Source organism: Canis lupus, chromosome 8 (genome assembly GCF_011100685.1).
Source record: "Canis lupus familiaris isolate Mischka breed German Shepherd chromosome 8, alternate assembly UU_Cfam_GSD_1.0, whole genome shotgun sequence".
NCBI lineage: Eukaryota > Metazoa > Chordata > Mammalia > Carnivora > Canidae > Canis > Canis lupus.
The window spans coordinates 68,010,267-68,151,835 of record NC_049229.1 but is presented as its reverse complement, the minus strand read 5'-3'; the positions used below and the strand labels follow the sequence as shown (position 1 = coordinate 68,151,835).

Sequence of the window (141,569 nt, the reverse complement as noted above, 5' to 3'; positions counted from 1 at the left end):
TATTGTCACATACATCACATCTGTATTCATTATGAACCCAACAATACAGTGTTGTTAGTTTTGCTTTAAACAATCCTATGCCTTTTAAAGAGATTAAGGCAAGGAAAAAAAATATACATCTTAGAATATATCCACACATTTGCCATTTCTGGTGTACTTTATTCTTTGCTATAGACCTAAATTAACATCTAGTGTCATTTCCCTCCAATTTCACTTATTATTGCTTGTAATGTGGAACTAATTACATATTTTTTTTGCCTCTATTCTGCTCTCATTTTTGAAGAACAGTTTTTTTGGTCGACAGTTTAATTTTCCTTTGAGCACTTTGGATATGTAATTTGAATACATTTTAGTTTTCATTGTTTCTGATAAGATGTCAGTACTTAATTGTATTCTTTTTCCTCTCTATGTAATGTGCCACTTTTCTTGACTGCTTTCAAGAATTTCTCTGTATCTTGGATTTTAGCCTTTTGAGTATGGGGTGCTTAGGTGTCATTTTCTTTGTATTAATCCTGCTTAGGGTTTGTTTAGCTTCTTCGTCTGTAACTTAACATTTTTCACCAGATATGGGAACTTTTAGACCTTTGATTCTTCAAATGTTTTTTCAGACCACTTCATTCTTTGTTCTTGTTTTGAACTCCAATTATACATATGTTGGACTTCTTGATATTTTTCCATAGTTCTCTGACGTTCATTTTCCTTCAATCTTTTTTCTCTGCTTTGGATTGGATAGCATCTATTCATTTATTTTCAAGTACACTGATGTTTTTCCTTCTGCCATCTCCAATATGCTGTTAAGCATCTTTAGTAAATCTTGGCTTTTTATTTCAGTTATATACTTTTCAATCATAGAATATTTGACTTTTTAATAGCTTCATCTTCTTCATTAAAGTTTCCTATTTGTTCACTCATTAAGTTTACATTTTTAAAATACCACCTTTCTGGGGCCCCTGGATGGTTCAGCCAGTTAAGTGTCTGACTTTTGATCTAAGCTCAGTTCCTTGATATTAGGGTCATGAGTTCAAACCCCACATTGGGCTATATGCTGGGCCTGGAGCCTACTTAAAAATAAATAATAACAAAATACTACATTTCCTTTTATATATCTTAAATAACTATAATAGTTAGTTGCTTTTAAGTCTTTGCTTGCTAACCCAATGTCCATGCCCATTTGGAGTTTCTGTTGGCTGTCTTTTTACCACTGCATATGCATCATATTTTCCTGTTTATTTGCATGTCTAGTACTTTTTTGTTGAAAACTAGACTTTATAGACAATACATTGTAGTGATTCTGAATTCTGCTATGATTTTTAAGGATTGTTACTTTTTTGTTCTAGAAGGCAGTTAATTTGGCAGGACTCAGTCTTTGAACACCATACCTTTCATCCTCAATTTTTCAAATTCTAGCTGTACTTTTAGCTTGGCTTTCTGGGTGCACCCCTGCACTACCATAGTTTAGTGGTGGACCAAGGATCTGAAGAGAGTTTATACCCATATTTTGGCATTCACTTTTTCTCTGACTTCCTTGTTCATTTGGTTTCTCTCTTAAAATTTTAGCTGTCTGCCAATCTTGAGCTGTGACCTCTAAAGCCAGTAGGATTCACTTTCTGCTGCCTGAGCTCTCAATGCTGAGGAATGCCCTTAGTAAAAAAATGCAAGAAACTTACAAATCTCTTCCAGTGTAGTTCTATCTTTTAAAGCAGACTCTTCTATGATTTCTGCCTGCTTTTTGCTGGGCTCCCTCTACACATATAAAATTAGCAATCAGTCAGGGACTTGGGCCGAATTTACACTGGTGTTTTTGAGTCTTGTTCCTTCTATTGCTCTCTTGCTTTCAGGATCCCCTTCCCCATCAATTCCCATCAATAAATTTCCAGCTACTCTGCTAGCTCTGAGCTATATCCCCCATGTCCTCAAGCCTGCAAGTGTAAGGTTTTCTGCCATAGGATTTGTGAGGATTAGAAATCACCTTTAGTCACCTCAGAGAAAAAAATCCATATATTTGCAATTCTTTCACATTGCAATGGTCACCTTTTGTGACAGAAGTCTCTGGTTTCTGCCTTCTTTTGATTGCTTTACAATACCTTCAAATGGGGGTGGCTAGGTGGCTGAGTCTGTTGAGTATCTGACTCTTGATTTTGGCTTGGGTCATGATCTTAGGGTCCTGAGACTGAGTTCTGTGTTGGGCTCCAAGTCTGGGTGTGGAGCCTGCTTGGGATTCTCTCTCTCCCTCTCCCTCTGCCTCTCCTGTAGTTTGTGCTCAATCTCTCTAAAATAAATAAAAATCTTTAAAAAAAGCAATACTTTCATACATTGAAATGTTTTTTCTTTGCTAAGTTTTGCCTGGACCTTACAATTGTTACTTTTCCAAGTAGATGCCCAACCAATTCACTTTGCCATTAAGATAAGCCAAAAATCTAAGTGGTATTCATTTCCAAAATGTTATTTTCTGATTGTTTGCTGTTATTTTAGAGAAATAAGAATTATATCTTTATACTGAGCTAGTACCTAGCAATCTTCCTAATTTCCCTTATTAATTTTAGTGTTTCACCTATGGATTATTTGGAATTTTTACACAGGCTTGTGTTGTCTGAGAAAATGAGAGCTTTATTTCACCTTTTCCAATTCTTTGCTGCACCATCAAGGACCTTCAGAACCATGTTGATATAAATAGCAGTCATGCTATCCTTGCCTTCTTTCCAATATTAAGGGGAAAAGATGATATATATCATCTTTTGATGATATAAAGATGATAATAACTGTAGATTTTAAACTATATATTCTTTACCAGAGTTTGGAAGTTTATTTTTATCCTGTGTTTGCTAAGTTTTTTTTAAGGAAAGACTGTTGAATTTTAGTAAATGATAATTTTTTAATGCATTTTCGAGAATGTTATAGGTCAAATGGGTTGATTTTCAAATATTAAACCATCCTTGCATTTCTGAAGTAAATAATACATGGTCATGATATATTATCTTTTTTATAAACCATTTGATTCAACTTGCTTAGATTTTATTTACGATTTCAGCATTTATCTTCATGAGAGGGACTGGCCTGTAATTTTCCATTCTTATGTCTTTTGACAACAAGATTATGCTGGTTTCATAAAATTAGTTGGAAAATATTCCTCTTTTTTTATTCTCTGGAAAATTTTTTTGTTAATAGTGACACTATTTCTCACTTAAGTTATCTGAAAGAATTCACCAGAGATTCTGTATGTGCAGGACATTCCTTTTTGGGAAGATTTTACATTACAAAATAATTCTAAAATATTTACATACTAGTCACATTTAAAATTGCTTCTTGGAGGATCTCTGGGTGGATCAGTGGTTTAGCGCCTGCCTTTGGCCCAGGCTGTGATCCTGGAGTCCCGGGATTGAGTCCCACATCAGGCTCTCTGCATGGAGCCTGCTTTTCCAACTGCCTGTGTCTCTACCTCTCTCTCTCTCTCTCGCTCTGTGTCTCTAATTAATAAATAAAATCTTTAAAAAATAAAATTGCTTCTTGTATCAGTTTTGAACAGTTACATTTTTCTACAGCTTTGGATATTTCGTCTCAATATTCAAATGCTTTGCAAATATTGATAATGAGTCCACAGAATCTGTAGTGATTTCATTTCTAAATTGGTAATCCATTCTTTGTTGCTTGCCTGATTTTTCTGAATGTTTATCAATTTTAATAATATTTTTCAAAGGAATAATTTTTGTCTTTGCTGATTTCCTCCATTACATTTTTTCCTTTTTCATTCATTTCTACTTTCTTCTTTATTAATTCCTATTTTTGTCTTTCAGTCTTTTTTTGTTATATCTGCTGTAAGGCCATATATTTCCCTCTGACCACAGCCTTAGGGCTATGACATGTTGATATGTGCTGTGTTTTTTTTTTTTTTTTTTAAGATTTTATTCATTAATTCATGAGACACACACACACACACACAGAGCGAGAGAGAGAGGCAGAGACATAGGCAGAGGGAGAAGCACGCTCCATGTAGGGAGTCTGAGGTGGGACTCGATCCTGGGACCCTGGGATCACGTCCTGAGCCGAAGACAAATGCTCAACTGCTGAGCCACCCAGGTGTCCCATGTGCTGTGTTTTTATAATCATTTCATTCAGAATATTTTCTGAGTTCTTTTTTTTTTGTTGACCAAGTGATTATTAAAAGTGTTTTAACATTTTTTTTTTTTTTTGGTTTTTCTTTTGTTACTGATTTCTGGTTTAATCCCCCTATGGCTCCAGAACAAACTTTGAACAATTTCAATCTTTTCACATTTGTTGGGAATTGCTTTATGGTCTTCACTATGGTTCTTATGTCTTAAAAAATGTTGTTAAACTTTATCTTGATTTTCTACTTGTTCTTAAAAGGCACATTGGTCTCCTGAAAGCTATTTAATCCTAACTGGAAGCAGAATTCCATTACCTCATAATTTAATTAATCACATTTTTATTGGTAAACATTTAGTTCATTTCCAGTCTTCCGTGCTATTAAAAATCCTGCAATGGACATTTTTGTGGCTTTTTGTGCACTTCTGTGACTCTATCAGAGGATCAGAAACATATAGCACAGTGGTTGAGGGCATGGGCTCTGAGCCAGATTCCTGGGTTCAAATCCTGGCCTTTTATCTTGCTAAAAATACACATTCCTGGGCTCTCCCTCAGGCTGATTGAATCAGTAGTATCCCAGGAGATTCTCATGCTTTTTCAAGTTGGAGAACTACTGCTCTAAAATAAGGGGCTGAAATGATGCAGATATATTGACTAGAACTGCCAAAGCACAATAGCTGATTATGGATGTTCTGGAAGGGAGGCAAAAGAGAGGAGGGGGAGAATGAGACAGAGGAGGGGATAGCTATCCCTGGTATTTTCTTGGTAGCCTTAACTTAGAATTCCTTGCCTCTTTCCAAGTTGTTCCTAAACCTGTGTTATAAACCAGGAATTCTGGAATCTTCCTTTGTCCTCCAGTCATGCCTATGGGGAAGAGCAGAGTATTTTCAGAGATAATAGGGACTTTTAAGCCATAGTCCTGGGTCTTGGTGGGTTCTGGTGGCTGCCAGAAGAATTGATTTTCATTTCACCTTGGGGGCTAGGGAGAGCCATGTCTCAGGCATTTCTCACATCTCAGGCATTTCTCTTGGGGCCATGCCAACATCAGCCTCATTCCTGTTGGAGGTGGGAATAAGCTCATCAAAACCAGGTTAATTCACAACACAAGTTCCAATGACAGCCTGTGGGGGATCCCCTATCAGGATCTTCCCATTAATATTTGGTTTCAAATATTAATTCTGTGATCCTCACCTGAGACATGTCTTTCGCTAGAGAGGACCTCATTTTTCAGGCCCAGCTTACCATTCATTTTTTTTTCCCCATTCGTGTACTCAATAAACAGACATGAATCACAACCCTGCAAATCACAGATTTAACAAATATTTATTATTAAAGTTCTGTGGCAATTACTGTGCAAGTTGCTGGGCATACAGTAGGAAACAGAAGAGATCCAGCTCTCTGTCTTCATGGAGCTTATATTCTGGTAGGTGAAGATAGATGGTAAACACAATGAGTGAAATATGCTGTACTGATTTGTCAAGAACTGCTACAGAAGAAAATAAACCACAGGAAGGAGGCAGGAAGTGACAGGAATGGTTTGCAATTTACTGCATTCATTGACTAATTACTTGCCATTGTTTTAGATTTACAGAAAAGTTGTGAGAATAGTACAAATATTTTTTAGACACTCTTCATCCAGACTACCCACATGCTAATATTCTACTACATTAACTTCCTCTCCCTCTCTCCTATTTCTTTCTCTCTCCTCCCCTCTTCCTCTTTCTCATGAACTATTTAAGAATAAAATGTAGATATTATGCTACTTTACCTCTAAATATTTCGGGGTTAGTACTTCCTAAAAACAAAGATTTCTCTTAACTGACTTCAGTCCAATGATCAAAATCAGGGAACCAGCATTGGTACAAAACTATTATCTAAAATTGTCATCCTTATGTGGATTTCACCGATCATCCCAAAGATGTCCTTTGTGCTAGAACACTCAAGGTCATCCACTGTACCCATCTGTCATTGCTTCTTCAGTCTCCTATTTCATGAGGCTGACACTTTGGAAGAGCACAGGCCAGTTATTTTGTAGGATGGGTTTGTTGATGACTTCTCACATTCAGATTTCAGGTTAGGCACTTTTTGTGGGAAGATCACAGAAGGGATATGTCCTCAGTGTGTCATATAAGGAGGCATATACTTTCATTTAATCACACTGATGGCGATGTGAGCTTTAATCATTTGGTTAAGATGATGTCTGCCAGGTTTCTCCAGTATGATTACTCTTTTTACCTTTTGTAATTAAAAAGTATCACATGGGGACACACTTTGAGACTATTTAAATATGTTGTTATTCCTCAAACTTTTATCCACTGGTTTTGGCAACCGTTGATAACTCCTGGCTGAATTACCTACTAGTGTTCCTATCATCATCATCTTTATTATTACCAGATGGTAATTTTCTAATTATGTCACTCCTTCTACTTTCTTAGTTGGCTTTCTACTGTAAGAAGGTTTTACCTCTCATTTATTTAAAGATGGTTTTACCTCTCATTTATTTATTTTTTATTTACAAGTCAGAATGGCCTCATAGATTCTTACTTTATTCTGCAGGTTATTATCCCTTGTTGCCATTATTTATTTTGATGCTCATTATTTATTTTGATGCTTTGTCTCAGATTGGTCCAGTGAAAGCCCCCCTCAATCTGGCTCTGTGTTTTTCACATATTTCCATCATTTTGGGGGTACTTCCTTACTTTTTGCCATGAGAAGATATTCAAGCTAATCTGGTACCTTCCCTGCTCCAGTCTGAAATCAGCCATTGATTCCTTTCACTGGAAAATGGGAGTATTTATAAACCAAGATCTTGTCTATACATATGCTCATTGCTACTCAGCTCTGTTAGCACAGAGAGCTGAGGAATTTCATGCACACACACATATACACACCCATACATGAAGTCATACACATTTATATTTATATCTAGATCTAGCTATCTATGTATATTAAAACTATGAGTTCACATTAATAACTCCAAATCCAAACGATGCATCATGGTCCATTTATGTTTCCCCTCTCTGTATTTGTAATCCCTTTCTTGACAGTGAAGAGCCTGGCTCCCATTATCAATATATTTGTTCTATTCTGGAATGTGCAAAGAGTAGTTTCAGAATTGATAACCCATTCCTCTGCAAAAAGGAAGACTACTAATTAGAATTCAGTATTTGTTTAAACTTATTTTCTATTGTCTGAGGGCATATAATGCAAATATTGGGTTCAACACTTAGCTCTCTCCTTCCGGTATTGTTATATTATTTGTTTGAAGTATCTCTCTGTATTCTGTTTGTATTCTCATTTAAGTCCCCTTCCTCTTTCTAGTTCATTTTCTTTTCTTTTTATGAAAGAAACATTAACATGGTCAGGATTATACAAAATATTACAGTCAGAAAAGTAAATTCCACTGCCTCTTATCTTCTCTGTTCTTCCCACTGCATTCACGTCCCAGCCCTGCATGTAACTGCTACAGACTGAAAGTGCACCTCAGGAGTTTAAATGGTGAAGCCTTGACCCCTGGTAACTCACAATTTGACTGTATTTGGCCATAGGATCTTGAAAGAGGTAATTAAGGTTAAGTGAGGTCATTCAGGTGGGCTGGTTCCTTTTAGAAGAGTAGATTAGTACAGATAAGCACAGAGGGAAGATGGCCATCTCTAAGTCAAGAAGAGAGGCCTCAGAAGAAGCCAACTTCACCAACACCTTGAGCTTGGATTTCCAACCTCCATGCTGTGAATAAATAAATTTCTGCTATTTCAGTCTCCCAGTTTCTGATACTTTGTTATGGCAGCCCCAGCAAACTGATACAGTAACCAACCTCACCTGTCCTTGGTTTCTTTCTTGTTTCCCTTTGTTCCAATGAGCAGGTTTGTGCATATTTTTCTATTTCTCCTTTTCTCTTAGAACAAATGTAGTATTCTATAGAATGCCTGCATTGTTTTCATGTAACACTACATCCTAGAAATCACTCCACATCAGTATAGCAATTGCTAAATAATAAGTCAATGATACATTCCTAGAATAAACCTCACTTGATCATTGTTTAATATATTATGGTACTAAATTTTCTAACAATTTAGTTGGGATTTGCACATCTGTGTGTTTTTTTTTTTTAAGATTTTAATTATTTATTCATGAGAGACACAGAGAGAGAAGCAGAGAGGAGTCTCTCATTGTGTCTCATTCGCAGAGGGAGAAGCAGGCTCCTTGTGGGGAGCCTGAAGCGGGACTTGATCCCGGGACCAAAGCAGATGCTCAACCACTGAGCTACCCAGGTGCCCCCTGCACATCTGTGTTCATAAGGGATTTTTAAAAGTCCATAAGTTTCTTTTCTTGTGGTACCCTTGTCATGGTTTGGTGTGTAATTTGTCCTCATAAAAGGGGTTAGGGAGTGTTCCCTCTTTCTCTACTTTCTGAAAAAAATTGTATAAAATTGGTGTTATTTCTTCCTTAAACATTAGGAAGAAACTGCCAGCGAAATAATTTGTTTTGTTTTGTTTTTTCTCTCCTGTTTATTTTCTTGGGGAAAGGTGAGGAAAGAGGTAGGAGGGGAGGAGGGTTTTAAATTACAGCTTCAATGTTTAACAGACATGACTGCTAAAATTTTGTTTCTTTTGTCAATTTTTATTAGTTGTGTTTTTCAAAGAATTTGTCCATTTAATCTAAATTGTCAGTGTATAAATGTAAAATAGGCTGGTCCAGGAGAACCTCTCTGAGAAGGCAATATATACGCAGAAACCTGAAGGAAGGAAGCACACCATGAAGATGTCTGGGGAAAAGTATACTACAGGGGTGTCTGGGTGCCTCAGTTGAGTTAAGCATCTACCTTCGGCTCAGGTTGTGACCTCAGAATCCTGGGATCAAGTCCTGAGTCAGGCTCCCTGCCCATAGGGAAGCTTACTTCTCTCTCTCCCTCTGCTCCTTCCTGCCACTTGTGCTCTCTCTCATTCTCCCTATCTCAAATACATGAAATCTTTAAAAGAAAAGAAAAGAAAATTATACCAGAGAGAGAAAAACAGAAGGCACAAAGGCCCTGAGGCATGCATGTACCTGGTTTGTTCAAGAACAATAAACAGGCCAGTGGAGAGTGAGAGAGAGAGTGTGTGTGATGATGATGAGGTCAGCAAGGTGATGGAGCTCAGACCACTTAAGACCATCTAAGCCATTGTAAGGTCATTGGTTTTTACTCTGAGTGACTGAAGGCTTTGAGCAGAAGAGTGTTGTGATTTGATTTATGTTTCTAAAGTTAAACTGGCTATTGGGAATAGACTCAAAGATGGAGAGAGAAAGACCAGATAGGAGGCCCTTAGTCCATGGAGGTGGTTACACAGGTGGTGAGAATTGGCATACTTGGAAAGCCTTTTAATTATTTTTTTAAAAGATTTTATTTATTTATTCATGATAGACAGAGAGAGAGAGAGAGAGAGAGAGAGAGAGACAGGCAGAGGGAGAAGCAGGCTCTATGCAGGGAGCCTGACACGGGACTCGATCCCGGGACTCCAGGATCACACCCTGGGCCAAAAGCAGGTGCCAAACCACTGAGCCACCCCGGGATCCCCTGGAAAGCCTTTTAATGCAGAACCAGTAGGATGATAGACTGGATGTTGGGTGTGGGACAAAGGAAAAGGACAAGGAAAACTTGCGGTTTTAACCTGAACAATTGACCATTAACTGAGTTAGGGAATATTGTGGGAGGAGCAGATCTGAGGGAGAGAGTTCAGAACTCGATCTTGGAGAAGTATTATTAGGCACCCAGTGAGGAGTTAGAGCAGGTGGCTGGGTACATGCAAGGAGAGTGCAGGGGGTAGGGATGTAAATTAGGGAGTGATTCGCACCTGCATAGTATTTAAAGCCATTTGACATGTGGATGTCACCAAGGGGGTGAGTGTAAATTGAGAAGAGGTCTAAGGGATGATTCTGGAGCTATGTCCTATGTCCAAAGGTTGAGAGATGAGGAGGGACCAGGAAAGAAACTGCTGACCAGTGAGATGGGAAGAAACAAACAGGGGCACATGGCTTCCTTGAAGCTCAAAGAAGAGGGAGAGGTCAACCTTAGTATAGGCTGTTGATGCGTCTGGTACAGTGAGGACCAAGCACCAATCATTGGATTTAGCAATGGAGGTGACATGTGACCTCGAAGTTGATCAGAGCTGGAGAGCCAAAGCCAACGAACAGAGTGGCTTCAAGAGGGAATGGGAAGACAGTAATTCAACCAGGGAAGTGCAGACAACTCCTTTTGAGAATTTGCTCTTCTTGGAGAAATAGGGTGGCACTTGGGGGGAGATGTGGAAAAAAGTACAGCATATTTTAATCAACGCCACCAATAAGAGAGCCATTTTCTCCATGCCTAGAGTGTGTCATTGCTATAGCACCCTGGGGACTCAGAGGCGAGGGAGATGCCATCCCTGCTCCCATATGGTTCAGGACCAGAGATGGGTCTAGAGAGACTGATGGCCCAGTGTGAGGTGCACTGTGATGCGTGGAGCCCAGGGACTGGTGGGAGCCCTGCAGAGGGACCTGAACTATCTGAGCAATCAGGGAAACCTTCCTGGAGGAAGTGGTGCTGGGCTGAGGCTTGAAAGGGAGGTAAAGGGGCCTCTAACCTTGGGAGGGTCATGGAAGGCTTTCCCGCGACCTGCGTACTCAGTTGCCTTGCTTGAATCATTGCACAACGTTCCCCATCCTTGTCTCCTCTGAGCTGCTTCATCCTGCCTGGTGCCGGTCATTTACCTGGGTTCCACGGATGTGTTCCAGACACCCTGCGTGCCCAGGGGCGAAGCCTGGTACTTCCCCCTGCATTATCTCAGCAAGTCTTCGGAGAAGCACCGAATTGCTCCTCGCCTTCCCTGATGATTGAAGATTCCCACCTCGCCCCTCATTGCCCCGTCACTTGGCGTCGTCCTGGCCGTGACCAGGCCTCCCGGACACAAGGTCTTACCCGTTCCCAACACCTTGCATCTCGTTCGCTGCCGGACAGGTTTAGGGGAGAGCCGGGGAATGGCTGGGGCTGCAGCTGCAGCCACATCCCCCCCGCGGGGGGAGGGCTCGTGCACCCCCCTGGGCTCGTGCCTCCTCCCCTGGCCTCACTCTCTCCCGAGGTAGGTGGACAGCATCACCTCTCCGTTCCTCCCAGCTCACACGTTCTCTGTTCTAAATCCATCCATCAAACACTATTTTGAGGGTTTCGAAGTGCAGCCTGGGTGTTTTACATTATCCCACACACCTACCTCACACCTTCGAGAGTTCAAGAGTCTCTTTTGACTGGCATGTCGGACCCGACGGGCTGAGCGGCGGCCTGGAGAGGCTGCACGGCGGGGCCCGATTCCCCCGCGCGGAGACCTCGCGGCGCCCTAGGCCCCGACTCCTTCGGTGTGACGCGCGCAGGCGCAGTAGGCGCCGGAGGCACACGCAGCGCCGTCAGTAAACAGCAGAGCATCGAAGGAAAACAAGGCCAAACCGCATGTGGCTCACAATTAGTGGCCTCAGTACAGCGGTGTCACAGGTCAGGCGCGTCATCACCGACGCGGGGCCACCTTCCTGCTCCCCAAGTCGAGCGGCGGAGGAACTCCGAGCCAAGACGCCTTCGCCCTCCTGCAGGCCACGCCACGTGCGTGCGCCCGCTTCCGGGGTACGGTGGCCGAAAGGTCCGGCCCCCCGCGATCCCACGGCGCATCCACGACTCCCAGACTCCCTTGCGGCACGGCGGGGGGTCATGTGACCGGCTGTGGCCAATGGGTTGTGAGTGGACGTGAGCGGGGGGCGGGGCCGCGGAGAGCCAGAGACACGCCCCCCGCCGAGTCTCGCTGCCTGCGCTGCGGCCTCGAGGTGTGGCTGCAGCGGAGCGGAGGCCTTCGGAGGGGGGGGGATGCGTGTGGGCCTCCGAGGGCTGGAGTTTGGTGTGTGTCCGCCGGCATGAGGGCGTGGGAAGGTCTCAGCCGTGCCCGGGAAGAGCAGCTGGCGGGGCCTGCATCTGCCGCCGCGGAGGATGCACTGGCCCAGCGCCGAGGCCCTGCACACCACCCCCCCCAACCCCGCCCCGGAAGCTGGGATGCAGAATCTAGGGCACGTCCGGCCGGGCCCGGCACCCAGGAGCAGCACGGACCATGCCAGTTCTCGTCTGGAGCTCCAGCGCTGCAACCCCGCTCCCTCCGGGGCTCCAGGGGGCTCGCAGAGAGACAGACCCCGTCCTGGGCTGCGTGGCTTCGGCCCTGCGTCCTCCCCAGAAGCTGGGATGCAGAATCTGGAGCCACATCCGGCTGGGCCCGGCACCCAGGAGCAGCACGGACCATGCCAGTTCTCGTCCGGGACCCCAGCGCTGCGACCCTACTCCCTCCGGGGCTCCAGGGGGCTCGCAGGCAGACAGCCTCCCTCCCTGGGCTGCGTGGCTTCGGCCCTGCGTCCCCCTCGGAAGCTGGGATGCAGAATCTGGGGCCACATCCGGCTGGGCCCGGCACCCAGGAGCAGCACGGACCATGCCAGTTCTCGTCTGGAACCCCAGCGCTGCGACCCCACTCCCTCCAGGGCTCCAGGGGGCTCGCAGGCAGACAGCCCCCCTCCCTGGGCTGTGTGGCTTCGTCTTGCCATCCCCGGCTGCGTTTGGTCACAGGTGCAGATGCCCGAGTCTGGGCGTGAACCCGGCCCTTCTCAGAAGCGTGCATTCTCCGCTGGCCTCCCCCGTGGCAGCCCACTAGGGACCAAAGGAGTCCGGCTTGCCCGCAGCCCTGAGCTTTCTTGAGCCGGTAGGTGGATGAGAAAGGTAAAGAGGCTTCTTTCTTTCTGACCTTCCACATTCAGGAGCCAGGCTGGTTTTATTTGCCTGAATAATTTCAGAGGTGTGTGTTTGCGGAGAGAGGGAGAGCAGAGCTGCTTCCCTCGATCACACCCAACACGGTTTCCGTAAACCTCCAGGAGACCCCATTTTCCTTAGCGCTGGATGGTCAGCTACCACCACTGCCACTAAGCAGTTGGTTCTTGTTGTCTCTTGTCTTTTGTTCCTTGCTTGCTAAACCCCAAAGTGAAAACGAAACCCAAACACCCACCAAGCTAACACCTCCAGTGACTGAAGAGTTTCGAAGGGGTGCTGGGTTATATCTTCCAAGTGTGCTGCAATCTGAGGCTCCTGGAAGGACACTTGGGCTCGAGGGTATTCCCTCCACCCAAGTGTGGCTTTTCCCCAGCTTTGGCCGTTGTAACTGGCGTTTGAAGTCTGCACCAAGCATGGAACTAGGATGCAAAGTTGGTGTGGGATGTATCAGTGGGTTTCGGGATGGAAGCGGGGAGTCTGCCTTCATTTTGGCCTTGAGGATTTATAGTCTGGTCATTACTACTCTTTTTTAAGGGTGACAAGGAGGGTCAGCAGGTCTCATTAACATTCTTTGCAAAAATGACATTCGTACTTGCAGGTATGTATTGGGAAGGCCTGTGGCCTCTGAGTCCCCAGAGTGGTAGGGTCCTGTTCAGCTCTGCCGCACTCACAGAGGAGGATTATTAGTTTCCTACGGGTGCTGTGACCAGAGTATCACAAACCAGGGTGTTTGAAAACAACAGATATTTACTGTATCCCAGTTCTGGAGGCCAAAAGCGTGAAATTGAGGTGTTGACTGTGCTGTGCCCCCTCTAAAGACTAGGGGAGGATGCCTCCTTGCCTCTCCAGCTTCTAGTGGCTGCTGGGCATCCTTAGCATTCCTTGTCTTTGTGGATATATGACACCACCACCACCACCACCCCTGCCGTGTGTGTTTCTGCCTGCATGTCCACTCCTTTTTGTATAAGGACAGCAGTCATTGGATTAAGAGTTCACCATAATCCAGTGTAACATCACCTTAAGTAATTACATCTATGAAAAACTGATTTCCAAATAAGGTCATATTCACTGGTCTAGGGGTAAGGACTCAACATCTTTTGCGGGGGTGGGGTGGGGTGGGGGGGGGGAGGACACAATTCAACCCACAGCAGAGCACAATCCATATTCACCAAGTGGAAGATCAGATGCCTGGGACAGAGAGGGCATGGGAAAACGATGCAGAACGGGTCACAGAGAGGAGGCTTTGCATGTCAAATATGCTTCTATATCCATCCACGCGTCGTATGGTACTGTGATGCATGAGAAAGAAATGTTCTCACCACTTTGCTGAGGCCCGGAGCCTTTCTTCTAAGGGCCATTGTGCACTTTTGCTGGCCATTCATTCATTCAGTGACTATACTGAGGCTAGACGCCAGGCTGAGAAGGCCAGATTCTGAGGCCCCTCCAACCCCTCCCCCCCGGCCCCCCTCCCCAGGAGCTCCCCGCTAAGGAGGGGAGGTGGCTGTGACATCGGTGATTTGGATACCACAGACTGGTCGACGGAGATACAGAACCCGATAAGGAATTTGGGGAAGACGTGGCAGAGCAAGAATTTTCTTTTGAACCTGCCCCCCTCCGTTTTTAAGTTTTATTTTATCCAAATCAGGACCCCTGGTCAGAAAACTATTTGACTTCATGATTGTTGGGGGGAAAATCTGGGTGCCCTGACCAGGGTCCAGATAGTCTCTGCACTATCAGGGAGGCAGTGCTGATGACAAGGGCACTACCCCGTGACTGCTCAGGGCTGGAAGCAAAAGCTTCTCAAACATGGGTTGTGAAAGTTCCAGGGGCGAATGTCCTCTGCAGGAAGAATAAGAGCCATCCTGTAGACTTCCCTGTTCTAGAAGGCTCCGTGGTGAATACATAATTAGGCCCTCTGTAATTACCAGTTTGAATCTGCCTAGGACACTAGGGCTCCCACCCCCTAATTTACCTTATAAATTTATTCTGCTAAAAAAGTCGAAAATGTCAGTCTTCTGTGAAAGCTGCATAAATGAATTATCTCCCCGGATGACAGAAGGTGGGAAGGAGGGGGAAGCTTCAAGAGGACATTCTTCTTTGTGAGTGTCTAAAAGTACCCCACACTTAAGCATGCACCCAGCACACAGCCCAGCCAGGCTGGCTTTCTGAGGCCCCGGGCAGACGGTTGCTGTGGGACAGAAGCCTGAGCTCCACCTGGACCAGGAGCATGAGCTCCACATCCCTGGTGGGTGGGGGTTGGGGGGTGGTGTTTAAAACCAGCCCCTGTGGACGTTAGAAAATCTTAGCTCAAAGAGCGATTTCAGATGCTGGAGGCCCCCACAGAAAGGAATGAGGGAAAAACAAAGCTTCTTGTAAAGGTTCTCCTCCAACCTCTTCCAGCAGTCTCCCTGCACCCAGGATGGCACCCAGGACAGGGTCTTCCTGTGACTGCATGCATCTCAAGGCCAGATGCCCCCATGGAGCTCATCACCACCAGGTGTCGGCTTCTTTGATTCTTTCCCAAACCTTTATAAAAAAACATATGGTGGATTTTTAATGACATTTTGGGAGGTTTGGGAGATGAAGTTCTTCTAAAAACCCTTCTAATCCTATAATCCTAACACAGTAGTGCCACCATTCTTGTATTTCCTTCCAGTCTTTTCTTTTTTTCCTTAGGAGGCTTGTGTATCCATCCCTCTTCCCACCCCCAAAGCACTCCTGCTGCTGCAACTTCTTTTAACTTTTGAGGGGCTGACCATAAAAGGTGTAAGTGCTGATTCTGGGGAGTTTTGAGACTATGAGGAGGGAATGACCCATGACTCTGTGGTCTCCATCTCTCAAGTGATACCCACTAATGTACTAAGAGGCTTCCCTCCCAGTCCTTGTTCTGTGGGCTTGGCTTTTCAGCCTCCATGCCAATATGCAGATGTATTAGTCTTGTACTGAGGTCCAACTGGCTCATTTGTTGATGATCTACTGTGTGCCTGCCACAAGCAGGAGAGAAGAGGCAAGCCCTGGCTGTCTGTTTGGAGATCAGGGCCCAGTTGATGTGTGGCATCCCACTGGCTGATAAAGACTGTGATGTTTTCCTCTGGGTATTTCCAGAGGTTAGCTGGGTCTCTGGCACACAGTAGGAGCTTCATCAGTATTTGTTGAATTTACTTGCGAGCGAAACCTGGGGAGAATTACTCTTTTCATGCCTGAGATGAAGTGCCGAAGTGTATGCCACAGAGTGGATGAATGTGGTTCTCCTCCAGAGCTCAGCACAAGGCCTCCAAATTAATAGTGTATATAATTTTTTAAGTCTCCACTATGTGCCAGGCCTTGTGTCAGGGGCTTTCATATGGATGGTCTGATGTAATCTTCATCATAGTCTTAGATGTAAGACCTGGGATGCCAAGAAAAGAGACTACGTGCATGAGGTCTTCCAACTCCCAGTGGGCACAGTGGAGGCCCCGTTCTGCCCCTCTCGGATGTGTGCATTGAGCTGCCTCTGCCCTGCCCTGCATATCTCACAAGGTTGCTAGAAGGGCAGACTCAAGCAGGGAAGGGGAAGGCTTTTGTCTCCTGGACACTCTGAGCACCACTACGAGTTACTTGTCTATTCCAGAATCTCTCCGGGAGAACTGCTGTCTACTCCACCCCCTCTCACTGTACAGGCCCTTTTCTTCTGATCAGCCCTCTTTGGGACTCCACATCTCCAGATCTCCTTTATTTTTCCTTCATCCTGCTTTACGCTGCCTCCGTTATTTGGTTTCAGGGCCACGGGCATGCGTTTCTGGATTTTGTTGTCCAGAATGAAAAGAAAAAAAGCTTCTTCTGCTGACCCCACCGTAGACCTTGCTTCTCTTTTAATTTTCTCTTTCTTCTTCTGTGTCCTCATTCTGCTTTGACTTGGCCTTTGCTGTTCTAGGTCTGTACTGGTGGTGTCTCCAGCTGCCTGATGCTGGAAACAGTCTGGGTGGAGACTAGTATGGTTGTACGCAGAGACAGCCTGGGGTTCGTTCTGGCCCTGCCTCTTAGCAGCTGGCCCCCGGGTTTCCTGGGGAGGAAGGTCTCTGTTGTCCCAGGACTAATAAGATAAACCACCTAACGATGTCATTAGACCATCTCTCTTTGACCTAGTAGGCCTTGGGGGTCTTGGAGAATTCTATCTCTGTGACCAGGACCCCTGCCCCCTTTTCTTTTGCTCTCATGACACTTCGGACACACAGGCTGGAGTACTTTTAGTGGGCTATATTAGATCTAGAATAGTCTTAGCCCTGTGTCATTGACTTCTGCTTTACCTGGTATATTCCTCAGAGCAGGGGCGGTGGGTTAAGTTCAGGTTTGTCTGAATAAGGAATCTGGGTACTAACCATCACATGGTGCTGCCATCTTTGGGCCCCAGTATCCCACATTGTGGCTGGCACAGAGTGGACTCCCTGTCAGTGTGTGCTGTTGAAAGGATGAAATCACAGCGATGCTTATGAAGTGACTGCCCGGTGCCAGACCTTGGGCCAGCCTCAGTTACCTCTGCTTAGACAGCCAGCCCACAGGTGTTCTGAAGCCCCATCTGACAAGGGAGGTCACCTAGTAGAGAAATGAATACCCCCTCTCCTTTCTCCCCAGACCATGCAGTCACTGGGTGCCTTTTGCATAGCTCGAGATACAGGTCTGCACCCCAGGCTGCCTGCAGTGCAGGATTGTGTGGGGGTGGGGGGCCCCGACACAGCAAGCAGCCCTCTTAGAGCTTGACAGTTGGCCTGGCTATAACTCCTGGCAGGCAGGGTTTAGACCCAGCGTCCATTTCTCACTCAGAGGAACCCCATCATGGGTTTTGGTGCTGGCTGTCGCTGATTGTGTGGTGCTGGGGGTTAATGCGGCTTCTGTAATCCTTGTGACCTTCTGAAAACTCCGTGGGAGCTTCCACTGGATTATGTGGATGTTCAAGGGCCATGTCCGTCAGTGGGGGGTGTCACCAACAGAGGCCGGGCAGGGCACCAATGCAACCAGGGAACCCTTGCCACTGTGCCATGTCTTTAATTAAAGGAGGATCTGTGTGACCACTGCCCAGCCTAGCAAGTCCTTTCTCATCACCGGGAAAGTTTCGGTGAAAGACTTTGACAGGGAGCAACAGCCAGGCACAGCCCAGCTCACCTCAACAGGAAATCGTGTTTCCTAATGCTCCTGGGGGAGAGATCGCTGACTGGCACAGCCATCCTAGCTTTGGGGGTCTCCCGTGGTCTCTGCCCAGGGGTCCGGGGGCTCACATGCCTCTGCCCTGTACTTGGGAACTGTAACCCTTAGAGATCAGAAGGAGCAGGGGAATAAGACAATTCAATAAACTCACAATAAAACATCCAAAGCCTTTCATACTTTTTCACTTTCTTTAACTCAATTTATTTTTCATTTTGTGGACAGAGATTTAGTCCGGGTATTAGTTTATGATTTTTTTGCTGAAGGAATTACTCAACACACACACATATAAAAAGGAAATATTATTTTTATCATTTATTTTGTGCCATGTATACCATAGGAGAAAAAAGTGGAGCGAAATCACTTCAGCACCGCTGTGTTTTTCATTACAAAGTTATTACATATAGAAATTACTCCAAATTATCTGAAATGAATGGAAATTATGAGGTTTAAATTCCCCAGGTTACTGCAGGCACCGCTCTGGAAATTTATTTTGTCATCTTGCTGAACATAATTGCTACAACAGAATTTCTTCCATTTTACAACTGCAGCATAACTTATTTATACCGGTGTAGCTGTAATTTTACATCAATAAGTTGAATGGGAAGGAATACACAGGTGGTAATTGAAAACAATAATTTGTGCCGAGGTCCAGGTGGAACGGTTGGCTGAGGAAAAGACTCCAGTTACCGTGGGCAACAGCTCCATGTCACTGTGGCCTCTTCCCATCCCATTCACCAACACCTGACACACGGTCCAGACATCCTCAGCCGGGTCCCCCAAGGCTGCCCTGGTGAGAACCAGGGCTTGTCCCACGTTGGACCGTGGCCTGGGCACCCTGGTCTGGAAACTGAGGCCACCAGGCCCCTGGAGAGGGTGTGGGTTGGGGACAGAGGGGCCCAAGCTGCCTCCTCCTTACAGCCCCTGTCTTTCCTCCTCCTGCTTTCCAACTTTGGGTTGAGCGCTTGTAGGTACCCGCAGCTAATTAAGGTGTTTGATAGATTTCAATTGGAGTATGAGTTCTTGCCAGAAACATCGACAATTCGATTCCCCAAACACAACGCAGAGTGTTAAATCCACTAATGCTTTCTGTATTACTGTGTTCCTTCCCAGCCGGAATGTGTGGTCTGGGTACAATACCGAAATGGTCCCCAAGCAGGCGTCCTCACTCTTCAGTTCTCTAATTGTTCCTGTTAAGCAGATACAAATAATGAAACTGCAGATGCCTGTGCTGAATCCCCACAGCTGAGGAGTCTACCCATATGAATATAGAAGTCCAAATTCAGATTGAAGAAAAAAAAAGGGACCAAAAATCTGCCCTGATTTTATGGCACCCCAGTGGAGACAGGTAAGAGATGGGTATCCGTGCTCCTGACTCGTGTCCCACTTCAGGACACATGTGGGAGGGAAGGAAGGGCTTTGTCTCAAGTTCAAATGAGAAATGGTATTGCCAGAGCCGTATTTTCGAAGCCATTGTTGTTTCAGTGATCCCAGAGGCTTAAAATCACAGTGAAATCATCTTTTTTTAAAGGACCCAGATTAAACTAATACCAGAATGCACAGCAACCCAGCGTCTCAGTTTTCCCTGGGTGGCATTAATTATCTTTTGTTGTAGCAAATTGTCTGCCTTGTAAATTGAGCCGAAAGTGTGTCTTCAAGCAGATGCAATGTTTTAATATGCACACAATGAAGCAACTTTTATAACTTCCACGTACTCTAGATATATTATTCCATCCTCAATGATGTGCCTGCAGTTCAAACTTTGTGTTGTAGAGACTTGTTTGTCATCTTGCACTCTGAACCCTTCCCTATTAAACAGAGGGGAAGCCACTTAAGTGTTTTCTAGGATACAAAGTACCTTTGTTGAACTCACTCGAAAGCATTCCTGGCTGTTTCTGAAACTACAAAACAACAGATGAGACCTCCCAGATCCCCTTTCTCTTTTCCAGCTCTGGAAGGCATATCTGAAACAAGGTGTTGGCTGGTTGGTTGTTTTTTGTTGTTGTTGTTGTTGTTTTTTGTAAGCGCCCCCTTGCAGCATTTTCATTAGCTGTGCCTTGGGAGGGCTGCTGAGCCTGACTCATGCCTCTCTCCCCTTCTCTGTTTTTCCCTAAGTGAGTACTTCCCCCTCACTTCCCTTTCCACCACTTCCTTTGTAGAGAGCATCACAGCACAGACAGGAGTCTTCAGAGCCTGGGATTGGGGGTGGGGGCAGAGCTCGCAACTGAGTCACACTCACCTACAACTCCAGTTTAGCATTTACTGAAACTTCCTTTCTCCAACTGCTCAAGGATACAAACTAATTAATCCTCACAGCCTCATAAAACCCTTGTTAGGAAGGTGATCATTAATGCCTCCATCCCCAGCTCCTCCCCATTTCCTATCACCAGACACCTCATTGTAGTGCCAGTCCTGACGACAGCGGCTGACAGCCAGACTCAGAGCTGAAAATCCCCTTCTGGATCCTGGTTCTTTCCCCAAATGAACCATTTCGGCTCTCTTTCTCTTTTTGTCTATGCTCCAAATAGGGTAGATTGACGGTCACTAGACCACTGAATTCAAACTAGCATATGTGTGTGTGTGTGTGCACGTATGTATGTTTTGCATCTTCAGCTACACAATTTGTAGACTCAGTGACTAGAGGAAAAGCAGCAGAGAGACCCTTTCTGTGCAACACTCACACATACACATTCTCTCTCTCTCTCCTCAGCCACTCTTATCTCTGTGTACGTGGGGGTGGGGGGTGGGATTTGGTAGAGTTTGATCATCTTTGTGAACAATATTTTTTTCCAAGTCGACCAACTGGGTGATGCCAGTCCCTACCAAATTTGAATTGATGACTCAGAATTAAAATTAGCAAGGCAAGAAAATTCCAAATGAGGTGAGAAAGCAGTAGAAATAGTTCCAGATCCCCTAGTACTGAGCCATTCAATATCATTTCTGATGACAGGGACAGAGCTAGGAACATTTAATGTGGGTGTGAGTCTTTTTCATATACGGAGAGTTGGGTAAGTATTTTTAAGGAAAATAATACATGAATCAGGAACAGCGACTTTGGTTTAACCCCCTGCAGGCTGCAGCTATAAAGACAGCAGGCAGCGATGCCTCTTAGTTTTCCTAGAGCTTACCTATGCTTCATGTCCTTAAAGCAATAGTCAGAAATCTACCATGGTATCAAGCCCAAGTGTTACTTGCAGAAACAAGTAAGCTGCAGTGATACCATGTTTTAACAAAAGCAGTGTTGCTAAATTCATTACTTGGAGCAAATCAACCAAACAATTGCTAGAAGGCAAGTTTTGTGGTCTTGCCTCTGCTATAAAGTGACAATGCAAAAAACCCCTCCACATCCAGCACAGCCTTAATTGAGTCCTTATGGCATTTAGAAATTTGCCGTAATTTTTGAAAATGGCTTAAAATAATTCTAGAAGATACGCCAGGAAATGCAAAAGGCCTCTTTACGTCTTTTTAAGCTTCTGGATTGGAGAGCTCCCAGAGACTCTAGAATTGTAAGGAAGGAGATAAGGGCCATCTTGAGAGACTTACTAATATGTATATTAACATGATTTGCTTGGTACCTCCATCACAGTTTTCCCCCAAATTAAATCAGTCCACTGATCAGATTGGTGCATTTTGTTTATCTTCATCTTCACAGTCAATGGTGTTTATAGATCCTGAGGTATAGAAATTAACAGGCAGTTTGCTTCTGAGTTTTGCCTTACACCCATGAGTATAAGATTTGCCTCCTCTTTGCAGAGTTCTTTTTTTTTTTTCCTTTTCTTCTTAAGCACCAGAAATGAAGCCCAAAGTAATTTGGTAAGATGTGTTGCTCAGTTTTTGTATTGCTACAAAGTTATTTGACTACATTTTAGAGGGGTGGATCCCTGTTTAAAACACAGACACACACAACAAATGTGGATTTTTTTTTCTGCAGAAACATTGGGAGTTCCCATTTCTATTGACACTACTTATCTTGGTTCTTTCCAGATTTTTGCAAAGACATAACATCAAATATAACCGTTCAGAAGACAAAGATAACATTGTAGGATCTCTAATAGAGCCCCACCTCAGCTAAGAGCTAAATATTGAGAATCATTCAAAGAATTTCAAACAAGAAGCCTGGCTTAGAGGGTCACGTGTCTATTTAATCTGTCCCCACTGCATGGAGTGCTACATGCAGCACACACAGGGAATTAGAACCCCACACGAGGTTAATAAAAATGCACTCTGATTTGATGAAATGATTTATGATTTCTGAGCTACTCCTCTATAAAGAAATTTAAAGTGACTGAGAATATGGGGGATTATCTGCTGGAATGCACTGTGAGGCTAGAAAAAGAAGAGCAGGGAAATATTTGTGAGTTCAAAAAGCTTTTTGACATCTGCTGCTTTTCTTTTTCTTTTCTTTCTCTGAGATAGTGCAGAAAATATGGCATTTCTTTGCATCTGATTCAGTCTGCATAAATCCCCAGTCCTGGGCAGGCACACAGTAGGCCTACAGCAGGTCTGCCTGCAGAAATGAGTCTGGGGTATTGTAATATCACTTCCGGAGCACATTTGTTCTGTACTTTTTATATTTTCCTACGTTAAGCACTTGCACATGCACACCTCTCCTCTTTTTGGGGATGGGAGTGACTTTATTCTTTACAAAGGTTTGGTAGACCAAGGGGTGGGGTGGGGTGGGAGCGTGTGCAGGGGGGCCTGGTGACCTTCTCGGAAGGGTACTGGACACCCTGCCTGTCTAGGGTCCTGAGGAAAGAGTAGGGCCCAAGCTCCATCACCGCTCCCACACCGCCTGCCCGCTGTCTGGGCATCAAGAGAGGGGACATATTACCGGGGGCCAGCTGCCAAAGCCAGGCGGGGTCGAGCGAGAGGTTAAGGTCGGGGAGAAGCGGCTATTGATCCGGCGTGGAACGCGAGACAGAGAGCGCAGCAAGACTAAAGGGGGAGCTGTGAGACCAGACATTAACAGCTTTCAGCGCTAATGATGCCCGTGCCAGACGGGCAGAGGGAAAAAAAGGAGACTGGAGCGGCAGCTGGGATTGCTCCCTGCCTGCACCCGGCCGCCTCTCGGGCGAGGAGGAGGAGGAGGAGGAAGGGGAGGAGGAGGAGAGGGCGAGGGGGCCAGCCGGGCTGGGCAGGCGCAGGGGCAGGCGCAGGAGCAGGGGCAGGCGCGGGGGCAGGCGCGGGGGCAGGGCGGCCTCTCCCGGGCCGCCGCGAGGTGGAGCGCGCTGGCGGGTGGCGGCGTGTCCGGCCCTGCGCCGGCCCGCCCGCGCGTCCCTCTTCCCGCCGTCGGGGCAGCGCGGGGCCAATGAGGAAGTGCTCCCCGGGTCGGTCGCGGCCCGCGCCGCCCCCTGCCCGCTACTTCCTGCCCGGGGTGGGGCAGGGGTGCCCCGGCGCAGACCCCGCCGCCCGCGCCGAGCCCGGGTTCCGAGCGCCCCGCGCAGGGCGCGGCGGGGCCCCCTGTCTGGCGGGGCTGTGGGCCCGCCCCGACCGCAGCCCGCAGCCCGCAGCCCGGCTCCCCCCGGCGATCAGCGCCCGGGCCCGGGTCGCAGCTGGCATCGTGGGCGCCGGGCCGGCGGGCGACAGGCTCGCGGCGCTTGGAGCCGGACCTGCCCCGGGCGCTGTGTGACCTTGGGCTACGCGCGCGCCCTTTCTGGACTTGGCAGCGCCGCTTCTCAGCCGGGGAGCGGGCCGCCCTTCCGAACTTGGGAGTCTGGGCGGGTTGGGGTGGCCGGTTTATGGTTTTCTTAAGAACTTTATTAAAGGTGCGTCTGAGCATTTTTTTTTTTCTTACTTAGGCCACTTTCCTGGAAAGATTTTCACGGTGGGAAAGAGGGAGCCGTGCTTCTGGACTTTGGACCACGTGGAGCGGGGTGGTGGGGGTGGCGGGTAGCCGGGTGTAGTCGAGGTGGGGGGAATGCCGACCCCTGCCCACCCCCGCCCTGCCCAGTCCGCACCCCCTCGGACACCGACCCTGCAGCCCAGTCCGCAAAATTGCGTGCTAGGGCACATTTTATTGTTACTAAATTTGGGGGGGGGGGTGTGCTTGGCCAGGGAGTTCTTTCTGTTCTTCCTGCGCTCTGGTTGCTGGTGCCTTCGCCCCACCCAAGACCTTGGGGGCGAGCAAAAACTCCCAAGTGTCCCCCAAGGAGAAGGACCCGAGGGAGGCGGCGCGCCCGGAGGCGTCACCGCCCAGCCGCTCGCTCGAGTGCAGCCGCCGGAGCCCGGCCTGGGGGCGGGGTGGGGTGGGTGCAGCTGGGCTCCGGCGAAGCCCAGCCCTGAGCCAGGCCCTGACCCGCCCTGGCCGCCTCCGGGCCCAGACCCGAGGAGCCCGGGGATGGGAGAGGGGTCCGGCGCGTGGCGCGCCCAGCCATGGAGGCAGGTCACCAAATAGACGAAGTTGGCCGCGGCCTGGGGAGGGACGGGGCGCGGGGTGGGGGAGATGTCCACGCGGCTGCGGGCTGGCCTTGTCCCCAGGCCACGGACAGGCCCCCACAACTCCTCCTGTCCTCGCCGGCTGGAGATCAAACGGCTGACAAGGCAGCTGTGTCCTTCCCAGTCTGACGGGTGATTTCAAGTCCTGCCCTGGGCGGAGGCACACGGGGGGTGGGGGGGGGAGTGTGTGCGCAGGGGACGCGTTGCTCACAGGTTTCAGTGATTCGCAGGGGGGTCACCCGGACGGGTATCTTAAGGGATCTGGCCACGCCCACTCCTGGGTCAGCCGGTGCGGGTCCCTCTCCCACGCGGACACTCCTGTCCCCTGACCCCCAAGCTTCCAGCAGGCCCAGACCTCCGGGGGGTGGGACCCGTGTTTGACCCCAAGGGGTTAATGGGGGAGCGCACAGATTCGGAGGAATATTCCTTCCGGAATAGGACTCGCACAAGGTCTCACGTCCCCCCCCCCCCCCCCCCGTGCTTTTAATTCTTCCCTTCTTTCAGTATCCTTTATTTTGTCCGCTTGGCTCTCCCAGAGTTTGTAATATCAAGATTTCTATGGAGATACTTTTTGGAAGTTTAACCCTGACTCCCCAATAAAACAAAAGTAAAACCAACCAAACTGCTTCTCCAGGGAGGTGAAACAAGCTGACCATCGCCCCCAGACCCCTTGTCGCCCCCCCGCAGTCCTCTTCTACAGCCCCTCCCCCTTGCAACCCAAAAGAGGTCTTTCGGATGGGTGGGTGGGGACTTGGGTTGACTCAACTTACTTCCACGCACTCAGCACTCCTCCTCCCTTCTCTGGGGGTCCTGCTCCCAGGAGGGGGGAGGAGGGATGAACAGGATTTTCTTTTATTTAAAAATATCCTCCTCCCCTTCCCCCTTTTGCGCTGCCAGCGCACGGGGAGAAGAGGAGCGCACAAAAACGCTGTTTGCACGTGTGCCCGGCCTGGACTGCGGGTGTGCGCACGGGCGAGTGTGTGTGTGTGTGTGTGTATGTGTGTGCGCGCGCGCGCGAGTGTGTCTCTGTGTGTGCTTTCTTGTTCTCTTACAGGGTACAATGTTAAAAAGCCACCGCTAGTCGCCCCCAGTGCTCCGACTCTCTGGGTCTTTTTGTCTCTAGTGCAGATTAAACGTCACGTCCGCACTTGAACTTGAATTTTATCCCATTGTACAGAGGCAGCCCCAGCCATAGAGAGACCGAGAGCTCCCAGAGAACCCGGACTCCGCCATCTTCACGTTGCAATCTATAGCTCCCAGTCCGCGCCCGCACCGACCCAGGCGCACTGGGCGAGCCGCCCCGCAGCCCCGCTCCCCTCGGGCCCGCGGCGCCAGGGGAGCGCTGGGGAGCGCTCGCGGGGACCCGGCAGCTTCTCCGGCCGGCGCCAGCCTGCCAGGTGAACTGGGAAGGAGCCGCTTCTGGAGTCCCCCCAGAGCCTCGGAAAGGGTCAGTCTCCGAGAAAAAAAGCAGGCAGCCCGCAGAAAGCCCAGAAACAACCGAACCGGGGCAGTTTTACATTGCTTTGGGTTTTTTGAGGGGGCGGGGTGAGGGGGTACGAGACAAGTCCCCAAGTTTTCTTTGCTTTTTTTTTTCCCTTTTTCTTCTTTTATTATTATTTTTTTTATTTGTTTTCATTTTTTTTTCTCCCCCACCCCCCCTCCTGGTAGAAGTGCGCTTTCCACCTACCAGACCCTGAAAGAAAGTGTCAGGAGCCGGTGCAAAATCCGGTTAAGTTCAAGAAGACATTTGGAAGTCCAGGAGGCCAAGCAGTTTGAAGAAGTGTAAGCGATTTTTTTTTTCCTTCAAAAGAATATATTTTTTAAAGAAACCAGCCAGTCCGCGAGCAAGCAACAGCAGATTTCTTTCTTTCTCTCTCTCTCTCTCTCTCTCTCTTTTTTTTTTTTTTTTTTTTGGCCTCTTTCTCCTATTTTAGATCGAGAGATTTTTCTTTCCTTTTTTTTCTTCTCTTTTTCTTTTTGCAAACAAAGCAAAAAACAGCATTGAAGAAAGAGCAAAATACAGAAGAAGACGAGGAGGAAGAGAGGGCAAGAGAGGAAAGGGGGAAAAAAAAAAAAAAACAAAACACCAACCCGGGCAGAGGAGGAGGCGAGGAGGCGCGGCGGCGGCGGCGGCGGCGGCGGCGGCAGCGGCAGCGGCGGCGGCGGCGGCGGCGGCGGCTCGGACCCCCTCCCCTGGCTCCCCCCATCAGTGCAGCTCTCCGGGCGATGCCAGAATAGATGCCGGGGCAATGTCCCGCCGCAAACAGGGCAACCCGCAGCACTTGTCCCAGAGGGAGCTCATCACCCGTAAGTGTCTGCGGCGTGCGCGCCAGGGGCCGGAGGATGGGGCTCCGGGTGCCCGGGGCTGGGTACACCGAGCCTGGCGCAGCCGGGCCGAGCGCCGAGGCCGCCCGCGAGCTCGCAGCGGCGGCCCAGAGCAGGGTGGGGGGCAGGGGGGGCCATAGCAAAGTTTCTTTGCAGCCCCGGGAGTCGCAGCGCTGCGCAGTCCGACGCGCCTCGGGCTCGAGGGCCTGCGGAGCGGGCTCCGGGCCGGGGAGGGGGCGTGCAGGCTGGAGGAGGTGTGTGTGCACGCGGAGCCCGGCTGGACGCTCGCCCCTCCGAGCGGCGTGTGTGGCGGCGGCGGCGCTGGTGGCGGGGTTTGGAGAGGAGGGGGAGGGGGCTGGGGGAGCGGAGGGGGAGGGGGGAGCCGGGAAGTGGGGAAAAGTTGGCGAGCGCGTGGGTCCGCGCTGGAGGCGCGGGCGGAGGAGAGCGGGGTGCGCTCCGGCCTAGGGGAGACGCGGGGCGAGGGCGGCCGCCGGCTCCGAGTCCCCGGCCGCTGCACCCGGCCGGGCAGGGCGCCCGCCACGCCGGTCCTAGGATTCCGCCGCCGCCTTTCTCTCCTCTCCTCTTGCTATTTGCAAAAGAATCCAGCTGCGCGGCTGTTTGCTGGGCTCATGCCCCCCCCCCCCATTTCCCCACCTCCGTCTGTCTCCTGGGATGATCTTGTCTTCTATCCCCCACTCCAAAAAAAAAAAAAAAAAAAAAGGTGGGGGGATTGGGGGCTGGTGAAAAAGCCCCGCCACGGGGAAAAAGGATTGTCAGCTAGGATTAGGGAGACGGGGATGTGCTTGTAAAATAGAGGGGAAAAAGAAAAAAAAAAAAAAGAAAAGAAAAGAAAAGGAGAGAGACCTATCAATCTCTTATCCATCTCTCTGTCTCAGTATCTTTCATCTTCCTTCTCTAAATAAACAAGGCAGGTCGCGGTGGAAATCCACCGGCTGAAATCGTGCAGATTTCAAGCAAGTGGCCCGGCAGGCAAAGTCAGGCAGCGGGGCAGAGACGCAGCAGCTTCCAGCGCCCCAGTCGGGTTTATTTAGAAAAGGGAAGAAGCGAGCGCGAGCGGGCCAGGTACGGTGTTTGCAGGGGAGCTCGCCCCGAGTCCCCGCACACTTGCACGGCAAGGTCGGCTCGCAGCGCTCCCTGCCCGGCGCTGCCCGCGGGGCCGCTGCTTCGCGGCGCGCGAACATCTCCCCGTGGTCCTTTCTCTCGCGGTGCCTAGGTCGCCGTTGCCTTTTTTTTTTTTTTTTTTTTAAATTGCAATAGAAATAAAACATCCTCTGGGTGCCATCGAGACCGCGGGCAGGTTGTGTTCTTGCAATCCTCCGAGCACCTCGTCGGGCTGGGGCCGGGCAGCCCGCGCGGAGCTGGAGAGGGCTGCGCGCCCAGCCGCAGCCGGGGACTGGCTGCGGGGCGGCCGAGAGCCGAATATTTATGTTATATTTTAAAAAATTTAAATAAATAAATAAATATATAAAGGGGCTCTTCCCCTCCCCTGAACACCCAGCATAGGAGCCATCTGCTCGGAGCATTTGCTGCTGCCACCTCTCCTTTGTTACAGCAGATACATTAGTAAGAATTTGTGGATTTATTATTGTTTTTTTTTTCTGGGGAAGGGAATAGATTTTAAAGTGGGGTTCGCCTTGGGAGAGGGATGCGGTTTCCGAGGGAGGGAAGAGAACTTCTCTTTTATTTTTCACCATTGTACCCTCAAAGAATACGCACTGGTTGCGTTTTAAACAAAATGTTTTACAACCAGATTTGAGCCTGGTTTGATCAAGGTCCTTCTGGCCAGTTGACATTTCGTCCTTTAGCAAGCCGAAGCCATCCCTTATCCCTCCGGCACCCCAACCCCCTTTAGATGGTGTACTGGTTGTTACAATGTCTGTATTTGCAGAGGTTAATTTCTCTGGGAGGCAATTTGCCCCTCATAGCCTCTGTATAATTGCAAGGGTTGTTTTTGAGGAGGGGGAAGTTGGGTGGGTTGGGGAAGGGGGAGTTGTCAGGGCTGCATTGCCAAGCTGGAAGCAGCGAAAGGAGCCAGGAGTGTTTGCAGTTGTGTGTAAGGGGGGAAGAAGCAGGTAGGTTTGCTTTGCTTTTGCTCTCTCCCCCTCTGGCATTCCTGGGACATCAGGAGAAAGCCCTGCCTGGCCAGAAGGACTGGTGGCATCTGCTCGTGGGGGACAAGGCGTGCCTGGTACAATATCCTTCCATCCTTCATTTGTTCCCCCTCTCTCTCAGCCTTGCTCCGAGAGAGCCAGAGCGGTGCTGGCTTGGGAAAGCCGCTGCCTCTGGAGCAGGGAGGGAGGGAGGGAGAAGAGAGAGGCAAAGGAGAAGAGGTGAGGAGGAAGAGGCAGGGGCAGAGGATATCTCGCCTGCCTTTCAGGGGCACTGGAGCCCAGGGCATGTGCAGGGGGTCAAGCCGAGAGAGTGGTCCAACCAGTTTTCAGACAAGGCTATTTATTATCAAAAAGCAGCTGGCTTTTCTGTTTGTCCTGTGTCACCCGGGAGGTGGGAGTGCAGGCAGGGGAATGGCAAGAATTGGATGCAGTTTAGGCTGCATGGCCTGTGGAAGTGCCTCTCCACAGTGATGCAGGAGTCGTGGGTTTAGGGTGCTCTGGAGCCCTGGCCAGCAAAGCCAGTGCTGTCACAGCCCTGACCCAGGGGATTGGAGGGAGCTTCACATTCTACATTTTAAATGTGAAGGAAACTACCCCCCCTCCCCCAATGTGGTACATCTTCAGTAGGGTGGCAGCCCCCTGGTTCTGTAGAGACAGTGTAACTTAGGATGACTGCTGGTCTGGGAAACATGAAGAGGATACAAATAGCAAATAATCTCGGGGTGGTGGGGGGGATGGCAGACAAGCTCTATAGTGAGCCTCCTTAAATGTACAGACAGGGCCAGAGAGAAGAGAAGTAAAGTATGAAACAGGGTGGGAGACAGCTGGGGATGAAAACCTGGGCTTCTGGTTTGTTTCAAGATGTTTGACCCAGATGGATATGGCTTTTAGAAGCGGAGGACAGACACAGCTATTAATAAAAACAAACACAAAACAACACAGTGACAATAGTGAGGGAAGAAGAGGGGCCGTGGCTGACCAGGCAGAGAGAAGGGCTGTGAGCCCACAATGCCAGACAGGGAGAGGAGGGGAAATGAAGTCCAGTCCACGGAGGAGCTCTGAGGCTTTCTGAGGCTTTCGGAAGAAAATAAGATGTCCATGGTAAATTACACAACCCTGGCGAAGGTGATTTTTTCCAACAGCCTACCAACAGGTTTCCTTGGAAGATCAGTAATTTTCTGTATGAATTCACGATTTTGCAAAAACAACTAGAGACCCAAGGTTTGACACGGAAGTTAGGCTAACTGTGTTAATTTCACGGTTGCCTTTTAAACTGGGTTTTGCTATAACTGTGTGTTTTGGAGGCGGCTGGATTCTCAATGACCTTAACTCTCTGGGGTATAGCGTATCTCCAGTTGTCCACAATCTTTCAAGATTGGGCCTCTGATAAATTTCGTAAGCCGTGGGGCTCTCTTTTTTAGGGGGGGGGTGTTTATAGGGGGGGAGTGAAGTTTGTCTCCCTTCTGCACAGAAGGGAACCCCATATCATTAGAAGTGTGATACAAGTCAGCTGCTCTGATTCCACGGGAGAATAAAAATGTGTTCATCAAAGGTGTTATGCCAGGCTGATTTTATTCATTTGTAATTCACACCTGAGAGAAAACAGCCGTGAGCCTATTTTAACAACCCTTAATATTTTTAAAGGGTATTCTTTCCCTCCCTGAATATTATGTACATATGCATATTTCTTTCTTTGGTTGGAGGGGGCTTGCTATCTGCCTGTTTTTTGGCCTTGGCGATTTTTGCGTGGCCTTCAAAATATTTCACACAAGAAAACGAGTCCTTTTACTCAAGTACTAGAGTGAATGCAGTTGCTTTGGGGAAGCCAGCCTTGGGAGCACAGAGGGAGGCTGAGGTCAGATGGCTGGGTGTGGCGCTCCGCTGACCACAGTGCGGGACCAAACGGGTCTCACTGACCCAAGAGAAAGACCAGCTTTGGGTGCCTCTGACAGTAATTAGCGGTATGTCTCAGGTGAGATGGAAGCACGCGGAACAGTTCGTTTACAGATACCGCTTCCGACTGTAGAGAGCACCAGTTTCTAGCGCCTTATCAGGCTAGAGCTCTTGGCGCTGTCTTGTAGCTTAGAACACGTCTTGCACCAGGCCTTCCCTTTTTCCTTTCCATCTCCTTCCCTGATCGCTTTGCATTCTCTGTTGCTTGTTGTGATAAAATACTTTCCAAAATAAACTTTCAGTTGAATTGGCTTTGGGTTGATGGCAAGCCTGAAACGCCGAGCCGCGCCTGGTGCCACTTGGCAGCTAGGGGGAGCTCGGTGCCCGTGTCATGGCTTGGCGCCTTCGCTACAATGGGCCAGGAACGGGCTTCCATCAGCAGCCGACAACGCAGTTTGCCTTGCTGCAAAATGTCTTAAGTGTGAAGTTGTAATATTGATTTTCTTACAGAGATTCGAGCAGGACAAAATGAGAATATAAGTTTGAGAAATCTATTTTCAAGCTATTGGCATTGATTTACAAGCCCTCGCTAGGCAGATGGGGGCATTTTTCTTTTTTTTTTTTTTCTTCTTTTCCTGATTTTTAAACAATTAAAATGGTTAATTTTGAATGGGCGTGTTTTCCCCTATGAGTCTGTGGTGTTGACTCTCTGAAAATCCCATTAGGCTGTTAAGGCATCCGCGATGGAATGAGGGGGTCTGGGAAGAGCATACATCATTTTGTCCATTTCTGTGTTGTATGTCACAGACCCAGGGAACGGTGGAGAATAGCTGCTTTTTGGGAGTCGTGCTCCTAAAACAGCTTGATGAATGGAAATCCTTTTAGCTCAGGTTTTATAACACTTGGATTCTCAATTCCATTTATTAGGTAATGTTCCCACTATACTAAGGGAAATAGCACCATTCCCCAAAGATATCAAATGCCAACTCAAATAACGTGTAAAACTTTGTTTGGAAGGAGTAGAGGCTCGCTAGACCCAGCGTTGCTAATACCTTTCACCCCAAACAGTGCCCTTAATGGATGGCTTTTAATGAGACTCTTTCTCTCCTAACCGTGTAATTTAGTGCTGGGGAATATGTGTGCTTTTGATCACGGGATTTCTGGATCTATAATGTCTTCTCCAAGTTCAAGAAATCTGCAGACAGCACAGTTAACCCCGAGTCTCATGCCTGAGTTCAATACATGGGCAGAAGAGGTTGCCCTGAGACAGGAAAGAGTGCTTTATTCTAACCTGAAAGAGAAATAAATCAGGTCAGACGAAAGCCTCGTGGCTGTCATCAGCTGAGAAAGAGCCTTCACTCTCCAGTACAGAGGGCCAGCAATTTATCTGATGATTTCTCTACTTCATTTAATGTTTGAATCGAGCCAGTTGTAAGCATATCGCGGCAGCGAGCTCATTTGACGACTCAAGAGACAGAAGTGGCACAGTCACCTCACAGCCTTGGGCTGGGCAGTGGCCTTTGGCCTGCAGAGGACCGTTAAAAAAATTCACTTTAGAAATCCCCAGTCCTTTGCCTTGGTACTTGGGAGAGTCTCACAAGCTGTAACTAAATACAGACCCCAGATATGATGATGCTTGACAAAAAACAAAAACAAAAAAACAAAAACAAAACAACGATCTTTGTAGGGAAGGGTAGAGATGGGGTTCTTTAGCTTTGGGGGCTTCTTCCTGCATCTCCTGTGGCTTGGGGGAGGTCCCTTTGGCTGTCTGGTTAGGGCCCACCTTCAGTAGGAGCTCTCTGAGGACTTGGGATTCCAGGTCTGATGCTGGGGTCACATCTGGGGAGGACAGGGGAAAATAAATGCTCTCTGGGGACTGCACCCAGCACCACACGGTCAAGTGACTATGCCGGCTGAGCATCCTTCTCTGAAGATGGTATTAGCTGTAGGCATGCTGACAGATTTTTTTTTTTTAATGGGGAGAGGGCACAGAAGAATACCGGGAAGGCATGCTTGTCATCCAGCTGCTCTGAGTATGGCTTTGTCACGTCTTTATTTACTCCCATGAGTGGGTCTGGGGACCTCAGTGTTCTGCTCTGTCCACCCCCATCCTACTCCCACTTCCCCAGACCTCTCTTCTTTCCCAGGGAGCCAGATGTCTGTGAGACCTGCTCATGTTCTGGTCCCTGTTTCTCTAACTCCTTCCCAAGAAAAGCCGTGTGTTGCCTTCCTCCCTCGAGCAGTTAGTTTTCCCCAAGGCGTGTATAAAAAGTGCCAATAGCAGGCTATTTGCAGACCCACGGAAGCAGAGGGACATACTTCTTCACACTTCTTGCATCTTCTGCAGGAGCCATTGGGGGGGTGGGTGGGGGGACAGCATCGTTTTTTTGCTGGCAAAAGTGACACCAGATCGAGGTTTGATTAATGGTGCTACATTCACCGGGACTTTTTCGTCGGGCATTTTGACATATGCAAGTCTTTTGTGTTGTTGCTGAAATTCAAGAAATTCATTCTTTATTTCTTTTTCCAAGAGAGCTGATAATCTGCTTGGGTGTCGAATTAGCCAGCCTGAGCTATTTTAACTATAATGAAATCCCAGACCACACAAAATTAGTAACTTCAAAGAAAAAAAAAAGCCTCTGTTCTGTTCTACACAACTTTTTTATGACCCCCTTCCACTGAAATAGAAATACATTTGCGGATGTCCTGATGAGTTCTCTACTAAAACAACGTGCAAAAATGACTCAAAAAAGTTGAATGCCAATGTTACTGTGATTAACGTGTGCTTCAGAAATGGATGTGCTGCTTTTTCTCTTCTTCTTCTTTTTTTTTTTTTTTTTAAATGAGGTCATGTTTAAATTTCTACCTTGGACATGAGATACTGAAATGGCTTGTGTCCTTGCTATTTTGCTCCCATCCCCAGAGGATGTCCTCCAGCTAAAGGCTTGGAGTCCAGTGTCCTGTGTGGAGGGTCCTTCTTTCTTCTGCTTTGCACCTTCGAAAAAAACACAGCATTAAGTAAAACAAATCTCTTCATTTGGCCTCAAAGAGTGCTTTTATATCCTGTCATTATGATCCCTGTTGTGGCTCTGAAGATTTAAGGCATTTGCAGCTCTCTGGACTCTTCTAAACATGCTTGGAAGGGTTTCTGTGGTGGTAAACTTTTTTTTTTTTCTTTTAAAGCAACTATTTTATTTATCAAAACATAGGTCGCTTTATTCTTTGGTTTTGTGGACTTGGGTTTTTATTAGTAACCTCTTAGTAATGGACAGGATCTGTGAATGCACCTGAACACTGTTTTCCTTATTCATTTGGCCTTTTTTACCCCCTGCTTTTGAATGTGTGAGACCAGGCTCCCTGAGCTCAGTTTTTGGAGTTCTAGAGAGGTGGATGTGGTGTGGGGAAGGGAAGGTTGGACAGTCCATGGCTCAAGTCAGGGTATTTTTCAAGGAGCTGTTTTCAATATGCCAAAGTATCCTGAAACCAAGCTGGGGTGGGTAGGGCAATGCGTATCTATGGGGATCTTCCTCCCGCCTTCAGACTTCCCCATTCAGAATCTGCCTCTGGGCTGTGTGACTGAGGTTCTTCCCGCACCCCACACCATGTCCCAGATCAGGAACCCCTGCCTTTCTGGAATGCAGGCCAGGCTCAGGCTTTCCCCTGCAGGCCCCCTCAGCCAGACCCAGGTCATTTCCATGAGTTGCCAAGAAGGTCTTGCACCCACAGTCTTCCTTCTGTCTTCAGCCAGATGCCAGAAATCTCGACAATTTCATTTGAGGCTTGTTCAGTGGTTGGCATGGAGCAGACAGGGCCTCCTGGGGTGGTGGCCCCGGTGTGCCCCCATTCTTCCACGGATCTGAGGCTGGTAGGGAGGAAGCCTTTGGAGGGTCTTGGGGAGAGCAGCTCTGAGACACCTGGCCAGGCTGCACTGCTCAGCCCTCCTCCTGAGAGGGCAGGTAGGTCAGGGGAGGGAGTTCATCTGTTCAACGACGACGAGGAGGCCTGCTTCCCCCTGCAGGCTGTGTCCTCCCAGGGCCAGTAGTGGCCCTAGGCATTGCTGGTTGTGGGAATTCGTGGCCAAATGGGGCTGGGACCCGGACAGTGGGTCCCACCCTCAGACATGTTCTGACTCCTCCTGGTCCTGTGAGGACGGTCCTCCCAATGCCTGCATGGCTGGGCTGACGGGCTGCTCTTATCTCTGCCGCCTCTGCTGGGCACTTCATTATTCCCGATGTTCGGAGAACTTCATAAAACCTCTTGTCGTGCCTTTAAGCGTCATCTAGTCATAGATTATTTTCTCCACCAAGAATTGATTCCTTCTCTCTGCCATCCACTCGTCTCCCTCCTCCCCTCCCCATGGTTGTTATTTTCTCTTGGATCCAATAAATTAAAAATTGATGGCAGCTCCGAAAGTGTTGTGCTCTGTTGAGTGTGCGTGTTGGTGGTGGTTCAGTGTCGCCTGGAGTCGCAGCCCCTCCCGGAATGTTCGCGGGGAGGAGAATGAAAAGATCCCTTCGCAGATTATTGGTGAGCATGGGCTTGCTGGCAAAGGCTCCGTCTTCGTAGGAAGCAGGTGTAAAGTCTCCAGTCGGATGCGGAGCTCTGGCGGAGGGATGCTGAGCATTTCTTGTAAACATGCGTACACATCATGATGGCGGCTGTGACGTTGGTGGCACACGATTTTAAGAGCCTGGCACCCCTCCCCCCACATCCTTCTCCTACCCACGCCCCCCGTCACTGAGACAATAATTCTTCATATGTTTCTCCTGGACTGTGACTTAGCCGTTAGAGATTTGGGATTTGAATCAGTGCAGGGTAAGGGGGACATGGGCCTGTGTGCTGTGTGTGCAGCCGTGCACATGCACTGTGCTCTGGGGACAGCAGGCAGTCGGCCCCTTGGCTGGAATTCCCCAAAGGGCAGGTGCAGGGGCAGTTGTTACAGATGGACCAGGGCGGGTGGGGCCCTTGGAGCCCTGCGTGTGGGGGAAATCACTGGCCAGGTAAGGCCATGCTAAGCCTTTGCAGCTGCCGGGGGCCTCTTGGCTGCTTGGCTGGGTCAGGTGTTAATGCTGTCTTTCCATTTCTGTCTTCTGCCCCAAATTCCTTCCCAGCCGAGCTCAGGCATGGGGGAGTTTGTCTTAGGATCAAGTGCTTCCCCATCTACTTAACAAATATCCATTATTATTTGTGAACCCTGATTTCATTGCTTCTAAATGCGTTTCTCAGCTGGGAGGAGGCCTAGCCTTGTAAATAAAATGTGGTTTTGCTGTAAAAGAAAATTAACTCTGTGTGTGTGTGTGTGTGTGTGTGTGTGTGTGTATGTGTGAATATATATTTGTCCACGAGCTTTAGGATTTCGTATTTCAGAACCCACCCCAATGTGATATCTGACATTTGAACAAGTTGCCTTCTGCATCCATTCATTTTGCCTCTTAACGAGTCAAACATTTTAGCAATCCCTGTACTTTATTCGGCTCATAATAGCGAGAGCAGCAATATTTTTTCCGGAGCCGCCTGACACTTGGGGAGCTTTTCACGAAAGCAGAAATCATCTCAGAGGAAAGACCTCATCTTTGCCTTCTTTATTTAGGGCCTGAGTTTGCTGGACAAGACAGCCTGAGGGGCTGGTTTGTTGGGTCTGGGAATTTGAAAAAGCTGTTTTTGTTACGTGTCTTTTCTCCTTCCTGGTGTTTTCTTATCTCTGGGTGGCAATTTGGGCTCCTCTGGCTCTTCCAGCAGAGGCCTGGTTCTCCGAGCTGCGTGGGGCTGGGGGGCCTCGGGTGCCTGCGGGGCAGCGAAAGGAGGGTACCAGGAGGCCAGATGCCCCTCACCTTGCCGTTCTCTGAGCTGGGCCAAGGGGCTCTTTCTCCTTTTATTTCTTCCCTCATCGATGCGGTTCTAAGAAGGGCCGCGCGCGCACACACACACACACACACACGCGCGCGCGTGTGCACACACACCCCATACACCCAGCTCGGTATCCGCCTGCCAGCGGAAATGAAACCACAGCCCGTCTTTTGGGGGTGTCTCCGAAGGCCATGAGCATGAGCTTCCAGGCTCAGCAAGTTGTCTTGGTCTACCCGCCGTGACCCAGAACTTGACAGTTGAGGGGTTCATGCTGACTCTGCCGCCTGAACTTTTGGGGGGTGACGTTGCCACCTTCCTGGGATGTATGTCACTTGGCAGATGAAGCCCAGAGCCCCGCACCCCCCTCCCCGGGGTGGGGGGGGAGAGGAAACCCCATTCTTGGAGTAGGGTGAACACTGCCTGTCATCTTGAGTTTTACTTTCAGCGCCGATAGTAAGAGGGAAGATTTGTTTGTTTCTTTTGCTCCTGGGCTCCCTGGAAAGCAGCGAGCTGGGGTCATGGGTCCTGGGTCCTGGAGCCCTGGGGCATGGGGGACTTGGCTGCCAGGGTCCTGGAGGCCCGAATCCCAACAACGGCACAGCGAACAGTTTCGGATACTTTTCAGACTCAGTGATGGGGGGTGGGTGTGTGTGGCTCACAGAGCCTGCTGCAGCAGAAAAGTGAAAAGGCAGAGAGAGCCAAATAAAGGAAAGAATACCAGATGTTACCAAAAAAAAAAAAAAAAAAAAAAAAAAAAGAGAGAGAGAGAGAGAGAAAGAAAAAAAAAAGTGTTGGTACCAAGTCCTCAGCAAAAGATGGAAGGCAGAGAGGCAGGACTGCTTGTGAACAGGCTCACAGTGACCTCTGCTAATTTTTAAAGTAGCCTGTGTTTCCTTTGAATGAGAAGGGACGAGTTGAAATTATGTAGCTTAAAACCTCCTAGCAGAGGAGGTATGCGGGTGCTTCCTAGAACTCCTCCCAGGAGAGCAGACAGGCCTGAGAAAGTTAATGAAAAGCAAAACAAAACAAGGACAAGAAAGATGAAATTATTAAGCGGCAGGAAGCACCTCCCCGTCCTCAGAAAGGATGGTCACGCTGGCAGCGTGGCCGCCTTGGTGACGCAGCAGAGTGCCAGGCCTGCTGGCGAGTGGCCGCTCAGGCAGGGCCAGGTACTGCCGCCCTTCCCACCACAGAGCTTGCCCCTGCTCCATCTGAATTCTCTGTTTCATTTTGTCCTTTCTTTTTTTTGCTTTTCAGCTCATTTCCTTTGTGCCTCTCTCCTTTTTTTTTTTTTTTAACAAAACAATATTTTGACATCCTCCTCCCGTGTATTAGAGTTCCCTCTCTAGAAATGGCGCACAATACATCCTTATATTTCTAAAGAACTGTTTTCACAGCCCTCTCCTTTGGCTCTGAAATTATGTATATGTAATTGGTAATTAAAGGTGCAAGCTTTTCAATATAAACAGTATTGCTCAATGTTAGATCATTAAAGGGAAAAGAAGCACCGAGTAATTACCTTTTCCATTCTGACAAACCGTTCGCAGGAATCTGGTCCCCCTACCACCACTGTTCGGCGTGAGGGTTGTGATTACATTTCAACCATACCAAAGCATCTTTTCATAAAATAAATTAGTAAATTAATTATGTGGCATTGTCTTCCAACTCCTTTTTAAGTAAACTCCTGATTTCTTTTTTAAAGTGTAATTAATGGTTCCCCGGGTCTGGCTCGGTGAAAACTGCTTCTCTTACCTTATAGGTTTTTTTGTTTGTTTTTGTTTTTGTTTTGTTTTTGCATGAGAGGTGTGCAGACAACAGATTTAGGATTTCCTCATCTTTGGGATGTTTCTGTACTGCCATGGGTCTAATCCACGTCTGCATGTAACTCAGGAGGGCTCTGTCTACTTGTCTGTAACCACAGGCAGGATCTCAAATGTTAACTTCCCTTCCCAGCAACACCTATGCATCGACTGTATACACGTGGTTCCAATGCGTTACCTGTCATATACCGTCCGTTCTAGATTCAGCATCACACATGGCCTCTCACAGGCCCTAAATAAGCTGTGTTCAGAAAATACAGAACAGGGATTTATATGTAGGATGGAAGATGCCACAGAATTTTTTCCTTAAATTATCTGTTCTTTGGCTCTGGCCCGTCAATAACTTCACTGCCACGGAATGTGTTTTCCTCCCTTCCATCCCTTTTCTCTGTTCCTCTGTGGTTTTCATTATATCTTACTGAATACCACACAGCTCAAAATTTACCTGCCTCCTTGGGTTTCAGACCTCTGCCCCCCTCTTGGCTTTCTCAAGCACCCTGATGCTAGTGTCGTCTACATGAAGACCCCAAGGGGATATGTAACCTCACTGTCCACTCCTCTTATTTATGACACTTACGGCTGCCGAGTCCTCCTGCTTTCCCCTTGGGGCTTGCTGCTGCTTTTTTGAGGCATTGATCGGCTTCAAAATATTTGGGTCCCATGTTCCCTACCAAAAAAAAAAAAAAAAAAAAAAGGGAACTATATCGGCTGCTCAAGAAATATGAAAATGTACAGTCCATTGAAAGTGTGGTTTGTCGTCTGCCAAGAAATGCTTTTGGAGCCTGAAAAGGTTTTTTTCCTTTCTTTTTCTGGAGTGAAAATAAAACCAAAAAGGACAGTGGGGAGCTGATGAGTGCTGGGGAATCTACAAGGTGATGGAAATCCGACCAGGAGCAGTGTCTGGCGGCAGAGCCGGCTCCCTCGTTCGGGGAGCAGACTCTCAGTGTCCCTTCCCCTGCCTTCTGTTTTTTTTTTTTTTTTTCTTCGATATTTCTCTTTGAACCAATGCTCACTTGTTGCTTTCTGAGCCTGTGGGCTTCTTTCTCTCCGAAGGACTGGCTGCCTGACGCCTGTCGAGGGTTCTGCTTTCTTGTCTGGTGTGCGGCCAGGTCCGAGGTGGAGGAATGCGAGCAGGGCTCCCATGAATGGGGAGGACATGAATGAACCCTGGAAGGGAGGGGGTGGCGGATGGAGCCCAAGCAGGGTGAACCGGCTCTGGCTCTGGCTCACGGTTCTCAGCCTTGGCTGGCCACTGGAATCACCTGGGGAATCTTAAAAACAAGAAGATAATGTGATGTTTGGATCTGGCTGTAATTAATTTGGGGTGCTGCCTGGGCGGGGTGGGGGTGGGTGTTGTGGGGCGGGGGGCTTGGAGCTCCCCAGGTGATTCTCAGATGATGTAAAGTGGGAGAGACCTGTCTCTAGCTTGGAGTACAGGCCTGTGACACAGCCTCGTGTGAAAGCACGCCGGGTGTCCTGTGCACATGTGTGTGTTTATGTGCTATGTTGGGGGGTGGGAATCAACAGCAGATAAGCTACAAAGGAGTAAGTTCAGCATCAGTTAAGCAGCCAATCTCCAGGGGCTATGCAGTTGCTCCTGGAGCCTCAGTTTACCCATCCATGGCCCCCAGGAGTCAGGCAGGGATGTGGTGACTGCACCTGCCCCCAGGCAGTGTAGGGGCCTCCTCTCGGTGGGGAAGGGTTGGGATGGCCAATGGGTGCCTGTGATTGCCTAAGCCCATCTCTGTCTTCTCTGCCCCCTTCTCCTTTCTCTCTTCAGCAGAGGCTGACCATGTGGAGGCCGCCATCCTTGAAGAAGATGAGGGTCTGGAGATAGAGGAGCCCAGCAGCCTGGGGCTGATGGTGGGTGGCCCCGACCCTGACCTGCTCACCTGTGGACAGTGTCAGATGAACTTCCCCCTGGGGGACATCCTGGTTTTTATAGAGCACAAGAAGAAGCAGTGTGGCGGCAGCCTGGGTGCTTGCTATGACAAAGGCCTGGACAAGGGCAGCCCGCCGCCCTCCTCGCGCTCCGAGCTCAGGAAAGTGTCCGAGCCGGTGGAGATCGGGATCCAGGTCACCCCCGACGAAGATGACCACCTGCTCTCACCCACGAAAGGCATCTGCCCCAAGCAGGAGAACATTGCAGGTATGGATTGTTGCACTGGCCAGGCTGCTGCCAAAGCCACCTCCTGGGTCCCACGCCCGCCTCCCCCTCTGGTTGTGCCGGTGTTGGTGCTGGGAGGGGGCCCGGGGGCTACTGGGATAGGACCACCAGCCAGGGCTCGCCCTTTCCGAGGGGCCACTATCTGGGTGACCCTCAGGACGAGACAGGCCTGAGGCTCAGAGAGGCACAGCTGGCCGATGGTTGCTTTGCTTTTGGCAATGAGACTGTTGTGGGGCCTAATCCATAGGCGGCTGGGAGTACAGAACGGAAATTTGGAAGGCTAGTTGGCCTTCGGTTTGCTGGTATTCTTGGCTTAGTCTCTGGCTGTGCAGTCAGACAGTCTTGGGTTGGAATCTGTTCCTTACAACATGGACAAGTCAGTTTTTCCATCTGTGAAATGGAGCTAATGGGATCTATCTCCATAGGGTTGTGGTGAGGTCCAATGAGATGTGGCCTGTGGGCAGGACCTGGTGGGCCCTTAGGAACGGGGGCACTCATTTCCTCCTCTTCCTCTCTTTGGCCTCAGTCTCCCATCTGCAAAAAGAGGTGCCCTGGTCTCAGAGGCCCCTTCTGAGGTTGGCTGATCCGTCTGGTAGGTCTAGGGAAGGGCTTGTGGGAGCTTGTTGGAGCACTGCACCCCTTTCAGGAGGTTGACATTCCTTTTGGCATGCCCACTCAGCTGACCACCTGGATTGCGGACTTTTACCACCTGAAGAACAGATGTAGGGGTTGTGTCCTCCAACTGGGCCTGTTTGCTGCAGCGAGTTGGCGCCGTGTCCCTCTAGGCCTCGGCTGTGGCGTGCCAGAGCCTCCTCCAGGGAGCCCGTGCTCTGCGAGCCTCAGTGTTTGCTTCTTCTGGTCATACCTCTGAGCCTGGGAAGCCCAGCAGAAAAAGAGGGCCCTGACAACCTGTGTTCCTGCAATAAGTGGCAGCCTGCCCTGCAGCAAGATGGTATCCGAGTGCGTGCAGATGAGGGTTCAGATCCTGACAGTTGACTTTGGACAAGCTGCTTCATGGGTCCAGGCCTCAGTTTCCTTATCTGTCAACAGGGAGCGGGAATACTGGCAGGCCTGGTGTGAGGATTGAATGAGTAAGGGCTCCGTCAGTGCTTTGCCAGTGGAACCTTCTTTTCAGAGGTCCCCTTTGGTGCTACAGTGTGCAAGTAGGTGCCGGCTATGTTTTGGGCATGGAAGCTAGTGGAGACGCTGGAGGGACTGAGGCTTTGGGTGCTCCTCCTTGGAGGGGGAGCCTGGTGTAGGCCAAGGTAGGATGGAACAGAAGGCGCCATCGTCCAGAAGGCAGGCAGGATAATGCAGCAAGCCACAGGCGACTTTGAGACCTTGGGCCTCAATTTGCCTACCTGTTAAATGGGATTAATGAGATCTCTCTTGGGAAGAGACTATAGTGGGGATGCAGACTCCTGCTGGCACATGCTAGGTCCTGGGGAGACCCCATCAAATCACGAGGACCTGTGGGCCTTGCCATCTGGTGCGTGAGCTAGGGGGACATCTCTCATGCTCTCAAGTTGCCAGTGGCTTTGAGAAGATTGTCTGACGTGTTCAGGGCCATGGTCATGTAAACCCGGCTTCTCAGAATGTCCTGCAAATGTGGGTGACGCTGCCTTCATGAGGGCTGGAGCCTCTGGGCAAGAAAGGTGCAGAGTCCCTTTTGTTGGTGGGGTTGGGGGTCCCCCTGCCCTTTCTTCTCTTTGCCATTGGAGGAAACGTTTTTTTCTCCAGTAGAATAAACACCCAGCATCAGTGACCACAGACCTTGCCCATGAGACTCTGGTCCCTACTTATATTTCCATGGAAAGGCATTCTGCTTTCACCAAAAACCATCCGAATCCTCATTTCACGATGAAGGTATTTCCCAGCGAGAGGCCGCCGATCATTGTGGGTAGGTTTGTTTAAGAAAGCGACTAGATGTGATTTCATAAAAGGCAAAGTTAATCTGCAAGGCGGCTTTGTCCTCCCCGCCCCCCACCCCCCCCCGCACCCCTTTTCTTGGGCTATAATACTGCAGCAGCAGCCTACAGTATTTTTATTTTATGTGTGACGGAAGATATTCTTGGCCTTTTCTGTTCAGCAAACAGGACGAATGGATTTCTTCATTCTCGAAGAAATATGTAAAATAATCCCTTAGAAGTCTAAAGAGATATGTTTGTTCAAAGAATTTAAAATGTTATTTTAATCAAAGGCACCAAACAGTCTCCATGCTGTGTCAGCTGAAGACGACCATCCCATTCTAGCAGCACATCGTGCCTTCCCCTACCAGTCCTCTTCCCCTTCTTCCCTTCGTGCGTTGGCACCAACTTTTCTTTCTTTCTTTCTTTCTTTTTATTTAATAAAAAGGAAAGATTAAAGAATAAAACTTCAGTGGCTCAAATGTATAAAGTAATTTAATATGGTGGGAGCATTAATTATTTTAGCTTAATTGAATTCTGAGGACTGCAGTACTTGCATTTTTGTAGACAAGCCCTGTTTATTATTTCTCTGCGTAGATTAACAGTAAAGGAAACGCAGATAACTTTCAGTTATTTATTGTAAAATAAATGTGTCAATTCATGTGTAAAGCAAGCTGCTCAAAGATAATTGAGTCTTTATATTTTAAGAGGGGGACTAGGAATCACAGGCGCTTCTCCGCCCGGGCTGCCGGAAATCCGCACAGCTGCTGCCCAGGCCCCTGGCACCGCTGGCCTCGCCCAGGCCTCTCCTGTTCCTGCTTCCCAGCCGTGGTGGGGAGGGATGCTCCGGCCTGCCCGAGCCCTGCTGTTGTCCCTGGGGCCGGCCGCTGGTGAGTGGGTGGCTGCTAACTCTTGGGACTTTGGCCTCTGGCCTGGCTGCCCCAAGGGAGGTACCTGTGGTGACCATGAGGGCCATGCCTTTCCGGGAAGCAGCAATCTGAGTGTTGTCCACACGGGTCCCAGCTCTCCTTCCACCAGGTGCATCTAGAGGCAGGGCTCCAGAGGTAGGAGGGCAAGGCCGGCCTGTGGGATAGGTGGGATCCCTTCCACCTTTAAGGGTGCCCTGGGCGTGAGATCGGAGTTGGAATTGTGTAAGTCATTGCATCAGGGGCTGGACCCTGGATTAGCCCTTTTCCTGGGACTCCGGAGTCTGGAGATAGGCATAAAAGAGTAGTGACTCCCTCCCTCCCTCCCTCCCTCCCTTCCTTCCTTCCTTCCTTCCTTTCCTTTTCCTTTCTTTCTTTCTTTCTTTCTTTCTTTCTTTCTTTCTTTCTTTCTTTCTTTCTTTCTTTCTTTCTTTCTTCCTTCCTTCCTTCCTTCCTTCCTTCCTTCCTTCCTTCCTTCCTTCCTTCCTTCCTTTCTTTCTCTTTCTAATGCTAGAAAAGTAGGAGAGTAGAAGGAGGAACTTTCTGGAGCTTTGTATCTTGGAGGGTATTCATTCATTCATTCTTTTGTTCATTTAATAAACAAGCACCTACTGCCCTTCCCCTGCCCTGAGCATCGTCATCCCCCCTTCCTGCCACCACAGGTGACAGGACCCTCTAGGGGTGGGGGGAAGTGTGGCGGGAAGAGAGCCATTTAGGCTGCTGCTCTGTCCCCCTTGGGGATCGTCGCCAGAATGTGAGCAGGTGGCAGCCCCACCCTTGATGTGTGCAGTTGTGCCTTGGCTGTGAGCTGTGGGCAGGGAAAGGTCCATGGATCCTGTGTCTGAGGCCCATCTGGGGACAGGGGTGGGGTTGAGTAGAGGTCGGGGCTCTGGCCTGGAGACCTGACTCACTCTGCCTGTATAGGAGTTCTTTATCTTTCCTAAACTCCCTTCTTACTGCATTCTTCGACTTTTGGCACTGCTGGAGGAGATGGGAGTAGCCAACCCTGGGGTGGGGGTAGGGGGAAGTGAGATGGGTTTTGGGGTTTGCAGAGAGCAGGAGTCTCAGACCTCTGATGTGGGCTGGGTGTCTCGAAGAGGGATGGAGAGGAGGGGGCTGTGCCAGGGAGGCCGAGTGCTGCCGCGTGGGAAGGGACCCAGCACATGTCCTCACCCTACCCTGACACCTGCCAGCCTTGGGCCACGTGGCCCGACCGCCTAGGCGGCAGTTTGCCCCGTAGGGGAGCACACCCAGCAGTAACGGTGGTGTTTCAGTGATGTGTGCCTGCCTGGCGTGTCAGATACCTGCTGCAGAGATGAGCACCTTCCCCCCTTGCTGGCCGCTTCCCCAGCTCCATCATTTCCTGCTGGTAGCTAATGTGGGTCTTCCAGGAACTGGGGGAGAAACTTCCATTGGCTTCGGGGAACTCCACCATCAGAAACGTCAGAACAACTGTCGTGTGCCCCCTTCCCCCAGCATCTTTGGCCACGTCCTTATACTGTCCTGCAGTGGCCACTCTAATGGTGGGTCCCTCTGTGGAGGAACCTGGGGTGGGGTGGGTAAGGATCAAGGGAGCATGGGCTTCAGTGTCAGTTGGGAGAGGTGCGACTCCAGTGCCTACCCAGGCCAGTCATTTCACTTTTCTAGGCCTCAGTTTCCTCGTCTGTCCCCACCTGTCAGTCCTGTGCTGAGAATGGATGACAATGAAACATACAGAGCATCCACCTAGCCCAGGGTCTGGCTGCAGCCCAGTGACTGAGAGGTCGAAGCTTTCAGAAAAGCTTTCAAGAGCCTATGGACCCTGCTTAGCAGCATGAGGGAGGGGTTTGCTTCTCAGTCAGAGTCTTGAAAACTTAACCTCGGATTTCTCTCTCAGCCATTTCCTCCTTAGAATCCCCATTTTATAGCCACTGGAGGGAAGGCTCTTGATCACAGGTAATTCGTTTTTGCATGTTATCACCCCTTCCATAACCAAATGAAGCTATAACTGGAGGAACGAGCCATCAGCTGTCAGTCATAGGTTTGCCTTTTGCCTTTTCTTCCTCCTCCCCCCATCAAACCCCAAATGTCAGATTTCTGGAGAAATGCAGGAGACAGGCAGCGGGTGACAGGAAGTAGCAGATCCCCCTGGGCTGGAAGTGGCAGGCAGTTCCCTGCTGCCACGGCCCCACCCGCCCTGTATGTCTCCATCTGGAACCTATGAGGGGTCAGGGGTGTGCCTGGAGGCGGAGGGGGGGGTGCTTGGTTTGGGGTCCTAGTGACCCATCGCCAGGCAAAATGTGTTGGAGAAACTGGCTTCTGATCAGCTGGAGGATTTACATGCCGCTCTGCAAATGTGCCTTTCAGACTTCAAAAAATAAATAAAATACATGTGGAAAGAAGAGAATATTAGCCAGGCTAGTGGAAGAGACTAAATAACTTGCCTGTGCTGGAAACTGGAGATAAACCCCACTTGCAGGTTGTCTTTAAAAACTTGCGTTTGATATATTTAGAGTTGTTATTTTGCCTCCAAATTAAGATTAGTTAAATCCGTGCGTGTTGTAGCATGGATTATCTTTATGTATTATTAAATCGTGACAGCTAATTATTAGTTCTGTCTGCACCAAGGAATAGTGGAGTGTTCTGTCTCAGAGACATGGTCCTGGGGCTGGGCACTATGGGGCTGGCCCCAGAGCTTGGGCAGGGCTGGCAGGTGGTGGGGAAGAGGAGGCCTACCTGGTAACCCCACATAGTCCGTAGGGGCTTTTCTTGGTTTATCTCCTCTTGAAATTTATATCGACTTTCAAACAGATACCTCCAACCCCACTTTGAAAGAGATGTTTCTAACTCTACTTTGAGCTAAGGCCCAGAGAGGTTAAGGGACTTGTCCAAGGTCACACAGCAAAGTGGAGAAAGACTCGGGTCTGCCTGGCTTCCCCGGATGACAGGAGCAATGGAGGGTTTTATTTTTAAAGATTTTATTTATATAGTCATGAGAGACACACACACAGAGGCAGAGACACAGGCAGAGGGAGAAGCAGGCTCCACTCAGGGAGCCTGACATGGGACTCGATCCCAGGACTTGATCTTGGGACTCCAGGATCATACCCTGGGCTGAAGGTGGCTCCGGGCCTGCCCGGAATGGAGGCTTTTAGGGAGGGGTAGTCTAACTCTGCCCAGCTGGCCCAGCCAGTGGGGCAGGCACTACCTCCAGGCTCCATCCAGGGTGGTCTTTGAAGCCAGTCCCAGGTATGACCCTGTGGGTATGACCCCGGAGGCCTTGACCCACGGTCTGTGGTAGCCTCCCTCATACAGTTGCCTGTATTTCTTCGTGAAGGTTTTGGAGAGGTGGGTGGTGGGAAAGAAAAGCAATAAGATGCGAATTCAGACGGCTGGATCTGGGCCGGGATTTGGGGTTTGCCAATGACCTGCTGAATGACCTTCAGCCAGTTGTTCGCCCTTTCCAAGTCCCCGGTTTCCTGTAGAATGGAGATAATCTTTCTTATCTTTCAGGCTTGTTACAAGGTTTGATTTAGACAAGACATGCATGTATTAGGTCCCTGTGGATCGCTAGCTGTTATTAATAATAGAGAACCACTGGAGGGATCCATGTGGGGATTCTGGCCTCCTGGCCTGAGCTGGGAGGATCTCCTTGCTGACCCTCCCATTCTTACCTGATCTTCTGGAACTGGTGATGGGCGGGGCTGAGTCCAGACCCCAGTTATCTTGAGCCAGGTGCCCTTTTGCCTTGAGGCAGGTCGTTTCCCCTGGCAGAGTCCTGGTGTCCTGACCTGGGAGCCCGGGAGCCGGGGTGAGCAGTCCCTGCCCTCCCAGCCTCCCCAGGGAGGCAAGAGACTGAAGGTAGTGTGTAAACTGGACAGACCACAGACCGTAGCAGTGTCAGCAGCTGCCCTCTGTGACTGTTGCACTGAGTTGTGATCAAAAGTTTTACTGACTTAAAAAGAAGACAAGAAAACACTAGTCCGCTACAGTGTGATTTTTCTTTTTTCTCTACCTTCTTAGGTTTCCTTTAGGTTTGGGGCCGTTGTTCTCTGTGACGGATATAGGTGGTTTCATGCTTCCAGCAGCAGTTCAGGGAGGAGGATGAGAAGTTAGGGCAGGGTCCTGGGTTCCCAGGTGGGGGACCTAACCAACTCTGAGCCTCTGTTCTCATTATTACTAGGTTTTTAGTTTGACAGTAAACAGTTAGTACTTGGCTTAAATTTTTTATTAGGCACTTGACAGCCTGGTTGGTTTTTTTTTTTTTTTGGTGCTCATTTTCATGCCTGACTAATACATAACCACTACCTCTAGAATCTGTTAGGAGTGGGCTCTGTGTCAGTTAACTATATAAATAGGGCAGCCTGCTGGTTGCCCCTGCACCCTTGGGCTCATCTTTTTTACTGAGGAAACAAACAAGAGAAGAGTTTTCACATTTCGGTTTTTAACTGAACACATATTTATGAGAACTTGCTCTGTACTGGTCACTGTTTGAAGGGCTTTGCAAACTGTTCACTGATTGAATCCCCCTAATACCTCCATGAGGTGTGCCTGGTATCAAGCCCACATTACCAAAGAGGAAACTGAAGGCCAGAGATGTTAAGTCATTTGGTCAGGGTCACACAGCTGGTGACTAGGGGCCCGGGGTGTGAACTCTGGCAGTCATGTTCCTTCCTGTGGTGACGCAGTGCTGCCCGTGGTTGTCTTTCATCCCACGTTCCCATCCACCGTCTCCGTCTCCGCCCCATGAAAGGTGGTAAATCAGTTATTACTTTCATTTTGTAAATGAGGAAACCGAGTCTTAGAGAGGTGAGGGGACCTTGCATCGTTACCCTGTGAGTCGGCACAGTTGTGCCTGGACGCCAGGCTCCTGACTTCCAGCCAGTGGCCCTCACGGGGAGCCCAGGCCCGTGGGGTCATGTGGGTCTTTAACCTGGGCTGGCACCGGCCGTTTTTCGCTCCTGGCCAGACTGTGAATGACTTCTCTAGGGTGACACCCCATGATGGGATCTGGGGGTCTTGTGTGAGCAGAAGAAAGTGGGATGGGGGACCTCCACCTGTCCTACACACATCTGTGAATTTCGCGTGGACTGCTGTCTTGTGCAGAGCTGCCTTGTTAGAAGCCGACTGCCAACCCAGTTGGGTTGTAGGAGGCAGCTGGGCCTACTGAATGCAGGGTGGGGAGGGGCAGGCATGGTGGACTCTGGCCTAAGACCTGGAGTTGGTGTTTAGGCCCTGTGGCTGATAGGCCTTGTGACCTTGAGCAGACCCTCCCCCTCTTTGGGCCTGAGCTTCCTGAACTGAAATAGGAGAAGGAGCTAGCTACCCAGTGGTCTCCAACAGCTGCAAGGACCCGGCAGGGGGGTGGGGGGTAAGCTCCAGCTTCCTACCTAAATCCTCCTCCCACCCGGCAGCCCAACCTACTTCCCTCATTTGTTACATTTTGGGCTTAGGAAATACATTTTCTTTGAAGAAATTGGTGGCTGAAATGAAAACTACTATACTAAAGGATAAAACAGGGTCTCTTTCAGCTTCAAGCCGGGAAGATTCCTCTGGGAGGATTTGGTGCAGAGTTTAGGCCCAGGGCCCCTCCTGGGCCTCTTGCAGGCGCTGCCCCTGATGGTGTAAATGTGGTTTGGTATTTGTTTTTTTGTTCAGAGGACCTCCCGAATTGTATCAACCTCAGGCCTCACGAAATTGGAACCCACTCTGAGCCAGGTACTGCTAGGTGGTGACCAGTGACTAGGGGTGTCGGCCTTGCCCACATTAAATTAAGTCCAGAAAGGAGCTCCAGATGGCAGAGTGTGATCAGGACCTTAGAGGCCGCCCTCCTGAGCTGGACCCAGGGACGAGGAGGCCTTTCTGGAGAAAGCAAGGCTTCTAGGTTTCGTTTTTATTTTGTTTTTACGTGAGTTTCCTTAGAGTCCTCCTCCTGCTGGTCTGCTGGTTTTGAGCTGGAGGTGGGGGTGGGAGGATAGGAGTGGCTCATGAAGGAGGAGTCTGTGCTGAGTAGGGGGTGTGAGTGTATGAGGGCGAGGTCTGGTGGGGAGAGGTGTGATCACTTGATGAGAGAGAGGTCTGGGAAAGTGGCTGCGTGCTGCTCCCAACAGCATGAAAACTGGGACCCCAGGCTCTTTTGGGGTGGGGGAATATTAACAAAATGGCCTTTTGTTGGAGGTGAGAAGTCAGACCCCCTAACCCCCCCCCCCCCCCCCAGTCCTGGTGTGAGGAGGAAAAGGTAGCTGTTCAGATGCACTGCCAAGGGTGGGGTGAACTCCCCCAGCCCAGGATAGCCAGCTAGTTATCTAAGCCAAAGCAATGTTTGCTCAGGGCTGTTGACCCCCAGGAGCTGAGTACCTGCACAGCTTGCATTGCCTTCAGGTTGCAAGTGTGGACAAAGCCCTAGATGCAAGCAGATAAATCCAGACTCAAAGGTGCAAACAGGTGTGAGGGTCAGCGCCCACCCAGGATGAACCCCCATGCATAGAGCCTTGCCACCTGACAGCGCCAGCACCAGTGCTGTGATGAAGCTCCAGGGAGGACATCTGTCCAACCTGGCCGGGTCCAGAGTGCACAGTTCTGCTTTCCTGACTTCAGGTACCAAAGAAATCCTTGAAAGTGGCGGAGAAAGCACTGGCTCTGTTTTAAAGACTTTTCTGGGCAGATCCTGGCATCTGGAGAGAGCAGTCCCGCAGCAGCTGAATTGGGGGGGGGGGGTGTCCTCCCTTGAGGCTGAGGGCCAGAGAATGCCTGTCCTGGGCTCTGTGTGGAGCAGCCATCCAGGGTTCTTTGTTTCCCTTAAGGAGAAACAGGACAAACCCCTGATGACCCCTTCCCACTCCAGCAACTGGTTTGAGGTTGGTAGACCCCACAAAGCTAAGTTCTCCGAGGGAGCCAGAGTGGATTCTTTCCCCCTCCCACCAAGAGTTCAAAGCCAGCCAATTAAGAAACCTAAACAGTGTGGTCTTCTCCTTGCATCATTGACATCATTGGCTTGTAAAACTTTCCCTGCAAAGGAGGCGCCTTTATTCGCTGGGAAAAAGAAGTATGTAATTTTCTTGACCTGGCCTTTGCTTTTGGAGGGGAAGGAAAAGAGAGGGAACTCGTTTCCAGAAACAAACGGAGCCCGGGACAGCAAGCAAAAAAGTTCCACATTCCGGGCTTGGGGCCCTGCTGTCGAGAGCACGGGGTCCCGGATACAGAAAACGGTGTTCTGTGGGGACCCGAGACCGGGGCAGGGTGTGTGTGTGCGCGCTTGTGTGCACTGCGAGGAGGGTCTCCAGTTGAGGCCGCGTCCTGAGACTCTGGAGGAGGGGGGGAGGGATGGACATCAAAATCCTCCCAAGTCTGAGACTGCACTTCTCCCGCTCGCATGAAACCAGGCGCCACCGGCCTCACCACGACCGCGACTACCCGTGTGCCCCGACGGTTGCAACGTGCAAGAGGAGTCTTGCCCCCTCTCCGGATCTCCAGCGACCCTCCCCCTTCCCGGCCTCCATCCTCCCCCCTCCCCACACCCCTCCCGAGGGTGCCACCCCCAGCAAGTCATCCCCTCCCACGTGGGAGGGGGCAGGGGCCGAACTCCTCCCGCCACGCCCGCCGGGGGACTTGAGGCTCCGCCCCCGGGGGCTCCGAGGTTGGGGTCCGTAAGTCTCCCCTCCTTGGCAAGCCCGGGCGCACAATGGCCCTTTGCGAGGCGCGCGGTGCAGAGCTCGGGCGGGGGCGCGAGGCGGCCCGCACCCCGCGGACCCCGCACGGAAACAGGCGGACACTCCGGCAACTCGGTGACTGCACCGGGGGCATCCTCGGCGGTCGGCGCCCCCCACCCCCCCCCCCGCCTCGCCGGCTGCGGTCCCGCCGGGGGCTCCCAGGCGCTGCTCCCCGGCCCCGGGGCGCGCCAGGTCCCCTCGCCGACTCGCCCGCGGCCTCTCCAGCCTGCGCCCCGGGGCGCGCGGCTCCGCGTCCCTGCGCCACGTCTCTGCTGCTGGCCCGGCCCGGGCGGGCCGCGCACGCTGGTTGTGCCTTCCCGGGGCGGGAGGGCCGAGGGGGCTCCAGGCCCATGCATAATTCGGGGACTTAATGGGCCAGCTGCCCGAGCGGGGCGGCGAGGGGCGGGCGGAGGCGCAGCTGACCCTGCCCGCGTCTGGGCTCGCCGGAGAGGCGCGCTCCTTTCTTCCTCCGGTGACAGCTCCCCTCCCCCGCCTCGGCCGGGTCCGAGGGGGCGGGGGAGCGGGCGAGTCGTCGGGCCAGCCCGGGGAGGGGGCTTCCGCGGTGCATTCCTGCAACTTTTGCTTTGGGGCGCGGAAGGCGGGCAGTGAAACGGGGCCTCCCCGGGACCCGGCTCCCCAAGGAGCAGGGGCAGTTGGAATGCAGGTTTCCTCCGAGCGTTCTGCCGCCCTCGAGTGTCCCCCCGCCCCCCCGCCGCCCCCCGCCCCGCAGCAGCCCAGCGAGCTCGCCCTTGGCCCCGGGCCAGCCCCCTTCCCTGGCAGCCGGCGGAGATGGATGGAGGCGGAGACCCAAGGTCAAGGGCGGGGAGCCCGCCGGCCTGGGGCCCCTTTGTGCGCTCGGGCCCGCCCCTCCTCCACCCGCCTTCCCCCGCCCGACCCCGGGGCGCGCGCCCGCACTCGTGACCTTCCCGGGCGTGGGGAGTCGCGTTTCAGGACCCCTGAAAGCCGCCCGTGGCCCCATCCTCAGAATCGGCGCGCGAGGGGCGGGGCTCCCCGCTGGGGTGGCGTCCCTTCCTGGGCGTTTGGCTTGGGTCCTGGGGGCGCCCGGGGATCCCCTCTCCAACCCGCCGCGAGCGCTCAGAAAGGGTCGCGCCCGACCGAGCCCGGCATCAGCCCACCTTGGCCCGACAGAGCCCGGCACTTCCCCGGATCCAGGTGAGGCCCGTTTGGAGGGAGCCTCAAAGAGTTCCTTTGTGCATTTTGCGTCCATCCAGGGCAAACAGTCCCGTCCCAAAGTGGTTTTCTTTGTAGGGTATTTTTTTTTTTTTCTTTTCCCCCTCCCGGGCGTGGTGGGGGGGGGGGTGGAGAGGGAGGAGAGGGAGCCTGCTTTTCTAGAGGGAATTCCTGGGGGCTGGGATTTTAAAACACTCAAGAACAAAAGTGTTTTCCCAATTGTGTGGGAATGGAACCCTCTACTAGAGTGGGACACAAAGCCTCGTGGAATTACAGGGAATTAATGTCAGCCCTTCCTCCAGCCCGACTTCTCTTACAATAACCCCCCCAAAGAGAATTTGTATGCAAATGGTCACCTTGCTAGGAGTCTCTCTTTATTTTTGATTCTCAAAAATTGGCCTCCAATTGTTTAAAGCACTCCAACAGACCCTTAAAGACTCAGAAAAGCAGTGGTTGGACGCCCAATGTATTTACCACAAAGCTCTTAAGAAAATGTTCAAACATTTTCCCAAAGCTGTTACTCCAGAAATAAAAATGTATGCTGTTTGCCTATAGGAGATTAAAAGTTTACCTTCACTGTGACAGCTTTTCTAGGCTAGAATTGGAGCCACGTCTCTATTTTCCATTATTCAGAAATAGGTCTGAAGCACACAGAATGTGTTTGCTGTAACAAGAGTCAAGGTAATTTTAAAAATGTGTATATATATACATATTTATTTATGATTTGGGCTGACCCAAATCATAACAGAATATTGCACTTTCTGTGCTATCAGAGGCTAAAGTATTTTGTAAACAATGCTTTCATGGCATTTAGAGTGAGAGTTGATCTTAAGAAAATCTCAGATTTAGCTAACCCGAACTATGAGCGGCTAGCTTTTCTTCTGGAGGAATCTGAAGGCATTTGTCAATTTATTTTTTTGAAAAGGTAACAAATTCAACACTTGGGAACTCAAAGCTGCTGGCAGTCCTGGACAGGAAGGTTTTCATATCTGCCCGAACTTGCTCGTTGATTTCTCAGACGTCCATTTATAACAGTTCTAACAAGATAGAATCTGCCTTTGAATATCTGTAAATACGGGTAAAGATCACAATCCGGCACTCATAATGGTCCAAGACTGGAAAGGCAGATTCTCATGTTTGATTAATATTTATGTTACCGGATTCCTTTACAGAAAGAACCGATGGATGAAACACTAATTATGTGTGTGTGTGTGTGTGTGTGTGTGTGTTTCAGGGGCCCCATCCTAGCAATTCCTGAAGAGGGCTGTCATAAATTCTAGGATTTTTGAAAACAGGGTGCTTATGGGGGAAACTGTTCATGTTTGGCTTGAAAGACAGACAGGTAACTGTGTGGCTGGCTGACATAATGTCTATGACACGGAGAAAGAGGAAGCCAACTTATCTCTGCTTTATTTTGACGACTCAACAGTGATAAAAATTATGGGTGATTTCTCCCTCTAGTTTCAGGTTAAGGCTTGGGGCAGAGTGATGGAAGTTTCTTGTCCAGAATCCGCCTCAAAGAGAGGTTTCTGTAGCCCTGCCTGGTGCTCTCCTGCCTTGAGGGGACACTCACCCAGGGTGAGGCTGCTTTGTGGTGCAGTATTCCCTGCCACTGGTCTGCAAGGTACAGGTGACTTGCCTTGCTTTTGTTCAGGAGCCACGTGTGGGAGATTTGCCGGGGAGTGGAGACTTTTTGTTAGCTGGATCCTGTTGGAATACCAATGGAATTGTTATCCAGAGGGATCCCGGGGAGGCGGTTAAGCAGTCAGTTTTATTCCTTCGAGAAATGGAGATTTTCTTATAGGATTTTCTAGAAGTCTGGCCTTCCAGAGCTAGCACCCTAGCCCTGGTTAGCCTTCCCATCAGTATTTGTTGCCGCTGGAGCTTTCGGGGTCACCTCACTAGTTGAAGTGCCACAATCAAGGTGTGCGTTCACACAGCCTCTATCTGATCTGTTTGTTTGTAAACAGCCCCCGCTGTGTCTCAGTTTCTTCATCCATAAAATGGGGATATCCAATTGTTTATGCTCCTGCCACGATCCAGATATGAAAACAAACCATTCTATGAGAGTGAAGTAATTGCTGATTTCAAAGACGTCATAAAAGTATATAGACTCTTATTGTTCAGTCCACGGGGGCAGGGTGACTAATTTGCAAAAGGGAGAGGCATCAAATAACTACTTGTGTAGCATGTCATTTCCAGTGCAAGGGGGGAGAATTAGGGGATTTAGCGGGGAGCCCAAGGAGGAGGACTTGAATTTTCAATCTCATAACCTAAGACCAGTAGGAAATACCTCTCCCTCTTTCCAGTTCATTTGGGGGGACTGAGACTGCACACCACCCCAGCTCTTCGTTATTGCTGGGGACTATCACGTGATTCTGAATCTTAATATGGAGTGGGTTTGCCTTCACTCTTGATCCGAATATACCAGAAAATGTGTCTTACTGACATTTGGCATCTGCCCCCCCTCCCCCATAGGAGTTGGGCAGAGGGGGTGTAGACTTGGGGGGTGGGAAGGAATGCATACAGCAGGCCGCCTTTAAGTGCACAGTCTTGTTGGCTGCTGATGAGGAAGGAACCCCGTGCATGCTGGTGAGGAAATTCTCCCCCTTTTTGGCCGCCACCTCTTAAAGCTAACAAAAATGGGCATTTACACCCCCAGAACGCACAGCTGGCTGCTCTGAAATGGCCCCTTCACTGGGGAAATGGGAGGCCCCAACTGGCCTTTTGGGACTCCATCTTACTTTTGTGTTGTTTTTCTTTTGATGAGCCTTGGTTCATGTTTTTTTTTTTTTCCCTAGTCAATGCTGAGTGAACCTGAATTAGGTTTTTAAAAGGAATAACCTCTGGCAGGGCCCGAAACCTCCCGTTTAAGTCTTGCTCGTTAGCAAATACAGATGCTTGCTTTATATATTTGGTCGGTTCGCCCCGGCAGGGCCAGAACCTCAGGCTTGAGTTTGGGGGTGGGGGTGGGGCTGGGGGAGCGTGGCACTCTGCCTTCTCCACGGGGGACTTGATAGAGTCCTTGTTCCCTGGCATCAGAGCCCGGGGTGGGGCGGGGGCACAGCAGATACCCATAGCCTGCGTCGGTGCCGGCAAGGAGCCAGAAGCTGTCTGGTGCTCCTTAATTGAATACAGAGCTCCGTCAGTTCCACGTGGCCTTGTGAGGATGGGCAGGGAGGGCAGTGATCCTCCCCCCCCCCAACCGTGTCTGCGCTTGGAAGATTGGACCCCCCCCAACCTGAGGGGCCTGGGTGCCCGCCTCAGCCCCCAGCCCCCAGGGTTTGCAAAAAGCCAAGAGAAGTGGGCACTGAGATCGTGCGACGCCCGTGGAAATATCTTTGGCGTGAGCTGGGTCTCCTATCTTTGTTAGTGGCGGCTTGTTAATTAACCGGCAGATTAGCGTTGCCTTCTTTTGACACCTGCGTGTATTTTGGGGCAGAAGATTCTTGTTCTCCTAAGACTGAGCGGAACCGTTCAGGAAGTCCTTGTGCGGAGCCGCCCGCCTCTTCTCTCTGTCCCCGTTGTCGTCCCCCTGCTCCCTCTTCCTGTCCCCTCCTCCCCGCCCTCCCTGCAACCCAAGTGGGCTCCTAGTTGCGTGGAGGACAGACGCGTTAAACACAGCTAAATAAATCGTGTTTACGCTTGGCGTTCTTGGTAGTGAAAAATCTGTTGCCTGTTTTTACTTCCTTATTTCTCAGCATTTGCTTCCTACCTGTTTTTGAGCACATGCCCAGAAATAGTAGTTTTGTCAAATGAGAGGATAATGCCAGCCAGCCTCTCTCGCTGCCAAGGAAGCTGCTGGATTTTGCAAAACAGAGTGACGTTTTTTTAGTGACACTGATTTTTTTTTTTTTTCCCTTCTTCCCCCCCCCACCCCCCCGCAAAGAAATTAGGATGTAGAATAAGAGTATTAAAATGCACTTAGGGAAGAAAAAAAAACAACCAACCCCCACACAAGCCCCACACAGGCATCCCCATGGCACAGGGACACGCGTTGAGCAGGTTTAGAGATGGGTCTCACTTTTGTTAGCACTTGGTGGTTCCAAGGGCAGGAGGCGGCCTTCAGAGGAGGAGAGGCTGCCCAGGGCCCCGAGAGCTAAGTCAGGTCCCTTCCCTTCAGCCCCAAGACTTAATTTTCTCTGCCATTTTGGATGATGTGGTGTAAAGAGGTTGATTTTCTTTTCTTCTGGTTGGTTCGGTGTGTTTCAATTCTGGGGCCTTCTGAGAGCAGTGCCGCTCTGTGCTCTTCCTCTGAGGTTACAGTTAGATTCTAGTCCCGATCCGGGTTTGAAGCTTGTTGGGATCCTAGCCACGCTATCATTGTTTATATAGAAGAGCAGCCAGGGAGACACCTCCCTTGTCTTTATCCACAGCGTTGTTTGGGTGGGTGGGGGTTTCTGAAAAGTCATTATCGTGATGTGGTGCTGTTTGCTGGGCAGAGAATTACAGACAAAAGTAGACAGCCCTTTTTTTTTTTTTTTAAATATTTTCTTAACAGTTTCAAAAACAACAACAACAACAACAAAAATGACAAACGCCGAGTGCTCCTGCCAGGAGCCTAGGCTTGTCTTATCGGGCAGTCTTTGCAGGGTTTCTGCAGAGGGTTCCGGCTGAGGCCCAGCACATCGGCTCTGTTTCAAAGACAGCCAAGGGAAAAAAAAAATTACAACAAAATCAAAGTCCGCGTGCTATGATTTCCCCCAATTTCTAATGGGAATACCCTGCAATAGAAATGATATTTCCATGGAGGACTGTGCTACCGGCTTCTTTAATTACATTAAATAGTGGTATAAACCTCAGCTGATGTAAAGCCCTGTTTCAGTGGCAGCGGCGCCGGGAGCGTGGCAAGATTGAATCCGAAGGAGCAATGTTCCCCGTGTTAATGTGCTAACAATCTTTATTCAATTAATCCCGCGAAGTGTTAATTTTTACACATTTTGTTGTGCACACACTGTACCTCGCCGCCGGTGCATTAGGAGATGAAAATGGATCCCACGTCAAAGAAATGCGGAAGAAGGTGGCTGTCAGAACTGCGCCCTTAGAAGAAAATTTGTGATTGTAGCCGTCAAACGCTACCCATGCTGAAAGGAAGGCTCACAATATGTATATTACATGCCATCTACATGCAGGAAACTCCGGTAGAGGAGCTACTTTGTTGAAAGTAATTACAGGCCTGCTCAGTGTTTTAGTCAGTGACATTTCAGACTTGGCTTGGGAACATAAAGAGGCCACAGAAAGATTTTGTTCTTACGTGATGCGAAGCAACGCACCTCAGTGTTCTGGATGTCCATTAGTAGGAGGTAAAAAGAATGAAAAAGGGGGAAAAAAAAGACTCCGTCAACTACAAAAGCCAGGGGAGAGCTGGATTTTTTTTTTTTCTTATTACAATAGTAGCAATCCATTGCATGTAACTCTGGCAGTGCAACTACAACCCAAAAATGCATTTAAACGATACCAGTGACCCCTCTTCTGCAATTTGGTTTTTATTCCTTTCCTTCCTACCTACCCTCCCTCCTTCCCTCTTTCCTTTTCTCCTTCCTTCCTTCCTTCCTTCCTTCCTTCCTTCCTTCCTTCCTTCCTTCCTTCCTTCCTTCCTTCCTTCCTTCCTTCCTTCCTTTGTTCTATCCTTCCTTCTCTTTCTACCACCTACTGACCAAGTTAAATTTCTTTCCATCCCTAAACCAAGAAACCCATCCCGTGGGCCCTTTGGTTGCACGTTCCCCTACTGGGCAGGTGGGGATTTTATGGTCACACCTGGACAGAGGGTGATGCTCCTCACATCCCCTATAGCCCCAGCTCCATCTGCACCTGGGACCCTTCTCCTGTTTCCTTGCTGCCTCTGGCATGAGTCATGGCTGTCACCTCCTTTCTGGACACTCTGTTTTCTTGATTTTGTTTTGTTGGCTGTGCTGCGTTGTTTTCATTCTCAATTCTCTGGGATCCTCAGAGTTCTGACCTCCCCCTTTTATTTACTACATCGTGCTCTCTGCGATCGGGGGCTGAGCCAAAGCCAGCGTTGGGAGTTTGTGGGGCTTGCAAACCACAACAACTTTCTGAACTCACTAGTTTGAAACATGTTCTATACAGGACCAGATTTTTAACAAGTGTCAGGATTCAGTGTTTCCAGGTCATCCCACATATGTCAGGCACAGTGGATGCTGATGGGGGCAAATAAGGAAAAACCAGTGATCTTAGTTTAAAACTCCCTGTAGGCACCCAATCTGAAGGGTTGTCTCGTGCTGTATTTCCCTCCTGTGATGTGTGGCTTCCGTCTTGACTGTGGTCCATTCCTGCCCCTCGCCAGCTCTAAACTAATGAACTCCATGGGGGTGTCCATGGGGACGTGTATGAGAGATGCTTGCCCAAGGTAGTCATTGGAGTCTGACCATGAAGTGCTGTCTGGGAAAGGGTCATGGGGTCCTGACCCCAAGTCCCAAATTCTTCCTGTTTGGAATCCGGAGTGACTTACCCGGCTTTTTATGTCAGTTTATAGACTGTGCTTGCTGTCCAGGGGGTGCCTCATGAAGTTATGTGTAGTATACTTTTAGCGGCCCCTGATGCAACATAATAGAAAATTATTGAAGGATCTTGGATAAATGGTGTTCTAGGGCAGAAAGTGCAGAAGATTGCAGCAGCTGTCCAGCTTCTGGTCAGAAAATCTGAGTCAGGAAAGGGGGACATTTCTGTGCTAGGTACTGGCCAGCTGTTTTCACTGGCGAGATTCAGAGACTCTGTCAACTGCTGTTTTGTCCTTGGCCTCTGTAGATTCTGGAGTATACATGGAGACATTTGAGCTTGTCCATGTTGCTGATATTTGCATCTCTGTGTGTACACGCATACATGTATGATCTTTGTATAATAGATGTGCATGCACACATTTTTTAAACTGGTGAAACACATGGTTTCACCTTCTGTTGTCCCCAGGCCTGCTCATTCCAAGAGCGTGGGCCCAAATTTGGTGGATCGTGGCTGCTGAGGTGTCACCCCAGAGGACTCCTATCTGTTTTCCTGTGGGCATCCCAAAACCTTGGTGCCTAGGCCTCCAGGTCCCGGCCAGAGGACAAGTGATTGCGGTTTATTTGCATTCCAGCAGCTGTGAGGGCTCCAGGGATTTCCCTGAATTATGAGCAAAAGAGTTGAAGCTGCACGGTCTCCCCTGAATGTGCCCGCTCAGGGGGTGGAATGGTCAGCCCCGAGCCCTTGGTCAGCTTACCCTGAAGAGTTTGCAGAATGTGATTCAGACACTATCCCTCCTCCCCAGTAGCGCCTGACATTTCCTATGCTACTTCACTGGGCCTTTCCATAGATGGTTTTGGAGTTTGTGATGTTACCCTGCCAATCCTTGGCTCACGGTTGCTGCCCCAGAGTCCTTGGGCTGCTGGCATCTTGAGGAAATTGCAGCTGGCAGCCATCGACACAGGTGCTTTTGGACCTGGTGCTGGGATGGGCCCGTGTGCCCGCTTCCACCTGCAGGCTCCAGTGGCCAGGGAAGATGTTCCCTTGCTAAGCCTTGGTGGAGGGAGGAAAACCGGTTTTGGTAGTGTCGTAGCGGGGCACGACTTTGCCTTTGCCTGGCCTCTCCCTTTTTGGGGAGGCATTAAATGTGTAGCATGCCGGGAGCAAAAATAGTTGGAGTGGTGATTCACGGTGACAGATCTCGGGAGTGCGCGAAGGGGGAGGCGCGAGGCGGGAGGTGGCCTGTCTCAGGGTGCTGGAAGGGACATGCTTCTTGCCTCCTCTATGCTGCTAAGCCTTCTCCGCACCCTGTTGGCCACAAAGGGCTGTGACCGCGTGTGGGGGGTTCTCCAGATGGTCATTGGGAAAGTGGCAGTTGGACCGGCCTCAAGCCCAGAGATGTCCTTGGAGGCCCCCTTGCAGGCCCGCCTCTCCCCGCTGCCTGACACCCTGCAGTAGCCCTCTCTAGGTCCAGCCAGGTCCGGGCGGGCCCTCTAGCCTGCTGCAGAAGAAATCCACTCCCTTTTCAGCCCCATGAAAGGGCTGCTGTTTTCAGCATGAAGCCTGAGTAAAAAGGCCCAACCCCGGCTGGAGCTTTGTTTTTATGGCCCCTGTGTGATGGCCCTGAAGGATGTCTTTAAACCCAGCTGCGCAAACCCTGGTGAGACCTCATTTGCCCTCTGTTGCTCCTCTTTTGAAGGGCACCAACATGTGCACCCCCAAACTCAAACCCACTGCAGCAAGGACCTGAGACCCATGATGGGCGCTCAGACTTGCCTGAATTAGGAAGGGAATCCAGAAGTGGGAGGTGGGATTTGGCAGACGCAGCTCTCTGCCGAGAATTTCTAGATCCCCCAAGTGGTCTGGCGCTCTGAACTGAGCCAGGCCGCACACCCACCCGCTCTCTTGGCCTTGTCTTGAGGACCTGTCCTGACCTTGCAGGTTTTCATGGTGACTTATGGTGTTCACGAATATAGCTTGGATTCCCTTTCTGCTTTGTGTTGTTGTTGTTGTTGTTATTATTATGTATTTCATAATGAAATGAAAAGCAATTCTGGTCTGTGCTCAGTGATTAAAAAGACTTGAAATAATACCTGTGGAGTGAGGGAATTTATTTTTTTCCCCCAGACCCATGTAGCTCTGAAATTGAGTAACAAAAGAAGGCTGCTTAGAATCTTTCCCTATTCCTGCTGTCTGAACCACCCTCCTCCTCCCAAAGAGAAAGAGAGAGAGAGAGAGAGAGACAAATGGTGGGAAGGCTAGGTCTTGTTGGGTGAGTACCCACTGCCTCTTTCATTTAAGGTGGCACTCTACTTCTTTCAAATAGGAAATTGCCAAAATGGATGTCATCGGCTGCTAATTAGATGTATTTTAACTGCAGGATCATTTTACCAGCTAATACTGTTATTATGTGCTTCAATGTGAACCCATGGTGGAGCTGTTAAAATATGAGCGTGCGGCCCTAGCGCACAGCTAATGAAGCCTGCGGGATCGGTGGAGCTCTCTCCTCGGGGGCCCCAAAGATGGCCAGGCCAGGCCCCAGGCAGAAGTCTGAGGCCTGGCAGCTTCTCAGGATGTGCCCCCTTGATTCCCTGTGGCCACCTTCTTTCTGTGTTTTGACCAGGGCCTGACTCCAGAGGAGGCCCTGAGCTCTCCTGAATGGAGGCCACGAGAATCACGGCCTCCTGCCCCCCAAGGTAGGTCACTGGGTCCACCATCCTTGGGCCTTTGAGCCAGCCTAGAAGCACCGAATGACCATGCATTGCAATGTGGCAGCCCAGGCCGCATCACCGTCACGCGGCCCGTGCCCCAAAGCAGGCAGGCCTGTACCTCAAGCACTGAGTTTTCGAGTCTGAGTTGGCTTCTCTCCATCCTCTCTCTCTAGCAAACCGGAAAAAGAGTCCTGATTTCCCGTCGGGGTTGGGGGAGGGTGGCTAGAATTGGGATAGATTCTTAAGCGTGAGCAGTGCATCTGACTTCATCTGCTTCCTCTCTCTCTCTCTCTCTGCCCCTCCCTCCCCCCCTTAATACATAGCATTTTTATCATCCTTAAGACAAAGTAGCTGGCAAAATATTTAAGCGATCCGAAAGAAATGTTTTTATTTGCCCGTGTGCGAATTGGGTTATCTGCCGATCTTGTTTATGAAATTTGGGGCTGCCTTTCCAGCAGTCTGTTCGCCTCTCAAATCTTTCCCGGCTCCCATTTCCATATTTCTGCGTGCATGTTCTTTGTTAATCACTTGGCAAGCGCTTATTTGAATATTAAAAATTTCTTTAATCATCAAAGGCAGGAGCACAGTCTCATGAATATTCATATTTTCCCCCCTCCTCAGACTGGATTCTAGTTCATTACCCTGCAGTAAAAGCCAAACAGCCATCAATCGCCCTCATTACAGGCTCTGGCGTTTTGATTGGCTGCCTGCTGCCCAGAGCTTTTATTTTTTTATTTTTTTATTTTTTTATTTTTTTTCCTCTTTTCCTGTGAGCTGTCTTGTACCTGCCAACAACCCCCCCCCCCAAAAAAAAAATCAACAATGCAAGAATAAATTTCTCTGGTTGAAAAACAACTTTGCAAACTTGTCAAACAGTCCTCATGGCTTGCTGCTGCTGAAGCGGTCACCACCACTACCTCTCCCCTGCGCCTCCCCCCCCCCCAGCACCACCTCTGTAAGAAAAAAAAAAAGAACCCGGGAAAAAAGGGTGGGGGAGAGAATTAAATAAATAAATAAAAAAGGGAGAAACTTGAGCCTCAGAGATGAATATTTGTCAAGAGAGTTGACGTAAGTTTCATTTGCATAATGACTTTGTACTTCTGCATTAATAAAATTTGCATATGAAGCCATGTTAATTACTCCTGATCATGCTTTTTGCATTCATGCATAGTAATTTTCTCCGACTTGTGAGAATTAATGTCTTGGCATGGGGGGAGGGGGCGCGGGGATTGTCAGGTTTTCTTGCCAGTGGCCCTCGCTCACAAGCGCTCGCTCCCTGTCTGTCTCCCTCCTTGATCTATGACTCATTTTTGCACTATCAGTAGGAGTTCTTGGCTTAAAAAATGTATCAATTGAAGAGCACCAGTAGGGAGAAAAATATATATCTCCTGCACACAGTGTATACCAGAGCTCCTCTCGCTGGCTGGGGATCTGTAGCCCCCTCCCCCGTGGGAGGGGCGCCCGAGGATTCAGCATCGGGAAAGGTGCACGCTCCCCTCACCACCAGGCTGGGGCTCTTCCAGGCGCGTTTTTTTATGTGTCTACACGCCGGTGGGTGTGGGCGTGCTCTCGGGGCAGTGCGCATGTGTGAGGACGGAGCAGGAACATCTGCAGGGCCCCTCTAGAAGGGAGACAGGTTACAGACACCCTCAGAATGGATGCGGCGAAAAACTGCCTCGTACCCTAATTTGGAACCGAAGAACCATTTTAGGGATCTTATTTTTGGATTTCGTTTGTGCCTCTTTGTGCAGGATGCATAGAGCAACATCCTAACCCCTGTGAGCCTCAGTTTCCTCCTTTTGTGAGGGAAGGTTGTAACACCTCCTCCTGGGAAGGCTGCTGGCCTTAAATGATATGATACATGTGTTGATTGTTTCCTTTTTTGATAATGAGAGCCAACTTCCATGATAAGGAGGGGAGCCAGCCAGGGTTTTATTTTTAAGCCACCTGGATCCTGCATAAAGCTGAGATGGCGTCTTGGTGTCCCTCCGCTGTATACCTCGGTGCTGTTCCAATTCCAGAGGGGAACCCACCTAGACCCCAGAAGAAACCATTTTTAAAAGAGTGTCTTGCAGGGCTTGGTCAGGTGCCTTCTAGAGTGAACACCGGACAGACATTCCCTGGCAGGCCGTGGGGAGGGAGCAGGAGAAGTTCCAGAGTGGAAAATAAATGGATGGTGGTGGCCGTTTGTTTGTTGACTGTTCACTGGAAGCCAGGCCCTGGCCAGACTTGTCCTGACCTTCCTTTGAAGGTGGGGCTCTGAGAAAGTGACTCACCCTGGGTCACGTGGCCAGGAAATGGCAGAGGGGATTGGGCCCAGGCCTCTGCTCCAGGGCTGCGTCTGAGCTCCGGGCTTCCTCTGTATGTCGGTCTGTTGTCACCGGGTCTCAAGGGCTCTGTCGAGTGTGTTCTGGATTTCCTGTCTGCACTTTTGATTGCAGGCACTCCTTCCTTGCGGATAGACAAGAGTTGGGACGTGGCCTGGGATTGATTGGTGCTGAGGCCAGACAGTCCTCACCTTGGACTTGGCCATCTTAACCACTTGAACGTGTACAGTTAGTGGTTTTGAGCGTTTTCACGATATTGTGCAAACATCACTACCACTGTTTAATTCCAGAACCATTCGTCATTCCCAGAAGAAACCCTGTCCCCATTAGCCTTCACTACCCCAGCCCTGGCCCCTGGCAGCCACTTGTCTACATTCTGTCTCTGTGGATTTGCCAGCTCTGGATATCTATAGTCACACAATAGATGGCTTCTAGCATCACCTTCTGCTTTTGCTCTGGCTTTGGGACTCCTGCCTTTAGACAGAGTGCTCGTGGATTAAGCTGCTGGGGGGGGGGGGGGTGTGTTGGGGAAGGACCCCCCAGGGCAGAGGTCTTCTGAGAGCAGCTAGAGTGTCCTCTGTGGGCAGCTCAGGATTAGAAGCCACTCACTCTTGCTGCCCCCTCCCCTGCCTCCAATTGAGCCAGCTCCTGGAGCAGGTGGTCCTCAGTGAGGTTGGAATTCGTAATGGGGGCATGAGGAAGCCCCTCTAGGGGGCAGCTTAGCTTGGTCCCTCACCCCTACCTGCGTTGGAGGATGGCTTTGCTTTTACAGACTATAGCCTAACCTGATCTCTCCTTTTGGAAAGATCTGCCCTTAGGTCCTTCCTCCTAACCTTGGAGACACACATTCTGCTCCCTTTCCACCTGGGCATTCCTGGGCACTCCTGTCTACTCTCTCTCAGTCCTGATAAATGGTGGTGGCTGTGCCATGGTTTTCCTCAGAACCAGGGGCCTGGATTCACTCTTTTTCGGCCTTCTGTGGCCTAACTGAGCCCAAGGACCCTCCCCCCCTCCACTTCCCTCCACCCCACATGGCCTTTCGTCTCAGCATCCCGGGGTGCCCTGCTCATCCCAGAGGGAGGCTGGGGGACACAACTGTGTTCAAGTCCCAGATCTCCCTGAGCCTCAGCATCCCCTGTGGGATGGGGATGGTTTTCTCAAACGAGTGAGGTATTGGTGGTGAACTGCCTGTGTGGTAGGTGCTTAGCACAAGGCGGTGTCAGGAGCCTTCCATGGTGTGAAGGCAAGTTGATGTACACAGGGCCAAATGTGCCGTGTCCAGTGCTGGGGGAGGGATTTAGGCAAGGACTGGCTGGGGCAGGCTTCTGGGAGGAGGTGGGTGACACTGGTCTAAGGTGCCAACTTCTTGCACTGAAGCTGTGGCCAGAACTATGTGGGGTCATTGGCCATGTCCTTCCTTCTGGAGCTGGCATGGCCTCAGCAGCGCCCTGGGTCCTGAGCCTCGCCTCATACGAGGTCTTCATTGGTGCAGAGGAGGCCATGAGGCTTTGGCTTCTTGGAAGGATGCGTGCAGGTCTTCTCAAAGGTCCTGGTGCCCCTAGTCCTGGGTAAGACACGATTTGTAGAGGCGGATGCCATAGTGAAAGAGCATTGGTTCCAGAGCCAGGTGGCCAGGGCCAGGGCTGGGGGTGGGGGGCAGTTTTCTGTGGTCAGGTCATCAGTTTCCCGGTCTGTGCAGCGGGTCTCCCAGGCCCTCCACCGGCCTGTTGGGAAGCCCACTCAGGAGGGTCCTGACAGGATCCTGGCCAGAAGTGGGCTTGCGAGGCCCCATGTCTCCCCTGGGTGCAGGGATCCCTCTTGGGGGCCCCGAGGTGGGCAGACCCCCACCTTGCAGACCCGTGAGGGGTGGTGAGTGGCGTCGGGTGGCCTCCTTGGCAGAGCCGGCCCGGGCCCAGCTGCCCTCATCTTGTTGGTGTTTTCTTTTTGTGTCTCTGATGCTTCTCCGCTCAATTATTTACCCAGGGAATTTGGGCTTCTTCACTTGTGGTTTTGGCAAGGGCTTCACACAGATTTTTGCCCTGGTGGTCTCTTAGCCATTTAAGATAAACGGCCAAATCAAACGCAGGCCCTGCCGGGGAGTTGAGGCGAACTGTGGGGCTGGGCGGAGGAGGCAAGAGAGCTCCTGGCCCTGCGGCCTGGCTGTCAGATGGGGGAGGCGTCCCAGCCAGGCCCCAGGCGTTAGGAGGGGTTCTGGGCAGTGCCGGGGGTTTTCTTGGGGGTTGGGGGGCGTTCAAAGCCTTCTGAAAGGCCTCGGGGCTTGTGCGCTGTGCTTGATCAAGCTCAGGTTGCTGAGGAGGACCGTGGGCTGGAGAGACATACCAGCTGGCCGTCTGCCAGGCCACAAGTTAACCAGTGCCCAGGTGCTCAGAGGTAGACTGAGGTGCCCAAGGCCTGTACAGACAGCCCATCCTGATAGAGCAAACGGTGGTGGCTTGGAGCTTCCCAGCTCCTCTAGAGGGGGTGGTGGTGGCCCAAGTTTTGGGGAACGAATCCCCAAAGGGAGCCAGCTCCAGAACATTCCAGAAGCCTCCACATAGTGGGTGGGGGGGGCTTCCTGGGTGCAGGGGCCCTGACCACCTCTTTTGACCGCCCCCCCCCCCCCCAGGGATGGGAATCTGGTCCCAAGACAGCCCAACCTGGCAGCTGTGGAAGGAGGACCCCCTCAGGCCACCCCACCCACTTCCCTGCAGGGCCTGACACCCTGGGGCGCCCTCCCCCACCACCCCCCCCAGCTCTGGAAGGGTGACCTGCAGCCCTCTGCCCCGGGCCCCTGTCCCATGCCCCGGGTCCCTTGTATGGTCCAGGGCCCGACTGACCAGTCTTTTTTATTGTTTTTTCTCCAGGGCCGTGCAGGCCTGCCCAGCTGCCAGCGACGGCCCCCATAGCTGCCTCCTCCCACCCTCACTCATCCGTGATCACTCCACCTCTGCGCACCCTGGGCGCCCTGCCGCCCTGCTTCCCCCTGCCGTGCTGCAGCGCGCGCCCGGTCTCGGGTGACGGGACTCAGGGTGAGGGTCAGACGGAGGCTCCCTTTGGATGCCAGTGTCAGTTGTCAGGTAACAGACGGCCGCGGTGGCGGGGGGGCGGGCTCCCAGGGATGGCGGGGTGTGCCCGGGGCAGAGCTGGCGGCTGCCTCACCCAGGCGGGCTGGGCAAGGTGGGGGCCCAGGGAGGATGTGCCGTCCCACCCCGAGGGCATTTTGGGGGGCGCACAGGGGAAGTGCTCAAGGACATCAGCGTGCCCCTGTCCGCCATCGGTCAGGAGGTCCCCCGACGCCTCCGCCCATGCTGAGTGTCTCACTCCCAGAATGCATTCCTCCGGCTTCCAAATGTCATCTCTTTGGGCTGTTTAGCTAAAGCTTAATTGGATAACACTTAACATCTGAGGTTTTCTTCTGCCCTCGCCACTACTGTCCCCTCCTCTCCCCCTGCCCCCACCCCAGTCACTGCCCCCACCCTGGAGACACCACTGGGGGAAGACTCCCTAGTCGTCTGTGCACATCGCCGGAGCCGTCCAAAATGCTGAATTTCTCTTTGCCAGAATGTGTTGCCTATTAACTTTGAGACAAAAAAGTCACTCTGAAGGAGCCTTTCAGCTGTGACTGTGGGAAGGATGAAGCCTTGTAGGGTGCCTGTGGGGTGGGGCCATGCACATACCTACTGTGTGCCTCACTACGGGTCCGTGTGGCTGCCCAATATATGGGTGGGCAGACAGGCAGCCACAGCACAACACCCCCCACCTCTCTTCCCAAACACAACCCAGACTCCTGCTGTGGCCTAAGGTCCCTGGAATTTGTGACTAGAGGCCTCCCATCCCAGCCTCTCCTGCTCAGGGCCCAATGCCAGGACGCTGACACAGATACAGGTGGTGGTGAGTGCCCTGAGGTCTGGTTTCCAGGCAGGGGCAGGAACAGAGAAGGGTTGGGGGCGTTGAAGAGCTGGGGTGCAGAGCTGGGGCTGATTCCGTTTGTCTCAGCTTTGTCACCAGGCACATTGTAGGTTTTCTCTTGATGTGGGTAATGAAAACTATTTTTATTGGATAGGTTTTGCTTTCATCGAAGCTGTCCCAAGGGATGGTCCCTGGTGGAGCCACAGCTCGGCAGAAGGCCACAGGTGGCCCCGGCTCCAGGGGCAAGAGCTCCCTAGGCCTTCCTGCTGGTCGGGTGGCCTGCAGCCTTCAGCAGCTCCTGCTGTGATGTCTGGTGGCATCATAGGTATGGGGCTCATGCGTTGAATGCACAAAGCCTAGACTCAAACTGCCCAGGGAGCAGTTGGCACCGCCGGCAAAGAAACCGGCTCTCTGCCCCGGGCCGCCCGGGCACCCGGGATGATTGGGGCTCCCATCCCTGCTCTGTGATCCCTGCTTGCTGTGCGAGGCTGCCTGGTCCATCCAGGTGGTTGCCCTGCTCTCGTGGCTTCCTGTAATTAGTGCTGTAGCCCCTGCAAGCACGCAGGGGGTCGCTCTATCAAAGATCAGCCGGTGTTTCTCACTGCTCGGTCGAGTTCTGTGGTACAGAAACATGATTTCCCTGGCAGAGGTGCACCTGGGACTTCACTTAACCCTCTGGGGCTCTGGCTCTGCTCAGAAGCTACCATGCTGCGTGAGAACTGTCGCATCCCTGTTCTGCAGACAGGGAAGCCAGGGCTCAGGGCGGCCGGGTGGCTATCGTAGAGATGCCTCCCTCTTCCCCTGGAGCCTCCTGCCTCTGCCTGCATCCAGGGGTGTTCCCACTGATTGGCCAGTCCTCTCACACTTGCCCTCAGCCACAGTGCCACCCTTTCCTTCAAGGGACCATGTGTTGAGGGCCTACTGTGTGCGGGATTGCACTGGGCCTTTTCTGTCCATGCTTGAATTTAATTCCTATGGTGACTATAGGAGGTAGGTTCTCTCTTCCCACTTTACAGACGAGAAAGTGAGGCTCGGAGATGTGGAGTTCTCGTAGCCCACAGTCATTCGTTCTTTTATGGAAAGCCCTTTCTTGGGCACCTCGTCTGTAGGCACTGGGCAAACTGAGGTGGAGTCAGGCACAGCGGGTCTGGGCTCCCTGCACCTTGCAGGAGTGGAGATGGGGAGAGTGGGAATGGGGACCTGCAGAGAAGATGCTTGGAAGGGGATGGAGGGCAGAGGTGGGATTTGACCCTGGCTGCTCACCCAGCACCTATTTCATGTCTGGCATTGGCTCAGCTGGCCCAGAGGCCTTCTTGGACTTTAGAACGTGATGCTGTGAGGGCTTAGAGGGTCTGTGAGCAGCCCCCAAATGGATGTCAGTGCCCAGGGGGAGAAGCGAGGCGGGGTGGGGTCTGTACCTGGGGTCTCTGAGACCACCCTTCCCAACCATCCTCGGAGGCCTGCTCTCGGCCTCTCATGCTTGGCTGCGATTTCCAGCGCTGTCCTCCTTCACTGTTGGATCCCCGTTAATTAGCCTGCCTCATGTCCCCCCGTACTTTCCGATCAGTTTCAGTACCTGAAAATATCCTGTTCCGGAGGGTTTTGTCCCTTTGTGGCTTCTGTCCCTGGCACTGGGCTGTTTGCTGAAGTGTTTTTAGTGCCTGTTTAATTAGTAGTTGGAATGGAGTCATTAAATTCGCAGTAACCCGTTAGGAAGAAGCAGTCCTCTGTGAAGACGGAGAGGGGCCACCGTCCTTACTTTGTTTTGTCTCTTTTCAGATCAGGATGCACTGAACCTATCTCTTCAAATTAATGCGGAAAACCCCGGAGTAACCGTGTCTCACACGGGTTAATTGCATGCCCGCGAAGGCATTCACAGTTATTTATAGAAGGATGTGATTTTATGGGGGAGCAAGCCACACAGGTTTGCATGTTTGTGGACCTCTCTGGCTGGCAGCGTCCCAGACGGCCCCGCCTCCTGGGACCGGGACCCCAGACCTCCCGCTGGGCATGGAGGGGAGAAGGGACTTGGGCTCTTCAGTGCTTTTTGACTCTGCTGAGATAATGGGAGGGCTTTGTGTCTGGCCATTCTTGGAAACTGAAGTTTTTTCCCTGAGAAATTTCACGTAGGAACTTCTCGTGGAGTCCAGAAGCTCGGGCTGTGGTCTTGGCCCTTCCTCCACCTGGCTGGTGACCTTGGATGAGCCGGCCTCCCTCTCTGGGCCTGTTTCCTCTTCTGTAATAAAAACCATATATGTGAATACACACATATGTGCAGATCACATGATATATACATAATGTTTGAAAATGAGGCTGCACGTTTGACTTCTAAAACAGATCGTATTGATCTGCCTCAGTTACTGGCTGCTGTGGATGGCTGGGCATGTGACAGGTTCCCGGGGCAGGGCTGGGGTATTCAGAGACCAGTTCAAAAACCTCTGGGCCTTGGCTCCCCTGAACCTTTCCCCATCCCAGGGTCTCCGTGACCTTCAGGCGTCACAGAGTCTATCCACTGCCCGACTGCAGGCTGCTGTTTCCGTGTGGCCCTGTGACCTTGGTCAAGCCATTTCCTCCTTGTGCTTCAGTTTTCCCACCTATAAAATGGGGGTAATGATAGTACGTGCCTTGAGAGATTGCTTTGGGGATCGAATGAGGTCCTCCTGTATGCCAGGTGCTGAGACCGGTGCCTCATGCTGAGTGAGCCCCTTAGAGGTTGTGACTCACGCTTGTGCAAAACGGGTTTTACAGCAGGACATGGTGACGTGTCCAGCACTGTGTGGAATTTTACATCAGGCGGGATCTGCAGCTTGCATTCTTGAAGGCCTTTAGCCTCTTAGCTGGCTCAGATCATGTTACCAGCGTGGTGAGGTGGGAAAGGAACCCAGAAACTTCATTGCATATTTAAGAGCCACAAATGGTCATCAGCTACCGTGATGAGTACGTGCGCTCGGTGAAGTTCAAGGTCTCACGCAAGAACACACAGGATCCCAGCTCGGGGAAGTGGAAGTGTTTGGATTTAATAGAAGGAGTCAGTTGCAGTCATTAGTAGATGCTGAAATCACAGGGCAATCTTGTAAAGTTAAATTCAATTTACTTTTCTCCTGAAATTGTATTTGCTGTGTTATTTAACTAGTCTGGGGTTTCTTGGCATGGGTTAAAGGGACAATAAAGATAAAAGAATACCTGTAAGTAAATAGTAGGGTTTAACAGGAGAATCTATCGTGTTCTCCTCCTTCAATTATATCCCAGTGTTCATTTGTGTTGGTTTTTATACATGGAGCCATCCAATGGGACACTGTGGATTAGACCACCCTAGCTGTGGAAGCTTGATGCAATTAATACAGTCTGTCTGGAAAGTGGCCTTATTTCTGGAAGTTTTATGTTAATGATAGGGTCTGTGCTTTGCACATTTCATACCAGAACAAGAAGCACGCTGTAGTTTCATTCTGAACTGGGTTTGATTAACACCGAAGGATCAGTGGGAAGCCAAAGGGTGATGCGGACCGAGATGGCAAGTCCTCACCAGGCCCCCGCTGGCGCGCCGCCTCTGTTCTGGTGGAGGGGGTGCAGGGGCTCCTCAGTAGAGCATGAGAGCCTCCATGGAGACTCTGGAGGGAGGGGTGAGTATGGGGGTGGGGAAGAAGAGAAGTGAGTGTGGATGAACGGTTGTGGACAGAAGCACTCCGTCTGGGGAAGGTTTGAGACGTGCTCTTGTGATTCCCTCTGCAGAGTCGCGTTTGCTGTGAGTCTTCCTGGGCTAACCAGGTCCCAGTGTCAATGGGGGTTGGCTCACTGGAGGCAAAGGGCTCTCAGGGGAGTCATTAAAAATTTAAAGAGTCATCTGTACGCCTTGCGATGTCTACATTGCCGAGGGGGCTGGTGGTCCAGCATTTACCACCTCTGGGTGACTCTTGCATGCTTGCTCAGTGGATTCTACTCTGGTCTGCCTGCTTCCTGGGATCACAGCACTGCAGAGGCTGCTGTGGGCCGCCTGGCTTTAGAACTCAGATGCCTCCTTTCGTGATTAGGGGAGGTACCAGGAGAAGCCACCGAAGAGCTGTCAGGTCCCCAGCATGGAGGAAGCCGACTCTCTAGGCCGGTGGAGGTGGCAGGGCTTGGGAGAACTCCAGGGAGCCCACTGTCTGGGAGTCACGTCTGCTCCAGCACCTACGGGGAGGCCAAGAGCGTCGTGTTTCTGGGGGCCAGAGGAGTGCGGTGCTGCCTGCGGGGTCGGGGTGGGCAGGGGCACCTACCAGCGTGACTGTCCTTGGATAAAAGGGGTCCCAGCAACGTCCCGGAGAGGAGACCGCTGCAGCCGTGCCAGATTGCATTTCACTCCGAGCCGGCCCTTCAGACGTTCTGAAGGCAGAGCTAAATCAAAGAATTCTGTTCAAATCCGTACAAGATGTTGCTGTTTCTCTGCTCTGACAGGAGAGGCATTTGGAAGTGCAGTTTCTTTCTTTCTTTTCTTTCTTTCTTTCTTTTTTTTTTTTTTTTTATAGCTGTCTTAAAAAGGAGTTTGGCTGTTTAGCACAGCTGGTGCTCATTACATTATGCACTGGCAATAAAATAGCATGTGTAATTAATTTTTAATGCAGCGCTGGATGCAGCGCTTTAAAGCAGTTAGTGGATGTGAAGAACCAGCACTGGCCACCGACATCAGAGATCTCAAGGCAGGCGGCCACGTTCTGCAGCTTTGAAGGGAATCTGAAAGTGGCAGCGGAGCCTGGGGGCCCCTCCACGTGGAGCAGAGTCATCCAGAAATGGATTCACTTTGGGTGACCTGAGAGGCTTCCGTTCATCTTGAATGACCGAGGACCAGGGGTCCGTCTGACCCCTTTAGGCTCTGCCTGCAAGGCCGTGTTACCCGGCTTGAGTTCAGGCTGTAAGCTCGGGAGGGAGACCCCCTCATCCAGCTGAAGCCACGTGAAGCACATCTGATTTGGCAGCAGAGAGTCAGTGGTTGCTCTGGGGAGCCCTGCCCACTTAGCTTCTGGGACCCTCAGTTTTGCCATCTGCAGTGGGAAAAAGCCTCCGTGTGTCCGAGGTTGGAGACCCGTGGCTCCCGCAGTTGTGCTTTGATCACTGGCTGCCCCACCCCTTCCCAGGGCCCTGTGACATGGATTCGTGTTTGAAATGAAATGTCATCGTGGACACAGACGGCGGGGAGGGTTGTAGGCACCGTGGGAAGCTGAGGGCTTGGGACCATCTCGGTTGTCCTCCCTGTGACATGGAGGCACTGAGAGTATCCCTGCACTGGAAGTTCCACTGAGCGTCCACAGCTGAGCACCAGCGTGTGTGGAAGCAGAGGCAATAGGTGTGACAGGGAAGAAGGAGGAAGGTGGACTGTTGAGAAGCCTTGGGTCCCCCCCTTGCCCGATGCTCCATGCCAACTTGGCTGTCCTCCCCATGAAGTTTTGCTTCCCGGGAAATCACCACCATCACTTCCAGTGACTTGCCAGTATTTTCTCTGGGGTCCTCTATGTGCCACCACTGTCCTGGGCACTTTGCACACGTCACTAAGGCCACCTCTATCTTCATCACTCCCCGAGGAAGAGGAACCTCCCCTTTTGCTCCTGAGGATCATGGGAGCTCCTGCTGCTTTCCCTTGGGCTGCAGAGTGACTCAGACAGGGGCATTGGAGATGCAGCTCGCAGTGGGAAACCAGACCACATTCGGGCATGGTCCTGGGAGGGTCCCCAAGGTCTTCCTTCACTCACTGGCCCTGCTGATGCCTGATCTGGGGCAGGATGCAGGGGTCCCGGAATGAGCTCAGTGGGGCTCTTGCCATGGTGGTCGGGCTGCACAGTACTGCCTTTCTCCGCTGAAGGAAATAGAAAGGACTGGGCTTCCAGGAGCAGGGAGGGTTCTGCAGATCTTCTGGAGGTTTTCCTGTTGGGGAAGGTGAGGTCAGATGTCGGACGGCTTCTCCTAGTGTGTGACCAGAGACAGATGTGGGTGTGGCCGTGGCCTGGAGAGGTCCTGCTGACCTGGCTTAGCTCGGGGTGTTCCCGAGGGGTCCAAGCTGTGAGTGACGGGCACATGGGAACCAACCTTCTCAGGCTGCCAAAGGGAACTTTGGCATAAAAGAAGAGCCTTGGGGCATCAGGAAAGATGTTCTTATCTCATCGCCTTCAAATTGGGTTTCTGGGGTCTGGCTGGGAGGCAGAGACCTGTGGTAGCTGGCCTCACCGTGGCATTTCCCAGGTCTCTGTAAATCCGTATCTTCAGGTTCCCAGCACCCGAGCAGGCGAGGCCCTCCCTCCCTGTAGGTGCTCGGGAAATGCTGGTGGACGGTGAAGACCCAGGAAAGGCGGTATTCTTGTCTGCAAGACAGGAGAGACACAGAATGCTCTTAGTTGCCTCCTCACTTTGTGTGTGTGTGTTGTGGGTTTTTTTTTTTTTAATAATTTATTTTTAAGTAATGTCTACACCTAGCAGAGGGCTCAAACTCACAACTCCCTAGATCAAGAGTCGCTCGCTCCATGGACTGAGCCAGCCGGGTGCCGCACCTCCTCACTTTTTTTTTTGTACATGGTCCCCTAGAAGCAGTTTTTCTTCACTGGAGAGAAACAGATTTCTGTCCTCTTTAAAGCCTGAGGTGTTCTTTTTCTTTTCTTTTCTTTTCTTTTCTTTTCTTTTCTTTTCTTTTCTTTTCTTTTCTTTTCTTTTCTTTTCTTTTCTTTTCTTTTCTTTTCTTTCTTTTCTTTTCTTTTTTTGGTGAGGGGAACAAAACATACTTGACTTTTTAACCCGAGGGCCAGGCAAGGTGGAGGGGCTGTGTACTGTACATATTTCACAATCAAACCCAAATAGTCTAAACCATGAAATAGAGTTTATCCAAACATAATCAAGGCTGGCCAATTTAATCCAAAAATCAGTGGGGAGAAAGCCTTGGTGGGCAGGGGTCCCTCTGGGTAGGATTTCACACATAGCCTGCTCTCACACCTGAGGGGGACTGTTGCCTGGGCCTCTCTGGGCCCCCTCCCCCGCCTAGGGCTTGGCATGTGACTATGGTGTATGGACAGCGGGGGCGGAAGCCTCAGCCATGGCTTCCTCTCCCACCAGGGTCTTTCTTACACTTGGCAGTGGGGCCACCAGGTTATGGTCATGTTACCATTTCCTAGATAGTCAAGCTTCCCGTCACCTCCTTTCTTGGGCAGTAACCTAGTCTGTAGCTCACAGGTGAGGAGACGGACCAGAGAGGTGATGGAATGTGCCCGAGACTGTACAGCTGGTGGACAGCAGAAGTGAGATTTGAACCCGGGTCTCCTTGGGTCCCAGGGACACAGCGTGCTGCTGTCCTTGCTCCCTGGCTCCCAGACAGCCCTCCCGCTGGCCCTCCACCTGGCAGGTGTGAGTGGGAGCCCCGGAGGCAGAGGAGGCAGAGGCGGGAGCTACCCAGCCGTAGAGCGCTGCAGGCCTGGCCCCAGCCCTGGATAATGAGAATGCGGGTACTTGATGGTTTCCACAGAAGGAGTCAGAGGGCTCAGGACTTCTTGAAAGAGGTTAATGCGAACATGGAGCCACTGCCTGCAGAGACAGGGGCATGTGGCATCTCTTCGTAAATGCAGACAGTTTTAATTACTGCCGTTGTCAACAGGAGGCAAGGAATGGCCTCTGGGACAGGCCCATGGGGCGCACGCATCGGCCCTTAGAGCTGATTTAGCCAAGCTACCCGGTGCGCCCTCTTCTTGAGTTTCCTTGTGCTTTATGAGCAAGTGCGTGGTTTTGGTGCTGCTTTGATGGTAAAAGGAGCCATTGCTTGAGGGCCTACCCTGCGCCCCAGGCTCTGTGTGCACCTGTTCCTCTCCACTCATTTTTTCTCACAATGGTGTGAGGATATGTCTGTGGGAATTTTTTTTTAATTTTTTTTTAATTTTTTTAAATTTTTATTTATTTATGATAGTCACAGAGAGAGAGAGAGGCAGAGACACAGGCAGAGGGGGAAGCAGGCTCCACGCACCGGGAGCCCGACGTGGGATTCGATCCCGGGTCTCCAGGATCGCGCCCCGGGCCAAAGGCAGGCGCCAAACCGCTGCGCCACCCAGGGATCCCTTTTTTTTTTAATTTTACCATGGTAAAGTATGCAAAAGTTACCCGTCTAACCACTTTTAGGTGTAAGGTTCAGTGACATGAGGTACATCCCTGCTGTTATGCATTCTGCTCCCGCCACCTGCCACTCATCTCCAGAACATTCTGGTTATCCCAAACTGAAACTTTGTTCCCCCCAGAAACATAAACTCCCCCATTCCCCTTTCCTGTGTTCTACTTTCTGTCTCTTACAAGTTTGACTCCTCTGGGTATCCCATGTAAGTGGCACGAGACAACATGTCTCTTCCTGTGACGGGCTCATGTCACCCTGCCCGGTGTCCTCGGGTTGGCTATAGTCCAGGTGAGGATGTCCTTCCTCCGTAGGGCTAGGGACACACCACATCACGTCTGTCCATTCGTCCTGTGACGGACACTGGCCATTGGGAACAGGGCTTCGGTGAGCATGGGTGTGCAGCGAATGCTTGGAGACCCTGCTTTCAATTCTTTCCGGTGTCCAGCCGGTGGAATGGCTGGGCCGTGTGGTCATTCGTGTCTCACTTCTTGAGAAATTACCCACCTGTTTCTTGCAGCAGCAGGGTGGCACCATTTTACGTTCCCACCGGCAGGGCTCAAGAGTCCTGTTTCTTCACCTCCACCCTGACCCCCGAGACTCCGGGATGTAGATGACAGCCAGCCCAAGTCACGTGCTTGAACGTCAGTCTGGGGTGGAAGCGGCTCCTGCTGAGTGCAGACGTGGTGCTGGTGGCTGTGCTGCTGGGCCAGCATCCTCAGTACCTACCCTTCGAGGGTCTCACCCTGGGGTAAGGGCCTCTTGCATCTCTCCTAAGTGCTTCCCAGCGACGGCCCGTCTCCCAGGCTGCTGATTTTCAGCAGTCAGCTAAACGTTCTGCTAGCTTGAGAGTTTGGGGAAGAAAATTCTGCAAGTGGACAATTTTCACTTTCCTTTCTGCTGTGTCCTCAGGGAGTTAGCTTGGGCTTGGTTGAGCAGAAAGAGCCATGTACTTTAGAGGGGGAACACCTGGGAGCAGGGGCCAGCCGGCTGGTGTCCTGGGGCCCACCGTACCCCACCACTCCTGGAGCCTCTCTGGGTCCCTGTCTCCTGAGGGGATCATTGTGCCAGCCTGGCATCCCCAGCTGGGCTGGGAGGAATTGAAGATGGGGCATCCCCAAATTGGACTGTGGGGTGACTTGCTGGGTCTGCCTCTGTGATCAAGTGGTCTTGGGGTCCTTGGTGCAAGAAGAGGGAGAGTAATTGTGGGACTGCAGTGAGGATTATCCCATGGGGCTGTGGTTTCTGTAGCCCTGTATTAGTTCCTAGAGCTGCCAGAGCTAATGATGACAGGCCGGGTAGCTTCCAACAACAAAAATTTGTCATCTCACCGTTCTGCAAAGCCACAAGTCCAAAGTCAAGGTGTCAGCCGTGCTGTGCTCCATCCTGAGGCTCTGGGGGTGGGGGTGGCGGTGGGGGTGGGTCGGAATCTGTCCAGGCCTTCCCCAGCTTCTGGTGGCTCCCGGCGTTCCTCGGCTGTGACCGCATCCTCTCGCTCTGCCTCTGTGGTCATGGCCTCATCCTTGGGGCCTGTCTTCTCCTCTCCCAGACAATGAAAACTAAAAGAACAATTGTCATTACATTTAGAGCTCACCCGGATAATCTAGGATGATCTTTTCTCAACTCCCGAACTTAGTTACCTCTATAGTGATCCTTTTTCCAAAAAAAGGTCACAGTCCTAGATTCCAGGGATTTGGCTATGGACATTGCATTTGACGGGGGCGGGGGGGGGCACCATCCCACCCACCATGTACCCCTTGCTGGATTATAGGCCCATTTGGAGCAGGAACCCCAGTGTGCTGTCCTTTGCGAACTACCAAGGTTGGGGACCAATTCAAATATATGCAGGGCATCCCCTGAAAGTATACTGGGTTGAGCCCACAGCTGGTCTCCCCAATGAGAGGGCTGGATGTGCCTTGCCCCAGTGATTTTCAGATGCTGTCACCTTTGGGCAAAACTCAGACCTCCAGGTTTTATGGAAGATGGTTCCCCCCCAACACCACCACAATCCTGCCCCTGTGCCAAGTCAGAACATAGTTATTAATGGGGTGAGGGGGTGGCCTTAAAAAAAAGGCTGCAGTGATTATTATGAGAAAAAATTAGCAGAGTTGAATAGGAACTAAAAATAGCTGGACACATACTTGCCTATAATCTCTTTTCTTAAAGAAAATAGAATTATTTTTGTAAACCGGGTGCGAGAAGCCAGGAGCATCTTCTAAGACGCGTATCTTTTCAGGAAGAGCAGCTTGGAGCCCACTGGAGTGTGATGTCACCAAGCCAGGCTGCAGAGGCTTGCAGAGCCAGGGGGGGGGGTGAGGTCAGAGGGTCGGGACCCGGCCCCGGGGCCCCCGTTTCGCTGAGCATGTGTTTCACGGAGGAGAGGCTGGCTGTGGCCTCTGTGGCTGTGGGTTGCCTGGGATGTTTTGCAGCCACACCCCATCAGGTGGCTGGTAGCACTTGGGAGGACGGGAAGTCCTCGGGGGGCCAGGATGGCCAGGGGGTCCTTCTGGGCAAGGCTGGCCTGCCTCGCCATCCAGGCATCATCCGGGTCTGAGCGGACCTGCGAGAAATAAGCAAGACTTGAGGGAAAACATTCCATGGCTTTTTTATTTGGAGCCAAACATTGCCTCATGTAATATCCTCCCTGGCTTTTCCCATTGCCTCTGCCAGGGTCCTTGGGCCTGGCACAGACTCGTAATAAAAGGCCCTGTGTGTTTGTGTGTTTACATGTGAGTGTTTGTGTGTGTATGAGTGTATGTGTACACAGTATGTGTGTGTGTGTGTGTGTGTGTGAGTGTGATGTGTACATACGTAGGTGGCTACGTGTATGCATGTAGTTGTACGTGTGTACATGTGAGCGTGTGTGTGGGTACACGTTCATGCGTGTGTTTTTTTTGTGTGAGCACGTATGGTCTGTGTATACACGTGCGTGTGCATGCGTGCATGCATGTGTGTGGTGGCGAGGGGGAATTATCGGCACAGCAAGGGTCACCTCCCCCCTGCCCAGTGCAGGGTGTTTATGGTAGAGGCGCTTTGATTATTTTCCTCCCTGAACTTTGTAATTCTCGCTGGACTGCGGTGTGCGATCGAGTTTCAGTACCAAGGCCTGCTGAGAGGCGTTGAGGGCGGATCTCTCTCTGGGGATGAATTTGTCTTCTCGCTACCTTCCAGGGGAGGCCACAGCCCCTGCCTGCCCCGAGCTCAGAGAGAGCCCGGAAAACGTGGCTGGTGCTGGCGTGAGCCACGCAGGAGTGTGTGCCTGAGGAACACCGGCTTTGGAGCTGGGGGGCCCGTCTGAAACCCCAGCTCTGACATTTCATTTCCCAGCTCTTTGACCTTGGCCAGTGACCTAGCCTTTAGGAACCTTGGTTTCCTGGTCTGTAAAACGAGGTGGCAGTCAGTGGGATGGGCAGCACTTGGCTAGACACTTAGCGTGGGCCTCACCCTCCACATCCCTCACCCCCAGCTCTGCAAGGAATGCCCTGCCATTCCCATTTGACGGATTTGGAAACTGAGGCAGTCTGACTTCAGAATCCTTAACTGCTTCATTATACTTAAAAACCTTCTCGGGTCCCATCATGCCACCTCCAGCAGCGGCTGGCGTAGAAAGGTGGTAAGTAGTGGCAGGTATGACTATAATGTTTTTATTGTCGTTATAACTATAATTATTACCATCACCGTCACTATCATTGGCGTTTCCCTAAGAGGAGGGATTCCAGCCTCCACGTGGCTTTCCCCCTCGTGGCTGAGGCCCGCCTCCTGCAGAGGCTGCTTTCCAGGGGGTCCTTTCCATCTTTCAGACGGCTGAGATGGGGCAGTCTTACCTGGCATCCTTTGGCCCCTCTCTCTCATCTTCCCTCCTCCCTTTAGGGTTTGTGGGCATTTGAGGTTTCAGAAAGTCTTTCTCCTCTAATTGAGGTAATGAGCACCGTATTTCCAGAACCGCTGCACTAAAAGTCAAGTGCAAAATGATGGTTTTCATTTGTTGTTCTCTCTCTTAATATGCATCTCTTTAAGGAGGGATTGGCTGAAAGCAAACAGCTAATAACCTATGGATTTATGGAGTCAGCGCAAGCGGGCTTAATAAGCTTTTATACCTGGAACCAGCGTTCTGTCTCTTTAAGTTGAAACTCCAACTTGCTTGGTATTTTACAGTGCCTGGTTTCATTTATGCTGGAGCCAGACTTACTATGTGAGAGCCGTCCGCATGCTGGAATTAGTCTTAAGCTTGCTTCTGTGGCGTTGCCAAATTCCATGTTTGTGTTTTATTTAGAATTCTTTTCACGGCCAGCCGATTCTGTTCCGGCACACACAGGCGCTGTTGCGCCCCATGGAGAAAATAAGCAAGCTTGCGTTTTCTTTGGCAGAGGCCGCGGCCACAATAGACTGCGGTCTCCGAAACATTTTTTAAAAGCTATTTTAACCCATAACAGATGCATAAAGTCGGCACAGGCATGCCAGTTTTCTTAGTTTTAATTAAAAAATAATTACAGTCTAATGGGATGTTAGTGACACATTTGGATGAATGGTGGGTGACATTATCTGCAACTTATAAATGAGTGCCTCTCCCTTGGCCGGAGCAGAGGTGGGGAGGAGTTGGGAAGGAGATCTGGATATCTGTTCTTCATTGCAGGGTGGGGGTGGGGGTAGCGGGAGGCGTCCTGGGCACTGTGGGGTCCGGTGGGAGCCTTGGTGAATGGTGTGCAGCACTCGGAAGGGACATCCTGCTGCGGCCGGCCAGGTGACAGAGCTGCCAGGATGCAGCGATGAGTGGCCCAGGATTGGTGGTATTTTGGCGCATCCTCCATCCTGACGTGCTCGATTGGGAAATTCTCACCTGCAGGGGCTCATCAGCATGGTGAAGGTGGTCCCTGGGAGCTGTGGCCTCAAATTGGCTTCTTGGCCCCGACAATCCCGCTTCCCCCCCACCCCCCAGGACCCCATCAACTAGAAGCATGTGTGCACTGGGGGACCTGCTGGGGGCCATGCAAATAAGAAGATACATCTAGGAAGGTAAAGAAGCAGAAAAGCCGTCTTGCCTCGTACTGCTGCTTCAAGAAGTCTGCACCCCAGATGCTCCTCCTGGGTTCAGTTTTTATGTAAAACTTGACACTCATCAGAATCCGGAGTAGAGTGTGGTGGGTTGGGACGTCCCTGGGAGGCAGGGTCTCTGTGGGGACTCAGGGCAGGGATGTGGATGTGGGTGTGCTCACTCTGCCAGGAGGGAGGGATCTGGGAAGGGACGGGCATTATTGGGGCTTCTGTGAAGTCTCGTTACCTACACCAACTAGGCAGCTGGGGATGGCCATAGGTCTTTCTGGCCTCTGAGCCTTGGATTTATTGGCCTGTGCCTAGGGTGAGGACCAGGCCTCAAGCAGAGAGAGGAGTCTGTTCTAGGGTTCAGTATCCTGGGAGCTGGCTCTGCTGGAGGAGGGTGCCATAGGTCGGGATGATGGGGTGTACCTCTGCCACAGGCACTGAGAGCTGCGATATCTGGAGTCTTCCAGACCAAGAGGAAGATGCCCAGCTCAGTGGTGCCCTTGCATCCTTCGTGCTGGTGGGCATGCCCTGCGGGGCCCCTGTGTAGCATTGCCAGATGCCCTTTGAGTGGGCATGGCTCGGGCAGTGCCCCAGAGACAGGCAGGCACTGGCCACAGGCCACCACACTGAGCTAGGACCTGTCTGGCTGACCTCAGACCCCATGCTTTCCCCCCTGGGACCTCCTGCTCTGGGCAGGCCCACGGAGGACCCATCCCGTGGCTCACAGTGGGTTCCAGGAGAAAAAGGGACAGACCGAGGACCTTTATTTTTACTTTCGCGGGGTGTTGCCACTTACTGTCGGTGGAGTAAAATGAATACTTCTTAGACAATGTTTCCCTGAATCCAAATTCCTCAGAAGTGAAAATTAAGTTCCTCTATTAAAAACATGAGTCATACCAGCCCAGATGAGTCGTTGTGGCGTTCCTCGAATTTTTGGAAGGGAAACATCGCATTCATGTTAATCCTTTCAATTATACCTCATTGCTGACAATCCGCTGGGCGTCTTGCGTCGTTGGCCTCTGCAGTCTGGTTGCTGTGGAGCCTTGCACACAGCACCTGAGAGAGGGCAGGCCCAGGGCCTCAGTTTCCCTCGGTGCAGGCGCTCCTAGGTCGGGGAGCCTTACTGTTACGTAACTCAGGGCTTCTTCCTTCGTTCCCTCTGCAAGGCCTTGGGTATCTCATTGCTGCGAATGATTAATGTCCAGTTGAAAAAGGTTCCACGTCTGTCTGTTCATGTGAACTGGAAGCAGATGGGAGTGGAGTGGGTTCCCTGCTCCATGCCTGGTCCCAGGGTCCCCTCTCTGTGGGGTTCCTGCTCAGGTGACGACAGTGCAGACAGGCTAGGTTTTGTTCCCTCTCAGAAACTGGTCTATAGAATTGGTATCCTTCCCAGGAACCTCCAGGAACCCAGTCGGGGACCAGGGCAGGGAGGTGTCCCTGGTAGGGGCCGGGAGGGGACAGACCCAGAGACTTCTTACTCTGGGGGGAACAGCTGGGCATGCTGCCAGGGAAGTGAGAGAGTGCAATGAGGCTGTCGCCTCTCACTGTGACCAACCAGGCCTGGGCCACAGGTAGGCTGACCTTTGGCCCCAGAGGCAGCTTGCAGGGGGCAGGCAGGGAGGGAATGTCCTCTGGGAAACTGCAGCTTTGTGTATTTAAGACTTGCAGCTCTGCAAGACACAGCCCAGAGTTTGTCTCTCCCGCTTTGGGTGTGCCACTTGAGTTTTGGAAATTGCCCTTTGGAGATGGTGGGAGGGGGGGTTCCATTTTGCTTTTGCTTCTCTTTATTCAGCAGGATGCTCCATCCTGCCTACCGCTCAGGTGAATCCTCCGGTGGGCGGAGCAGTGAGTGCTGAGGGATGTACCTGACGACAGAGGTGAGTGGGCCACATCAGAACAAGGGAAGTCATTGGCCGGAAGGGCACAGGCTTTTGGATTTGGAATCCCATGCAAAGTGTGGTTTCCGAGTTTGGAACCATCACTTTCTTGAGGGGGATATGGAGCACTGGGGAATTGGGGTGGGCAGGGCTTCAAGTTCATTTACTTCTATTAAGTTGAAGTTTCCTCTTTTTATAAGAAGAGAAAGCCCACGTAGCTGATGAGAAAGAAGCAGGGGCTAGAAAGCAGGATTTGCTTACTCGTTATATTTCCCAGGAAATAAGCAAAGGTTTAGAATGGATGGGACCAGCTGCGAGGGACTCCAGAGAGTGGGGAAGAGTGTGATGAGAGCCCCTGGGTGGGAGGTGGGCCAGTGTGTCGGAGCCATGGGGCCCCTATGTCAGCACATTTGTTTATGTTAAGGAGGTCAGGGGAGCAAGAGTGATGGACCCACGTGTCTGGAAGGAAGTGTATGTATGTGTGTGTGTGAACGTTCGGGATCAGGCTCTGCAGCCAGCACCTCCGAGGTGCTTTGGAAAGGGTCAGGGAGCAGAGGAAGGTGCACAGGACCAGGAGGGAGTGAGTGAGGTGCCCAGATGACACCTGAGTGTGACCACGGGCTCTCCTGAGCATCTGGCATCCTTACTACTTTGGGTGCACACAGGCTGCCCTGAGGGTGCTTCCAGAGGTAGAGCCTGGTGGGCAGAGAGCCTGAGGTGGCCCTGGCTCTGCCCTTTCCTCACTGGATGACCGTGGCCCTTCACCACTGTCTTGGGTTCCTCCCTCACTGAAGATGATGGTGTAACTTGCAGGGTGTGTCCCATTGCTTAGTACAGGGCCTGGCCCACAGAAGGCCCCAGCAAAGGGAGCGATTGCCGATCTCATGACGATAGTTGTCACAGTAGGCAGAGGAGAAGGCATGTTCTCTGCGGTGACCCAGGGGTCTGCAGTGCTGTATACAGTTGAGCTGAGCGGGTGGTGGTGAGGGCTGGGCTCCCTCCCACCTCGGGGTCCTCCTGTATCCTAGATATGGAGACCCCAGGTTCAAGAGAGTGTAAGTCACCCCTTCTGGTCCCGTGTGAGCTGCTCTTTGGGGCTGCAGTTACGTACCTGGCTTCCAATTTCCAGGGGCATCCTCGTTCCCAGGGGGAGCCTCTCCCTCTGTGTCTCTGGGCCACCTGGAGTCCCCTGCCAGGTACTACCTTTCCAGTCTGCTGGCTTGTGTTTCTCTCTTGCCACAAATGGCCCTCCACACCTTGCCATGGGCCCAGACCTCAATATACCAGTTTCTTGGTCTTGGGGTGTGAGCTGCTTGAGCTCCTTGGGGGCCTGTTCCAGGTCTAGAGCGAAGGGGCTGGAGCCAGGGACCTGGCTAGCTGAGTAGAGAGATCTATTCTCAGTAACTTCTCCCTGGAGAGAGCCTTCTCAGTAAACACCTCTGCCGTCAAGGTGGACTGGAAAACTGTGCCCTTGCATTTACTGTGACTCAGAAAGCCCAGAGATTTATGGAAATTTTAGGCAACTCCTCTTCCCTCCGTCCCTGGCTTCAGCCACTCTTTTGGAGCAGCTCTTCCGGCTCCCCTGTCTTCTACAATCCTTGTTATGTCTGTTCTTGTTTGTTTCTCCCTGAAGGAGGGGGATGCTGTGGTCCAGAGATGCTGCAGGGCGGGGGTGGATGCAGCACGTACACCTCCATGCTGCATCTGGTGCCCGTGGCAGACATCGCTACTCGATCGCAGCTCGCCTGTCCTCTGGGTGGGGCCCTCCCAGGATGCCTTCCCTCTGAGGAAATGGGAGAGAAGACACAGCCCATGCCGTTTGCTCAGCCCCTGGAGACAGTGACTGTGAGCCTGCGGGTCTTTGGACCCCTGGTGGGGGGAGCGTTGGCTGGGAGGCCTCAGCTTAAGTGTGGCAGTTGTAGAGGTGCTGGCTGACCCGCCAACCGCTGCTGCTGCCAGGGTGCACCTGCCCCCTCCTGGGCCAACTGCTGTTGTGTGGTTTTGCAGTTGGGGTGCAGAGAAGGCAGGGCTCTGGCCTGGGGTCACTGACTTGGGAAGAGACAGAGGGGATGCTGGACCTGGCCAGTTCAGCCCCAGGGCTGCCACCTCTCCTGCGAGCTGCAATCTCTGGGGTCCCACCCCCAGCACCCCCTACCTACCCCTCCAGGCCTTCCTCTGGTTCGACTGCCTGGAGCAGCGGGTGCCCCGTCCCCAGGTGGGGCAGGCTCCCGAGGGCGGTGTATCCCAGAACCTTGTTGAGATCCCTGTGAGCTCTGACAGGGGAGCTTCTCTTTCCCGCCTCGGCTCCATGTCACGGCAGCTCCGTGGTTGCACACCACTCCCTGCTGGGAGCCCTTGCACTGACCTCGTCCTGGCCTGGGACTTGGCTTGTCCTGTCACATGGCCTCTGTGATCTCCATGGATTTCCACCCTAGGGCCATGGCCTGCTCTCTGGTCGCTTGAGAATTCCCTGCTGATGTCAGTGAGGCTGTTTTGATCAACAAGAAGCAGAGTTTTGGGGGTGCCTGGGTGGCTCAGTGGTTGAGCATCTGCCTTCAGCACAGGGCGTGATCCCGGGGTCCTGGGATTGAATCCCTCATCAGGCTTCACGCAGGGGGCCCGCTTCTCCCTCTGCCTGTGTCTCTGCCTTTCTGTGTGTCTCTCATGAATAAATAAATAAGTTTTTTTTTTTTAAAAAGCAGAGTTTTGGGGTCCAGTAGGAATAAGTGCCAAAAGAGACAAGGTGGGAACTTACCCCCCATGAGCCCCATTTCTCCCCCTTTGCCTCCTGAAGGCTCATCACAGCTCCCTGATGGCAGGCGTGGCAGCTCCACCTTACAGATGAGGACACCAAGACTCATGGTCAAGGCTCCCCTGAGAACACGGCTGTGCAGTGGCAGCGGAGGATCGTGTGTGGGTCATGAGGCTCCAGCTCTTCCCTCCTTATCTCTAGTCCTGGGTTGAGTACAGAGCCTGCCCCGTGCAGTGTCAGGGCCCCATCCACTGTCACCATGGTCTGTCCTGGACGCGTCCTGGCTCCCAGTGTGGAGCTGCTCCTTTCCTTCTTCCCTCTGCTTGGGCATCCCTGTTTCTGCCCATGCTGGACTTGCCCAGCTGCAGTGTTTCCTGCCCGTGTGTACGCCCTCTAGACTGGGCCTTGGCTGAGCCAGGCACCCTGTCTTGTGACCTCTGTAGCTCTGACGTGAGCATCATGCCAGGCCTACCCAAAGGGCCCAGTTGTGTTTGGCAGGTGGGTAGATGGGTATCAGAGTGATTCCTCCAGCAAACAACGCCTTGGGCGGGGAATGGCTCAAAAGGGGCCTAACCGAATTCTGGAAAGGGCCTCTGCCCTCAGCCTCCCTGGACAGGATGGAGGCATCTGGGTATGTTGCCTCCTAGGCGAGCGTTATAACTGGAATCATGAAGTCTGGAGCCAAAGGGAACCTGAAAACCCTCTTTCCTCTTGTTAAATACAACCCCGCACTTGGTCTTGCTTTGATGACTTCCCTGTCTGCGGCGTGAAGCAATAGTCCTTTTATTAGTGCAGGCATTTCTGGAGACCTCGAGAAGGGTAAGTGTAAGAGAGCCTGCCAACAGCCAAGAGCAGTAACTTCCTGATAAACTCCAAGTAAATAATGCAGTGACTATTGGGACGGCAGCCCCACAGATGCTGGCCTCTGCGGGGGCAGGTCCCTGTCCATACCTGGAGTCCAGGGCTCAGGGCCTGTGGCTGAGAGCTGGGGTGTCCTGAGGAGGGAAGGGATGGCGCACCTGGGTGCTCACGTTCAAACTGTGTGGCTCAGAAGGACAAGGGACGAGGTCCTTCAGCTCTGACTTTGAAACACTCCAGCTCAGGAGACCCCCGCGGGAGAGCAAGCACCACATTGCTATGTCCACGGCCTCCAGGGTCTTCTGGACTCATCTCCCAGTGCTGCCTGCTGCGCTCAACCATGCTCGCCTGGCACAGTCGTAGGTTCCAGTTGTTTATACGATGCCTGCTCTGGACTGGGCTTGGCACACCTGTTATCTCAATTCCTCCTGAGGCTGCTGCCGTGATGTTGGTGTGAGGAGATGGGGACACAGAGTCTCTGTGACTCGCCTGGGGTCACCCGTCAATATGTGGCATGTTGCCAGGTGGAGCTGTGGGACACTGCTCAGCTAGAACTGCTCAGTGCAGGTTGTTGTGTGTCTGAGCTTGGCCCCATGGGCTTCTTGCTGGGCCCTGGATACCTCTGCCCTCTAGCCCCTTGGTCTCCAGGCAGCTGGATCCTACTCTGAGAAGAGCTCCCCCAGGCAGCACTTGGTACACACCCCTGGGTCAAGCTGATGAGGTCGTATCCTCGTGTGGAATGGCAGGGCTCCCAGGACATGGGTTGTGCTTTGCGTGTCCATCTCTGGGTCTCGATAGTACAGGGCTTGGCACCCAGGAGAGTCTGCATGGGTGAGGGGTGTGTTTGGAGCCTTCCTGCCTACCAGAGGTGGGTAGGACACTAGAAGTGACCAAAGTGAGTGCTTGAAGCGTGCCCAGCAGCATGCAAGAATGCTAGTCTGGAGAACTCAGCTGGTGAGAGCTTAGATTGGAGAGGAAGGAATGCAGGGCCTTACCTAGGTGTATTCTGGGAGTGGCATCTGCAAAGGCTTATGGTGCAGAGGGACCCCTGAGCTGGAGTGGCATCCTGTTCTCATGCTGTTTTTCTCTTTATTACTTATACCATAGCTGCTTCCATAATAGAGGAATATCAAGTCTCAAACTTTTAAGTAAACCAGTAGCAGAAGCTTGAAAACAATGATGAGAGAATGGGAGTCATATGAGCAGGGGGTGGGAGAGTTTGTCCCAGGAACCTGGACTGCAGTGGAGCACAGTTTGGCTCTGAGCCTCCCGGCAACCTGGCAAAAAGGGAAATCTGGTGAATTTGGATTTGTTTACGAAAGAAAGATGATTCAGGATGAGGATTTTTGCGTCAACCTCAAGCCTGGGAGACTTCCTCCCATGGCTTTTTAGATAAGGCAGGGCCTTTGTCTAAGATGAAAGTCCAGATAGTAAATATTTTAGGCTCTAGGGGCCAGTGACTTCGGTTGCAGCTAATTAGGCTCTGCAGGGCAAGAGCCTTCGTGGACAGTGTGTACCGAATGGGTATGACTGTCATTTCAATAAAACTTTATTTACAAAAGCACATGGTCAGTCCCAGGCCTGCATTTTGTGGGTCTCCAGGGTAAGGAATTATCACTACCACGCTGACAGATGATTGTAACAGGAGCGCACACACACAAGCAAGCATCTTCTCATCCTGAGGCTGGTGGAAACAGACGAAACGTGGAGTACAGGGTCTGGCCCTCCTCTCCACTCCCTTAGACCTCATTCTGGCCCTCTGGCCCTGGAGACAGAGACAGAGATGGATACCGGGTCAGGGGGTGGCGACTGGCCCCTGCCGGATGAACCTTGACGGCTTGGGTGTTCCCTTCCCGAAGCTTCAGGCTCCAGGTGGAGATGCAGAGCTGGCCCTTTGGGCTCCCCTCCTGTGAGACCAGGCCGTCCCTTTGGGGTTCACCTTCCTTCAACAACTTGCTTCTGCAAAGGATACATAGATAGTTGAAGGAAGACCTTGGGGCTGGCTTCATTATGGCTTCACAGTGGTTGAGAAGCAAACTTCTCTGGGCAAGAGGTGCTTATGCTGGCTTTTTCTTTCGATTGTTGGAGGCAGGGTAATGAGAATAGGAAATTTCTGTTGAAGTCTGCTCATTGCCACTGACTTTCACCTTATTTACTCACTCCTGACTCTGTTCCACGGAAAGCTGGGGAGGGCTGAGGCCTGCATGGACATACGTTTGACTTCTTTTTCCTCCTTTGCAAAATGGTGGTTTCGGAAAGCACCAGGGCAGGGCTGGCACACGGGAGGCACCAGGAATGTCTTTCCTCAGGTACTGGAGTGGCCAGTGCCTCCTAGTATGGTTGCATTTAAATAACAATTGTCAGAAGTGGGTGGTGCAGCCTTTGGGATAATCCTTGACTTTTCCTCCACTCTATAAAGCATGGATGAGGGTGCCAGAATGGACGGGGGTTCTCTGGGGCCCCCACTGGCCCTGGTGTCCTAGTGAGGGAGAGCCTCTGGCCACACCACCATGAAGAAATGGCCTCGGGTAGAAGCACTGTCACTCCCAAACCCAGAATTCTCTCTCAGCTTGCCCAGATGGTCTTAACTTTCAAGGACCTGCATTATTTTAACTCTTCCCTTCCCAGTGCTTCGAAAGATCATGTTTCCATTAAGTAATGGTCATTTCATCCTCCCTTTAAAGGTAATTTAACTGGAGGTGCATCTTCTGAACAACTGCCCACAGGTGATCTGAGACCTGGCCCACCTGGCCCGTCCCAGGCGCCCGTTGGTGAGGCCCTGGCAGCGATGGGTGCTCTCACACCAAGTGGACTTAATTTCGGTTCCAAGCCAAGCAACTGTGTTTTACTCTGCCCTTGTGGCCTTGTTTCAGGTGCATTCATAAGTTTCTTGAACATTCTGGACATTTTGAACAGCGTCCTCCACGGTGACCTTCAGGGACCCAAGGATGGAACTAAGCCACTGGTAATCAGTTTTTTCTGGAACATTTCTCCTTCTACCTGGGATCAGGCTCGTGCTCTGCCTGGGTGCAGGGAAGGAGGCTTGTTCTCAGGAAGGAGGTTTTAGAGCTCTTGTGGGCTCCTGTCTGTGCCCGGCTTCCAGTTGCCCAGTGTTGGCCTGGACACGGAGGGTAGGCCCAGTGGCTGTGTTGGGAGGGCAGCTGAGGGGTCACTGAGGCTGTCACCCACCTTCCTGTGCCCCGATGGGGTGAAATTCTGGGCCAGGTTCTGAATCCCCCACCTGCCTACCTACACCGGCTGCCCCCCATCCCTACCTTCCCCCCCTGCCCCACCCCCCACTGCAGGTGAAGGGCTTGTGGCCCCTGCAGGCAGGAGACACCCAGGGGCACTCAGGTACAGGCCAGCAGGCTTCACAGGTACCCCAGCCTCTATGTCAAGGACGCTAGGGAGGGAGATGCCTTCACTCCAGACCCCTGGGAAGTAGCTGGTCCCCAGAGGTCCCCAGGGGCCTGCCACACAGCTCAAGCATGGACAGTGGCTGTCCCCCTTCAGCTGCACAGCCCCAGTCATCACACCCAAGGTGACCTTCCCCATTCCAAGGCTAGGATTTGACTGAGCAGGGTCCCTGAGGGCCCATGCTTTGTGGGCTGGGGCACGGGCAGTAGGAGAAGTTGGGGTTGCCCTCAGGGGCAGAGGGGGTTGCTTCCTGTTCGTGGGCTGTGATGACGCCTCCAGGTGTGTTGGGGGCAGGGACGGGGGGCGGGGAAGCCCTTCATAACTCATAACAGAGCCCGGCACAGAAGGTGCATGTGATCGACCCCTTTGTGAAAGGAAAGAGCAAAGAATGGGTGAATGAATGAATGAGTGAGCTCTTTGAAGCCAGGGATCTTGCCAAGGTCCCCACAGTGCCTGGCACGTAGTAGATGCTCAGGAAATGCTTGTTCAACAAACAAACACATGTAGAACCCATTTTGAAGCCACTTGTAAGAAATGAAGGCCACGGATACAGCACACTGGGTTCTGTCCGTCCCACATCCTGAGGATGTGTGCGCCGTTTCTGCTGAGACGTAGGCAGGATTTACAGGTGCTGGCCTGAGCCCGTGCGGACACTCCACTTGGTGGTCGCGCGGAGGCCTGCTCTGCCTGCCGAGGCCAGGGGGGACGAGAAGGGGGCTGGTGGGCCGTGGCATGGCGCTGCCTTCCTGCTCTTTGGCTGGGGAAGCTGCCTCCAGTCTTGGAAGTCCCTTCTCTGGGAAGTGGGTGTTATTTGATGCTGGGGAGGGCCCAGCTGATGGCCTGTGCATGCTGAGCGCTTGGAAAGGGCAGCTGCCAATGATTCTGTCGGAGTGGGGTGTGGGCACTGAATGGCTGAGGAGGGGGAGGAGGGGGCCCCGTGGGATTCTCTGTGGACGTAGCTTTCTAGTGGCTGCCCCTGCCCCAGAGCCCTGTGGCCTCAAAGCCCTGGATTCTTGGTGGAGCACTGGGAGGTGTCTGGCCCGACTCCCTGCGCCACCAGAGACCCACCTCCAGAGAGGGGAAGGGTCTTATTTGGGTCACTTAGCGGGAGTGGATCTGCATTAGATCTCAGGCTTGTTCCACCTAGGTGCCTCACTGTCCCCACGGTGAGCCGGCCTGAGTGAGGCTGGGGCCAGGAGGTCAGACTGCTCTGCACACAGGAGGGCTGTTGGACATGGGCTCCAGGGGCCAAGAGATGCTTTGTTCTGTATGCCCGGGGCTCTGGAAGGATGTGGGCCCTGCCCTGCCCCTGCCCAGGGAACCTGGGGCACAGGGGGTGCAAGGGGGCTGTTGTTTCCTTGAGTTGTCACATGGTGCCGTGGTCTGAATATTTGTGTTCCCCCCAATTCATATGTTTAATCCTAACCCCCAGAGTGATGGTATTAGGAGGTGATCAGGTCTTGAGGATTAGCGCCCCCTGTCCCTTCTGCCTCGGGAGGACACAGCAGGAAGACAGCTGGCTGTGAACCAGGAAGGGGGCCCTCACCAGAGGTCGCATCTGCTGGTACCTTGATCTTGAACTCCCAGCCTCTGGGACCGTGAGAAATGTTTGCTGTTTACAAGCCGCCGGGTCTGTGGTGGTGTTAGAGCAGCCCCAGGGGAGTGAGATGGCTACAGGGGGAGCCCCTGGGCTTTCCTCTTCATTTCAGGGCACGTTTTCAGGTGACCCACAAAGTGCTCCCCAGCACACCTTCTCTGACCGACACCAGCCGGCTTGGTGAGCTCCCCTGGGCCCGACCACATATAAAGGTTTCACAAGAAGAAACAGGTGACTCTGGTGCTTGTACAGAGGCCGGTGTGTCTGACTGGTGCTGTGGGTGCATTCGGTCTGCAGGGGTGGTGCTTTAGACACCCCCTGGAGGCACCAGGGTACGGAGACAGGGGTGCAGGCCCTGGAGGCCGCTCACGAAGAGCCAGGGAACGGTGCGGCACATCCAAGGACTGTCGAGGAAGGCAGGGAGCTCTGGGAGGGGGTCTGAGCCCGGCCTGAAGAGGCAGAAACGTTCCCCAGGGGCACGTAGGACTGAGAGGCCATGCGAGGCTGAGGGAATGCCTGGGGGAGGGAGGAAGGAGACTCTTCTGGGACTCAGGAGTAGCCGCAGTGACTCTATGTCGGGATGTGGAGAGGGCCCCTGGCAGCAGATCAAGAGGAGTCCGGGGCCAGGTGTGAGGGTCTGCTGTTTCCCCAGGAGGCAGCCCCTGATGGGCACCTGGGTGCCCCTGGCTGTGTGACTTTGGATAAGTCACTTCACCTCTCTGAGCCTTAGGTTCCTCATCTGTAAACTGGAGGAATCTGCCCCCCCAACCCCCACCCGCTCTTGCAGTGCGATGATGATGATGATGGTGATTACGATAAAGACGGTACCTGTTCCATCAGGTTGCTGCAAGGTTTAAAGAAGGGTCGAGGTATGAGTTGTGCCTAGCACCTGGGGGGTTGCCCCATCACCATCTGTGCCGCCCGCCTCCAAACCCCCCTAGTATTTGAAGTGTTAATATTGTGATAGCTTTTCAACTACTGATTGGTTTTAAGCAGTTGATGGTCAATTTATTTCTCAGACATTCTTTAAAATGAGTCTTGGTTTGGTTTCCAGGGCTAGAAATCTCTGGCTAGAGTTGCTTTTTCCTTTGTAGAAATATTTGCATGGGCCAGTGGCCACCTCTCTTGGGAAACTGGGTGCTCTGCGGTGTGGATCGTGCCCTTAGGAAACCACTGGGTGCCTGGAAAATTGGGGTGATGTGTGTCCACTCTCTGCCCTGCCCAGATGCCCGGGCTCCTTCTCACCACATGGGCCTGGCCGAGCCAACTTCCCTGTGTCAGCAGAGTTGGGTTTGGGAGAATAAAGGCTCCGAGGGTTGCCTGAGGCAGCTGGCCGAGGATGGGGAGGCTTTGCCTTCGGTTTGGGTCAGCAGATGCTGACCACAGGTCCCTGTGTGCCAGGCCTGGGGGAGGCCCTGTCCTCAAGCAGCTCCCATTCCTGGTCTCCCTGCTTCCATTCCGGGTTGGTCTGGAAGTGTCTATGTCAGCTCCTGCCCTATACCAGGGGCACACGACCTTGGTGGGCTGTGGCTGTGATCCTGGCTGGAGGAGTGGGCCACGTGGTGTGAACACAGATGCCTCCCACCCCCCAGTGTCTTGTGCAAGGTGGCTTCCCTGAGCTGGGGCAGAGAACCCTCCACCTTTCCGGGGGGCAGACAAAGCACCCCACACCCCCCAGAAAGAGGCCTGTCATGCTCGAGGGCCTCCAGATGTGAGCTCCTAAGCAGAGTTCATGGAGTCGACCCCTTGCCTGTTGGCTGCTGCTCCCGGGCCTTGGTGGCTGCCTACGTCCCCTGGCTCTGGCTGTGGGCACCGGCCTTTCCGTGCTTGGCACCGGCTCAGCTGTGGGCCTTCTGAGTTCCGAAGACGCTCCTGTTTGGATGACAGACTTCGGCCAGCCCCTCCCCTGCCCAGCGGGGTGGAGTCGGCCTTCCCATCCAGGCTGACCAGGCCTGGGCTCCGGGGCCAAGGAGGTGGGTGGGCTCTCTCCCCCATGACGTGGGTCCCCGCCGCATCCCAGATTTCTAAACACTCGTGGGTGGGCCTCGTGGGCTTTCACTGCTCACCCGTGCTGTGTGTTAATAAGATTGTTTAAAAAAGAAAAAAGACAAGAGCCCTGCCAGTGGTGGGATTTGGTGCCTTCAGAAGCAGAGGGACGGAGGAGGAAGGGGGAGCTCTTCCACAAGAAATAGACTCTCACATCTTGGGATTTGGGGAAACAGAACAGGCGAGGGTGTTTTTTTTTTTTTTTTTTTTTTTTTCCCTTCCCAGGCCTTCCGTATTATTAAGACACTCTGTCTTATAAGGGATGTTGGATAATTAATCCTGTGGCGAGGCAATAGCAACAAGCGTTAGAATATATTTAAATAATGAGGAAGCTCTTTAATGTGGACCCGTAAAATAATTGTGGGCCAGTGGCATGAAGGAGCGAGGATCTGGATTTATTGAAATGTACTTTCCCCTTCAGAAGATGGGGGTGTTCTTTTGTGTACACACACACACACACGCACACACGCACACGCAGAAGCACGCACGCACGCACACACAGCATTTAGCCAGAACCCTGCTAAGTCTTTTCCTTTTTCAGTCGAAAGGAATCAATTATGCCTTGTGGTCGCTTTCCAAAAACCACTTTTGATTGTGTGATTTTGTTTCATCGAGAGCTCCAATCAGCCCCTCAGAAACAAGCGGGGGGAAAAAAACCCTCTCACCAAATATCTGGGCGTCCGTGCAGATTCTCAGCAATTGAGAATATTGACAGCAATCAGAATTCCATGGCTGTTGAAACTTCGCCTCTAATTGAACTGGGAAAGGTAAACCCAGATTCAGGGCTCTGCACGCTGTAATTGCAATAATTTAATTTAGCTATTTAACCTGTAATTCAGTGGTATTTATTAAGGAGCATGGGAGAAAATGAGGCCATTAAGAGCCAGAGATGAATACATTGAAATGAAAATGAACACTTCTAACTGCCAGTTGACCTTCGGTTTGTAGCAGTTTTTATTAGGCTGGTCACGGTAATTACCAGGACGTGAATCAGGGAGGAAAGTGAATAATTCAGTAATGAACATTTTTATTCATTATCTCGCATTTTCAGGAAGCGGACAAGTATTGCGCAAAAGTATTGGCGACTCGCTTTTTCTGTTTGTTTTTTGAAAAATGATTGTTTGTGGACAGTGGCCCCACGCAAAGCGTCATTCCGAGGAGGGAGTTGGCAGCCAGGGAGTCGGACAGAGGCGCACTGGTGTCAGCGGCGCTGGGCCTGCTTCTGGGGTGTGTCGGGGAGCCTGCCGTCCAGACGCAGTGGGCATCGTCAGCCTGGCGTGGACGAGGAGAGCCACACACCTGCTGGCCTAACTGAGGAAGGCTTTTCCAAAATCAGTGATCAAATGGGAAGTTTTCTTCACATGTGCTGACCGAGGGAGGGTGGGGTCAGCCAGGTGTTCCTGTGCGCTGTTAGGGTGAATTATAAAGAGGGGCAGAGATCGGGGTGCGGGGGCTAGGGGAGCAGCTGGGAACGGTATAGCAGGATGCTTTGTACCCCTGTACCTGGGAATGCCGCTTGTGGGACGCGGGGATGTACGGGAAAATGTGTGCACGCACCTGTAGTCTCCTTATAATGGTGGAAAGTTCTGGAAGCCAGTAGCTCCCAGGGGGGAGGAGAAAGGTTAGAATGTGCAGTCTCCCAGCCGTACAGTGGAACATCACATAGCAACCAAAAATAATGACTTTGTGGCGTTTCTAGCGATGTAGGAAAATGCTCCCAATGTGACACCAGGAGACAGAAGCCTGAACCAAAACTCTTACAGAGCTCACTCGGTAGATGTCTGTGTGTGTGTGTGTGTGTGTGTGTGTGTGTAGGAAAGGGTGACCCAACATTTCGATGGAGGTGACCTTGGTAGTTTGTTTCCCCCTGTATCCTGGTCTGTACCTGTAAAGTTTTCTACGAGAAGAAAGTCTCCCTTTAAAAATCGGAAGACACAGTAATGTTGATTTCAAAAGCTATGGTGACTCTGGCTGATTGGAAAGAGAAGTTTCTAGCCGGGCAGCCTACGTCAGGCTCTGCCCAGCCTCTGGTTTCATTAGCTCTTCCTTCCACTTCCCAGAAAACCATTCAGCCCTTAGAGGTAACAGGGGTACAGGAGCCGAAGACTTGTGTCAGCCGGGCCGTGATGGATAGCTTCCCAACGCGGCCTGGTACCTTTATGCAGCCGGGAGGCACCTTCTTGTCATTGGCATTATTTCCATTCCCTGCCTGTGGCTCCAAATTGGGGAGTCAGGGCCTGGGTGAGGCCCAGACCTCCGTCCTCTGGGGCTGGGGCACGGGCTTCTGAAGGGGATCATTTGGTAAGGACATTTGTCGAGTTGGTGGCCAGTCTCCGCCTCTCCTGTCCGCTCAGTCTAGCTCCGGTCATTTCCATCCAGAGAGAGATGTCAGACCCACACTCTTCATGCAGCAAGAAGACCAAGTGTAGCACGCATGTGCATGTTCACGTGTGCACCTTAGAGGTGTTGGGAGAACCTCAGTAGATACATGGATGGTCTGCACCCCACACCCACCTCGGCAGGGTCTTCAGGTCCTCTCCAGAGGGCCCAGCGCTCCCCCTGCCCCCACTGACAGCTATAGGAGCCTGCTGGAGGCTTGCTTCCCCGGGGGGGGGGGAGGGGGAAGGGAAGAAATTCTCTTTACAATTTTTTTTTAAGATTTATTTATTTATTTATGATAGACACAGAGAGAGAGAGACAGAGAGAGAGGCAGAGACACAGGCAGAGGGAGAAGCAGGCTCCACGCAGGGAGACCGATGTGGGACTCGATCTCGGGACTCCAGGATCGCGCCCTGGACCAAAGGCAGGCGCCAAACCGCTGAGCCACCCAGGGATCCCCTCTTTCCAATTTTTAATTCTCCAACTTCGTTTTCTTTAAAAAGTGCACTCTGGTAGTTGGGGGGAATAGACACAATGGCAGGTCTGCCCTGAATTCAGAGCATCTGGACCCTGCTTTGTATACTGACCTCGGCTGGCTGGCTGGCAGGAAGGGGCCAGGGGGCTCTTCAGGCCCCGGGTCGCTGCCTGGCACACGCTGGGCCCTCTGCAGATGTGCCCATCTGCCTGCGCTCCCCTTCCCCCTCATTTGCCCACTGTGTCGACCCGATGCCACCATCTGTAATCCTGCACATGCCCTAAAATGAGATGACGGTCAGCAAAGGCTGCGTCGTGTACGTAAGAAGAGCACAGGCCGGGAGGCAGGAAGACTTGCAGTTGGCCTCTGGCTCTGCCTCTCGGGCCAGGGTCCACTCCCAGGTGTGAGGACGAAGTTCACGGGGTTATACCTACCACTCCTGCAGGCCAGGTTCCTAGCACAGGGAGGGTAGGCTCTGGTGAAGGTTCCTCGTTCCCCTCCAGTCCCGAGCTTGCTGTGACCACACTCAGCATGATAATCACACCTACTTCACTGCAGAGGACCCAGGGCCACCTTGGATGTGAAAACACCTGGCTTATGCCAAATGCCCAATGAAAGAACTAGGCTTTTGAGGTTTTCAGAGTGGATGAGTGCACACATTCACCACACACAGAGCTTCTGCGTCATTGTCGGGGGCCCCAGGATCCTCCTTCCTTCTCTCCCTCTCCCATGGGCGTAAGGCATTCTCCCTGACGATGGGCACAGGTCTCCCCAAAGTGCGGCTGACCCCGCCGAACCTCTGAGGCTTCGATCTCTGGGAATCTTGGGAGCATTCGTCAAAACAGCTGCAGAGGCTGCGTGGTCAGAGGGGTTAGACTGCTGCACGGTGCGAGCTCGGGAAGGCTGTGTCCTGGGACCTTTGGTTGCAGGTGCACCAGTGGCCATGGTGGTTGTTGGCCAGGGCACGGGCCTGTCTCCCTGCTGAGCGGGCTGTCCGACCTACCTTGCTAGGAGAGGAGCCAACACCAGGACATTTAAGTCTTCGTGTTGGGGGAATAGCTAGTGGACCGCCGCCTCCCATCTTGTAAAGGTCCAGAAGAGAGCATCACAGCGCTGTGTCCCAGTAGCCACCACGACAGAATGCAGCGTCCTCGTTCCTGTGGAGGAACTTTGGAACCTTTCCTCCTGGTTGCCTGGTTACAGGATCATCTGTCCAGAGTTCCCCAGAAGGGGTTTGGCTGGGGAGCCACGGGAAGGGGAGTCGGGAGAGTGGCTGCTGTTGGGAATGCAATGAGTACATTCGATCATATCTAATTCCCATTTATATTACGTCGGACAGCCCCACTGCCCAGCTGCCCTCTTGAAGCCTCGGACCGCTGGGGTTTTTTGATGCATGAATGAAGACTGGGAAGTGGGCCAGGACTTGGCTCATGGGCTTCTTCATCATTTATTAGCTTCTAGTTTTAATTGTTTCCCGACTTCTTTCCAGATATTTATCTAGCAAGAATTGTCAGTTCTTGCTGCGCTGTGCAGACGCAAGGGGCAGGCGCCAACTGCAGAATTTTAACGGCTCTTCTGGGCGGCAGGCAGGCATTTCAATCGAGTCCAGCAGGTGTTGGTGTTGGGAAAGGAAGCACCTACTATGTGTGAGACAGTGCTGCATGATGGATATGGGGAGGGGCTGGATGAGGCTACCACAGGGAGGCCTATTGTCTCTGGGGAGGTGGGGGAGGCAGGTACTATTACATAGAGACCTATATTTTGTTTTGTGCGCCACCTGGGCTACACCCCTCCGGATGTGTGACCTCCGGCAGAGACCTGTCTGAGGCTTGAATTCTCCCTGGGATCCGAGGTGACAAGCCTAGCAAGGGTTAGTGATGACACACCGAGATACCCGGCAAGTACTTGATGGGGGCAGGCCATGGTTTTTGGGGTGCTGTGTCCCAGGGAAGAATGGCAGGCAGAGCAAGGATAGGACTTTGGGCTGGGGATGTAGGCCATGGATGTGCCACCTGCCTTTTTGTTCTGGTCTCATCTGTGAAACCAGGGCACTGAGGGAGCCTTTCAGAGGACACATGGGGAATGACAGGGGAGCACTGGCAGCTTAGCTTCTCTTTCTTCCCTTCCAGAAGGAGTCCTGGGTTGAGTAGACCCGCCATGTTGGTTCCTTTGGTGGTTTGGTGAGTCCTTGGATCGGGAACCAGGACTTGGCTGGTGTGTGATCTTGGGAAGTCCTTACTCCATGCTGGACAGCCTTGATTTCCCCATCTGGTACTGACTGGGAGAGACTGGGCGACCTTGCTTGTCACCCGCCCTTGGTTTCATGATTTGGTTGGCCTTAGGCAAGCGTGAGTAAATCCTCAGCCTCGAGTTCCTCATCTTTGAAGCACAGTGAAAGCGTGTACCTATGGGATTGCTATGAGGGCCAAACAAGGCCCCGCTGACCTGGTGCCCATGCTGCAAATCTGTCAGCTCTCTGGGGGGTCACTGTCATCAAATGTGGTCGGTGCCATGGTGAAGATGATGAGCTTTTGATCCAGACTGTCCAGGCCTGGGTCCTTGGTTCCTGCATATCCCGTGAGACTTCTTCTGGGAGTCTCACTCTTCTCCCCAAAAGACAAAGAGAAACGAGCTTACTCTTGGGGCCATTTTACAGACAAGGAATGTCACACTGTGACAGACGCAGAGAAATTGTGTGCCTTGCCCTGGGTCATCTGGCTAGTAACTGCTGAGCCTGGACTGGAAACCTGTAGCAATTGTGCCCATTGCTCGTGGCACATGGGGCCCCCCCCAGGCCTCCTGCTCTGCTCCCAGTGTGGAGTATTGGTCCAGAAGCCCCAGCTCCTTGGCAGGCCTGGCCCTCCAGACCTGAGTGTGTTTTCTGACCTGGTGATGGCCATTCACTGACCGCTGCCTCCACCACTGGGGACAGTCTGGGACCGGAAATGATTATTTTCTGCTCAGGCTTGGAAGAGGGAGGACGGGTCCCTGGTGTGGCAGCCCTGCCACCAGCCCCCAGGTTCCCGATTTTGCTTCTTCCCCATCACGTTTAGGAGAATTACGGTGAAGACCCGATGCTCGTGTGCAGGGCCATGCACATTCGTCACAGAGTCCCCATTTCCTTGGGCATTTGTTGAATTTGCCATTTGCAGTGGGGCCTCGTCGGTAGGCAGAAACTTTCCAAACGTTTGGGGCCCTTGTTCACACTGACAAGCACAGGGGCTGGTACAGTGGCTGGACCTCGTTGGCATGAGGAATTGATCGGAGTTGGGAGAAGAGGGGAGAGATAACAAAATCCATCACTTTGTCAGCTTGCGTCTGGAGCGTGAGGCTAAAAACCCCTTTTTGGACTTGGGCTTTGCAAAGACCGATTCCCTCTGAAATGCGGCCGAAGTGGTTTGCAACAAAATGATCCCAGACTTGATGGGAAAGCGGTGATCTCAGGCTCTCTCTATGGTCTGGACTAAAACGTCTGTCACCCGTGGAGTTTGTAAATGCGTGTGTTTGACTATTGTTTCTTCCCTCACTTGTGCTGATTCTTACGATCCTGGGTTTGGGTTTACTTGTTTATCTAATTTTTTAGAAGGGAAGCATTTTTATAGGAGAGAGTGGTAAGAGGATTGGGGGAGGTCACCCCTCTGCAAGCAGAATCTGAGCTTTCCGGCATGTTGTGCCAAGTCGATGGTTATTATTCCTCCGGAAAATAATGTCCTTTTTTTTTTTTTTTTTTTTTTTTAACTTGCTTTTAACATTCTGCCCTTGGCATCTGTTCCAGGCATTGTGGACGAACGTAGACTGTGTTCTGACAATGGGTTAAAGCAAGCACTTATTGAAAAGCATTCTCTACTTAATTACATTTCCTTCTTCTGGAAGCTATTTTAATTTTTTTTTTTTTATAATCACATGTTAATTGTGTATTAGCGGGGCCTTTCTGATTAGTTGAAAACATAATGAAACCTTTGTAAACAACACAGAGAGAAAGAAAGAGGAACGTGTGAAGCAGAGACAGTGGTGAGGAGCCAGTTCTAAGAGGCCCAAATAACTACGTTTCTTGCTGCCGGGGAGGGGTGGAAATTGTACCTGGAAGTCCCTTCTGTGAGTGACTGGCTCCCCTGGTGGGGAGGGCGAGGCCACAGCTGTGGACGCCCCTACCCCCCAGAAAGAGAGAGGTGGGTTCCTGCATGGTCGTCCTGCTCTTTCTCTTCCCTCCCTGCTCTATCCTGCTGTCATTCATTCATTCACACACTCATTCGTTCACGTGCTCATTCACAGTCGCAGCACTGAGCGGATGCAAGGTTCTTTACACGCAGGCTCTAGATCCTCTGTACAGGTTTTAATGCCACCTTAGGAGAAGGAAACTCAGCCAGCAGTTGCATTCACTCGTTCATGTCCAGGAGAGCCAGATCCGTCGGCCCCAAGGACCCACGGCCTCATGTGGTCCTAAAGTCCCCATGCCCCTCCCTGTGCAGACTTCGGCAGGCCCAGAGACAACCTGGTACCTGTCCAGAGGGCAGATGGGTAGGAGGAGCCAGCCAGGGCTGGGCCTCCATGGGTGGGGGAGAGTGGGTAGGGGGGCTAGCAGGGTGGAGGAGCAGGGGGCTAGGGGGAAAGTAGCATGCACCATCCCCAGAATGTGGCCGCCTCAGTGTTTTTTTTTTTTTCCTTCTGCCTTTTAACATCTTTATTGAAAGCCCCAGCCCCAGTTTACAACCTCTATTGTAGTGAGAAGGGCCCCCGAAGGCCGTGCTCTGTTCCCCATTTAAAGGGCCGGGCTTACAGGGGTTTTGCAGTTCCCAGGCTGTTATTAGGGAAGCGTGGCTGGGGCGTTTGAAATGCAAGTGCTACTGTGTGCGAGCGCCAGGTTCACCGTGCGCGCTCCAAGGAAACGCTGCCAAGGCAGTGTTGTGAACAGCCGCCAAGCAAAACACACGCATGCCGTCCAGTGGAGCCAGCTCACTTCTGCAAATAGAGGAAAAATTGACTTTCTGATTTGGAGTGTTTCTACAGCTAAGAAGAATCACTCCAGTGATTGTTCTAAAAATATTCTGGAGGCAGCACGTTCTCGAAGGCCTCGGGATTCTGAGCGGTCCTTAATTGTGCTTTTTATGTAATCTCTCTGGATCGTGTGTTTTTTTAAAAAAAAGAATTTGCTTAAGCCTGCGTGGTCATCTCCTCGCTCCCCCCCCCCCCGCCCACCGCCCCGGCCCCCCCCCCCCCAAGTATTGCTGCAGCGTAGAAGAGTGCCGTACACAGCAGAAATTGTATTTTTATCTCTTTGACTTCAGGAAGTATATTTGGGTTTTCATCCCCTGCAGCCGCTGTCGCAAGGCTCACATCTGAGCAGCTGAATCTAGGGCAGCCCCTGACGTCCCTGCCCTGATGGCAGAGCCCGGTTCTGGGGCGGGGGGGAGGCGTCCCTCAGGCGGAAGGGTTTTTGGAGGAGGGCTGGGGGGTGGGGGTGCTCTCCCCATTAATGCCCTCCCTGCTCCCTCTGCCTGTCCAGGCCGCCACTCCCCCTTACAGGGCCCAGACGGAGCTCCCCGGGAGCCATGGACCCGCCGTCCCCAGTGACTCTGGGATTCGGATGATTTCTGTAACGATGAAACTGACTGGGATGCCCCAAGCTCGCCTCTTGCCAAAAGTAAATGATGTCAGCCCCTCCTCCTCCTCTCTGACTCTCAGCTTCTCTCCACCCTCTTTCCCCACCCCTCCCCGCTCTCTGTGTCCCCCCCCCCCCCCGTTCCCCCGTTTCTCTCTCCCAGTATGGAAAGTGAGGGCCCCGTCCCCAGGTTGTGCACCCAAGGCACGGCTGACAGGTTGGGGCTGGAGGGTTCCTCGTTGTAGGATGTTGAGCAGCATCCCTGCCTTGACACACTCTCACCTCCCCCAGTCGTGGCAATCAAAAATGTCTCAGGATGTTGCCAAAATTCCCTGTAGGGACCTCAGTTGAGTACCACAGGTCTGGCCTCTTTTCCCAAACTTACAACCAGAAAAAGGCCAGAGACTCTTAGGAACCATTTATAGATTTACAAATAAGCAATAATAGCAGGGTGGAGTCAAAGGCCTTAGAAATCGAGAGTGAGGCCCCCACTTGAATTTTACCCCCAAAGTGAATTTTTTAAAGAAGCCGCAGGAGGGAGTGCCTGGGTGGCTCAGTGGTTGAGCGGCTGCCTTTGGCTCAGGTCATGATCCCAGAATCCCAGGATCGAGTCCCGCATCGATTCCTTGCATGAAGCCTGCTTCTCCCTCTGCCTGTGTCGCTGCCTCTCTCTCGGTCTCGCGTGAATAAATAAATAAGATCTTTAAAAAAAAAAAAAAAAAAAAGGGAAGCTGCATGAGGATCTGGGTTTGAGGGTGGCCCCGGTGTGGCCGATGAGGGCTGGTGAGCTGTCCCTCACCCCTGTATCTGTAGGAGGTAGAATGGCCAGGTTGGCCAGAGTCTGCGCCTCCAAATGAGCAAAAGCAGCTTTCTCTGAAATGTTGGCTACGTGGAGCTTCTGAGACCACCCTGCTAGCATTAGGTACCTGATCATCTTATCAGTGAACCCACAGTTGGGAGGAATTTGCCAGCGTTTTTGGCATCGTGGGCTGGGAGCCTCGTTTTATTGCCCTTCCTCCTTTGCCTGCTCGCACCATCCCTCACTCACTTCCCTCCTTCCCTGAGAGGTTGTCACCCCGTGGGAGGAAGCGGACTGAGCCTGCTCATGGGCAGGCACCTCGTCTTGACACCATAGGCTGTGCCCATTAACAAGAATCACGTTCTGTGGCTTTCATGTGGACTCATTACTGCGGCAGCCGGTAGGTAGGGTCAGGTGCCAGGTGTCATTTCATCCATCGGCAGACTCCTCTTGGAGAAATCTAGAACTGGGTGGTCAGCGGGTTTTGTGCCGAGCTTCCTTGGAACGCCGCATGGCCAAGTATGCGTGTGACCGCGAGAGAGTGATTTCCTGGGCTCAGCCAAAACCCATGCTTCCGCTGGCTTCTCTCCGCCAGCTGGCCAGCAGAGCCAGCCTGGAGGTGCAAGAGCCATTTCGAATTCACAGGACTCCGCCTCCCCTGGGGCCTGGGCTTCTCGGCTTCAGGTTCTCCAGTGTAGACTGGACAGCACCATCCTGGGGGCCTCCTGGCTCCAGATTGTACAGTCAGTTTGGGCGGCGGCTCATCTGCCCCCCACATGCTCCGCCCGTGTCCTTTGTCACCACGAGCACAGCACCCCTGCCCCTTGGCATTGCTGCTGCTCTCGGGTGCCCTTGCTTGGGGGGGGGTGCAGGGGGAGGCACTGGTGTGAGAGCCAGCTGGCACAGGCTCTGCAGGCCACGGGCAGGAGCCACGTCTCGCCGGCCCCAAGCCTCTGTGGGGTCTAGCCATTGGGCGGCCCAGCCACCGTGCTGAGGCTGCTGGTGTTTGCAGAGGGGCAGTGTTGAAGGCACGCGTGTGGTTGTCTGCCCGTCCCGTGTGTGTGCGCGCGCGCGCGTGTCAGCGCCTGTGCGCAGGGGAGGTGGAAGTGCTCGGTCTCGCTTTTCCATCACCTCCGTGAACATTTGGTTCATCTCTGAATCCTCTGATTTCCTGACGCACGCCGGGCAGCTTGGCTGCGCACAGAGCGCCCGGAAACTTCGACACTGAGCCGCGCCTGGCGAGGATGACCATCTCCCCGGCTGCCGGCGGGTTGGAGGAAGCTGGCACCGTGGCAGAGGCAAAAGCGCTGCAGAAGTGCCGCAGGTTTTTCATATGGAAATGTGAAATAATGGGGTGATTAAATAGAGCTGTATATTAAAGTACATCTGACATTAGAATTACCATAATGTGCTGTAGCCTTAGGCTGAGTACTTTATTTGCCATCTGCGTCGGCCCAAAATCCCCCGGGGAAGCGCTAAAATATTCTGAATAAACTCAGCTCGAGTTCTTATTGAGAGTAAAATACCATTTGTGGCACGTCGTATTGATTCGTCTTAATTGTGGTGCAGAAAAGAACATTCACTCGCTGATGACTTTTGTGCTCGGTGACAAGCTGGCTGGAGTAACTCAAACACTGCAGTTGGTTAACCTGGTCGGGGCCAGGCGGGCACCTGGGCTCCAGCCAGGGTGTCGCGGTGCCACCCCGGGCGCGCCACCGTGGGGGCTCTCCTCCAGGGAGGGTGCTGGGGAGAAGGGCCCCCCCCATTTGGGGGCGGGCGGGGCGGGGGGAATTCATACTCTGCCGGCAGTCCCCTCTCCCCCGGCCCCCCCGCGCCTGGCCTCGCCTCCCGGCCACGAGGAAGCACTGACCGGCTGCAGAAGGACGACCCGACGTGTGGTGGGTTGTCCTCGAGGGGCCACGGCCTCGGTCTCCGCCTGCGGTTGGCAAGACGTACCGTGCATATTGAAATAGAAAACAAAACGAGAAGAAGGGAAGGAGAAGGGGAGGAACCCACACACCCGAGCCAGCCTAAGCTGGGTTGGTTGCTGGTTGGTAGCAGTGGGACCGGGTAAGGGTCCCCACGGCCCTTCGGGAGGGGGCAGGGTGGCGCAGTGAAGACAGGTGACCCCGTTGGTGGGGAAAACACTTGGCCATCCAGACGGTGCTCCCCCATTCACACGGTCCAGTTTTCATCCCATAATTGCCCATCATTATACACAATTTAAATATTCAAACATCCTCCACAAACCTTGGGCTAGCATGTTTTTATTACAAATTCAGAACAAGGGAATAACCTTTAACTTCAGAGACAAATGAGACAAATTTACAAGTGCATGTCTGCTGTTTTCTTGTGTTTTATCAATCCCTGTGGACCGGAACACTTTTGCTATAACGCCACTCTGAACAATATACATATATTACTACTTGTTTGTAGTGTGTGGGTAATGAGTCCCCTCTGCATTAGCTAACCTATATAACTCGGCGTCGAGGCTCTCCATAACGTCAATTATCTCCTCAGAGCTAAACGTACACTCCATTAAAACGAGATTTACTGCCCCTGCAATACTTCTTGGGGTGGAATGTGGAGATTTTTGTGGATTTAAGGAAAGGAAGGAAGCCTTATTCCTGCCTCATGAAGGAAGTCATGAATAATGGAGAAGAGAGACTTCCTGTGTCAGCCGGAACGCGTGCGTGAAGATACCCACGAGGTGTGCACACGCCTGTGTGCACCAGCTCTCACACCCGCAGCTCACGCCTTGAGTTTGGTGGCTTTTTTTTTTTTTTTTTTTTTTTTTTGCCTGTTTATTTCTTAATTCACTCTTTATTTTTCCATTAAATGATAAGGAGGATTTGCTCCACGCTTCCCCTTCACATTCTCTGCTAAATTCCTATCTTCAGAGTGCTACAGTCCTTTCAGAAAACCTCATATATTTGGGGTGGGGGGTGAGAGGTGGGGGGATGGAGACAAAACCAGCAAAGTTTATCCACTGGCGCACCAGAAAGAACCTACGGTTGGGTCCTTTTCGGAGAAGTCTACAGCAGGATTTCAAGGGAATCTGACGATGCATTCATCTATTTTGGGGAAGACATACTATTTCCAGCTGATTTGCGTGCCTTATGCAAAGGGGGGGAAGCTCTATAAAGATGATCTTGAGGGATGTGCCGTAGTTTCTCAAGAATGCCGTGAGCGAAGTTGCCACACAGAACATCGCTCGGCGTGTCCTGCCTCCGGCTCTTCCATCTTACAAACAGACACCGTCGTTCTCACCCTTCCCCAAGATGCCCCCGCGGTCAGCAGTATTGCTTTGTTTCGGGGCTGGGGGGGCTGTTTCCTGAGCCTGAACTGCGCACCTGGTCTGACCACAGAATTGAGCAGTTGAAATCGAGACTGTTTGGGGAAATCTGGGGTGCATGGGGCCAGCAGCTGCAGTTCAGCTCTAACCCTCGCTTCTCTGTTCACTAAGACCCTGGACCAGCCTGTTCCTGAAGCTGGCTCACAGGCCTGGCAGGCTCAGATGAGAATCTTGCTGGAATAATAGAACTCCTGCTGGAGAGAATGATTTACAAGCCACCTCAGAGGCTAGCGATCCTCATAGGCTGGATTTTAAAATTCCTCTTTGCATTTTCCAGGCCTCCTCCTGGTTTCATTTCTTTGTGTCTTAGGGTTCCACAGTTTGGGAAGGGTGGATCTGGGTCTCAGCCCTTCAAGGGGTTCCCCTCCATCCTTTGGTTGTACTGACATTTTGTTGTACGGAACTGTTTTGACTCAAGGAGGCCTTGAGTGTGGGTTTGAAAATCTTCATATATATATATTTTTAAGTATTAGTTTTTACTGTGATGGAATTTATGGCAGTGGAATTTGGTCCGTATCTGGCTCCATTTCTTGGTGTTTTCAGAGCCTCCTCAAATTGATCCAAAACCCCCTTTCCAGTCCTCATCCTTTAACCTCGTCTCCATGAATCTGGGGTCCCACCTCCATGCCTCTGTGTATGCAGTTTCCTCTGCCCGGCACACCCTTTGTTTCCTTTCTCAGCATCACAGACTCCTTCTTCCTTCTGAATTCAGCTCCAGGAGCTCCTCCTCGGAGAGGTCTTCCCTGAGCCTCCCACACTGTCCACCTCTCCTTCCTCCGGATCCTGTGCCTCACGTCACAGCCTCTCCTGGTGGCCACATGGCCTGAAGACTTACTAAAAATGTGTGGACTCCTGAGCCCCTGCACTTGACCGCAGGCTCCACGCAGGCAGACGTCCAGTGCTGGGTCCCTCCACTCAGCACGGGGCTTGGCACCCAGCAGATGTTTTCTGCGTGGTAGAGCAGATGACTACGTGGTGTCAGACGGATCTTTCATCCTTTGCTACCGCCATGCAGCTCCTGGGGTGCCAGCTGTAGTGTGACCTTGGTACTGTCCTCATGCACTCCTTGGCCTCCTTAATAGAATGACACCTGAGAGCAGCACGTGTTCTCCACATTTAATATTTAGCCCTGGGTTTGGATGGTGAGTGTGGGCATGTCAGGACAGCCCTACACCAGGAGCAGGTGCCTGTGGAATCCCTGCTAGGTACTTCCCTCCCCAGCAGCATCTCCTCATTTCGCCTTCCCCTGTGCCTGTCTCTGTGCGGCCCGGAGGTTGTTTGTGCAGTGCCCTCCACCCTCACACCTTCCTCCCTGCCCCCCCGCCGTGGTCTGGCAGGTACCCTTCTCCGTGTGTCTGGCTCCAACTCACCTCCATGCACTGTTCCCACCTGCATCCTCCCTAGGTGCTCTGTGGTCACTCAGCAGATTCTGCTCCGCCTTAGTATCTTTTGTGTCCACTCACCACCCCTGTTCCTCAGTCCCTACCTGTGGCCTCCTGGAGGGGAGGGGTCTCAGCCAGTCCCTCTGAATATGCCTGCCATAGCTGGCACCTAGTCCGTGATGACCGGATAGAGAGGTGAATGAATGAATCAGTGAATGAATGAATGGATGAATGAGAAAGGCATGTCCTTGGGACACAGACTTCCTTGGGCTCACCCATTTCCCAGGTATGCCTCTTTTGCTCAAAGCAAGATTCAGTGGTGTTTTTGTGCACGCCTGGGTGCCTAGGGGAATGTTGGAGGAGGCTTGAGTTGGAGGCTGTCCGGGCTGGAGGCCCAGTCTCCCAGCTGAAGTTAACTCCAGGCGTATGAAGCCCACAGTGGACCTCTACTACAGGGATGCTGGCAGGGTCAGTGGACTGTCCCCAAACACTGTGAGGCTGGGTGGAAGGTCTGTATTCTCAGCCAAGGTACGCGCGGCATTTCTTGCACAAAGCCTGTAATTTGCTGGTGTTCGTGGGTATAGGTGGAGAGGTTTGTGTGGCTTCTCCATGCCGTTCCCCAGGGCCCACGATAGTGGAGTTTGCAGTCTCATGGAGGGGACAGCCAGGTGTGTGTCTGGACACAGCCGTACGGCACAGGCCGTACGCTCAGACCCTCTGTGAATCTGGGTTCTGTGACCCATAGCCATGTGACTTTGGGTCCTCCACATACCTGTGATGAGACTTAGTTTCTTTTTTAAGTCTGGATTAAAACCCACTTTCCAGAGTTGCTGTGAGCATCCACCTGAGAGCACAAGCCCAGCATTGACACATACAGATCACATGTGAGTTGAACACACCAAGGTCAAGGACAGATTACGATAGTACCTGTGATCGGTATCAAGTAGTATTCCCAAAATGTCTGGGGGGTGGGGGTAGAGGTGCTGGGTCTGAAAAGACATTTTGCAGGTAGAGAAGGAAAGGCAGGTATTCTGGGCACAGGGAACAGCAAGTCCCAGCCAGTGTGCAAACATGTGGCCCCAAGGAGAGGACCAGGAGGGTGAGTGAAGGCTGAGTGCCTCGTGTTTCCCCTGGGCAGCAGGGGCTGTCATTCCTGTGATGTGAGAAGATGGGTGGGGGGGACCTGTTGGCCCGCCCTGCTGAGGTTGGCTTAGAGGGGGTAGGGCGGTGGCTGTGGCCTCATGTCCAGGTTCCGTTTTAAGTCCCTGGGATCCTGGCCCGCCCAGGTGGTAGGTACAGCGGCTGAGAGGCGTGGGTGTGTTGGGTGGAGCCTGTGCCCGCTGTGCCCAGGAAGTGGTGCACTAGTTGAATGCTGAGCTGAGCTCTGTGGAGCCAGGTGGGTTCACCCAGACCTGGGCAGACACCCTCGTCCTGGTGACGATGTGGTCAGGAGCGCTGGCCGTAAGGAAACGGACGGCCAGGCCACAGTGTTTTCACAGGTCACCCGCAGTTCTGAAGCACATTAGTTCTGAAGTGCATTAGTTCCTGTGTGGGTGGCCATAGTCACAGCAGCGGCCAAGGCCAGCGTGGTCCCTGTGCTCAGGGAGCTTGGGATCCAGCCTAGATGATTAATTTCTTTTTTAAGATTTTATTTATTTATTTAACAGAGAGAGAGAGAGAGAGCGCACAAGCAGGGGGAGCAGCAGAGGGAGAGGGAGAAGCAGGCTCCCTGCTGAGCAGGGAGCCCGATGCAGGACTTGATCCCAGGGCTCCCGGGATCACAACTGGAGCCAAAGGCAGACGAGAGCCCCACACTGCAGGCTCTAAACCCCAGTTCAGCCCAGTCCATGCATTCTTCCCTCTCCCAGCACCCCGACTGCCTACCAACCAGTGCTCGGACCTTTCATCACATGATCGAGAGGGGCATCAGGGGCTCCATCTCGCCCAGCCTGTGAGCTGTGCCCTATCTAGGGAGAGTACCTGGTGGGTGCCCAGGGTGCCCAGCTCCTGTCTGTGCACTGAATAAATGAAGGGCCAGGGGGATCTTTGCTTTCCACGGGCCATACCCTGCCACCTAGTTAATTCAGCCCCATCTAACCTGGCTCCCCATTGATGGGGCTTCTGTGCACCGGGATCCACGGAGGGCAGAGGCATGTGGTAATGAGGATCTAGGGGATTCCAAGGCCTGGAGGGGGAGTGCAGGGATGGATTGGCCACATCTGCCATGGGCAGTGGTGGAGGGGCGTGGGCTCTGTTAGGCGGAGGCTGGCTGAGCCCCGGGGAGGCCACCCAGGAGAGATCTGTCACCCTCACCACCAGCACCAGCACCAGCAAAGTGCATCTCTTACTTTTTCCGAGAGATGTAATGAGCAGGATTTCACTGAGTTACTGCAGCTGAGCCGAGAGCAGGACAGCTCCACTTCTTTAGCACACTGGCTGGAACCAAAGCTAAGACACCGTGGCCCGGGCTCCCCGTTGCCGTGCACAGGTGCCTGGGCCTGGGGGCCCCAGGTCTGTACGCTTTTCTCTCTCGACCCGGCTTAACCGCCTTGTCTCTTCCAGCCCTCAGTGTCCTGCTCTGTGAAATGGCACGAGTGACAGTTCTCACTTCAGGGGCTGTGCAGAGCCTCGGGGGAGGTCAGCTCTCCCGAGGCTGCAGGCAGGCCCGTGTGGGGATTTAGTGACAGCTTATGGTTACTGCTGTCATTATGATGCCCAGAGCTCCACCTTGTCGGTCAGAGTGGCTGAGGTTTGACGGAGTACCTTTGGGGACGGCCACGCTTTCAAATAATAGAAACACAAAACCTTGCAAAGACCGCTGCGGCGGCCAGCTGACATTCTCTTTCTGGGATCGTGAAGGGGAGACCGTCTTTAGACTAATAAGGGGGTCTACACATCGAAGGGATAATAGTGATGATAATTCCTATCATTTTGGAACAGTGGAGGCGATATTGTTAGTGGTTCCAGATTCTGGAGTAGGACTGGCTGACTGGCCCATGAACCAAGCCCTCTCTTGGGGCGCTGGGCACCCTGAGGTCCAGAGAGAGGAAGGGCCTGCCCCAGGGACCCAAGGATCCAGCATCCTGTCCCTGCATTGGAGTCCGGGGTCCTGTCGCCACACACACACACACACACACCCAGCAATGGGCTTACTTTGTGAAACCTCTTCCTCCAGGGGCCAGGCCTGCGGTGGCCCCCACTGGGCCCCACGAAAGATAATCCTGTGCGCTTCACTGAAGGAGGACACACATGGTGACAGGACAACCTCCTTCTTGGCCATTTGCATTGTAAAACAGGCCCTGACAAGTGTAGCAAGAATGGTCAAGCCCTCAGGGGGCGCTGTGTGCTGGAGGGTGGGCAGGGAACGAGCCTGGGGTCCCTGGGGTCGGGAAGATTTAGAGTTTCAGCCCTCACCTGGCCTTCCTCAGAGTCTGGGTGAGTAATGACAAAATGTGCCAGTGCGAGCAAAAAGCGCTAAACCAGCTGCGGAGCGCTTTGCAAACAGTGGAGGGCTGCGCGACGCCAAGGCCCAGCTCTCAGCGTCCAAGTGTCCGGATTCCCATTTTGCATCCAGCCCTGGAGAACGGCCCCGGGCGGGCTCTCACCCGTGGCCCTGAGTGAGCTGAGAGGTGGCACAGCCTTGCTGTACCTCCCGCAGGCACAAGTGCCCTTCCACGTGCTGTCACTTGGCCTTTGGAGAGACCTGTTAAACTGGCGCGCTCAGCTGTGGCCTTTTCATTGAATAAATTACTCAATTAAAGGTGTGTTTTTTTATTGAACATCCCTGGTACCTTTATTGGTCTTATTAGAGTAACTAGCATAATAAGGAGGAACAATTATTTAAATGCTCATTTAAAAAAACACAAAAAACTAGCCTCTGATAGCAGAGGGAGACTCGCACTCCATCGCTGGAGGTCTGGTTGCCGGTCGGCCCCGGAGTGTCGCTCTAAGAAATGGCATTTCCCTCACCGTTTGCAAGTTTTCACTGCCATGGAATCTCTCCTGCACCAGGCAGGCTGCATTAGAATTCCTCCCGGGTTTTATTACCGCCAGACTCACACAGAGAAGCATCCCTGAAACGTGCACTGCCAGGTTCAAGGATGGATGCTAAATATCAAAACCTACAAAGCCCAACTCATGTAAGTCTGGGTTGTCGTCGTGGTGCTTAATTCACAGCGCGTGTCCCCGTAAGGGATCTCCTGGGGGTAGGGGGGGGCGCCCAGCCCTCTTCAGAGGCAGGCATCTTAGGCCCACTGTCCTGATGTGGAAATTGAGGCTCAAAGAGGTGGTGATGTGAATAACTTCACTGTGCCGGTGATGTCAAGGCCGAGGAAGGAACCCACGCCGTCACCCAGGCCCTCGGAGCCTAGAGATGGCAGGGAGGGTTTACAGCTCGAGAAAAACAGAAGGACTGCCTTTAGAGCCAGTAGAGCAAAGAAGATCCAGTCTGGGTTCCTGCCAACTGAGAGTAAAAGTGTCTGAGGACGCGAGCAAGCAACTAAGGACAGACACGGGCCCCGGGTTCTGAGTTGCCAAGCCTGATTTAGTGATCGCAGTGCAGCTGACATTTCTAGGTCTGTAGGCCGGGTTTGATGTTGCCGGGCGCGCCACTTCACGATAATCCAGACAACCACCGTCTTGTGGAGCCTCAGAAGCCCCAGTGGCAGCGTGGTAGGAAGTGGGTCCCGCCTGGGCCGCTGGCAAAGTGGTGGTCCCCTCGTGGAGCCTCCAGCTCACCTCTGGGGCAGGTGGCCGTGAGCTTGAGGGAGGGGGTGACCTCTGGGCCTGGGACACGGAGGGAGCCCGTCCTCTGGCCGAGGGTCTCGCATTGCATTTAAAAATGAGCTGCCCGTGACCGGTACGCTGCGAGTGTAAAATATTTAGCGAGTTTTTGAATGGAAAAATGTTCTGAGTGGCTCTTCAAAGACTTCTGACATTGTTCACTTGTTAGAAGTGAGCAGCCCTAGTGCTCACGGCTACTTCTAGGCAAGAGAGAGCCATGAAGTGGTAATATGGAAATGAACATTTTATTAAGGGGAAAAAAAAAAAAAAAAAAGCTGGGGGAGAGTGAAAAGAGAGTTGTCTAGGGAGGGCCTTTGAGGGCTGCGAGATTTAAAAAAAAGAAAAGTCAGAAGCTGTCAGATCCTGGGAAGGCCGTCGCCTGCAGTGAATCTTGCCATCGTGCCGAGGGAAGTCTGGGAACCGAAGCAGTTCAGGGCTGCGGGGAAGGAAGAGCTCAGCCCGGCATGAACAGCGGCCCTGGGATCCGGTTGGATGGACAAGTCGCTCTTCCCTACCTGGTGGTGAATTACAGACAGGTAACTTCTTCCCTTGGCCGCTCCAGGGTTTTAGAAGTAGCTTTTAAATTTTTTTTTCCTTTTTTTTTTTTTTTTAACAAGAAGTGGAAACATCTGAGCTCTTTAGAACATGTAGCTACATGCTTCCCAGCAGCTGCCATTTTGAGTTAAAAAAATGTTTTAATCGGCCATTTCGGCTGAAGAACAGTCTTCTTGATTCCCGGCCTGCCAGGGAGTTCTGCATTTTCTTCTGATAGCTGCATTCCTCACCAGCGGTGGAACTTTCTAGAAGATACGTGGAACAAGACCCAGGAAGCGCTCTGGAGTTGAAGCCCGAGGAGATGATGACGACGACGTACAGAGAGATTGGGGGAAAGGAGGAGGTGGTCCCACTTAAAAAATGAAGAACCAGAGCAGCTGTTGTGCCATAAATCGATTAATTAAGAGTTTCTGAAAGCTAAGGTGAAGGAGACAGAAACGCTCTTTAATTTGAAGATCTATGACCTTGTGGGATGTGGTGCTTCATTTGTGTTATTAGCTCCTGTGTCAGAAAGGGACGTTTTATTTATCTTCTTGTTATTTATTACATATTTATTTTGCCCTGCTCCAGAAAAGGATTTGAGGAGGACTCTAAATACCGTGGCTTCTGGCCAGCTCTCTCGTGAGGCCTTCTGAGGCAAAGGGCTCTGTTCTCCCAAGTACATTAACTAATAAGCTAGGACAGGAGGTGGCATCTTCTCTGCCAGCCGAGGGCCGTGCTGGGCGGGAAGGCCCAGGCTTGGCGCCCTGTGTAGTGGGCGCCCGTGAGAAACATGGCAGCCAGGGCCTCCCAAGGCCTCCCGTTCGCTTTCCAGAGCGGGGGAGAAACCTCCTCGGGGACTACACCTTGGAGTTGGGAGTTGGGTACGTTGGAGAGGGAATTGCCCAGACGGACTGGGGTACATTGGAGAAAGAAAATGGACTCAGAAATTCTCCTTGAGCTGTTGGCAAAAAAAAGCCAAGTGAAGCCAAATCTCACAGTCCTTTTGAGTCTCTGAGCTCCCTGCCCACTGGTCTCCGTTCCACCGAATAGGAATAGGAGGCCAGAGCGAACCCATCCCTGTGGGGCACCCCGCTCCGACAGCACGTCTTGGTTTCCAGTGGCGGGTGTCCTGGCCCAGTTGGTTCTGGAGTTTCTGAGAGGATCTCCAGGCAGTGCGTGGGGCGGGCAGTGTCTGCCCTCTGAGGCTGTCCAGCCGAACCTGTGCAGAACAGGGCATTGGGTCCTGCAGTCGCTTGGTTTTTACAGCTAAATGTGAAGCCCCCTGGGACCATCACTCGTGTGCAGAAAACAAAATAAATCTCTGTGCAGGATCTCGGAAGGTCTTCTGAGGACCCGCTGAGATTGGGAGTGGTGGGGGGTCTTCTCCACTCCATATCCTGCTGTAGTCTCAGGTCACCTTACTGATTTGGGGTCTGGAAATTAATTTGCACTTTTGGCTTCACCAGGGAGTCTGCGGCTACCATTCTTCCATCAGCTTTAAAAATCTTCCAGTTACAGGAAAGTTAAAAAAAAAAAAAAAAAAACAAAAGGGGGTTTTCAAGATGGGGGCTGTGATGTCTCGTTGCCTTTCCCCTCCCTGGCTAGCGAGCGAATCTCCTGGCAGAAAGCAGGGCCTGCCCGCACCTGCCCCTTTACATAAAGCATTAGGAGAGGCTGAGCCTGGAGGAGCAGCAGGCTGTCCCCCAAGCTCCAGGGGGGCCAGCCGGCCGGCCGCACGACCGGTTCTGGGTGAAACGTCCAGCTTCCATTTTGTGGCTGCCTCGATGATGGGCAGAGACAGTCACGTTTTTGGCCTAGTGCCACAAGTGTCCACTAAGATTTGCTCCCGATGTCACCGGAGCCAGTAGGTAACAGATCCACACTTGCCATCATTCATCCTGACCACCTCGTCAGATCTGATGTTCTCCCGTTAGCATGCCAGCAAAAGGGCTTCACGTGGGCCAGTGGCCCCCCATCCCGCCCGGTCCCAGGGGCCTGTGGGGGTGGGATTCCACACGGTGGGTAGGGGTGTGTGTGAGGCCATAGGTGGGAGGGGTGGGGGGCAGTGAGCTTCCTAACAGGCTAAATTCCTTCTGTTCTACGCATCCGTGTTTAAATGTGATGGTACTTTCTGCGTATACGCTGGTGTATGCACCCTAGAATTCTACACCCTAGAATTTCCCGTTGCTCAATCCCAAATGATGGAGAGGTATGAGCCGTTTCTCTGTAAAAAAAAGTTTGCCAGGCAGTTGAGTTTGACTTGTGAATTTTAGAACCTCCTTGGATCAAATCCTGCCTAATCACTGGTCCTCAAGGTGGAGGCAGGGGGAGAAGTGAGCTGTGGTTTTGCCCCCCCCCCCCCCCACCCAGGGGACATTCGGTGATGCCTGGAGAGATTTGGGATCCTCATAACTGGGGGAGGGAATGCGACTGGCTTGTGGTAGGTAGAAGCTAGGGATGCTGCTGAACATTCTACAATGTGTGGGACCTCCCCCCCCAACCAACCCCCCAATCATCCTGGCCGGTTCAGATGTCAGCAGTGCCTTGGTTGACAAACCCCGGTCTTCGTTTTAACAGTGACATGGGGCATTCCCACAAACGCGACGTCGTGTGGCTTCCGAGATAATGGGGATTCGAGCCGCTTTTTTGGGGGGGGGGGGGCAAGCCGAGGTCTAGGGACCCTGGGGTTGCTTGTGGAGGTCGCCGGGCGATCCGGGCTTTGCCGGGGCCATCCTGGCCACAGCCCTCCAGCCAGCCGGGTGGGGCCTTGGCCGGGCCGGAGGGTCCCACACGTCGGGTGCGGCCCGGGCCTGCTGCTCCGAAGGGTCCCCCCCCCCCCCCCCCCCCCCCCCGCGCCTGCGCGCCCGGGACTCGCCTCGCCCCGCGCTGTGCACCTCCCGGCCAGGGCCCCGCGGCGCGCCCCCGTCCGCTTCTCACGCTCTCTCTGCCTTTCTGTCCGTGTGTCTCCCCAGGTAAAGATGAGCCTTCCAGCTACATTTGCACAACATGCAAGCAGCCCTTCAACAGCGCGTGGTTCCTGCTGCAGCACGCGCAGAACACGCACGGCTTCCGCATCTACCTGGAGCCCGGGCCGGCCAGCAGCTCGCTCACGCCGCGGCTCACCATCCCGCCGCCGCTGGGACCCGAGGCCGTGGCCCAGTCCCCGCTCATGAATTTCCTGGGCGACAGCAACCCCTTCAACCTGCTGCGCATGACGGGCCCCATCCTGCGGGACCACCCGGGCTTCGGCGAGGGCCGCCTGCCCGGCACGCCGCCGCTCTTCAGCCCGCCGCCGCGCCACCACCTGGACCCGCACCGCCTCAGTGCCGAGGAGATGGGGCTCGTCGCCCAGCACCCCAGTGCCTTCGACCGAGTCATGCGCCTCAACCCCATGGCCATCGACTCGCCCGCCATGGACTTCTCGCGGCGGCTCCGCGAGCTGGCGGGCAACAGCTCCACGCCGCCGCCCGTGTCTCCGGGCCGCGGCAACCCTATGCACCGGCTCCTGAACCCCTTCCAGCCCAGCCCCAAGTCCCCGTTCCTGAGCACGCCGCCGCTGCCGCCCATGCCCCCCGGGGGCACGCCGCCGCCGCAGCCGCCCGCCAAGAGCAAGTCGTGCGAGTTCTGCGGCAAGACCTTCAAGTTCCAGAGCAATCTCATCGTGCACCGGCGCAGCCACACGGGCGAGAAGCCCTACAAGTGCCAGCTGTGCGACCACGCGTGCTCGCAGGCGAGCAAGCTCAAGCGCCACATGAAGACGCACATGCACAAGGCCGGCTCGCTGGCCGGCCGCTCCGACGACGGGCTCTCGGCCGCCAGCTCCCCCGAGCCCGGCACCAGCGAGCTGGCCGGCGAGGGCCTCAAGGCGGCCGACGGCGACTTCCGCCACCACGAGAGCGACCCGTCGCTGGGCCACGAGCCCGAGGAGGACGACGAGGAGGAGGAGGAGGAGGAGGAGGAGCTGCTGCTGGAGAACGAGAGCCGGCCCGAGTCGAGCTTCAGCATGGACTCGGAGCTGAGCCGCAACCGCGAGAACGGCGGCGTGGGCGGGGTGGGCGTGGGCGTGGGCGTGGGCGGGGTGGGGGGCGTGGGCGTGGGCGTGGCGGGCGGCGTGGGCGTGGGCGTGGGCGTGGGCGGCGCGGCCAAGGCGCTGGCCGACGAGAAGGCGCTGGTGCTGGGCAAGGTCATGGAGAACGTGGGGCTGGGCGCGCTGCCGCAGTACGGCGAGCTGCTGGCCGACAAGCCCAAGCGCGGCGCCTTCCTCAAGCGCACCCCGGGCGGCGGCGGCGGCGGCGGCGGCGGCGGGGACGCGGGCGACGACGACGACGCGGGCGGCTGCGGGGACGCGGGCCCCGGCGGCGCGGTCAACGGGCGCGGCGGCGGCTTCGCGCCGGGCGCCGAGCCCTTCCCGGGGCTGTTCCCGCGCAAGCCGGCGCCGCTGCCCAGCCCCGGGCTCAACAGCGCGGCCAAGCGCATCAAGGTGGAGAAGGACCTGGAGCTGCCGCCCGCCGCGCTCATCCCGTCCGAGAACGTGTACTCGCAGTGGCTCGTGGGCTACGCCGCGTCGCGGCACTTCATGAAGGACCCGTTCCTGGGCTTCACGGACGCGCGCCAGTCGCCCTTCGCCACGTCGTCCGAGCACTCGTCCGAGAACGGCAGCCTGCGCTTCTCCACGCCGCCCGGGGACCTGCTGGACGGCGGGCTGTCGGGCCGCAGCGGCACGGCCAGCGGGGGCAGCACGCCGCACCTGGGCGGCCCGGGCCCCGGGCGGCCGAGCTCCAAGGAGGGCCGGCGCAGCGACACGTGCGAGTACTGCGGCAAGGTGTTCAAGAACTGCAGCAACCTGACGGTGCACCGGCGGAGCCACACCGGCGAGCGGCCTTACAAGTGCGAGCTGTGCAACTACGCGTGCGCGCAGAGCAGCAAGCTCACGCGCCACATGAAGACGCACGGGCAGATCGGCAAGGAGGTGTACCGCTGCGACATCTGCCAGATGCCCTTCAGCGTCTACAGCACCCTGGAGAAACACATGAAAAAGTGGCACGGCGAGCACTTGCTGACTAACGACGTCAAAATCGAGCAGGCCGAGAGGAGCTAAGCGCGCGCAAGCGCGTGCGGGCGCCGCGCCCCTGCACGGGGAGCCGTTGCCAAGCGACAGAACGCTGACCCGACGACGGACGCCCGCCCCCGCGTCTGCGCAGCCGCGGCCCCTCCCACCCGCCCTGCGGCCCCGCCCCCCGCGCGCGCGGGCCCCGCCCCCCCGGAGGGGGCCCCAGGGGACGCGGCCGCCCCACCCCCACCCCGCCCCGCCCCGCCCCGCCCCGCCCCGCCCCGCCCCGCCCCAACCTGTGTCTGCGAAGTCCTATGGAAACCCGAGGGTTGATTGAGGCAGTAAAAATTGTGGAGCCTTTTAACTGTGCAATAATTTCTGTATTTATTGGGTTTTGTAATTTTCTTTTCCTTTTTTTTTTTTTTTTTTTTTTGGCATGTGCAGATACCTTTTTATTATTATTCTTTCTGTTGAAGTTCTTTACAGAGATTTTTGTTGGGTATCCATCCCTCCTTGTTTTCTTTTTGTTTGGTTGGTTGATTGTTATTGTTAATTTTGTTTTATTTTTGTTTTTGTTTTTGTTTTTTTTTTTTTTTTTTTGGTGGTTGTTTGCTTTTTTTTTTTTTTTTTTTAACCCAGTAGTAGCCTAAAGCAATGACTCCCAAGCGATAGAGAAGGGAAGCTTATCTTTTAAATTATAATTTGGGGGGGAGGGCGCTGCTTTTTTGAGATTTTAAGCTAAGCATGTGTAATTTCTTGTGAAGAAGCCAACACTTAAATGACTTTTGAAGTTGTTTACTTTTTTTTGTAGTTTTTTTATTTTATTTTTTTATTTTTTCATTTTTTACCTTGTTTCTTTTCCTTTGGTCCTGAAATAAACAGTGGCATGCTGGGGGTTTCTTTGGGGAGGGTTGGGTGGGGGGGAGTGGATGTACAGCGGATAACAATCTTTAAAGTTGTAGCACTTTGTTTCAGAATCAGAATGGAGATGTAGCACTGATGGCCTGTCCTGAGTCACAGAGGCCTTTCCTGTGTTGATTTCAAACCTTTACATTTTATAAGGAAACGTTTCAGTGGTGGCGGTGGGGGGGGGGGGAAGAGAGCTAGAGGACCCCCCACCCCCACCCCATGAAACTCAGCACTGCCAGAGAAATAGGAATTTTTGAGAGCTGCCGGGGAGATGGCCCGAGAGCATGCTCTGGTTGTGCATCACCAGTAGGTACTGTCCTTTCCTCGGAGTGTCCTTGTGCCTGGGATGCCATCTGCGTTCTTGGCTGTGGATTAGGCTTAATAAAATGGGCAGAGGGTACTTTTCTTGGGTAGATGGAGGTGACCTGCAGTGACATAGAAAGGAAGGGACCAGTGGTGTTCTTTCAGGCTTCTTCTGGCTTGATGGCTTCTCTCTCAATCTCTCTCTCTCTCTCTTCATCACCACCCCCCGCCACAAAAATCCCAAGTCGTATGTTTCTACCAGTGATGATTGACCATGTCTTAAGCAGACAAGTGCCCCAATGAGGTGAACGGAGAGAAGGCGGTATTCTCTCATTGAATGCACACTGATGACATTGTATGGAGGGGGGTGGGGGAGGATCTTGCGAATTTCTGTTCCCCTTTGACCGGAAAAGCAGGGAAAGAGTTCCATCCGAAGGTGCCCAGCGCTACTTCCCCAATTTTTTTTTTTCCCCTATCCCATTAGGTTGGAAGGTACTAAACATTGAACTGTCAAGATTAGACATTCGAATTCTGTTGACCCGCACTTTAAAGCTTTTGTTTGCATTTAAATTAAATGGCTTCTAAACAAGAAATTGCAGCATATTCTTGTCTTTGGCCCAGAGGTGGGTTAACCTGTAAGGACGGCTGAGATTGAGTGTCAGTGTTGCTAAGCGTGGCATTCACAATACTGACACTATAAAGAAGAAAATAAAATAATTTATTGGACGGTTTTTCTACTGCCATTCAATTCGATGTGAGTGCCTTGAAAACTGATCTTCCTATTTGAGTCTCTTGAGACCAATGCAAAACTTTTTTTTTTTTTTTTTGAAAATGAAAAGACTTTTTAAAAGAGTAAAACAAGAAAAGTACATTCTTTAGACACAAACAAAGCCACATTTCCTTTTCATTAAATTAAAAAAAAAAAATCCTGGTTGAAGATAGAGGACATGAAAATGCCATAAGACCCAATCAAATGAAGAGATAAGCCCAGCACAACCGCGGACATCCTTAGCTGAATTACCCTCAACCCCTTTTGTTTGTGGGACAACGCTGCTTAGATTTGGCGTGGAGGTGATTTACTGCTGAATTAAAACTCAAGTGACACAAGTTACACGTTGATATCGTTGAATGAAAAACAAAAATTCAGGAACAACGGCTAATTTCTTTTCTAAAGTTAAATTTAGTGCACTCTGTCTTAAAAATACGTTTACAGTATTGGATACATACAAGGGTAAAAAAAAAATTGTGTGTATGTGTGTTGGAGCGATCTTTTTTTTTTTTTTTTTCCAAGTTTGCTTACTAGGTTATAAGAAAATGCCACAGTGGCTGCGTGTATATTGTTTTCTTTTTGGTGACGGGGTTTTAGTATATATTATATATATTAAAATTTCTTGATTACTGTACAAGTGGACCAGTATTTGTAATAATCGAGAATGCCTGGGCATTTTACAAAACAAGAAAAAAAAAAAAACCCTTTTCTTTTCCTTGAAAATGTTGCAGTAATTTTAAATGGTGGGTCTATCAATTTGTTCTTGTCACAGTAACTGTAAAGTCGGAGTTTTAGTAAATTCTTTTCTGCCTTGGGTGTTGAATTTTTATTTCAAAAAAAAATGTATAGAAACTTGTATTTGGGGATTAAAAGGGGATTGCTACACCATGTAGAAAAAGTATGTAGAAAAAAAAGTGCTTAATATTGTTATTGCTTTGCAGAAAAAAAAAATCACATTTCTGACCTTTACTTATTTTTCTCTCCCTGCCCCCCTCTGGAATGGATATATTGGTTGGTTCATATGATGTAGGCACTTGCTGTATTTTTACTGGAGCTTGTAATTTTTTAACTGTAAGCTTGTCCTTTTAAAGGGATTTAATGTACCTTTTTGTTAGTGAATTTGGAAATAAAAAGAAAAAAAAAACAAAAACAAACAGGCTGCCATAATATATTTTTTTAATTTGGCAGGATAAAATATTGCAAAAAAAAAATTTGTATGTTTAGTCCTATTGTACAGGAGAAAAAGGGTTGTTTGACAACCTTTGAGGAAAAGAAACAAAAAGCAAGTCGTTAAATGCTTTGGCTCACAGATCATTTTAGTTGTATATATTTTTGTCGGAATTGGCCTATACAAAGGACTGTGGGATCAGGGCTTCTCCTCCGAACGCCCCGAACCTTGCATCAAGGCTCCCTGGTGTGGCCACAGCAGACCGGATGGGAAATTTCTTTATTCGTGTTGAGTGGAGAAATCCGTTTTTGTAAAGATGTCGGTAACATTTCACAGAGTCCTCTCGTTCCCCAAGAGGCCATCTGTAGGATGTCAGGTGTTAGGAGAGAGCGGGAGAGCGTCCCCTTCTCTCCTGTCCCCACTGTGGCCAGTCACCCCGTCCCCCGCCCACCCTTAAGTGCAGAAAGGAACGCAAACCCGAGCTTCCTCTAGTCCCTGAGAAAACATTAAACAGACAAAAGGCGCTGGTGGATCAGCCAGGCACGGGGGCCGGGGACGCGAGACCAGCGGACACCGGGTGTCAGGAAGGAGTCCCCGTCACCACCAGGGCCTGGCACTCGTGGAGAGTGTTGGCCTCTTGTCTTTCTTCCCTGCTCTGCTGCTTTTCTCGCTGAAACCTGCGTCCGTCAGTGTCTGAGTGCCGAGGGCCTGGGATGAATTCGGTGCCTTTCCAGAGCTCTCTCCTTCCTCTGTTTCCTACCTGCCCCCCCCCCCCCATCTCCAGCCCCTTGTCAATCCTTTCTTTTGTCCTCTTCATTTTTATTTAATTCTTTAATTTCTCTTCTTTCTCCCCCTGTGTCCCCCCCCCTTTTTTTTTGTAAAGCCAAGTAGCTTTAAGATAATAAAAGTGGTGGTTTTTTGGATGAGGGAATAATAACATTTTTTTTTTAATGAAACCTATATCAGGAAGCCTTTTTTTTTTTTTTTTTTTTTAATTTCAGGAACTGTAAAACCATTCCTTCAAGGTTAGGAAAGGATAACCAAGCATCTTTTGGGGCAGTTCGTTACCAAATGCAGAAATCTTTCTTCCGGGAGCTCTTCTGTTTCCGTACGCCCTCCCCTCCTTTGCCACTGACCTTTGCCAAGTGAACAGAGAAAAAGCGGAGATGTCAGTTTCCCACCTGCCCGACCTGGACACCCCCCCCCCCGGGGGACCACCCTTTCCGGGGAGGGGGTGGGGGACCACCCTCCGAAGGTCCTGGAGAGCCTCCAAGGTGGTCCTCCTGTAGTTGCGAAAGCTAGCCAGCCCTCACCAGCTTCCACAAAGTCACCAGAATGCCAGGACTAAGCCATCCTAAAGCACAACGATTGTGTCTCTGTCGTCTGCAGAGAAAAGAGCATTATGCTTCTCTTTCATGTTTAAAAAGCCAGCACTGGAGCAGAGGAGACCCCAGTGAGAGAGGCCCCGAGCCTGGGTGACCCAGCCGACCCCAGGCTGGTTTCCATACTGCCACAACTTTGTTCAAAGTTGCCCCCAAATTGGAACCTGCCACCCGCCAGTAGAGGGTCTTTCGTGGGGAGAGGAGAAGGCTGAAGTACTCTAAGCAAAATGTGAAAAGGAAGGAAGTCAGCCTTTCATCCCGGTCCGTAGCAAAGGTTTTGTTGCGCACAGGCAAACCGTGATTTTGGTGCTCTTTGTATCTCAACCCTGCAAAGCAAAGTTACATTGATTTAAGTTGTTTGCATTTGTACTGGCGAGGCGAAATATTTTTATTACCTTTTCTATTACTTATTGTATGAGCTTTTGTTGTTTACTTGGAGGTTCTGTCTTTTACTACAAGTTTGGAACTATTTATTATTGCTTGGTATTTGTGCTCTGTTTAAGAAACGGGCACTTTTTTTTTTATTATGGATAAAATGTTGAGATGACAGGAGGTCATTTCAATATGGCTTAGTAAAATATTTATTGTTCCTTTTATTCTCTGTACAAGATTTTGGGCCTCTTTTTTCCCTTAATGTCACAATGTTGAGTTCAGCATGTGTCTGCCATTTCATTTGTACGCTTGTTCAAAACCAAGTTTGTTCTGGTTTCAAGTTATAAAAATAAATTGGACATTTAACTTGATCTCCAAACCTTGTCCTTTTCTGTGTCTTTCAAGCATGGGGGATGGGGGGCTCATTTCCAAGGGTGAATCGAAAGGTCTTCTCCATTTGCCTCTGGACCCGAACCCCCCGGCGCCCACGTCTGGGGAGACTGGAAGGAGGGCCTCAGAGACCAGCGTTCTCTTTACTGACTGTCGTACAGCAGCGCGATTTAGGTCCGTGGTTCTCCGTCCTGGTTGTACCTTGGAATCGCCTGAGGGGGTTGGAGAGTCCCAGCGCCCAGGCCCGCTCCCAAACCTAGTTTCTATCAGAATCTCTGGAGGTGGAATCCAGACGCCAGAAGTTTCCAACGTGATCCAGGGGATCTTTGGGTATGGCCCCATTTGAGAAGAAGAGGTAACCTGTCTGGGAATGACAGGCCTCAGGTCTGGTTTAATTCAGCTCAAGTGCTCTGAACACCCAGCGGGAGCCACGGGGGGAGGCAGCCGGGGATCCGAGTGTGACGGAAGCCCTTCTGTGAGCACCCCGACGGCTGTGTGACCGTGGTCAGATCCCGTGGGCCTCCCAGCAGTGGGGTGAGGTTGTTGGACTGGATGGCATCTCTGACCATCTGTGCCTCTTAACAAACCACAGAAGAGGACTACCCTTCCCTCCCATGTGCTAAGTGTCAACACACTCGAGGAAAAGTTCTTCAGGGATAATCGCACAGATCCAGAAGAGGAAACAAGGTGTCTCAGAAGGAAAGAGCCTTAGACTTGGCTTTTCCCAGAGCTGGGCCCGGACCGGTGGGGCTGGAGACGGAAGAGGGTGTTCTGCTGGCTGGCAGCCAGTCGGGCACGAGGTTACCTTGGTTTCCTCCTTGTGAGTGAGAGTCAGAGCCCACCCCTGAGGGAGAAGGGATCGAAGACCCACTGAGTCTTCTTGCATTTCCTGCTCTTGGAGACGCAACATTCCACTCGAGTCACTTTCTGGTACCATCTCTTGATGCCATCCGTGAACCATCCATGTCCCAACCTAGGCAGCCCAAGGGGCTTGGCAAGGACACTATGCAAAAAAATGAAGACACGCCAAGCCACGCTTCCTGAGATGCTTCATGGGTTCTGCCCACAGAGATGATAGGAGAGACAAGGCAGCGTGTTCCTCTGTGTCCTGTTTTCACCCCCAACAGACCAACACTCCCCCAAGGTCATGGCTAAGCACTGGAGGAAAAGAAGTGGGGTTTGGACCCTGGCACCAGGCTTTAGTAATAAGAATTCCCAGAGAGGGACTCTCTTCTCTCCCATAGGCCTGGGCTCCAAGTCTTTCCCCAGCTGGTGTCTGACCCTTTGTATGTTTTCCCACCCAGAAAACTGGGCAATCAGCAGAATTGAAAGGCTCAGTTGCTTTCTTGAAGCCTGTCTCCTCTGTCAACCCTTCTTCTTTTTTTTTTTTTTTTGTATATTTTTTTATTGGAGTTCAATTTGCCAACCTATAGTATAATACCCAGTGCTCATCCCATCAAGTGCCCCTTCAGTGCCCGTCACCCAGTCACCCCATCCCTACCTCCCCTTTCACTACCCCTTATTTGTTTCCCAGAGTTAGGAGCCTCCCATATTCTATCTCCCTCCCCTATAATCCCTTTCATATTCCTTATATTCTCCATATGAGTGAAACCATAGGATTGTCCTTCTCCAACTGACTTTCTTCACTCAGCAACCCTTCTAAGCAGGCCAAGGTTGGGGGTTGCCAGTAGGGCAAAGGAGAGGCTCTAGCCCATTCTCACCATCATCCCATCAGTAGCTCCCTGATCTTAGGTCAGTCCTTTCTCTTTTCTGAGTCTCAGTTTCCCCACACATTAAACAGAGAGTTACAGTGATCTGAAGGGACCCTGACCAGAGTGTCCTGTGTGCAGAGTAACAGCATTCAGTGCATGTGCTGATGTCAGAAATGTTCCCTGTTCGGATTACACAAATCAGGGTGAGAATGGGTTTTTGTGTTCTTTGCTGGTCGTAACGAGGAGTCCCCAGCCACCTTGCAAGTCACAGGGTCCGCACATTTTCCAGGCAGTCCCAGTCACAACTGGGGCATCAGAACAGGCTTCTGAGCTCCTCATTCTTTTTTTTTTTTTTTTTAAGATTATTTATTTATTTATTTATTTATTTATTTATTTATGAGAGAGAGAGAGAGAGAGAGAGAGAGAGGCAGAGACACAGGAGGAATGAGAAGCAGACTCCATGCCAGGAGCCCGACGTGGGACTCGATCCCGGGACTCCAGGATCACACCCTGGGCCAAAGGCAGGCGCCAAACCGCTGAGCCACCCAGGGATCCCCTGAGCTCCTCATTCTTGAGCTGAAGTTCAGCAATTAAAGTTAGAAATTCCCTTCTGCCTTGGAGAGAAAACTAGATGAACAGAACTTTAAAACATGTTAATGTGATAAAATAGATAATGAAACTTATGTAACTTTCAAGCCAGGGAAACGAAGACTCTGACCTTGTGTGCAGGTGAAGTCTGAGTAGCTGCCTGCATTGCATAACCTTAAAAACAATTTTAATAGGATTCTGGATCAGATGATCTAGGATGTTCTACGTAAGTTAAAACTGGCTGAGCTCAGAAGTCGATTTAGCCCCCAAGCAAAGATTGAGCTGGATGTCAGGCCTGGGCACAGAGAGAGGTCTTGGGCCGGTCTTTGCTCTTAAGGAACTCCTTGTTCAATGAGAGAAATGGGTTATGAAATCAGGCTGCAGGACAGGGTAATATGGGCAGTGAGAAGAGCCCGGAAGAAGGAGCAGCTGATCAGTTAGGGAGACAGGGGATTAGGGAAACTGTGCTACTCTTCAAAAGATGCGTAAGGATTCACCAGGAACATGAGGACGGTGAGGGGGGCTTAAAGGCGTGTCTTGCAGAGGGCAGGATAGGGGACGATGCACGGATGTTAGGACAGTACAGTGAAGCCCATGGAAAAGCAGAATCCTATAGTTGACTAGGATCTGGTATATTATCATTTCCCATAGGAATCCTGTCTGAAACCCTAAAGTATAGCACATCCATCCATCCATCCATCCATCCATCCATCCATCCATCCATCCCATCCATCCATTCCTACTTCCATCCACTCAGCCATCCATCCATCCATTTGTCTGTCCATCCAACTACAAGTTGCTCATTTATTTATTTTTTTTTTAATTTTTATTTATCCATGATAGTCACAGAGAGAGAAAGAGAGAGAGGCAGAGACATAGGCAGAGGGAGAAGCAGGCTCCATGCACTGGGAACCCGACGTGGGATTCGATCCCGGGTCTCCAGGATCACGCCCTGGGCCAAAGGCAGGCGCCAAACCGCTGCGCCACCCAGGGATCCCCAAGTTGCTCATTTAATAAACATTCATCAAAGGCCTGTGCTGCGCCACAGACTCTGTTGGGAAGTTACAGATTAATAAGATGCACCCCTCCTTCCAGGGGTTTACCTTTCAGTGGACAGGATAAGACAGCCACTCATCTATTCAGTTATTTATTCCCTTAACTATCCTGGGGTTCCTACAGAGTGCCCTGCTCTGCTAGGCCGTGGGGATGCAGCCCATGCCCTGGCTGACTCTCGGTCAGCTGGGGAGGCAGAGAGTGAACAGATGATGAGCATTCTGTCTTTTGGATGGGAGCACAGGCTCCAGCAGGAAGCTAGAGGGATGTTGTTCTTCATCACAGATCAGGAAACCCAGTCCTCTGCCCATTTCGTACTGCCACAGTCTAAACTGTCTTTCTTTACTATGTTTTTTTCCTCACAGGCCATAATGAAAATAGGTTTGTGTCTCTGTGATCTTTTATAATTAAAAAAATTTTAAGTAAGACATGTCCAATTTAGGATACATCCCAGGATATGAACCCAGGGGGCCTGTCTAGAGGAGTGGTGCTTACTCTCCCATCCAAGTCCCAAGATAGAATAACGATGCTGGCATGTTGCTCATGGGATAGGCCCTATGCAACTTTTTGGCTCAAGATGCATCTCAGGCTAAAGTTTCCAAAGGGTAGGCTGGTCTTCCACCAAAGCAAGGGTGGGGGGCAGAGATGGTGCCTCCCTCGCCATGTTTCTTCTTCCTCCTTCCCACTGAGGAGGTTGTACTAAGCTTCTACTCCACGTCCTATGCTACGGTGTGGAAGTGGGTGTGCAGAGCCAAAGAGCTGGAAAGTGAAAGGACTTTAAGAGGAAAGCTGCAGGTGACACCCCAGACCCCCTTCCCCTTCAGCTCTCAGCATGATGAGCCCTTTCGCCTTTGTTTGGAGGCACAGTGGAGGGCTCAGGTTTGTTACCTATATCATGTTGCAACCACATTCCCCTGTGTTCTCTGGAAAGCTCTGGAGTAGTGTGTCCTAAAGGCCTAATGGTGTTCTGACTATTTGATCAGGTGATGTCATTCTCAGAATCTATACTAAGTATACTAGTTAGTGATTTCTCGAGAGAGGAAGAGCTATGGACCTATAGACCATTGCCTTTGCCTCAACACTTTGTTAAATTCTTTATCAATAATTTCCATCCTTCCTCATCCCGCAAGGCTGTGAGAAGGCCAGTAGGAAACATAATAAAATGTTTTTTAAAGACCCAGTGAAACATCAGGACCCGGGAGATGAAAAGACAGAGTAAAATGTATGCACCTGTGTAAGAATATAGCCTAGAGAACAGGCTACGTGTTGCTACACTTAAATCATATATTTGAGTCTAAGCTTCTTGGGAGCCAAAGGGAAAAAAGAAACATAATCACCCTGCTTATGATTCACTAGGAGGAAGCAGGGCAGCGAATGACTCACATAATAGCAACATTTTCAAAGCAGCCTCTGTGTTCACCAGCAAAGGAGTGAGTGAATGAGAAGGTCCCTCATGGGATGTTTATATCCCCCTAGAATGAGGAGGTTGAAGACTTTGGTGACTAGTAGGAAAACTGTGTATGAGATAATGTTAACTTTCAAAAAAAAAAAAAAAAAAAAAGGGAAATACGCATGTGCCCTGACTCCCCGTGATCTCCCTGAAGGCGACGCGGGTCTGGATGTCTATAGGATGCAGGTGCTGAAAGGAAAACCTCGGCAGAAAGGTCTTCCTCCTACTTTTCCCAAAGTTTCAGGAGGCCTGCCCTATTGCTTTCACAACTGGCAGTGTGTTCAGGTGACTATTTTGAGTTAGGCCCTTGCAGATGTGTCGCCGGCATCCACTGTCTCTTGGAGCCATTGGTGCTGGGTAGACTTCTCCCAAGATGCACAAAGGATCTGTACAGAATCACTACTAGACAATGTGGCAACGCCAGGTACATCCCATAACCTAGCACTAATCACAGCAGAAGCAAACTTGTCTTTTTTGATTAAATAATAAAAAATTCTTTATTTGAGAGAGAAAGAATGAGTAAAAGAAGGGATAGAGGGAGAGGGAGAGAATGTCCAAGCAGATTCTCACTGAGCACGGAGCCCAACCAAGGGCTCCATCTCCTGAGCCACGAGAACAGCACCTGAGCCAAATCTAAGAATTGGGTGCTTACCTGACAGAGCCACTCAGGTGCCCCTTAAATAATCAAAAATTTTTTTTTATTAAATCATGTCTCTTCTAGAAAATTATCCTAAGCAAGCTGTAATTCAGCCACAGATGCAACCACGAAGATGTTCACGGTAGCCGGGTTTACTACAGCAAAGACTGGAAATAGAGCAGATATCATGCAGATATCAAAACAATGCTACCAGAGCAATTTAAATGGTGTGGGAAAGACGCTCGTGATGGAATCTTAGGCGTTAAGCACGTCACAGGGGTTTTATGAAGACACGTATGAGTCACAACTAGTGCTGGAAGGCAATGCACGGGAAGGGTCATGGTGGCTGATTCCGGATTCATTTTAGTGAACCCCTTCTGGCTGCACCTGGCAGGTGGACTGTCACGAGCAGAGGGTAAAGCAAGGTGCTGGGGAGGAGAGAGAATAGCTCGGATGTGTGTCGAAAGAGGCAGAGGTGGTGAGCAGACATGAGATTCAGGGCTCCTTCCGGGGGTAGAGAAGAGCAGTGTGCTGAGGGGTTGACTGCGGGTGTGCAGGAAAGATAGGCATCAAGATGACTCTGTGTTCTCCGCCTGAGCAGCAGGTGCATGGCCACTCACAGACCTCGGGGAAGACTGGAGGTGAGCGGGCGTCATGGGGTAGATGGGAAGGGGATCGCGGTTCTCTCCGGCCTGGGAAGCCGGAGTGCCTGCTGCTTAAATGCTGTGAACACCTGTCTCACCAGGTTGTCAAGGGCAGTCAGGAGTAAACATCTGCAGAGCAGCAGCACGGCGTCGTTACTAACAGGGCAGAGAGTAGGGGTGCAACCTGCCTGTGTTCACAGCTTAGCTGTGTCACCGATGGGGATCTTGGCCCAAGGGGATCCTGGCCCAATCACTTAATCTGGTTGTGCCTCAGTTCCTTGCCTGTAAAAAGGGGGTACTGATAGCACTTACCTGTTATTGACTGAACGCTTGTGTCTCCCCACTCATTCCTAATCCCCGGTGTGATGGAGGAGTGGCCTTTGGAGGTAATTGGGGTTCTATGAGGTCATGAGGGCACCAGAGAGGAGAGGAGAGGCACCAGAGAGCTGGTTCTCTTACTCCCCCTGTGCATACAAAGACAGGGTCGTGTGAGCACCCCGCCGGACAGTGGATGCCCACAAGCCAAGTGCAGAGGCCTCAGCATGAAGCCTACGCATTGACACTCTGACCTCGGACTCCCAGCCCCTGGAACTGTGAGAAATAACTGTCTGCTGCGCAGGCCTCCCCGGTCTACAGGATTTTGTTATGGCAGCCGAGGTGACTAAGGCAACCTCGGGGAGTTAGGAGGACGATGCGCTTGGTTATTGAGTATGTGCCTCTGTATGCAGCGAACCAACCAGCCGGCCAGCTCAGCGCCACTATAACCGCCCCCTTACTTAGAGGACCAGGTCTCAGGCTCTCACTAGGGTTTGCTCCTGTTCATCAGTAAACAGAGCCCATGGAACCATCCACTCTCTCTGATTTGGAAGTCCCACTCTCTTTTCCAGGTAGGACATCACACGCCTGCATTATTAGGTCTGCGCTACCCATGTCAACCTTACAAGACTCACTGTGTTCCACTTTCATCTGCCGCCGATGGTCATTTGTAGGGCTGGCCATGAGAAGAACCAACACTGTCCCCTGGCAGTTCTCTCAGTCACGGCCAATGAAAACAAAGAGAAAAGTTGTTGGGGCTCCTGGGTGGCTCAGTGGTTGAGCGTCTGCCTTGAGCTCAGGACATGATCCCAGAGTCCTGTGATCGAGTCCCACATCAGGCTCCCTATAGGGATCCTGCTTCTCCCTCTGCCTGTGTCGCTGCCTCTCTCTCGGTCTCTCATGAATAAATAAATAAAATATTAAAAAAGAGAGAGAGAGAAAAGTTGTTTAAGATGCTTTCTGTTGTGTCACTGACATCCTTGGAACTTGGCTGTCTTACAGTTTTGCTCTGTGCTTTCCATTACTGCATGGTCTCTCTTGTGTCGAGGACTCTCATGGATCTGATTCCTTGGTGTTTGTGATTTCAGATTGTGAGCTCATCTTTGTGGGTTTTCTCTCGGGGTGGGTCTGAGGGGATCTGGTTATACAAACATCCTTCAGAGCACTTTCTGCTTCTCTGGGAGCTCTGAATCTTCAGCTGGTCTAGAGAGGCAGTGTGGATCTGGCCCCTACATCTGCTTTTCTCCATGGCTTCTTTCCACCCCAGGCTCAGGAGGGCCATGCACTTCATTGCTTCCCAGTGGGTGCAGCATGTCTTGTCCCGTTGTTGCAGGTGGTAGCGGCTCTTCAAAATCCAGGCTTCGTGCAAGGGCTTCAATCCCATGTGTCCAGCCTCACATGTCTGATGCCAGAGCTCCAGTTTCTGGTTTCATATTCCACTTCTGGGTCTGAAACCCATCGGCTGTGGAATAAGCTCTCACCACCCTGGGCTCAGTTTCTCTTGCTTTCAGGGATTCCCTTTCTTTTGAATTTAGACACACACACACACACACACACACACACACACACACACACAGTATGTTTAACTAGATATGGTAACTATATTTTATATTATATAACTCTACAACCATAGTCATATATGTAACGCTCTCTATCTATATATATACTAGTAGTATAATTATATAGTCATATAGTTTGTAATTATATTGTTATATATATAATTATGTGGTTATGCACATATATGTTTTATATATATGGTTATATTAAAGTGTGTATAGCAGTATAATAAGAGTTTGTGATGTTTTATTTGTCTGGAAGTCTCTTCTGTGATTTGTAGGACTTGGCATTTGGAAATAAATACCTCTCTTGATAAGTCAGTATGTTTTAGCTTGTACCAGAGTCCCTCTTATCTGCAGTTTTGCTCTCTGTGATTTCAGCAACCTTCGTGCAACTGCAGCCCAGAAGCAGATGAACCTCCTTCTGCTGTGCCGTCAGAAGGTCAGGGGGAGCCTAACGCTGCTACATCATGGCCCTCACTTCACCTCATCACATAGGCATTTTATCATCTCACATCATCTCAAGAAGGGTGAGTACAGCACAGCAAGGTATTTTGCGAGAGAGACCACATTCATAGAACTTTTACTACAGTGAATTGGTATAATTGGTCTATTTTATTATTAGTTATTGTGGTTAATCTTTTACTGTGCCTAACTTATAAATTCAACTTTATCCTAGGGATGGGTGTCTAGAAAAAAACATAGTGTGTATAGGGGTCTGTACTATCCGTGGTTTCAGGGATTGGTTGGACGGGGTGTGGGGGGGGTCTTATCTGCTGCAAATAAGGGGGACTTCCCTATGTTTGAATCATGCAACTTGTTGTGTTTCCCTTTTTGCCACAACTGTCAGGAAGCTCAGCATTAAATTTAATGTCAATCTCAGCATCTCTACTGAACTATCCGAATTCCTCCTTCTATACTGTTTTTTGATTTTCTGTTTTGGCAGTATATGTGATCTTCCTGTAAGCTCCCAAATACTTTCCAGAAGACGGTAGGCCAGGGAATTAAATAGATGACTCCCTTCGCCCCTGAAGCCACCGCAGTACCCCCTGCCCGCGCTGCTCCGCTCTCGTCCTGACCCCTGCTGGACGGGAAGCTCCCGGTCTATGGTCCATCACGACTGCCTTGTGGCAGCTCTCCTATCACCAAACCGCACCGTATAAAAACCTAGTGTCTTGTTCTCTGTCTTCTTATCAGCCTAGAAACTTGAGTGTATTGGAAAGAAATCCGTATTCTTTGGAGTTAGACACGCTTGAGGCTGAGTGGGAAACTCGGCTCTGCCTCTTACCGGCTGGATGCCTGGGGTCTGTAATCTCTCAGCCTCCATCCCGTATCTGTAACATGGGGACAAGGTTTCTCCGTGGCACAGCCGTTTTGAGGATCCCACAGGCAAATGTGGATAAAAGGTACCTGGTAGGTGGAAGGTGCCAGCAAATTCCATTTGCTTTCCCTTTTGTTTTCCACTTGTGGTCCCGAGTTCCGAGCAAGCCTCTGACCCCCCCACCTCCGCCCCCGCTCCAGCCTCTCTGCTGGCTGCCTCCCACCCCCCGGATCCCCCACACTCTGCAGAGGCCCCGGCAGCTTCTCGCCTGCCTCCTGCTGCTCTGGGTGTCGCGCTCGTGGAGGCTCACTCGATCCCGCCCCCCCACCATGTGTGCGCCCTCCGGGGAGCCTTGCCTGGCACAGTCACATAGACACCCACTTGGCACAGCCCTGAGCGCCTGGCAGCTGGGCAGGGGGTGGCTGGCACATGGGAGGGGGCCAGCTCCGGAGGTGGGGTGCTGATCCGGCCTGGGCTGCCCCACACTCGAGGGAGGGCTCAGAAGGCCCAGCAGATGGGCGAGACTCATGGCTCCGGATCTTGCTCTGATACTCCCCCCCCCACCTCCGCTCTCTCTCTCCACTGTCTCTGTCTCTGAGTCTCCCTTGCCTCTGTCTCTGGCTCATCTCTCTGGTCACTTCCCCATCTCTCCTTACATTTCTGATGTCTGCTCCTCCCTCCCTGTGCACCTGCCCCTGTGAGCACCTCTCTGGGCAAAGGTGCTGCCTCTCCCTGGCCAGCACCCCCGTGGGCCATTCTGAGGGTCCTGCGGAAATAGTGGCCCTATCCAGAGGCCGGCTGCCTCCTGGGGAACGCCCCACGGGCTCGCTAAAGACGTGGAGCCCCCAGACCTTATTAGTCAGGTGGTTCCCACACTGTAACCAGTAGAACTGTCCAAGAAGCTCCTTAAAATATAGGTTCTCAGTTCGCTCTGCTCAGAGACCCCGAGTCTGGGCTTTGAACCCGCATCCTGAAAGGCGGGGAGATGCAGGCTTGTCCAGGTCCCACGCAAGAAGACCCCCGAGGGGCACACGGATGCTGGCCTGCAGCTTGCCTTTGCTCTGCCCAGGCCACGTCTGCTCGCGCCTCCCGGCCACTCTTCCTGAGGTCTCGCTGCGGACAGTCCCCGTCGCTTCTTGGGCTGTTTCCTTCTCAGCAAACTGGGCTGGATGAGTCCTCCCCACAGCATGGTTGGGAAGATTGATGAGGTGATGCACGAGGAAAGCCTCCAAAGACCTGAGTCCCTAGACACACATCCGACAGTGATTGATGTATTAAATAAACAGCCAAATAAGTGGTGGCACTCCCCTCATCTGCCTCTTCATCCTCAAAGCATCCCTCAGGTGAAGATCCAGCCCCAGGAACACTGCAAGCTCTTCCCAGACATCTCGCCTTTCCCCAGGCTGTGCTCTCCTTCGGGAATACGTGTCTTCTCCCGTGGAAGCCCTCCCATGCAAGCCCTAGGCCCCAAGATCCCATCTCCTAGGCTTCTCATGCCCCATGGGCATGTTTGCCCTGGTCCAGTCCTCTGGCCTCTAGCATGACAGGTCCTCGAGGGCTCTGTGCTGGGAAAGGAAGAGGTGTCCCACTGCACTGGGTGGAGGGAACCCCTACCTGGGGGTGGTTTACAGAACCCTGGGTGTTACCTTGCTCACCCCCTCACCAGCGCTATCGGAGCGCTGAAGGAGTTTGATGTCAGGAACAAGAGCCCCAGGGATTTGCCCTGTAGCCTGTGTAGGCAGCCTGGCACCTTGTTTTTATATTTTTGTTTTTATTTTATTTTATTTTATTTATTTATGTATTTATTTTTGCCATAGGGTCTGCCTTCCCTGAGGCCTCTTAGACTGTAAAACTCTTTGGGGTTCACCTCCAATCTAGCCACTGCCTTCATTCCGGGTTCCTACAAGAACATCCATCACTTGGTTTTAGCTTCAGATGGGATCTGGGGCCAGACCAACTTGGGTTGGGATCCCAGTCAACCATTTTCCATACGTGTGACCACTCCATGGCCCTGTTTCCTCCTCTGCAAGATGTGGACACTAGTAGTACCTACCTCCTCCAACTGTTGAGATGACTAAGTAAGACAAGTCCGCAAAGTACTTAGCTCGAGTACCGGGTCAGACCCTCCAACTAACAGCAAGGTGTGTGGCCGGGCAACCCCGCCAGTGGCTCCCGCCTCAACTCCCCAGCACCTCAGGGTAATAAAGCTTTATTTCTCACTGACACCCCAGGCCCACAGAGTGGATGGCAGGCAGCTTCCTATGTGGCGCCTCCGGGCTCCAGCCCCTTCCGTCTCCTGTTCCCACCGTCTTCTGGAACCGTGGAGTCCAGCGCAGTGGCTGCCAACCAGGTTAATTTAATTTTAAAAATCGGTGAAACAAAAAGTTCAGTTCCTTGGTTAAAGCAGCCACATTTCAAGGGCTCGATAGCCACATGCAACCAATGACCAATGGCTGTTGTGCTGCGCGCAGAAAGTTCTGTTGGACAGCGCCCTCGAGAACCTGGGCTGGGGGGAGGGGGGTTCTCTGCAGGATGCTAGCACTGAGCCATCTGCACTGAGGATATGCTCCCCCCCACACACACACCACAGGGCCTTCCTGGACCAGGCCTGGGAGTGCTGAGTGCCACTTTGTCCCCACCCCCTTGGCCAGGAAGCAGGGACGTGGACCCAACCTCACATCAGGAGAAGCTGCGGAGGCTTCAGAGCAGGGTTCAAATCCCCCACAGGTGGATCCGACATATCTGCCCAGTCTCATCTCCTCTTGAATTTCCCAGCCCCACCCCACCCCCACCCCCATACCCTCATCCCACATGGTCCTGAAGGAGAGAGGGCATTTGGTTTCCAGCCACTCTCTCGGGAGAGAAACAACACCCCTTTCCTGCAACTGCCTAGCCATCTTCCCTCACAGCCTGTTACCTCAAAATGGACCACTTGGCTATTCCCGAGCCAATTCTTTGGCCAGAAGAAAGCCATGAGCCATTTGGCTTAATCCTAGTTTTCTAAACCAAACCATCCTAGAATTGGGATGGACACTGGGGCTGTGCACTCGACCCCCCCTTACCCCCCTACCCCAGTTGATGACCATTGCCTGGTGCAGGAGGGTTGGAAAGAGTGCTGGGGACAAGCCACAAACACCCTGCCCAGTGCCGGGCTCTCTGCTGGGCCCTGGAGGTGCGGGTCTGGCCTAAGCCTGGTCTCTGCTGCCCAGGAGTTCAAGGCCAAGGTGGAATGATGCCCGAGAACTTGGCACAGATGAGGGCGGGAGGCGGGGCCCCCAGGAAGCTTAGCTGAATTGCACTGGGTCTCTGAGCGTGTTCGGGAACCTTGCTGCTGAATGTTGAGATGCTCTGACTTTTGTGCTTTATAGATTATTGGTCATCTCAGGTTTTCCTAAAGAGCGTTGATGAGTCAGCTTGGCTGAGGCTCATTTCTCTCTCTCTCTCTTTCTCTCTTATGTTTTATTCTGAGCTCCCCAGGTCTTTCCTCATCTGCTTTACGCTTCCTATCTTCCTTCAGCTAGGTTGTGGCATTCCAGGTACTTTTTCATATATTTTTCCCCCTAATGAATACAGAATGCTTTATTTATTTATTTATTTATTTATTTATTTATTTAGTCAGAGGCGCCCAGGCATTTAGCAGTTACCAATGATCAACAGTACATTTTGCAAACAAGTAATAAATTTTAACAGCAATTTGTCTACGAATTGTGACCTTTTGATGATGTATTTGGTTTTTCCCGAGAAGTTGAACTTCTTTGTCATCCAAGTTTGATTCATATTTTAATTTTTTTAAAAGCAAATGGTCTGTATAACACATTGCAACATTGAGCTGATTGCAAATGCTATTTTGGTTGCAGTCAATATTTTTAATTTATGCCATCCGAGATACACAGGGAGCCCCCGGCCCACTTTGCTAACAGCTGCAAATCCACACATCTCTGCCCCTGACATTTTATACTGCAGTTTTCTTAATGTTATATGGATTTTTTTAAAAGGAAGAATAATTTATGCCAGTGCCTTTTAATGATGCACCTTTAACCAAAGATAAAACACGTCCTTCCCCCACCCTCCCCAGATTCCACCCTTTTAGCCTGGGTGTTGCAGATCATTTTCCTATGGAAAAGGTTGTTGGCTCTTTGAATCCCCCAACTGGTGCATTACTTTGTGTTAATTACCTCAGGACGAGAGAGTGGCTCAGAAGCAATCATCTTTGTTTGTTAACACACCCTAGCTGTGCCACTACTCCCCATAAATAAAACATAACTGAGATTACAATGTCATGTTCGCCGGGACTCCAGACCCTGGTAACTGCTCTAGTAGAATGCACAAGACACCTCCGGGCAGCCAGGTTCTAGTGCGATGTGGTGCCATCAGGATTGCTTCTCATTTTCTCAGTCACCTTGTGCCCACCAGGCCCGGGTTGGGGCTGCAGTCTCCAGGTGTTCTTATGTCAGGAAGCCTGGTGGGAAGCTGACTTTGTTTCTCCTCTAATTTAAGAGTCAGCCTCATAAGTGTGCAATGGTATTTTTAGCCACCTGGAAGGGTCCTGAGTGGACTCCTGGAATGCAAAGCTATGGACAGGAATTTAGCATGAATGGATGGGGGGTGGATTACCCGGAGGCACTCACAGTCATGTGTTTATTTACTCCAGTGCCCTGTTTTACATACACAATGATAAGAAAAAAAAAAGATGGCTGATAAGAAATATGTTTAATAAATTCTAACAATACAAATAATACGATTGAAGCAAATGCTAGCTTGTATAGAAGAAGTGAGAACGAAAATACTCAAGGCACAGGGTTCCAAAGTATGGTTTGCGAGTTTGGCTCTGAGCTTCCTGGCTGTCGAAGAGAAAAGGGATGCAATGGGTATCATGTGAGTGTGGAAATAACCATAGTACTTGAGGGGAAATAGGGTGCTCCTGGGCACCTTAAGTTGAAAACAGTTTCTCTAATGGATCCTTGTATGAATTGTGTTTCTCAATGTGTGGTCCATGACCTGCTGGTGGGAAGAAAAGGACTCCCCAGCAGTCACAAGCTGCTTTAAAATGCACATTCTGAGTCTGGTTCCTAGTGGTGAATGATGCACATTTCCATTTATTTTTGTGATGTGTGATTGATGTTCGCTTAGCAGTAACTCATTCAATTATGAAACATTACCAAATACAGTTCTTATAAATTAAAGGTGGTGCATTAGTGGAGTTTACTAAGGATTTTACTGTACCATTCATTCCATCAGGAAGTCTGACTTCCTGCCAATACTGCAAAATCCTGTAGATCAAATGTGTAGACAAAGAGTTGAAATTTCCTTCATTTGAGGGAAGGAAACTTTGTTATTAGTGAATTATCAATGTGGTCTTGAATCCCCGTGGTTTTCACAGTGTTTTCTAGTCTTTTTTTGTGTGTGTGTATTTTGTTTTCTAGTCTTCTATTGGTAAATATATTGGTAGAGTAATTTTTAGGTTTTATTTTTTAATTTTATATTTTTTATGATTTTATTTACTTATTAGAGAGAGAGTGTGCTTGTGCACCTGCGAAGGCACATGCACACACACACACACACGTGGGAGGAGAGGCAGAGGGAGAAGTATACTGTCTGCTGAGCAGGAAGCCTGACTCTGGGCTCAATCCCAGGACTCTGAGATCATAACCGAGTCAAGGCAGATACTTAACCAACTGAGCCACCCAGGCGCCCCAATTTTTAGGTTTTAATTTGGTTAATCTTTTTTTTCTTGGTAATTGCTTTGGGAAATGGAAATAGGTAGGCTAATGAACTGTAGGATCATATGCTCCACCATGAGTGAGTGGATCATATGTTCCACTCACTCCAAGTGAGTTTCAGACAAGAGTTGAGAATCACTTATAAAAAGGACCATGATAAACCTCACCTGCATACCTACACTAATGTATACTTAGGCTATCATAATCCTAAATGCATATGTTACTAATTATAGAACTTTTTAAGCTCTATGCAGTGAAAACTGATAAGATTAAAAACAATTACAGTTGGAGATTTTAATATTCCTCTCTCTTGACACTTGGTAGAACAAATAGCAACTGAAAAAGCACATTGAAAATATCATTATCAATGAACACTATCAACTCACAATGACCTAATTGACATTTATAGAACACATCAATCAACAGAAGCGGCATACACATCCTTTTAAAGAACATAGGGAACATTCACCAAGGCAGACCATTATCTGGGCTATAAAAAATAAGTCTTAATAAATTTAAGTGGTTTGAAATCATCATACAAATACGTTCTCTGACCACAATAGGATTAACCTAGAAGTTAAAAGAGACCTGGAGAATTCCCAGCATATTTTGGAAAGTAAGTATCATACATCTTAATGATTTCTGTGTCAAAGAAGAAATCACAAGGAAAACTGAAAAAAAAATTTTTTTTGAACTGAAGGAAGATGTAAACAAAACAGAGGGATTAGAAGATACAAACACCCAGTTATAAAATAAATAAGTCATGGAGATGTAATGTACAGCATAGAGAATATAGCCGATAATATTGTATTAATTTTGTGTGGTGGCAGATGTAACTAGACCTATTGTGGTGATCCTTTCATAATGTACAAAAATACCAAATCACTATGACCTGAAACAAATAAGATATTGTATGTCAAGTATACATCAATACAAAAAGAATTGGTACTTAAAGCAACAAACAAAAAATCCCCAAACTAGGTAAACAAAACATCAAAATTTGTGAGACACAGCTAAAGCACTGCTTAAAGAAACATTAAATGCTGGTGTTAGAAAAGAAGTTCTCAAATCAATGGCCTAATCTTCCACTTTAAGAAACTAGAAAAAGAAATAGGGCAAGTGCAACCCAAAATGATAAAAAAGAAGGGCTAAAGATAAGAGCAGAAAGCACTGAAATAAAAAACAGAAGAGCTGTAGAGGAAATTAAAGATCTAGTTCTTTGAAAGATCAATAAAATTGATAAATCTCTTGCTGGACTGATTAAGAAAAAAGAGAGAAGGCACAAATTACCAATGTTAAGAATGAAAGGGGACATCACTACATGTCCTACTGACTGACATTAAAATAACAAGAGAATGCTAAGAATACATTTATGCCAATAAAACCCATAACTTACATGAAATGGAAAAGTTCTTTGAAATGTACTACCAAAGCTCACTCAAGAAGAAACAGACAGCCGGAATAGCTCTATATTTATTAAACAAATCAAACTTGAAGTTAAATCTTCCCACAAAATAAATGAAAAAACATTTTCCCGATTCAGCTGACTTCATTGATGAATTCCAGCAGCCATTTAGGAAAGAAATAATATTAATTGTACACAAAAACTTCCTGCAAATAGAAGAGGAGGGAATGATACAACTCTTCTAACGAAGCCAGCATTAGCCTGATGTCTGAACCACACAAAAATATTACAGGAGAGAAGACTACAGATTAATATCTCTCTTGGACATCAATCCTTTTAGCCAGTTGAATTCAGTAGTATATAAAATGATAATACATTATGACCAAATGGGTTTTATTCCAGGAATCAAATCAATTAATGTAATTCACCATGATAGCAGACAAAGAAGAAAAAAATGTATGATGATCTCAACAGGTACACAAAATATATTTAACAAAATTTAACACCTAGTATTGATTAAAAACCCCCGGCAAACTAGTTACAGAAAGGAATTTCTTAAGTCTGCAAAAATTCATACTTAGCAGTGGAAAACTGAATGCTTCCCCTAGATCAGGAACAAGGCAATGATGTCTGCATTTACCACACCTATTCATCACCATATGTGAGGTCCTAGACAATGCCATATGGTAAGAAAAAAAAAGACATATGAATTGGAAAGGAAGAAGTAAAACTGTTCTTCCTCTCAGATGGCATTATTTGCTACATGCAGAATCCCAAAGAATTGACAAAAAAGCCACTTAGAACTGGTGAGTGAGTTTGGTAAGGTTGTGGGATACAAGGTCAATAGACAAAAGTCAACAGAATTTTTTTTGCATAATATCAACAAATACCTGTTTAAACTTTAAAAAACAATACCATTTATGATCATATCAAAAAAGAAATGTTAAGGGATTAAATTGAACAAAAATGTGTATTTATACTGAACACTACAAAACCTTGTTGAGAAGCATGAAAGAAGATTCAAATAAAGGACGAGATACAGTAGTATGTCTCCCTACATTGATCCATATATTCAAAGCAATCTTAACTGAAATCCCAGCAAAATTTTTATTTTTATTTGTCATTATTTTTTAATAAATTTTATTTATTTATGAGAGAGAGAGAGAGAGAGAGAGGATAGGAGAGAGCAGGGGAGTGAGGAGGCGCAGAGGAAGAGGGACAAGCAGACTCCTCACTGAGCCTGACACGGGGCTTGATCACAGGACCCTGAGATCACAACCTGAGCCAAAACCAAGAATGAGGTGCTTAATCAACTGAACCCCCCAGGAGCTCCCCAGCAGGATTTTTAAAAGTAGAAATTTATAAGCTGATTCTAATGTTTGTGTAGAAATAACAGGGATCTAGAATAGTCTAGGTAATTAAAAAACAATCAGAGTGTTCACATGCCTGATTTCATGACTCATCATAAAGTTGCAACAAACAAGATTGTTGGTATTGGCATAAATGTAGATTTATAGATCAATGGAATAGAACAAAGAGTTCAGAAATAGACCCAGACATATATGTTCACTTGGGTTTTGACTATGGTCCCAAGACAACTCAATGAGCAACTAGATATCCAAATGCAAAGAAATAAACCTCAACCTTTACTTCCCACCTCAAAAAAATTAGCTCAAAATGGTTCACAGGCTTAAATGCAAGAGCTTAAATTGTAAAACCTCTAAAGAAAATGTAGGAGAAAATCTTCATGACCTTGTATTAATTAGGGAAAGATTTTAAAAATAAATCACAACATACAGAAACTAAAACAAACAAACGAAAAACAAAAAACCCAAGAAAGAGTCAGAGGACCTCAAGTGTAAAACATTTGCTCTTCAAAAGAACTCACTGAGGGAATGAAAAGGCAAGCCACAGATTGGGAGATGATATTTGCACAATGCACTGCTAATAAAGAACTGGCATCCAGAATACAGAAAGAACTCTTACTTTCCATGATAAAAAAATAAACCG

General features: G+C 51.2%; 1 protein-coding gene across 3 annotated transcripts; it reads left to right on the top strand.

Annotated features, from left to right (window-relative positions):
- Positions 1-26,661: 26,661 nt before the first annotated feature.
- BCL11B (BAF chromatin remodeling complex subunit BCL11B) lies at positions 26,662-117,999 on the top strand. Of its 3 annotated transcripts, none has more exons than XM_038545689.1 (4): positions 26,662-26,821; positions 40,315-40,680; positions 66,772-66,984; positions 115,788-117,999. In XM_038545689.1, the coding sequence occupies exons 1-4, from the start codon at positions 26,764-26,766 to the stop codon at positions 117,911-117,913; spliced, it is 2,763 nt and encodes a 920-aa protein (XP_038401617.1). In that variant the 5' UTR covers positions 26,662-26,763; the 3' UTR covers positions 117,914-117,999. The 3 variants fall into 3 exon arrangements, with proteins under 3 accessions (XP_038401617.1, XP_038401616.1, XP_038401619.1); XM_038545688.1 differs by having other exon boundaries at positions 40,312-40,680; XM_038545691.1 differs by lacking the exon at positions 66,772-66,984 and having other exon boundaries at positions 40,312-40,680.
- Positions 118,000-141,569: the final 23,570 nt, after the last annotated feature.

Excerpts from the sequence above, each read along its gene's own strand:
- BCL11B (XM_038545688.1), top strand. The coding sequence starts at position 26,764 with ATGTCCCGCCGCAAACAGGGCAACCCGCAGCACTTGTCCCAGAGGGAG. Across the intron at positions 40,681-66,771 it reads CAAGCAGGAGAACATTGCAG|GGCCGTGCAGGCCTGCCCAG; the intron begins GTATGGATTGTT and ends TTTTTTCTCCAG. Across the intron at positions 66,985-115,787 it reads ATGCCAGTGTCAGTTGTCAG|GTAAAGATGAGCCTTCCAGC; the intron begins GTAACAGACGGC and ends GTGTCTCCCCAG.